Genomic DNA, 144,179 nt, shown 5'->3' on the forward strand with positions numbered 1-144,179 from the left:
CTTTAACTAGGTTTCTGATGTGATATACTGTATATCCACAACCTTTAACTAGGTTTCTGATGTGATATACTGTATATCCACAACCTTTAACTAGGTTTCTGATGTGATATACTGTATATCCACAACCTTTAACTAGGTTTCTGATGTGATATACTGTATATCCACAACCTTTAACTAGGTTTCTGATGTGATATACTGTATATCCACAACCTTTAACTAGGTTTCTAATGTGATATACTGTTTATCCACAACCTTTAACGAGGTTTCTGATGTGATATACTGTTTACCCACAACCTTTAACTAGGTTTCTAATGTGATATACTGTTTATCCACAACCTTTAACTAGGTTTCTAATGTGATATACTGTTTATCCACAACCTTTAACTAGGTTTCTAATGTGATATACTGTTTATCCACAACCTTTAACTAGGTTTCTAATGTGATATACTGTTTATCCACAACCTTTAACGAGGTTTCTGATGTGATATACTGTATATCCACAACCTTTAACTAGGTTTCTAATGTGATATACTGTTTATCCACAACCTTTAACTAGGTTTCTGATGTGATATACTGTATATCCATAACCTTTAACTAGGTTTCTAATGTGATATACTGTTTATCCACAACCTTTAAATAGGTTTCTAATGTGAAATACTGTTTATCCACAACCTTTAACTAGGTTTCTAATGTGATATACTGTTTATCCGCAACCTTTAACTAGGTTTCTAATGTGATATACTGTATATCCACAACCTTTAACTAGGTTTCTAATGTGACATACTGTTCCCAATATCTTATGACACTGTAAGGCCAGCATTCATCAGGTATATAGACCACTGGCATTTCCTGTCAATGACAAGTTTCCTGTTCACAAATCTCCAGATAGCTTTCAAAATCTGTTGTTTAGCTTGAGGGAACTTTGTGTCTATCTGACAGATTTAAAAAAAATACATTGATCATGAAAATACTTTTTAACTCTGCATTGCTGGGAAAAGGCTCGTAAGTAAGCATTTCCCAGTAAAGTATACAGTGCCTTGCGAAAGTATTCGGCCCCCTTAAACTTTGCGACCTTTTGCCACATTTCAGGCTTCAAACATAAAGATATAAAACTGTATTTTTTTGTGGAGAATCAACAACAAGTGGGACACAATCATGAAGTGGAACGACATTTATTGGATATTTCAAACTTTTTTAACAAATCAAAAACTGAAAAATTGGGCGTGCAAAATTATTCAGCCCCTTTACTTTCAGTGCAGCAAACTCTCTCCAGAAGTTCAGTGAGGATCTCTGAATGATCCAATGTTGACCTAAATGACTAATGATGATAAATACAATCCACCTGTGTGTAATCAAGTCTCCGTATAAATGCACCTGCACTGTGATAGTCTCAGAGGTCCAGCGCAGAGAGCATCATGAAGAACAAGGAACACACCAGGCAGGTCCGAGATACTGTTGTGAAGAAGTTTAAAGCCGGATTTGGATACAAAAATATTTCCCAAGCTTTAAACATCCCAAGGAGCACTGTGCAAGCGATAATATTGAAATGGAAGGAGGATCAGACCACTGCAAATCTACCAAGACCTGGCCGTCCCTCTAAACTTTCAGCTCATACAAGGAGAAGACTGATCAGAGATGCAGCCAAGAGGCCCATAATCACTCTGGATGAACTACAGAGATCTACAGCTGAGGTGGGAGACTCTGTCCATAGGACAACAATCAGTCGTATATTGCACAAATCTGGCCTTTATGGAAGAGTGGCAAGAAGAAAGCCATTTCTTAAAGATATCCATAAAAAGTGTCGTTTAAAGTTTGCCACAAGCCACCTGGGAGACACAACAAACATGTGGAAGAAGGTGCTCTGGTCAGACGAAACCAAAATTGAACTTTTTGGCGACAATGATCCAAAACATAAAGCAAAATCTACAATGGAATGGTTCAAAAATAAACATATCCAGGTGTTAGAATGGCCAAGTCAAAGTCCAGACCTGAATCCAATCGAGAATCTGTGGAAAGAACTGAAAACTGCTGTTTACAAATGCTCTCCATCCAACCTCACTGAGCTCGAGCTGTTTTGCAAGGAGGAATGGGAAAAAAAATTCAGGCTCTCGATGTGCAAAAGTGATAGAGACATACCCCAAGCGACTTACAGCTGTAATCGCAGCAAAAGGTGGCGCTACAAAGTATTAACTTAAGGGGGCTGAATAATTTTGCACGCCCAATTTTTCAGTTTTTGATTTGTTTGAAATATCCAATAAATGTCGTTCCACTTCATGATTGTGTCCCACTTGTTGTTGATTCTTCACAAAAAAATACAGTTTTATATCTTTATGTTTGAAGCCTGAAATGTGGCAAAAGGTCGCAAAGTTCAAGGGGGCCGAATACTTTCGCAAGGCACTGTACCTGTACCTGAAGTATTCGGGCATGTGACAAATAAAATGTGATTTGATTTCAGTCATTTCTCACAGATATTAATCAGATCAAATTCATTTATATAGCACTTCGTACATCAGCTGATATCTCAAAGTGCTGTACAGAAACCCAGCCTAAAACCCCAAACAGCAAGCAATGCAGGTGTAGAAGCACGGTTGCTAGGGAAAAACTCCCTAGAAAGGCCGAAACCTAGCGAGGAACCAGGCTATGTGGGGTGGCCAGTCCTCTTCTGGCTGTGCCGGGTGGAGATTATAACAGAACATGGCCAAGATGTTCAAATGTTCATAAATGACCAGCATGGTCCAATAATAAGGCAGTTGAAATTCACACATGACACAGAATAGGACAGGAGAAGTTATTATTGGACATTGCAGATCCATAGCATGAATCCATGTGTCTTCTGGCTAGAGTGCCTATGTGTCTCACTAAGGGGACAATGTAAACAAATAAACCAGACCATACCACTATGTACCACCCAAGCTCCTTGTTGCTGTTAGCGTTCCTCCATTTGAAAATATGTATCCTAGCCAGACAGGAAGGGAAATTAAACTCCTGCTGATAGTATAAAGTAACTGTAGGGGGCGACATCTGTATTTTGCACTGATTCCTCTGGGTTAGTCAAGGGATAACAGTGACAACAATTCCTCTCATATATTCTGTTTTGCGTGGGAAACGCCTCATGGATTAAATTAAATACATTTTGAAACCAATAAGGCAACTTGAACTGGTTACATAATTTCACATAGCAATGACACATACCAATGGCACTCATCATTCATTGAAATTACTATTAAACAGCTGGACATATCCCAGATTGTGTCTTTAATAAGAGTTCAAGAGTAACTCCAAGTGTTTTTCTATTCAGTAAAACATTTGATATTCAGTGAAGTTCTTGCTTCCACAGGTGGCAGTCTAATACTGGGTAGCCACAGTCCAGCTGAATGAAACAGTGCAAATGGTTTAACTGTACAGCATAACACCGGGCCCTAAGCATGACACATCAACACACACTGCTGCGACACCGGGTGACTGTGCGTTTAGAGTGGGTTTACACTCATCTCAAGGGTGGGTGGAGGTGGTCTTTACAACTACAGAGTGAACTAAGCGACATTGGCTCTCTCAAGTGCAACACAAAAGGGGGTCTATAGCCGGACAGTGTATCTGCACAAACCATTCAGCAATGACTCAGCTTGAATACAACTGTCAAGGCTGAGAAAAAGCATTGCTCTTTGGTGGTTGTTTGTCCTCTGTGATATCTATAGTGATAAGGAGGATTGTTACTTCTCGTGTCTGCCGTAGTTTAGAGTAGCTGTTCTTAATAGAGTCTTCTTTTCTTCTAAAATGTCGTATGAATATCGCCATGTCAGAGTAATGTCAGGAACAGTTTTGAGTGACCCACTTCTTTCATCAGAGCACTCAATTCAACGTCTAAAGGACAGGGAAACAACGCTGACTCAACCAGTGTCTGCCCAATGGGAAGTGTTCCATCTGAAGTAATTTAGAGAAAGGACTGGGGAATGCAGTAATATGAAATAATGTACTCTCTTAGAACAGTACCTTAAAGCTACTGTGCTGCAGGGTAAGCCCTAATTATATTTCATGACTCTGAGAATGCCACATTGTCCTACTGATTGATTTAGATTAGGGATAGCATGCTGATGTGGGAGATCAAATCCCTTTGTCTGAAGACTTAGATTAGGGAGAGCATGCTGATGTGGGGAGATCAAATCCCTTTGTCTGAAGACTTAGATTAGGGAGAGCATGCTGATGAGGGGAGATCAAATCCCTTTGTTTGAAGACTTAGATTAGGGAGAGCATGCTGATGAGGGGAGATCAAATCCCTTTGTTTGAAGACTTAGATTAGGGAGAGCATGCTGATGTGGGAGATCAAATCCCTTTGTCTGAAGACTTAGATTAGGGAGAGCATGCTGATGTGGGGAGATCAAATCCCTATGTCTCTGAAGACTTAGATTAGGAAGAGCATGCTGATGAGGGGAGATCAAATCCCTTTGTTTGAAGACTTAGATTAGGGAGAGCATGCTGATGAGGGGAGATCAAATCCCTTTGTTTGAAGATTTAGATTAGGGAGAGCATGCTGATGTGTGGAGATCAAATCCCTTTGTCTCTGAAGACTTAGAGTAGGGAGAGCATGCTGATGTGGGGAGTTCAAATCCCTTTGTTTGAAGACTTAGATTAGGGAGAGCATGCTGATGTGTGGAGATCAAATCCCTTTGTCTATGAAGATTTAGATTAGGAAGAGCATGCTGATGAGGGGAGATCAAATCTCTTTGTTTGAAGACTTAGATTAGGGAGAGCATGCTGATGAGGGGGGATCAAATCCCTTTGTTTGAAGATTTAGATTAGGGAGAGCATGTTGATGTGTGGAGATCAAATCCCTTTGTCTATGAAGACTTAGATTAGGAAGAGCATGCTGAAGAGGGGAGATCAAATCCCTTTGTTTGAAGACTTAGATTAGGGAGAGCATGCTGATGAGGGGGGATCAAATCCCTTTGTTTGAAGATTTAGATTAGGGAGAGCATGCTGATGAGGGGGGATCAAATCCCTTTGTTTGAAGATTTAGATTAGGGAGAGCATGCTGATGTGTGGAGATCAAATCCCTTTGTCTATGAAGATTTAGATTAGGAAGAGCATGCTGATGAGGGGAGATCAAATCCCTTTGTTTGAAGACTTAGATTAGGGAGAGCATGCTGATGAGGGGGGATCAAATCCCTTTGTTTGAAGATTTAGATTAGGGAGAGCATGTTGATGTGTGGAGATCAAATCCCTTTGTCTATGAAGACTTAGATTAGGAAGAGCATGCTGAAGAGGGGAGATCAAATCCCTTTGTTTGAAGACTTAGATTAGGGAGAGCATGCTGATGAGGGGGGATCAAATCCCTTTGTTTGAAGATTTAGATTAGGGAGAGCATGCTGATTTGGGGAGATCAAATCCCTTTGTCTCTGAAGACTTAGATTAGGGAGAGCATGCTGATGAGGGGAGATCAAATCCCTTTGGACTCCATTCTCTTCAGGAGTCAAATGAATTTGGGCTTGGGCATATTTATGCGTACTTGTCTTCTTGTCAACATATGTTTGTTTTGTGTGCCTGTGTGTTTAGCGAAACACACACACAAAACAAACCTTGCTACACACCTGCTGCCTGTGCCTCGCTGCATTGAACATCCCTTACGGAAAAACCACACAAGGTCACGTGATCACATGTGAAATTCACATGGTTTCTCCTTAAGGGTTTTCTTTGATTCCTATATGACTGTGAGATACAAGAGGACTGCTTCAAATACAGAGAGCGGTGGCTATGAAGTTCCAACCCGTGTGGGATACTCACAGAAACAAGAACAAATCATTAAATCTCTATAATCCACTGCAGAAAACCTCAATCTCCTCTCTTCTAAAGCTATAGCCATCTATAGAGAGAGTGAGAGCCTTATATCACCATGGTTACAATTCTAATCACATTCTCATCTAATTTCCGTCACAAAACAAAACCTCTTATCGACATACTGGAGTATCATCAAGTTAATCCTGACAACTATAATCCACATGGTTTCCCTCTAGAAAGCTTATCATTGGATAATATCTGGGAACCACAAATTAAGTAGATTTTTTAAGACAGTTTTGCCATGTTTAACTTCGAAAGTTCGAGCATAGGATTGAAGTTGATCACTACTTGGTGAATGAGTGATAAGTAGAGAACACTATCATGTCCCTTTGCATAGGCCCTTTCCCAACCCTCCAGAGGGTTCACACTAAAAGCATCCAGGAAATACATCTGTATAGATCTCAATAAAGAGAAACCCGTGTGTGTGTGCATGTATATCAAGGAGCATTATGTGTAGACTTTTGTCTATCATCCCCTAAAATCGTATTCTGGGGGCAGGAGGGCGTCAAGGTTCTATAGCAGGAAGGGATCAAGGTTCTATAGAAGGAGGGGATCAAGGTTCTATAGCAGGAGGGGATCAAGGTTCTATAGAAGGAGGGGATCAATGTTCTATAGAAGGAGGGGATCAATGTTCTATAGCAGGAGGGAATCAAGGTTTTATAGCAGGAGGGGTCAAGGTTCTATAACAGGAGGAGATCAAGGTGCTATAGCAGTTGGAAATCAAGGTTCTACAGCAGGAGGGGGTCAAGGTTCTATAACAAGGGGGGTCAAGGTTTGATTACAGGAGTGGGTCAAGTTTCTATAACAGGAGGGGTTCAAGGTTCTATAGCAGGAGGGAATCAAAGTCCTATAGCAGGTGGGAATCAAGGTTATATAGCAGGAGGGATTCAAGGTTCTATAGCAGGAGGGGTTCAAGGTTCTATACCAGGAGGGGATCAAGGTTCTATAGCAGGAGGGGATCAATGTTCTATAACAGGAGGGGTCAAGGTTCTATAACAGGGGGGTAAATGTTCAACAGCAGGAGGGAATAAAGGTTCTATAGCAGGAGGGGTTTAAGGTTCTATAACAGGAGGGGATCAAGGTTCCATAGCAGGAGTGGTTCAAGGTTCTATTGCATGAGGGGCTTAAGGTTCTATAGCAGGAGGGGATGAAGGTTCTATAAAGGGGGGTCAAGGTTCTATATCAGGGGGGGTCAAGGTTCAATAGCAAGAGGGGGTCAAGGTTCTATAACAGGAGGGGGTCAAGGTTCTATAGCAGGAGGGGTTCAATGTTCTATAGCAGGATGGGATCAAGGTTCTATAGCATGATGGGATCAAGGTTTTATAGCAGGAGGGGATGAAGGTTCAATAAAAGGGAGGGTCAAGGTTCTATAGCAGGATGGGTTCAATATTCAATAGCAGGAGGAGATCAATGTTCTATAACAGGAGGGGGTCAATGTTCTAGAGCAGGAGGGGACCAAGGTTCTATAGCAGGAGGGGTTCAATGTTCTATAGCAGGAGGGGATCAAGGTTCTATAAAGGGGGGTCAAGGTTCTATAGCAGGAGAGGATCAAGGTTCTATAACAGGAGTGGGTCAAGGTTCTATAGCAGGAGGGTGTCAAGGTTCTATAGCAGGAGGGGATCAAGATCCTTTAACAGGAGGGGATCAAGGTTCTATAACAGGATGGGTTCAAGGTTCTATAGCCGGAGGGGGTCAAGGTTCAATAGCAGGACGGGCGTCAAGGTTCTATAACAGGAGGGGTTCAATGTTCTATAGCAGGAGGGGATCAAGGTTCTATAGCAGGAGTGGATCAAGGTTCTATAAAGGGGGGTCAAGGTTCTATAGCAGGAGGGGATCAAGGTTATACAGCAGGAGAGGATCAAGGTTCTATAACAGGAGTGGGTCAAGGTTCTATAGCAAGAGGGTGTCAAGGTTCTATAGCAGGAGGGGATCAAGGTTCTATAGCAGGACGGGCTTAAGGTACTATAGCAGGAGGGGATCAAGATCCTTTAACAGGAAGGGATCAAGGTTCTATAACAGGATGGGTTCAAGGTTCTATAGCAGGAGGGGGTCAAGGTTCTATAGCAGGAGGGGATCAATGTTATATAGCAGGTGGGGTTCAAGGTTCTATAAAGGGAGGTCAAGGTTCTATAGCAGGAGGGGGTCAAGATTCTATAGCAGGAGGGGGTCAAGGTTCTACAACAGGAGGGGCTTCAGGTTCTGTAGCAGGAGGGGATCAAGATCCTTTAACACGAGGGGATCAAGGTTCTATAGCAGGAGGGACTCAAGGTTTGATAGCAGGAGGGGTTTAAGGTTCTTTAACAGGAGGCTATCAAGGTTCTTTAACAGCAGGGGGTCAAGGTTCTATACTATAGCAAGAGGGTGTCAAGGTTCTGTAACAGAAGTGGATCAAAATTCTATAGCAGAAGGGGATCAAGGCACCCAGTGACATACTATACATCCTTAAGCCCCTCCCTTTCTACTCTGTTCTGGGGAGCCTCTGTGGCTCGAAACCTCTCTCACTCATGCACACGCACATGCACATGCACAAACACAAACACAAACACACACATGCACACACTCACGCACATACACATGAAAGGTGAAACTACTGTTGAAAAGTGATTGTTACAAATGCAACCATGAGTCAATTTTGATAGCTCTACCTGATCATTGAAAAGCTCACATGCTAACATTCCTTTCCACACAGTGCTAACGACATAAAGTAATAACAATAGTAAGTGATAGCTGAATCCCATCCTTAATGGTGTCATTATAAATCCTCATTTGATTCGTCATATCCTTTGTTTAAAAGGTTATGTTCAAGATTAAGCTTGTGACCATTCTTGATAATCAAGTTCCTTATCCCTCCCCAAGTCCCAAAGCTGTAATTCAGTGACTGAATTGAACTCAACTGAATTAAAATTAACTGATCTGATCTGCACTGAATTGAGTTGAGTTTAACTGAACTAACTTGAAGTGAACTGAGCTGAATATTGGCCTAATTGTCTACTGAGCCACTTTAGCATCATGAACCACTTTCATGCAATAATAGTATGATTTAATTTCCCGTCACAACGTCATCTCAGGTGCTCTGACACTGTGATAGAGAACAGGCTGGTGGTTTGTGGGATGAAGCCTGACGCTAACACGTGCATTAGCAAGCTAGCTTGCTAGCTGAAACCATTGAAACCATTACCGGAGGTGTTCCTGTGGATTGCAAGGCCTACCTTCAAACTCAGTGCCTCTTTGCTTGAAAAAAGTTGTAGACTTCCACAAGTCTAGTTCATCCTTGGGAGCAATTTCCAAACGCCTGAAGGTACCACGTTCATCTGTACAAACAATAGTACGCAAGTATAAACACCATGGCACCACACAGCCGTCATACCGCTCAGGAAGGAGACGCATTCTGTCTCCTACATATTAGCGTACTTGGGTGCGAAAAGTGCAAATTAATACCAGAACAACAGCAAAGGACCTTGTGAAATGCTGGAAGAAACAGGCACAAAAGTATCTATAGCCACAGTAAAAAGGGACCTATATCGACATAACCTGAATGGCCGCTCAGCAAGGAAGAAGCCACTGTTCCAAAACCGCCGTAAAAAAAGCCAGACTACGGCTTGCACATGGGGACATAGCTCGTACTTTTTGGAGAAATGTCCTCTGGTCTGATGAAACGAAAATAGAACTGTTTGGCCATAATGACCAACGTTATGTTTGGAGGAAAAATGGGGAGGCATGCAAGCAGAAGAACACCATCCGAACTGTGAAGCATGGGGTGGCAGCATCATGTTGTGGGGGTGCTGTGCTGCAGGAGGGACTGGTGCACTTCACATAATAGATGGCATCATGAGGCAGGAAAATCATGTGGATATATTGAAGCAACATCTCAAGACATCGGTCAGGAAGTTAAAGCTTGGTCGCAAATGAGTCTTCCAAATGGACAATGACCTTAAGCATACTTCCAAAGCTGTGGTTGGCTACCTGAAACGTTTGACCCAAGTTAAACAATTTAAAGGCAATGCTACCAAATACTAATTGAGTGCATGTAAACTTCTGAACTACTGGGAATGTGATGAAAGAAATAAAAGCTGAAATTAATCATTCTCTCTGCTATTATTTTGACATTTCACATTCTTAAAATAAAGTGGTGATCCTAACTGACCTAAGACAGTGAATTTTTACTGGGATTAAATGTCAAGAATTGTGAAAAACTGAGTGTAAATGTGTTTGGCTAAGATGTATGTAAACTTCCGACTTCAACTTTATATCATGTAGCTACACACGTGATTGTTGTTTTTATTGTTTGGATTCAGGCTGTGTGCTGGGTTCCATGGTGGTGTTCCATTAGTCAATTCAAATTTGATTTGTCACATTCACATGATTAGTAGATGTTATTGCGGGTGTAGCGAAATACTTGTGCTCCTAGCTTCAAATGTGCACATGTTCAAATACTGCAAAGATACTTAGCAGTCTGAAACAATGCGGCCATGTCCATTGGCGCCATCTTGCAAATGCATGTGGAGATGGGCGATGTCCATCAGCGCCTTCTCGCAACTGCATGTGGAGATGGGTACTGTCCATCAGCGCCTTCTTGCAACTGCATGTGGAGATGGGTACTATCCATCAGCGCCTTCTTGCAACTGCATGTGGAGATGGGTAATGTCCATCAGTGCCTTCTTGCAACTGCATGTGGAGATGGGTAATGTCCATCAGCGCCTTCTTGCAACTGCATGTGGAGATGGGTACTGTCCATCAGCGCCTTCTTGCAACTGCATGTGGAGATGGGCGATGTCCATCAGCTCCTTCTCGCAACTGCATGTGGAGATAGGTAATGTCCATCAGCGCCTTCTTGCAACTGCATGTGGAGATAGGTACTGTCCATTGGCGCCTTCTTGCAAATGCATGTGGAGATGGGCGATGTCCATCAGCTCTTTCTCGCAACTGCATGTGGAGATAGGTACTGTCCATCAGCGCCTTCTCGCAACTGCATGTGGAGATAGGTAATGTCCATCAGCGCCTTCTTGCAACTGCATGTGGAGATGGGTACTGTCCATTGCTGCATGTGGAGAATGGTAATTTTACAAGGTCACTGAAGGTTACCAGAGTCGTCTATGGCAACAGTTGTCTGCTAATATAATAAGGGGGCTATATACCAGACTTTAGCAAAACATGATGCTGTCCAGAGTAGATGAGACAAAGCCATGCTGTGCATTCAGAAAATATTCAGAACCCTTGGCTCTTTCCACATTTTATTACTTATTCTAAAATTGATTAAATAAAGATGTTCCTCATCAATCTACGCACAATACCCCATAATGACAAAGTGAAAAGAGGTTATTAGAAATTTTAGCAAATACCTTATTTACATAAGTATTTTTTGCTATGAGATTCTAAATTGAGCTCAGGTACATCCTGTTTCCATTGATCATTCTTGAGATGTTTCTACAACTTGATTGGAGTCCACCTGTGGTAAATTCAATTGATTGGACATGATTTGTAAAAGCACATAAAATCAAATCAAATTAAATTTGATTCGTTACATGCGCTGAATACAACAGGTGTAGACCTTACAGTGAAATGTTGACCTACAAGCCCTGAACCAAGAATACTGTTTTTTTTTAAATAGCTGGGTAAAAAAATGAAAAATAGAATTACAAATAATTCAAGAGCAGCAGAAAAATAACAATAGCAAGGCTATATTACAGGGGTACCAGTACAGAGTCAATGTGCGAGGGCACCGGTTAGTCGAGGTAATTGAGGTACATATGTACATGTAGGTAGAATAAAAGAGAGTAGTAGCAGCATAACATAGGGGGCGGGGGGGGCAATGCAAATAGAGTGGGGAGCCATTTGATTAGCTGTTCAGGAGTCTTACGGCTTGGGGGTAGAAGCTGTTCAGAAGTCTTTTGGACCTAGACTTGACGCTCCAGTACCGCTTGCCGTGCGGTAGCAGAGAGAACAGTCTATGACTAGGGTGGCTTGAGTCTTTGACAATTTTAAGGGCCTTCCTCTGAAACCGTCTGGTATAGAGGTCCTGGATGGCAGGAAGCTTGGCTCCAGTGATGTACTGGGCTGTCGCACTACCCTCTAGTGCCTTGTGTTCGGATGCCAAGCAGTTGCCATACAAAGGCAATCATGCAACCAGTGGTGCAGCTGTAGAACTTTTTGAGGATCTGAGGACCCATGACAAATCTTTCCAGTCTCCTGAAGGGGAATAAGCTTTGTTGTGCCCTCTTCATGACTGTCTTGGTGTGTTTGGACCATGATAGTTTGTTGTTGATGTGGACACCAAGAAACATGAAGCGCTGAACCTACTCCACTACAGCCCCGTCGATGAGAATGGAGACGTACTCGGTCCTCCTTTTCCTGTAGTCCACAATCATCTCCTTTGTCTTGATCATGTTGAGGGAGAGGTTGTTGTCCTGGCACCAAACGGCCATTTCTCTGACCTCCTCCCTATAGGCTGTCTCATCATTGTCGGTGATCAGTCTACCACTGTTGTGTCATCGGAAAAATTAATGATGGTGTTGGAGTCGTGCCTGGCCATGCAGTCATGAGTGAACAGGGAGCACAGGAGGTGACTGAGCATGCACCCCCATGTTGAGGATCAGCGTGGCGGAAATGTTGTTCCCTACCCTTATCACCTGGGGGGCGGCCCGTCAGGAAGTCCAGGATCCAGTTGCAGAGGCAGGTGTTTAGTCCCAGGGTCCTTAGCTTAGTGATGAGCTTTGAGGGTACTATGGTGTTGAACACTGAGCTGTAGTCAATGAATAGCATTCCCACATAGGTGTTCCTTTTGTCCAGGTGGGAAAGGGCAGTGTGGTGTACAATAGAGATTGCATCATCTGTGGATCTGTTGGGGCAGTATGTAAGTTGGAGTGAGTCTAGGGTGTCTGGGAAAATGGTGTTGATGTGAGCCATGACCAGCCTTTTAAAGCACTTCATGGCTACAGACGTGGGTCTACCGATCGGTAGTAATTTAGGCAGGTTACCTTAGTGTTCTTGGGCCGAGGGACTATGGTGGTTTGCTTGAAACATGTTGATATTACAGACTCAGTCAGGGACATGTTGAAAATGTCAGTGAAGACACTAGCCAGTTGGTCAGTGCATGCTCGGAGTACACATCATGGTAATCATCTGGCCCTGCGGCCTTTTGAATGTTGACCTGGTCTTATGTTGACCTGGTCTTATTCACATCGGGTACGGAGCGCGTGATCACACAGTCGTCAGGAACAGCTGATGCTCTCATGCATGTTTCACTGTTACTTGCCTCGAAGCTAGCATGGTTCTAATTTAGTTCGTCTGGTAGGCTCAGGTCACTGGGCAGCTCGCGGCTGTGCTTCACTTTGTAGTCTTTAATAGTTTGCAAGCCATGCCACATCCGACGAGCGTCAGAGCCAGTTTAGTACAATTCAATCTTTGTCCTGTATTGGCCTGTTTTATGGTTCTTCGGAGGGCATAGCTCTACCTTGAAAGCGACAGCTCTACCCTTTAGCTCAGTGCGGATGTTGCCTGTAATCCATTGCTTCTGGTTGGTGTATGTACGTACAGTCACTGTGGGGATGATGTCATCGATGCACTTATTGATGAAGCCAGTGACTCATGAGGTGCCATCAGAAGAATACCAAAACATATTCCAGTCTGTGTTAGCAAAACAGTCCTGTTGCTTAGCATCTGTTTCATCTGACCTCTTTTTTATTGACCAAGTCACTGGTGCTTCCTGCTTTAGTTTTTCCTTCCTGCTTTAGTTTTTGCTTCCTGCTTTAGTTTTTGCTTGTAAGCTGGAATCAGGAGGATAGAATTGTGGTCAGATTTGCCAAATGGAGGGCAAGGGAGAGCTTGGTACGTGTTTGTTTCCCTCTGGTTGCACATTTAACATGCTGGTAAAAATGAGGTAAAACGGATTTAAGTTTCCATGCATTAAAGTCCTCAGCCACTAGGAGCGCTGCCTCTGGATGATCGTTTTCCTTTTTGCTTATGGTTGTATACAGCTCATTGATTGTAGTCTTCGTGCCAGCATCGGTTTGTGGTGGTAAATAGACAGCTATGAAGAATATAGATGAAATCTCTCTCGGTAAATAGTGTCGTCTACAGCTTATCATGAAACACTCAGGTGAGCAAAACCTCGAAACGTCCTTAGATTTAGTGCACCATCTGTTGTTTTCATTTCACCATCTGTTGTACATGTCTTACTGTTGTTCTATCCTGCCGAAAAAGCATAAAACCCACCAGCTGTATGTTATTCATGTCATCTTTCAGCCATGACTCTGTGAAACATAAAATAATACAGTTTTTAATATCCCATTTGGTAGAATATACATTCTCATAGTTCGTCTATTTTATTATCCAATGATTGTATGTTGGCTAATAGGACTGATGGTAAAGACAGATTAACCACTCACCCAGACCTATGTCCCCGATATCTCTGTCTCTTTCTCCTGCGAATGATGGGGATGAGGGCCTTGTCGGGTGTCTAGAGAAAATCCTTTGCGTCCGATTCGTTAAAGAAAGAATATTATTTCAGTACGGGTGAGTAATCGCTGTCCTGATATCTAGAAACTCTTTTCGATCATAAGAGACGGTGGCAGAAACATTATGTACAAAATAAGTTACAAATAACGTGAAAAAACACACACAATAGCACAATTGATTAGGGGGCCATAAAACGACAGCCATCTCCTCCGGTGCCATTATCATTACACCTGTCTATATAAGGTCCCACAGTTGACAGTACATGTCAGAGCAAAAACCAAGCCAAGAAGTCGAAGGAATTGTCCATAGACCTCAAGGAGGTGACCAAGAAGCGGATGTACATTCTGACAGAGCTCCAGACTACCTCTGTGGAGATGGGAGAACCTTCCAGAAGGACAACCATCTCTACAGCACTTCACCAATCAGGCCTTTACACTAGAGTGGCCAGACGGAAGCCACGCCTGCGCTTTGGTCCACTTCTTCATGCAACGATGACCGTTACACCATGAGGTCAAATTAATTGTCCGTAGAGCACAGATCTGGGAAGGGTACCAAAACATTTCTGCAGCATTCAAGGTCACCAAGAACACAGTGGCCTCCATCATTCTTAAATGGAAGATGTTTGGAACCACCAAGACTCTTCCTAGAGCTAGCCGCCCGGCCAAACTGAACAATCGGGGGAGAAGGGCCTTGGTCAGGGAGGTGACCAAGAACCCGATGGTCACTCTGACAGAGTTCCAGAGTACCTCTGTGGAGATGGGAAAACCTTCCAGAAGGACAACCATCTCTACAGCACTTCACCAATCAGGCCTTTACACTAGAGTGGCCAGACGGAAGCCACGCCTGCACTTTGGTCCACTTCTTCATGCAACGATGACCGTTACACCATGAGGTCAAATTAATTGTCCGTAGAGCACAGATCTGGGAAGGGTACCAAAACATTTCTGCAGCATTCAAGGTCACCAAGAACACAGTGGCCTCCATCATTCTTAAATGGAAGATGTTTGGAACCACCAAGACTCTTCCTAGAGCTAGCCGCCCGGCCAAACTGAACAATCGGGGGAGAAGGGCCTTGGTCAGGGAGGTGACCAAGAACCCGATGGTCACTCTGACAGAGTTCCAGAGTACCTCTGTGGAGATGGGAGAACCTTCCAGAAGGACAACCATCTCTACAGCACTTCACCAATCAGGCCTTTACGCTAGAGTGGCCAGACGGAAGCCACGCCTCAGTAAAAGGCACATGATAGCCCACTTGGAATTTGCCAAGAGGCACCTGAAGGACTCAGACCATGAGAAACAAGATTCTCTGGTTTGGTGAAACCAAGATTGAACCCTTTGGCCTGAATTCCAAGCATCACGTCTTGAGGAAACCTGGCACCATTCATACGGTGAAGCATGATGGTCGCAGCATCATGTTTTTCAGCGGCAGGGACTGGGAGACTAGTCAGGACTGAGGGAAATACGACCGGAGCAAAGAACAGAGAGATCCTTGATGAAAGCCTGCTCCAGAGCACTCAGGACCTCAGACTGGGGTGAAGGTTCCCCTTCCAACAGGACAACGACCCTAATCACACATATGTACATGTTAACTGTTTTTGCTTTGTCATTATGGGGTATTGTGTGTAGATTGATGAGGGGAAAAACTATTTAATCCATTTTAGACAAAGGCTGTAATGTAACAATGTGGAAAAAGTCAGATTACATTCCAAATGCACTTAGCAGAGGGAGGAAGAATACTCAGCTCTGAGGGACAGGTACCAAAGAAAGGGAGAAATAGAAAACAGCTTTTGAGAGGCAGACATGACTTATTCTCCTGTGGCTGGTCTACGTTTTGTTAGATAATGAATGACATGATCATGCAAGTGCCCTTCCCTCCTCTTTGCTAACGAGCTAGCATTCCCAAAGCTCCAAGCCAAGTTTGTCTCATGCATGACAGCTCCTAATTATTCTGTTTTACATCAACATCACAAAAATGTATGTGCGCGCATCGTTGAAGCAGAAGGCTGTGTGGTGTTATGATTCTGAACAATCAGATAGCTAGGAACAATGACAAGAAGCTGCCATGTGGGGAATCATAGGTGGCTTGTTTCAGCTAGTTGTGTCTTGTTCTTGATATGTTTTGTTTTGAGGTGTTTTGAATAATGTCACATCTATGCTAATATGGTAAGATTTGCTAAATAGCTAACCATCAACTGTAACGATGTATTTGATAGAAAACAAGTGCTTATTGTGCAAATGTATTTATGTTTTCAATAAACACTTGAAGACTAAATATAGTTTACATGTAGTAAATAATGCTTTGACAGTTGTTTTGCCCCAAAATTGTTGTTTAACAACCCACCCATCTATTTATACCATCTCTAAATGAGAGAATGGAGAATCTTGAGGTTAGTGTGTTTGATGCTTCAGTTCTCGAGTAACTCCACTCTGGCAGACCCATGCACTTGATTTCAGTATAGTCCTTAAAATGTAGTGTTACTAAATGTATGCATGATTTATAAAGAAATTGTCATCTCCGAGGGCTTTATTCAAGTGTTATTTTCTTTACTCCTAATTTGTGATTTAGTCAAATATTCATGTTAGGAACCTACCCATTTATCCCCAGGCAAGTTAAATCAGTAGCTGCCACAAAATGAGACTTCAAAAGTTCAAACATATTTTGTGTAAAACAAACACAGTGCACAGTCTTAGCATTACCATAGTAACGTCACATTAGTTCTCTGAGGATAAATTTAGACTAAAATGAAAGACATATCTGTCCTATGACTTCTCCATCACTGATGCTATTTTATGTACTTTCTGTACAAAGCCTCTTGAGGTTTTGCGTATTTTGGGAGAATAATGATGATGATAGTAACCTTAGGGGCGGCAGGGTAGCCTAGTGGTTAGAGCGTTGGACTAGTAACCAAAAGGTTGCAAGTTCAAATCCACAAGCTGACAAGGTACAAATCTGTCGTTCTGCCCCTGAACAGGCAGTTAACCCACTGTTCCTAGGCCATCATTGAAAATAAGAATTTGTTCTTAACTGACTTGCCTAGTAAAATAAAGGTAAAAAAAAAAATAGCTGTTCCCTATGCATCTCTGTATTGGCTGTTTAAAATCATAACCTACTTCTTATTTAACTATGCAAGTCAGTTAAGAACATTTTTTTTTTACAATGACAGCCTAACCCGGACCAGTTTTCTGCCACCCTATGGGACTCCGAATCACGGCTGTTTGAAATACAGCATGGAATCGAACCTTGGTCTGTTGTGAACCCTCTAGCACTGCCTTAGACCGCTGTGCCACTTGTGAGCCCACTTTGTCCGCGTCAAAGTTAACAACTCTGTAGGCCTACGCTCCATTGGGCCCAAGGTGCAGCAAAGCCCCATTTCCACCTCTACCTCCACCTCCACCCTCCCAACATTGTATGTGGAAGACATTGAGGAATGGATGGTCTTGAGCTCCTCATATCACCAGGGAACTTGTCCATTGCCTTGACAGACCAACAGAGGCCTGTAAAGTGAAGCCTGCTGAAAGACTGATGTTCTAGGTGGTCTGTCATTGCACCGTTGAACCCAAGGTGGACTGTGTAATTACATACACCCTTTATATGCCTCAACGTCAACAGGAAATAACGTCCTTTCACAGTAATCTGTGATACAGAGGGAATATTAATGCTAAATGGGCTGAAAATGGACTGAACTTGCACCCTCAATCAGGGGCTTTAATCGCACTTACGCAAATGTCGGAAAACACACCCAAAAGACATACTATAGAATTCAGTAAAGGATCTATTTTATTCTGAGGATGGATGACAGTATACTGAGAAGAAGGAGAGATATGCCAACATAACACAGTTATATAGCACAGAGAGAATGGCGACCATTATTCTACATTCTAGTGCATCAAAATGGTGTACTGATGCTGGAATACGACAGTATGCGGCCACAGAGGCTCTTTGTCTCATGGTTGCTAGTGCCTCTTTTTAAAGCTGCATGTGTCTGACTGAGACTGTTCCTGGGGGGAGATGATAAGTAACAAGATGACTAACATAACTTAAGGAAGGATCCAAGAGGCCAGAGGAAATATTGCTATAATCAAATACACATTCTATTGTTGGGAGAATAGAGAGGGAAAACAGCAAAGCCAAGGGAGCTATTTTTAAAGGAGACAAGTATCTGCACACAGCACACATCTCTGTGTGTGATCATTTACTGGTGTTCTATAGAACATTCTGGCTAACAATCAATTCAACACAATGCCATGCCACAGGTGCAATGCACACAATCTACCAGTCAATCACCAGTCAACTTTGTTTCTAAGGAACAGGGCTCACAACTCACCAATAAAAGTCCTAAAAGCAATATGTCCTCATTGTACATTTGGAAATATCAGGGTATAAACTGGGAATCCAACTGCTTGCACTAATAGAACTAGAAAACATAGAACACATAACATAGAATGCCCACCCCAACTCACGCCCTGACCAAACCAAAATAGAGAGATAAATAGGATCTCTAAAGTTAGGGCGTGACAGTACCCCCCCCCCCAAAGGTGCAGACTCCGGCCGCAAATCCTAAAGGGGAGGGTCTGTGTGGGCATCTATCCGCGGTGGCGGTTCTAGTGCGGGACGTGGACCTGGAGCGGGGTCCCTCGCCGACGACCCCGCCCTGGGGACCCTCGCAACGGGCCCTGGCAGCTCCGGACAGGAGTGCGACTCTGGCAGCTCCGGACAGGGGGGCGGCTCTGGCAGCTCCGGACAGGGGGGCGACTCTGGCAGCTCCGGACAGGAGGGCGACTCTGGAAGCTCCGGAAAGGAGGGAGACTCTGGCAGCTCCGGACAGGAGGGCGACTCTGGCAGCTCCGGACAGGAGGGCGGCTCTGGCATCTCCGGACAGGGGGGCGACTCTGGCAGCTCCGGACAGGAGGGCGGCTCTGGCAGCTCCGGACAGGAGGGCTACTCTGGCAGCTCCGGACAGGAGGGCGACTCTGGCAGCTCCGGACAGGAGGGAGACTCTGGCAGCTCCGGACAGGAGGGCGACTCTGGCAGCTCCGGACAGGAGGGCGGCTCTGGCATCTCCGGACAGGGGGCGACTCTGGCAGCTCCGGACAGGAGGGCGGCTCTGGCAGCTCCGGACAGGAGGGCTACTCTGGCAGCTCCGGACAGGAGGGCTGCTCTGGCAGCTCCGGACAGGAGGGCTACTCTAGCAGCTCCGGACGGGAGGGCGGCTCTGGCAGCTCCGGACAGGAGGGCGGCTCTGGCAGCTCCGGACAGGAGGGAGACTCTGGCAGCTCCGGACAGGAGAGCTACTCTGGCAGCTCCGGACAGGGGGCGGCTCTGGCAGCTCCGGACAGGAGGGCGGCTCTCGCAGCTCCGGACAGGAGGGAGACTCTGGCAGCTCCGGAAAGGAGGGCTACTCTGGCAGCTCCGGACAGGAGGGCGGCTCTGGCATCTCTGGACAGGGGGGCGACTCTGGCAGCTCCGGACAGGAGGGCGGCTCTGGCAGCTCCGGACAGGAGGGCTACTCTGGCAGCTCCGGACAGGAGGGCGACTCTGGCAGCTCCGGACAGGGGGGCGACTCTGGCAGCCCCGGACAGGAGGGCGACTCTGGCAGCTCCGGACAGGAGGGCGACTCTGGCAGCTCCGGACAGGAGGGCGGCTCTGGCATCTCTGGACAGGGGGGCGACTCTGGCAGCTCCGGACAGGAGGGCGGCTCTGGCAGCTCCGGACAGGAGGGCTACTCTGGCAGCTCCGGACAGGAGGGCGACTCTGGCAGCTCCGGACAGGAGGGAGACTCTGGCAGCTCCGGACAGGAGAGCTACTCTGGCAGCTCCGGACAGGGGGCGGCTCTGGCAGCTCCGGACAGGAGGGCGGCTCTCGCAGCTCCGGACAGGAGGGAGACTCTGGCAGCTCCGGAAAGGAGGGCTACTCTGGCAGCTCCGGACAGGAGGGCGGCTCTGGCATCTCTGGACAGGGGGCGACTCTGGCAGCTCCGGACAGGAGGGCGGCTCTGGCAGCTCCGGACAGGAGGGCTACTCTGGCAGCTCCGGACAGGAGGGCGACTCTGGCAGCTCCGGACAGGGGGGCGACTCTGGCAGCCCCGGACAGGAGGGCGACTCTGGCAGCTCCGGACAGGAGGGCGACTCTGGCAGCTCCGGACAGGAGGGCGGCTCTGGCATCTCTGGACAGGGGGGCGACTCTGGCAGCTCCGGACAGGAGGGCGGCTCTGGCAGTTCCGGACAGGAGGTCTACTCTGGCAGCTCCGGACAGGAGGGCGACTCTGGCAGCTCCGGACAGGGGGGCGACTCTGGCAGCCCCGGACAGGAGGGCGACTCTGGCAGCTCCGGACAGGAGGGCGACTCTGGCAGCTCCGGACAGGGGGGCGACTCTGGCAGCCCCGGACAGGAGGGCGACTCTGGCAGCTCCGGACAGGAGGGCGACTCTGGCAGCTCCGGACAGGAGGGCGACTCTGGCAGCTCCGGACAGGAGGGCGACTCTGGCAGCTCCGGACAGGGCGCAGGCCCAGAACTCACCAGGCTGGGGAGACGTGCCTTTCCAAATCATGTCCAATCAATTTAATTTACCACAGGTGGACTCCAATCAAGTTGTAGAAACATCTCAAGGATGATCAATGGAAGCAGGATGCACCTGAGCTCAACTTTAAGTCTCAGAGTAAAGGGTCTGAGTACTTATGTAAGTAAGGTATTATTTTTATTTATTTCTTGGAAACATTTATAAAAAACAGTTTTTTCGCCTTGTCATTGTGTGGTATTGTCAGTAGATTGATGAGGAAAATGTATTTTTAGAATAAGGCTGCAATGTAACAATATGTGGACAAAATGTGAGTCTGAATACTTACGAACTGTATCTAGGCCTACCCTCCACATTTCTTGGATCGGCCTACCCCCTACAACAGATCTAGGACCAGCCTACCCTCCCACAGATCTAGAATCCGTCTACCCTCTCACAGATCTAGGTTCAGCCTACCCCTCTCACAGATCTATTATCAGCCTACCCTCCCACAGATGTAGGATCTGCCTACCCTCCCACTGATCTATAATCAGTCTAACCTCAGCCTACCCTCCCACAAACTGTATCTGGGATCAGCCTACCCTTCCCACAAACTGTATCTGGGATCAGCCTACCCTTCCCACAAACTGTATCTGGGATCAGCCTACCCTTCCCACTGATCTATTATCAGCCTACCCTCCCACAGATCTATTATCAGCCTACCCTCCCACAGATGTAGGATCTGCCTACCCTCCCACTGATCTATAATCAGTCTAACCTCAGCCTACCCTCCCTCAAACTGTATCTGGGATCAGCCTACCCTCCCACAAACTGTATCTGGGATCAGCCTACCCTCCCACAAACTGTATCTGGGATCAGCCTACCCTCCCACAAACTGTATCTGGGATCAGCCTACCCTCCCACAAACTGTATCTGGGATCAGCCTACCCTTCCCACAGATCTAGGATCAGCCTAACCCTCCCACAATCTTAACCATAACCAGATATGGGGTGGGTCTAAGTGCAACATTAGCTTACTCCTGACAGGACTAGACATATATGGTCAATTGTCCCCCTTCTTCCAATTGTGTTGGCATGTTTGCCACTTGAAGGATCAGAGGGTGACCTAACAGCATGCCCACTCACTCAGGGTGTGTCTCCCATGGCTGCTCCTTAGTGAGTTACAGACCATCAGTGCCTGCCTTGGCCATTAACCCACACGCCATAAACAACCCCACACAAAGCACCGATTGTTCCCCCTAGATCCGAGTCACACAGTGACGCAAACCCTCTTCTTTGTCTTCCTGTAAAGTCAGCAAAACGTATATTTTTGAATGAAAGAAAGTCAGTGTGGGTTTAGTTTTCAAAATGCTTACTTCATCAAATGTGAATGAAAACAATAGGAAGTGCTGGCTCTTGAAATAGATTCACACTTTTCAGTTTGTGTTCTGTCATACAGATGGTTATCCCAAAAACACTGTCACCAATGTACTGTAATACATTTATTTCAAATTTAAATGTTTCAGTTCATTCACAGATATCAACTGCTATTACATGGCATATGTTACATGAAGAGCTGCCCTTGGTGATCATGTAGTGTTTGTGTCCTGTCAGAGCGTTGTGACAGTTGGTGCAGGGTGAAACCACCATTAAGAGATGGCCTCGATGCCATAGCTGTCCTCTCTCTCTATTTCTCTCTCTCACACACACACAAATGCTTATACAGAGTGACACAATGCAGAGTTTGTTATGGCCTCTGGTCAGTGCTGTGTTACCCTTCACCAGCCATTGGTAACTGTCCAGAGGGAGGAAAAGGGTGAGGGAAGGAGAGTAAGGGAGGAGAGGAGGAGAATGGAAGAGGAGAGGAGAAGGGAGGAGAAGGAGAGGAAGGGAGTGAGAACAGAGGAGAGGAGGAGGGAGGAGGAGAAGAGGAAGGGAGGAGAGCAGAGGAGAGTAGAAGTATAGGAAGGGAGTAGAACGGAAGGGATGAGAAGGGAGGATAGGGAGAGGAAGGGAGGAGGAGAGGAGAAGGAAGGAAAGGAGAAGGGAGGAGAAGGAGAGGAAGAGAGGAGAAGGAAGGAAAGGGAGAAATGAGGAGACGGGAGGAGAACAGATGGGAGGATGAGGAGAGGAGAAGGGAGAAGGAGAGGAAGATAGGAGGAGAAGGAAGGAGAAGGGAGGAGAAGGAGCGGAGAAGGGAGAAGAAGAGAAGTAGAGGAGAAGGAGAGGAAGGGAGGAAAGGAGAAGGGAGGAGAATGGAGGAGAACAGATGGGAGGAGAAGGAGAGGAGAAGGAAAGGAGAAGGGAGAAGAAGGAAAGGAAGGGAAGAGAAGGGGGAGAAGGAGAGGAGAAGGGAGAAGAAGAGAAGTGGAGGAGAAGGAGAGGAAGGGAAGGGAAGGGAGGAGATGGGAGGATAATAGATGGGAGGAGAAGGAAAGGAGAAGGGAGAAGAAGGAGAGGAATGGAAGAGAAGGGAGGAGGAGAAGGGAGGAGAAGGAGAGGAGAAGGGAGAAGACGAGAAGTAAAGGAGAAGGAGAGGAGGGAGGAAAAGGGAGGAGTGGAGAATCTGAAGCATGATTTAATTACGTTGTAACTTTTCATCATGAAAACAAGGCCAAAGGCTGCAGAGGCCAAATAAGGTTGGTGTAGTTTATGTTTTTCTTACATTGGCCTGTGCAAGACGTTGTTTTCACCTCTACTAGTGGAACTCATATTACTGTGTTCCGTGGCCCCTTGGACCCCTGGGGACAAAGTTTTGAAAAGAGCCCCATTCATTGTCACACTGCTCCGGTGAACTGACATGTTAAGAAGGTGTCCAACTGCTATGTGTTGCACACTACAGCTTTATTCCCTCCCAACCTTTTTACGTTGGATTCTCCACAGTAAACAGCTAACCGAACCACCCACTCCTGACTCCTGCCTCAGCCGAAGCTAGAAAAACATTCCCAAGGATTAGTTTGTACTAGTGCTGTACCGTTTGGTTTACGTCAGTGCCCGAGTGATGTTGAGCCAGATTGTGTCTCATGTCACCAGAGTTCCGCTCCAAGCACATTCACTCTTTGTGACTCCAACATTAAATGGACGAGTGCATTGCTTTATTTATAAGGCTATGTTGTTTCTTTACAGACGTTCTGTGCTAGGGATCACACCTGGGGTCAGTTGGGCATATGCCTGGTCGTAACTCGACGCCTGATAGAATTCATTTGAATGTTTTGCGTGATAGCCACAGTCAAAGCACTTCAATTGCTGCAGTAAATGGTGTGTAATTGCTGGAAAAAGTACAGCGTGCTATGCAGACTTATGGGCTTACTTGTTGGTTAGATTCACTTCCTCTTCCTCGGTTTGGTACACCAAACAGGTTAACAGAGGAATACCATTGGCCAGCACTGGCGGAATTCACAAAACTTCCCTGGATCTCTTAAGAAGGGGCAACATCTCTTTGCAAATATACTTGAAAGGTTCCTGTTCATGGCTTTTGTTTTACTGAATTCAAGATACGAGCCACCATTCCTTCTTGTTGATTAAAATCATTCTTCTTAAAACTAATATGGAGAAATCATAATATTTGAAGTAATTTTCCAGCAGGGCTATTAGAGGGTATGGGTGAAGCAGATCATTAGTGCTTCGATAATGACTTCTTAGTATCAATACCCAGCTGTCAAAGCCAGGTGTGAGCACTAATAAACCCAGCAAAAAAAGAAATGTCCTCTCACTGTCAACTGCATTTATTTTAAGCAAACTTAACATAAAACTTAACATAAATAATGTAAATATTTGTATGAATATAACAAGATTCAACAACTGAGACATAAACTGTACAAGTTCCACAAACATGTGACTAACAGAAATGGAATAATGTGTCCCTGAACAAAGGGGCGAGGGGGTCCAAAGTCAAAAGTATCAGTCAGTATCTGGTGTGGCCACCAGCTGCATTAAATACTGCAGTGCATCTCCTCCTCATGGACTGCACCAGATTTTCCAGTTCTTGCTGTGAGATGTTACCCCACTCTTCCACCAAAGACATTTCTGGGGGGAATGGCCCAAGCCCTCACCCTCCGATCCAACAGGTCCCAGACGTGCTCAATGGGATTGAGATCCGGGCTTTTTGCTGGCCATGGCAGAACACTGACATTCCTGTCTTGCAGGAAATCATGCACAGAACGAGCAGTATGGCTGGTGGCATTGTCATGCTGGAGGGTCATGTCGGGATGAGCCTGCAGGAAGGGTACCACATGAGGGTGGAGGATGTCTTCCCTGTAACGCACAGCGTTGAGATTGAGATTGCCTGCAATGACAAAAAGCTCAGTCTGAGACCCTCCACCTCCAAATCGATCCTGCTCCAAAGTACAGGCTTCGGTGTAATGATCATTGCTTCGACAATAAACGTGAATCTGAAAAAAACGTGACTCGTCGGTGAAGAGCACTTTTTCTGGTCCAGTGACGGTGGGTTTGTGCCCATAGGCGTTGTTGCCAGTGATGTCTGGTGAGGACCTGACTTACAACAGGGCTACAAAGCCCTCAGTCCAGCCTCTCTCAGCCTATTGCGGACAGTCTGAGCACTGATGGAGGGATTGTGCATTTCTGGTGTAACTCTGGAAGTTGTTGTTGCCATCCTGTACCTGTCCTGCAGGGGTGATGTTCGGATGCAGGTGCACAGGTTGTTGCATCCTGTGCAGGTGTTGGTACACGTGGTCTACCACTGCGAGGATGATCAGATGTCCGTCCTGTCTCCCTGTAGCGCAGTCTTAGGCGTCGCACTGTACAGACATTGCATTTTATTGCCTTGACCACATCTGAAGTCCTCATGCCTCCTTGCAGCATGCCTAATGTTCATTCACGCAGGTGAGCAGGGACGCTGGGCATCTTGCTTTTGGTGTATTTCAGAGTCAGTAGAAAGGCCTCTTTAGTGTCCTAAGTTTTCATAACTGTGACCTTAATTGCCTACCGTCTGTAAGCTGTTAGTGTCTTAATGACCGTTCCACAGGTGCATGTTTGTTAATTGTTTATGGTTCATTGAACAAGCATGGGAATCAGTGTTTAAACCCTTTACAATGAAGATCTGTGAAGTTATTTGAATTTTTACGAATTATCTTTGAAAGACAGGGTCCTGAAAAAGGGACGTTTTTTTGTTGTTGCTGAGTTCATATGCTAAACCCTGCTATGATTACAAATCAGTCAGTAATAACGATGCTGATGAGAGTGAATGGGACATAATGAGAGCCTACAAAATGGTGGAGATCTGAAGAGATCTGAAGGTCCTACTGAACACCAGTTATTGCCATGAATAACCCTTTTGTCGAAAAAAGCTTTTTGTCAAGAGAAAAAAATCATTTGGCAGCTCATAGCTATGTCATTGTAGCCTCTCATCCCAGTAGAGGAGGTGAAGGGGGGACCACTTATTGTACCCCTAATAGCAGGCAGGCAGTCCTTTCAGCGCATTCAGTATGGGAGGGAAGGGGGAATTCTAAGTGCAAAAAACACAAATTTATGCACTCAAGCGTTCAATCACAGGCGGTGACCTAGATATTAGGATACAATGCAACAGAGGGTTGAGACAATAAAGCCCTTATCCTCCCAGGATGGCTGTCCATCCGCTCCATCAGATGGATCCCATATACAACAAGGCTGAGCTGAGCCGACAGCCCTGTCTGCACCCGCACTCACAGGGCACTGCCCATGGGAGGGAGTCACGACATGGCAGCCATACTGTGCGCTGTGGATTCCTCCAAAAGCCATTGGGATGTGCATGCAAATCAACCAGGTCTCTCATTAACTAGGTACTATATGTACAAGTGCATCAAAACATTGTGCCTATTTTTACATATAGTACATATGCCAATGTAGAGCAGAGGAACCGCTTATCCCTTCTGAGACCAAGGAGTTCAGTGCCAGAATCTCTGCGGGGGTGAGTTTCCCAGAAGTTTTGCAGCACTCACGTCTTTACGAGTTTTACACTTGTAAAACTGTGACGCTTTAATATTAAAGATCCATTGATACCGGGAAACTTGCCTGTGTGTTTATGTAGCCATTTGGTGTCTGTTTCATAGAAACCAGGGAAATTATGTTTGGCATGTTTTTGGCTGTCACGTAACATTGTTTGGTCTGTGTTTTAGATGGTGTTAGGCTCACCAGAGTTTATTTGAGGAAATCTGTCTTTTCCGAAGGGCTTTTCTTTCCTACAAAGGGGCTCCCGAGTGGTGCAGTAGTCTAAAGGCACTGCATTTCAGGGCTAGAGGCGTCACTACAGGCCCTCGTTTGATCCCGGGCTGTATCACAACCAGCCGTGATTGGGAGTCCCATAGGGCAGTACACAATTGGTCCAGCATCGTTCGGGTTAGGGTTTGGCTGGGATCGGCCGTCATTGTAAAATAAGAATTTGTTCTTAACTGACTTGCCTAGCTAAATAAATAAATAAATATAAATGAGAGACTGGGTTGTGCAAACACACAAGTAGATTTTTGAGGAACATCCAACTGATCATGCGGACAGAGTGGTAGTGATTTACTAAACCATAGTAAATGTTTTGTGTCCACGTATACCACATAGGGGAATTTGACAGAAACGTAGGGACAGACCTGGTTATTGTGGATTCATATTGTAGCATTAGTCTGGATGAGCGCGTTGACATAGCAACCATAAACTGTGATGGGTAACATTACGGACAGCATTGCCCTGTACCAGATATAGAATGTTCTATGTACATATGAGAGTACCATCATTCATAACACAGATGAATGCAACATACACCTCACGTATGAAACCCAGACTATATCATGTGGACCACCCCATGTTGCCCTGAAGTGCCTAGACATATCAGCAACAAGAGTTTACAAGCATTAAATATTCATAAGGCACACGCCTTACAACAGAATAGATGTTTGCTTGTACAGTATAATTATTAATCCACAGATGTGTGGGTTGGGACACATCTGAAAATCATTTGACTGGGCAGACTTCATGAAAATACATGACAGTTTCGAACAATACCAAAAGGGCTTTTCAACAATGAAATACCACATTGTTTCAGAGTGCAGTGAGTAGCGCACCCAAACATGATGTTATGTGAGAATGTGTTTTGAACCAATGGCAGACACTTTAATCGATGGATGCTGTATTTCTGCATGCTTACTGTATAGTTACCTGATAGATCCAGCCGTGAGACGGGAGACTTGCTTTAGACTCTGCTTTCGATATCCACACTCACTGTTTTCTAATTTCACACCTTAGTTTTTATGTGGCATAACTCCCAGAGGTGGTTTTGGTTACCATGGCACCCTGGCTCCTTGTCAATCATGAAGGATACTGGGCTTGTACAGAATGCCCTGCCCATCCCACGTAACCCTGAAAGGAGTCAGTCTAAGGTCACTGAGCAACTTGTTTAGCGGAAATACATCAATTTATTATCAAGCTATTGTTTCCAAAGGAATAGAGGAACCTTTAATTGCAACTAGGAAGCAGGGATGTCCAACCGACTCACAGGTTTTCATGTAAAGGAATTACTCTGATATACTGGACTTTTGGCATATTGTAAATCTTTCGTGTTTTTGATCATAATTATGAAAAGTGAAGCAGGATTTTTTTTTAGGGACGCTGAGGTAACTGTCACTCTAGCGGCCGACCGACAGATGCCCATCGATCACATCCAGCTGCCTTGTTAAGTTATAATAAATGCCTGTGGATTTAAATGAATAATTCCATTACATGGGCACATAACATAAAGTAGGAACCATGGTTGTTTTCATCTGTAGACTCCACTGAAAAACCCTGTACATACTGTACATAACTGTTGAATATCATACAAACAGTGACTATGGTCAGTATGATTGTTGATGAATGACATGAGGAGCATGTGGGTTCAGGAAAACGGACATCTTTGTTGTTCTGCGGAGGTCCTGAATGGCAGCTTCTGTGGCACAACAGTTTTTTCATACAACAGAGAGCTTGAACCTCACAGTGAATTGCAGATTGACCAAGACACTTTCAGGCATGTTATTTTGGATTGTTAATAGAGATTAGCTCTAATATTCTCAGTTCCCATGACAAAAATTCCATTGTCATTGAACAGGGTATACATACTGTAGATAGAATTGTGCATGTTTAATGTCACTCTTATGACTGGATGAGTATGGGAGGCTGAAATCATTTTTAGGGAACATTTTCTTTTTCTCTTTAATCAGACTGAGCTTTTCTGATAGCTGGACTCTGGAGACATGCCATTCCATTAAGAACAGCAGTTCAATCGACAGATCACCTACCGTAGCCATGGATTTGCATAACGGTCGAGGTTCAAAAATACTTATTTTCCCGGTTTCCAAATAAATACACTATTCCAGTCTTTTTGTCCAAATAGGTTTAGCCAAACGTTGAACAACGATGTCTCATTTCTGGTAATATGTTGGCCTGTAAAATGTGTTGTTGTTCAATGGCCCTCAGCTACAGCATTATCCTAACAGTCAGAGTGAACTCTATGGAGCCTTTTACTTCCTGTGAAGAGAAGAAAAGTGTAGTCACTATGCATAATCCCATCAGGAACAGAGGGAGTGATTGAAAATGAAAGACGGGCTCAGAAGCACTGTGGGAGGACAGTGTTGTGAGGAGAATAAGCCGTTGTGTTCCATAACAAGACCGGATCTGACAGCCAAATGATTTGGGGACATCATGGGTCTATATACGGCAGATGAAAGTCGTACACCATTTTGTTGCACTGTGTATGGACGTGATGGCAGCCATGTTGTTTTGCTACTGTAGTATCGCAGGCAGGCAATATCTTCACAATCTATTACAAATCAGGACCAGGAAGCCATAAAACAGCATCATTCTGTTAAACAGAGACAATGCAATTTTGCCTAAAATATGTGTCCATCTATGCCGTTCCTATCAGCGCAGATGTTACTTGATCGCAAACATGTTGTAAGCTTGACATTCAAGTCAAGCATGTTCCAGAAATGTTTTAAGGACACCGTTTTCAATAGAAATGTTCTTAGACTGTCTAGAAAACTGGACGACTATACAGAACATTGAAGGAAGGCTGAACTGAACCAACCAGAAACATGGTTAGCAGTTAGCAAGGCTCACGTCTGAAATGAACTCCTGAGAGCCAACAACCGACCATCTCCATGGAAATGCATGATTCGCACCATACCCTAGTTAAGTCCAATACTATGAACCCTTCTTCTCTACCCACCCTACCATCTGATCTAACTCCCTGCCACTCGGCCGACCATGACGTCATGGAGACAGCTGAGAAGCAGATTCCTGAGGTTGCCGTGGCGACGGGTAGTGAAACAAGGGTTACTGTGTACTCTGGGGAGTGGGTAGTGATGTCACAATGGCCAGATGAGAAACTCCCCCTCTGAGAGCTAACTGGCCATTCTCAGGAAAGCACACTCCTCTTCTCCATCTGGAGAATATTATCACATATGTTTAGTTCCCAAGACAAAATGATGAGGTAGATTTATTATCCATAGTTAACATTTTTGGAAGAAGGTATGTTAGTCCCTAAATAGTAAGTGGATTGTTTATTCCATATATGAAGATATTGACATTTTGAGGGTCAAAGAAACATTCAATCAAATTCTGTGTTCTTTTTTTATTAAAGTGAGCAACAACAACAAAAAAGACCACTCCAGTAACTTTACTGACTGACTGAAGTGTATCGTACAGTTTTCTGCTATCAAATACAGAGTGCATAATATACTTACATAGCAAGGGAGCTAGGCATAACTTTGACCTGATTCACAAGAATCACCATTATAAGCTAAACACAATACAGTACGATCAGCCATTTTCAATATATTACTTTCCATTTGACACAGACTCTCTGTGGAAGCAGAAAAAGAACATTATGACCCACCCCAAAAAATAATATAATAATTAAAAAGAGAAAACACTGGTGAGTTTATAATGAATTTGCTATAAATTGAATTGAACTATACATATGTATTCCTTTCCGTATGGTTTCTGTAAACAAGTGGCCACCAACCTTTGAGTGAAGATCACTTTGAGTCAAAATGGAAGCTGAGATCTACTGCTCAGATTTTTTTAAACATGACTTAGAAAACGTAACCAATTACAGCTCTGTAACAACAAGGTTTGTGCAGTAAGGCTATAGGCCCAATACATGATCAATGCTTGAATTTCCCTGACAATGTTTTTCTTCTCAGACCATTTGGAAATTCTATTTAAAAAACGTTATTCAAAATGGGAAGACTTTGCCTTCCTGGCGCTAGGGCTGCTGAATCAAGTGCATCTACATCTTACAACCTAAAAGAAATCAAAAGTAAAGTGCAACTACCGCCAACAGCGCACAACAAATAACAAAATAGGAACGCAAGGCTTTATTGTTTTTTTTTTACAGAAATGTTTGGTGACTAGGAATGCCTTGGAGATCAACCACTGTTGGTGACCACTGCTGTAAACAAAGCGTAGACAGACAGTATAGTACGTATACAGAACTCTACCCTCAAGTAGACCAAGACACATGTCCACCAGAGTTTACGTCAATTTAATTCAAAGTCAAGTGGACATGGATTTAAAATGGGATGTGCCCTTTATCCGCATTTTCAATTCAATTCCTCAATTGACAGGATTAAAACATGAACTGATCATAACTATTAAGGGCCGGTCTCCCAGACTCAGATTAAGCCTATTCTCTGATTTACAAGCACTCTCACTGGAGATTGTCCATTGAGCATGCCTTTTATTCCAGCAGTAACCTTAACCTGGGTGTGGGGAAACCGGTCCAATTGGTTTAAAGTCCGACCTCTTGAACTCTTCACATGGCCGTTGTAACTTTCTGAAGGAGGTCATGACCTTTGACCTCTCAGCAGTGGGTCCCCACAGTGGTGTAGGAGGAGGATGCCTCCCTGTGGATGGTGCTGAAGGGCGACAGCTCCAGGTCGGTGGTGGTGCACTCGTGCTCGTTCTCCTCGCTGGTGGTGGCGGTGGTGGAAGACCTGGGAGGGCCGCACTCGTTACAGCAGCAGCAGCAGCAGTCCAGGAAGGCCCGGCTGAAGGGCTGGTACAGGCAAAACAGCAGGACGGGTGTCACCGCTGACTTACAGAACAACAGCAGCTGGCTGACCAGGTGGAGAATGTCCAGGGTCCGTCTGGGCACACCCGCTGCCATGTAGACAGTGACGATGTTGCAGATGTTCTCAGGGATAATGCAGAAGCCGTAGAGGATGGCCAACGCCACAACCGTGCAGTTCATCTGGTTCTCCAGCTGGAGCTGCTTCTTGTTGCCACGCACACAGGCCCGCTCGGCCTGCTGGATTTTACGGGCAGTTACCAGGGAGCTGCCGATGGTGAACAGCGTTGGCAGGCAGAAGTAGCAGCCAAAATACCACCAGAGGCGGGCTCCGTCGTAGGTCAGGCCCAGCACATAGAGCGTGTCGGGGAGGTCGGTGGAGATACGAACCACACAGCGCTGGCAGGGCATCACATCCGGAGGCTCGCCATCTTCAGTGACCAGCTGGTGGATCAGGAGCTCTGGCAGGGCCAATAGGAGAGCCCCGATCCAGATAACGGCCAGCTTGGCGGCCGTGGAGGCGCAGTTTTCAATCATCTCGTAATACATCTGGGCGTTGGTGGCGGCGCGAAGGCGGTCAATGCACAAAGCACACAGGGTGAAGGTGGTGACCCCGAGGGAAGAGACCTGGAAGGACAAAGAAAAGAGAGGAGGAAGTCAGACACTACTGTATGCAGTTGATGTGTTATTACTGCACATTAACATTAAAAATGAAGAACTTTGACAGAACTTTGATGGAAACAAGTATAGACTGTATCCAGGCCCTAGGCTTAACACACAATAGAGGAGACTAATCCTAATTGCAATGCACCTTGGAAAGTCTGGATGATATACCAAGGCCCCAGAGTCATCTTGTTCTCTGAAAAGACAGAATGAATGTGTCCACTGTACACTATGCGTGTTCAAAACACAGTTTAGAACAATTTTCATGTGACAATGGTACATACTGGATGTCAACAGGTTTAGAGCGGGACAGCTATGTTACTTACTGCACACGAGTTCTCAATGTCCATACTGAGATGCTTGAAAGTAGCCATGAGTAATGAGTTATGTGTGATACTTTAAAGAATGGGAAGACTACATTTGGGCGCCAAACAGTGGAACTTTAGACTTTCTAATTATATCAAATTATAATATTGATGACTGTATAACATAATAAGGTGCACAGTATACCATGTGCAAGGGAGCCCATGACACAGAGAGAGCGAGAGAGATTGTGGAAAGAGTTTGATTTATATGCTAGGTCTTGTGACTCCCTCAGGGGGTTCTATTTATTGGGATTCGTTGATATGAACAGGTTTAAAATGAACTTGTCTGTGCCTGGAGGGGGGTATGAGAAAACATGTTTATCACAACAACGTGTGGACACCACCAAATATCCTTGCTATGTGTCATGACACACAAGGAATGCTTTGTCTCTAGTATCTTTCCTTCTATATGCTCGGTCAGCTTAAGTTGGAAATGTACTGCTGAGTAATTGTACATACGTAGCCAGTAATTTCATCACAGCTTTGATCAAATCTGTTAAAACACACCACCACTCCAGAGGCGCCAGCTAAAATTGGCCACAAACAGTTGCATTCATGAGTTTTACTGACAAATGTCAATAAAAAAACAAGGTCAGCCAAAGCAAAAAGCTGATACTTTTTTAAATGTATATGAATGCTGTACAGAAATGGTTTGTTTAGTGGGAAATGAATATCCAACTAGTCGGTGACAACTGTGTGGTTTGTGACAGCAACTATGTGAGCTTATTACAGTATTATAGACACTATGTCCTGGGATTGCCTATGATTTTTGTAGAAGTCCCCTTACCTTGTAGCAGACCCCTTACATTCCTACGACCTATCTAGCTTGTGAGAAATCAAGAAGAGAGAGGGAGTGAGAGAGAGAAAAGAGGGAGGGAGCGATAGAGAGAGAATATATGAAGGGAGAGAGAGAGAAGAGCAAGGAATAGATGGAGAGAGAAGATAGGGAGAGATGGAGAGAGAAGAGTAAGGGAAAGATTAAGAGAGAGGGAGAGATGGAGAGCGAGAGAAAAGAGAGAGGGAGAGAGAGAGAGTATTGTCAAGACAAAGCGCTCTCAGCAAATACCATCATCGTCAACGTGACAGCTATCCTCTAGAGCTGTGTCAACAGTGGCGGGCAGGCCTTGTCTAACTAACCTTTCACCTTGGTGTCCATAATGACAAAATGTCATGTGACAGAGCACTTAGTTGCCACAGGAGCCATTAGAATTAATTGCCCCACTGTTTGTGTAGTCATGCTCCATTAATTGCTTGATTAGCGAGTCGCTTACCATAACGAGGATGCGTCTGCCGCTATCCATTTAATGTTCTTACCACGGAGGCTGGCTACTCAAAGAGACTCAAAGTGCTATGTTTGGGACTGTGGTTTTAAAATGGCCTACAGGTCATGTTGGCATAGAATGGGACTTACAAACACAATGACAATCACTGCCTGCCACTAAGCAGCTTACAGACTAGCGCTGGCAGTTTATACAGCATCACTCATACAGATTGTCTGGGTCGTTTTGAGTTTGTTTATTTGTCTTGGGGTCATTGTGTATGCCTATATACTGACTGTACAAAACATTAAGAACACCTTCCTAATATCCCCCCCCCCCGTTTGCCCTCAGAACAGCCTCAATTCGTTGGGGCATGGACTCTACAAGGTGTCGAAAGCGTTCCGCAGGGATGCTGGCCCATGTTGACTCAATACTTCCTAACTTGTGTCAAGTTGGCTGGATGTCCTTCGGTGGTGGACCATTCTTGATAGACACAGGAAACTGTTTAGCGTGAAAAACCCAGCAACGTTGCAGTTCTTGACACAAATCAGCGCACCTGGCACCTACTACCATACCTTGCCCATTCACCCTCTGATTGGCACACATACACAATCCATGCCTCAATTGTCTCAAGGCTTAGAAATCCTTCTTTAAACTGTCTCCTCCCCTTCATCTACACTGATTGAAGTGGATTTAACAAGTGACATTAATAAGGGTTCATAGCTTTCACCTGGTCAGTCTATGAAAGGGAAAGAGCAGGTGTTCATAATGTTTTGTACACTCAGTCTATGTGCCCGGACAGATGAACTGTGCCACCTGGAGAAGGCTTTTTATCTAGATCATTTCCTCTTCCAAAAGGAGTGTGCTTCCTTCTTAATGAACAGAATTGAGTTTCTTCCGGGTGAATACTTCACACATTTCCCATGAAAGGCACTCAGGACCGACAGTATGATAGTGAACCACAGCAAAACTATGTCATCTATCTTACATTAAGTACTTTTCCACAACAGAGGGAACAGACAGACTGCTAAAAGCTGGAGCTGAACTAAAGAGGTCTGCAAAAGAGTGGAGGATTGGACTCCATAAAGCACAGAGACAGGTACACCCAGCCCTAGGATGTTGGACTTGTGGAGATCTGAAAAGATGGGATAGGTGTAAGCAATAGTAAAAACTGCACATAGACTATCAGAGGGCAAGGTGGGTCTGTCAACGTGTTGATTATACTTAATCCAATCAATTCAGATCTTTGTTCATTTCCATTGACACTACTTTCACCAAGAAGGCTCAGTTGTTGAGCAGCATAGGTTTTACACTGTGACCTCAGACTGTATAAGGTGTTCCAAGTTCTTGGGCTGCATAACATCTATGTTAGTGCTATCCGGATTCCTTGGGACGCCCCTACCCTTACCCCGTCCCTACCTTGACATTGGGACATCACAAGGATCTCGTTTAGACTTTTCCATATCATCTAGATTCTTGGGTGTTGTCCCTAGCTGCACCTGGGTCTGGTGGGTTTCCTTTTAGACAGTATGTGATATAACCAGCTAATCTGTAGTTTTTTCTTATGAGGCTCAGTTCTATGATGTGTGGTGTGTCAGATTACACCAACACACCAATCACCATTTACTGCATTTACACAGCAAGCGGAACAGAGCTCAGCCTTCTCCAACTCCGTTCAGGAGAGATAGTGGGTTTGCAGGCTTTTGTTCCAGTCCAGCGCTAATACACCTGATTCAGCTCATTTTGGTCTAGGTTAACGACCATGATTGGTTGATTATTTGAAACAGGTGCGTTAGTGGTTGGCTGAAAAAAAACCTCAGTTTCTCTCAAGGACCTGTGTTGACGATGCCTGTAAACTGGGTACAAACTGATCACTGTCTGAATAGACCCCAGGGGCAATAATAGATTTTCTTTTCAGAATTTGGTCCTGCAACATTCAAATCACATACAGTATATGACATTCAGTATGTAGTACAAGTGTGTTAATACAAACTCTTCAGTTGGCAATACTATGGCTACAAAATATAGACTTTACTGTATGGTTAGCGTTCTGTAACTCTGGAAAGCATGTTATTTTAAAGGACTATCTTTTACAATAGATGGCTGACAGAAGAGCTGCCTTACAGCTGAAACAGACAGGTAAGTTGATGCAATAACGGGTGTGGGTCTGATGTAATTATTGAGGCCTAGTGAGTTTCAGACTAATGCCTTATTAGGGAAAGTAGGACTGTAACCGTATCCCTAACATAGCATAGGTCGCCTAGGGGCTTTTACCTCTGTAGCTAGAATAGTGACACCTCACCTAAAGGTTTGGAACAACAGGTTGAGGTGACATTCGGGAGAAATAAAAATCTTGACCTAGTATAGGATCCTCCAAATACTGCAAACACTTGAAGCACAGAACATTGTACGGTGTAAGAATTGACATAAAGTGAGCATCAAAAGTATTGGGACGGGACACATTTTTGTTGTTGTTGATGAGTGAGAAAGTTAGACACACAAATATCACACCCCCACAAAAATGCTAACCTCCCCTGTTATTGTAATAGTGAGAGGTTAGCATCGCTTGAGGGTATGATATTTGTGCGTCTAACTTTCTCATTCATCATTATTCATTCAGGACTATCCATAATCATGGTAGCATCCACATTCATGTAGAAGTGTTTAGAAACATTATATTCTTATTTATAATAAATGTGACTCCATTCACATCTATTGGAAACAAACTAATCTGAAAGACAACCAAAACAAACAGCCAATGCGTCCAATAAATGTGTAGTCACAAGCTTGATGTATTCATTGTGTGGTAGGAATATGGGACCAAATGCATTTTACTACTTTAATATACATGATTTCATTTGTCACAATACTTTTGGTCCCCTAAAATTGGAGGATTAAGTACAAAAAGTTATGTAATTTTTAAATGGTTCACCCGATATGGATGAAAATACCCTCAAATTAAAGATGACAGTCTGAACTTCATAGTCATTGTATCATTTCAAATCCAAAGTGCTGGAGTACAGAGCAAAAACAACAACAACAAATTGTCACTGCCCCAACACTTTTTTAGCTCACAATATGTGACAGATTTCACAAGGAAGAGATGGTTATGACAGCAGACTTTGAACACCAACTTCATCACCCAATCATAACATTCAATCAAGTAACACAATAGCTAGTGGACATTATTACCTCAATATAGGGGATGATTTTACAGGAGAACTCCCCCAACAGCCAATTCTTGGTCAGTTCATGGAAGATCACCAGGGGCAGGCAAAAAAAGATGACAACAAAATCCCATAGGGCGAGATTGGCTAGAAGAGAATTTGAAATACTTCTCATGTAGTAGTTGTGGCACACAATGCACATGATTGCTATATTCCCAATTAATCCAACAGTGAAAATGATGACCGAAATGATCATGATGGCATATGCCCCATATGATTCTGCTGTTACGGGGTAAAATGGGTTTTTTACATCTTTTCTCCTAGTTTGAGGATTGAGAGGAATCAGTGGGGTATAGTCCTGGAGGTCTGGCAAAGTGAACTGTTCATAATCAGTGGCATGAAATGGCATGTCTGTTGACTGGTTCTGGGCCATAGGTTTCGGCAGCGGTTCCCACGTGGCCAGCGGTGTGTCCAAAGACGCATCTGACAGCAAGGTTGTCTCGCTTATTAACTTCCCTTTTTTACTGCCATCCTTCGCATTTCTTCTCCGACGGTCGACACTTGCTCTTTTGTGTATGCAGATCCGATTGTGCTCGCCACGGTGGTGTCCTCCTCGCTTATGTCTCGTGGAGGGCTTTAAATTAATGTATACACCATCTCGTGTTTCCATGGCTGCATGTTTCTCCGTGTCCAACTTTTCTTCCATCAGCCTTTTTGACTCGCCTTCCTCGGGTAACCAAATGGGTTCTGTTCCATTTGACGAATTGCTTTTGCGCATTGTTATTTCATTCATACCCCTTTTCGTATTGAATGAAGTCACATTTATGTTATCCATCCATGTCCTAACCACATCCCTGGAGGATGAACTTGGAGTACGCACCCTTTTATTGTCAATTTCGTTGATAACTCTGCCATACGCCGAGTGCCATCTCTGACTATCACTATTGGTTTTGTGTAGATTCCCGATAGTGACGGCGGTTTCATAATGTCTAGGAATCATATTTGTCTTCTCCCCGTGTATTTGCGAGAACACATTCTCGCTCCAAAGTGAGAAACACAGTAATCTTAAGAGTAGTACCAGCATTGTTTATTCTAAAACAGGCAACAATAGTATATTCTATTCCAAATGTATTTATCCATGGATGATTACCACATCGGAGAGACGACAGAAATAAAGCCAAACCTTCATTCCATAGTTGTCAACACCACTTCGAATTAAATAAAGTGCACTTGGCAATTGACAGGTGCGTCTCCGAAATGCGACAAAGTAAAGTTCAACAACGGTTGTTTTCTCACCATGTGAAGTACGGTATGTTTGAATTTCGTCTGTGCCTCTGAATATATAACAGATTGTAAAAAGGTTAAATGGACACAAGATTGCATTTCCTATTCAAAAGCATTTGCTTCTATGTCCGAAAAGCGCCCTGGGCGGTTATTACTGGTACCCACAATCCGGGCGCCCAGAGTCGGAGGGGAGTGCGTATTGTTGGGAATGTGCCAAGCTCCGTCTGGAGCTGCACACGTGAGCCTCACGGAGAGAAGAGACGGGCTCCCCTGGCGGCTAAACCGGATCTGTTCAACTAAATCAGCCAGCATCACTCAACCATGTCAGACAATGTTTCTCCTTGAAATACTGAAGTAGCCTACAAAATGTTTCTTGTTTTACTGGAGGTTTATCTCTGTTGAGAACCGAGAGGGCATTTTTTGTGCAACTTTCCAACAACATGATTCACTGCAACTAGACGTTTTGGTTCAGCGTGGTGGCATGTTGTACAAGGACTACTGTACACATCAATGGATATGGCCTGGACTGCAGGACCACAACGTGTGAGGCGCTCGGTTCATGGACGCAAGCACTCATTGTCTTTTTGTGAAACACTTTTGGGGTCCATGCTTTCAGCAATTCCAAACACACCAGCATACTAGTCTATAGGCTATTGATTAATTTACCATTTTACCGCCACATTCAGTGGACAGGAGTTAAAGTAACTGTCCGGGTTTCCAGATTTCTAGGAAATATATCCTAGAATTAATTACAATATGAGTGAAATAGTTTCCTTAAAAAAAAAACAGTAATTAATTATGTTCATCTTTTTTGTGTTGGAATAGTTTGGGGGTACCCCAATAACAGAATGGTGTGGCCATATGCAGTTGATAAAAATATTTATGCTAGTAATCCGCTGATTGGCCAGATCATCCTCCTCGGGAGTATGACATCATACTCTGTGAGAAAATAGCAAGCATTAGTTGTGGCTGCTTTGGATGATGTATTGATGTTTCTATCTTCTTGCCCTTCGTGTAGTCTATGCCCAATAATGTTTATACCATGTATCGTGTGTTGATACCATGGTGTGTTCCATTTGCACAACAGCATGTGAAATGTACTGTCAATCAGTGTTGCTTCCAAAGTGGACAGTTTGATTTCACAGAAGTGTGATTGACTTGGAGTTACATTGTGTTGTTTAAGTGTTCCCTTTATTTTTTTGAGCAGTGTATATATATATATATATATATATATATATATATACTTTAAAAAAAATCCCCCTGTCCCCGCAGGAGGCATTTTGCATTTTGGGAGGCCCTCATTGTAAATAAGAATTTGTTCTTAACGTAAGTGGCCTAATTCAATAAAAGTTAAATAAAATAAAACAAAAAAAGTCTGTTTGAGATACAAATGAGGTGAGGTTTTTGATGTGTTTTTTTCCTCTAATTTATGCTTTGGCCACAAACATGAGTATAGGATAAGTCAACAAAATTATGTGGGAATGAGTTAATTTGCAATTAGGGGGCACTATTTTTATTTTTGGAAAAATAACGTTCCCAAAGTAAACCGCCTATTTCTCAGGACCAGATGCTAGAATATGCATATAATTGACAGCTTAGGATAGAAAACACTCCAAAGTTTCCAAAACTGTCAAAATATTGCCTGTGAGTATAACAGAATTGATATTGCAGGCGAAACCCTGAGGAAAATCCAATCAGGAAGTGCCTCTTATTTTGAAACCGTTGTGTTCCTATGCACCCCTATTGGCCATTGAAAGGGATATCAACGATATTTTTCTACGTATTCCTGAAGGTGTCTACAGCATTTTGACATAGTTCCACACCTTTATGTTGAAGAATGAACGTAAACGACTACATTGCGTAAGTGGCCAGCTGAGGGCTCTCAGTGATTCTTGTGTAAAAGACAGAGGTAGTCATTTTTCCTCTCGCTCCTACTGAAAAGCCAATTGTCCCGGTTGATATATTATCTAATAGATATTTGAAAAACACCTTGAGGATTTAAAAAACGTTTGCCATGTTTCTGTCGATATTATGGACATAATTTGGATTTTTTTTTGCTGTTGTCGTGACCGCTATTTCCGGTGGATTTCTCGACATAATGTGACCAACAAAAGGAGGTATTTGGGGTATAAAAATAATCTTTATGGAACAAAAGGAACATTTGCTGTCTAACTGGGAGTCTCGTCAGTGAAAACATCCGAAGATCATCAAAGGTAAACGGTTAATTTGATTGCTTTTCTGATTTTCGTGACGCTAGGCTATCGATAAACTTACGCTTGTCTTGCTTTGGCTGTAAAGCATCATTTCAAAATCTGAGATGACAGAGTGATTAACAAAAGGCTAAGCTGTGTTTCACTATATTTCACTTGTGATTTTATGAATATGAATATTTTCTAGTAATTGTTTTGGATTGTTGCGCTATGCTAATTAGTGTAGTTGATGACAATTCTCCCGGATCCGGGATGTGTAGTTTAGGATATTAACTTTTGAAAGTGAGATTTCACCTCCCGAGTGGCGCAGTGGTCTAAGGCACTGCATCGCAGTGCCACTAGAGGTCCTGCTTTGAGTCCAGGCTCTGTCGCAGTCGGCCGCGACCGAGAAACCCATGGTGCAGCACGCAATTGGCCCAGCGTTGTCCGGCTTAGGGGAGGGTTTGGCCGGCAGGGATGTTCTTGTTCCATCACGCACTAGCGACTCCTGTGGTGGGCCGGGCGCAGTGCACGCTGACACGGTCGCCAGGTGCACAGTGTTTCCTCTAACACATTGGTGTGGCTGGCTTCCGGGTTAAGTGGGCATTGTGTCAAGAAGCTGTGCGGCTTGGCTAGGTTGTGACCGTCACCTCTCCCGAGTCCGTACGGGAGTTTCAGCGATGGGACAAGACAAGACTGTAACGACCAAATTGGATACCATGAAATTGGGGAGAAAAAAAAGGTTACAAAAAAATATATAAAACAAATAGTGAGATTTCACTGGACAGTTACTTTTGTTATCTAAGTACCTGGGTCTATCATGTTATACCCAGACAAGTATAATACATGTAATCACCGTAGCTTTTACACACAGCTCATTGGCACCCCCTGGGGAAAATGGTAGCAACAACGAAAACTATTTAGGCTATAGCAAAATATGATGTGTCATTCAATATAAAAATAAACAGAAGAACATAACAGAAAATAAACAATTGACTCCAATTTAGGTTTGAGCAGTCCTGGATAAATACAATTAGAGTGTGTGATAATAGCTACATAAAGTAAAGTAGCATTAAGTTTAATTTTACAGGGACAGTGCACATTCATCAACATTACTGTAAAAGTGCCAGTCTAAGCCAACTGCAGACCGATTGCCTTGGAATAAGGGTTGTTAATAACCAATTGAAGCATGTTTGGTGAATTTTTATATCTCACTCGGAAGTTAACCAGGACTAATGGGCGTTAGGCAACACTCATTGGTGTTATTTGCTCTAATGACATCATTGATAATTGACTAATTAGTTATTCCTCTACGGGATCAGTGCCCCCCCCCGCGAGACGGTAGAGCTAACGTGCGCTAATGTGATTAGCATGACATTGTGGTGAAACACCGAAGGGGTCTCCCCTGTGTCCCTTAGACAGATGGATCAGGAAATTGAGTCCCAACAGACCCAACCTGAATCTCTGGAAAAGTGACTCATGGCCCAGAAAGGCATGGAGAAAGCCGGGATACCGAACCTTGACCCTTAACCACCAGAGGGTGGCTGGGGACATAGGAAATGGTACGCTGACCGGGCAGTGGGACGAGGCTCTGGTAGTCAAAGACCTGGAAGCCCATTGGTCTCAGGAAGACCTCACCATGCTAAACCCTAGCCTTTGGTTCATGTACGGGAGTGCTAGATCACTACTGAGTTGCCAAATCTTCCCACCAAAATGGGAAAGACTCAGCTGTGACCAGTGGAACCTAAGCAATTATGTGGCCGTAAAGGACCACTGGTTCCCTAGCGCAGACGATAAAATAGCCATTAGAAAGGCTAGGAGAGAGCCAATGTCCAAAGTGATTGGGTGTACTGAGACAGGGGAAAGTGAAACTCTGGCTGACTTCAGTAGGAAGCACAGAAGAGGAACCCAAAGAGGCCTTGGGAGGCAAAATGGGTTCAGGCTTAGGGAGCCAGGGAATCATAGACATTCTTACGGGCACACTTGTATTACCTCAGTGCCCCCCAGACCCCAGCAAAGAGGGCCTGTAAGGAATGGTCCAGACACAAAGCTATAGCTAAGATATAGGGAGAACCTCGCAGTCTTAGGACATAGACTGGCCGACTTGACCCTTGCCCCGAAAGAGCTGTAGGAGCTCTGACCCAGAATGACCCCCAGGGGAACGATGGACCTCAAAGTCGCAGGGACAAAAATAATCAAAAACATGCAAATGCCTTAATGCTCTATAAAATGCCTGGTACAATGATAACACTTATCTCTACATTAAATGCTTCTGTTGCGCTCTGCTCACACAAAGGGATGAAGTTAGAGAGCAGGTGTTGATGTGGGTGGATTTTCCCCAAGCAAACACTGGTTCCTCACGGCATGGATGATGCATACGGTACAAAACCAAGATTACGGAAATCAGACTAAAGCTGACATCAAAAAGTCCCTGCCAACCGCATTACAGCACACATCAACATCACTCCAGGCACGAGTCTTATTCATCTTGTTAATCATTTTGATCAGTGTGCCCTTGACTTAGGAGCCATTGGGCTATACACTGAGTACACAAAACATTAAGAACGCCTGCACTTTCCAATACATAGACGGGCCAGGTGAAAGCTATGATTCCTCTATTGACGTCCCTTGTTAAATCCACTTCAGTCAGCGTAGAAGAAACGGAGGAGACGGGTTAAAGGAGTTTTAAGCCTTAAGACAATTGAGACATGGATTGTGTATGTATGCCATTCAGACAGTGAATGGGCAGGACAAAAAATGAAAGTGCCTTTGAATGGAGTATGGTAGTAGGTGCCAGGCACACCGGTTTGAGCTGCTGGGTTTTTCACGCTCAACAGTTTCCTGTGTGTATCAAGAATGGTCCACCAACAAAAGAACTTCCAGCCAACTTGACACAACTGTGGGAAGCATTTGAGTCAACATTGGCCAGAATCCCTGCGGAACGCTTTCGGCACCTTGTAGAGTCCATGCCCCAACGAAGTGAGACTGTTCTGAGGGCAAAGGTGGGGTGGGAAACTCAATATCTCAATATTAGCAAGGTGTTTCTAATGTTTGATATATTCTGTGCATATTACCTGCCGTCGGCAGTGCCCGCCTGATTAAGTCCTGTATAGCAAATCAAACTCTCACAATTACATAAATCAAAAGAATGCATCCGGTAATTAGGTTCTTGGCTGTTTCAACCAATGTTTTATCTGTTTATTACAGATGCAGTGTTTCCCCTCTATTCATTTAGCAGCGGGCATTTTATTTTGATGCCATTTTATTTTTAAATGGTAAAACGTTTTCAGTGTAAACTTAAAATCAGATATAAAGTACAGTATGTACACAAGATAATGGAGCTTTTTAACAAGATCTTTGAGAACTAACAACGGCCAAATAAAAACTACAGTCGGGGAGAATCTAAAATTCCCATTGATTTTATTATGTTTGAGTCACTCAGAAAGCATTAGAACACAAAATAGCGATGGCATAATGTGTAGAACTGCAGGACACAAGGTTGAAAACAGTCAAATGTTCTCCCCACCCTGATAAAATGTGTAGAATTGCAGTGAACAAGCTTTGAAAGGAACTGCCCAGTGAAAATCCAACTTGCAATAGTTCATGTTCTGTTAACTCATACGTAAATAATGTTGTTGACCCTGTGCTATATTTGTATTCGTGGCCAAAGCAGAAGTTGGAGAATTTTGTTACCAAAATTCCAAGAACAACAAGCCTGGCCACTAACATCATTAGCCTAATAGTCAAACATGATCAAGTAATAGATTAGAAACCAAAACCTGCATGCACCCCACAGGGGCTCCATAGCGTTCATAACACATTTCACTGATACACCACCCGATGGAGCCCTAGAGCTACATGGACAATAGAACGTCACTACTAGTTCCCAGTGAACTATATCCATTTCAGCCACATTACCTCGGGCCATGAAGCCCATCATAAAACAATCGGTCACCCACAGATGAACTCCATTGAGAGTGATACGAATGTGCTTTTAGAACCCATCAGGTGCCAGTGAAATTCAAAGATAATTAAGAACTATCAGTAGGCATTGAACACAGAAATAGTAATTCTATGGTTTTGACATGACATCATTCCACCCTGAGGCGGCCCTGGGTTGAAAGTGCCTACTGTAATGATATCCAATTAAAAACGTAATATATATTCTTCTTGCTGCAATTAAGCAGATGCAAACCTTCAAATCTGTCCCTATAAAGGCTACAGAAGAAATAGTGTGATATGTAGAGCAGTGGTTCCCAAACTTTTTACAGTCCTGTACCCCTTCAAACATTCAACTTCCAGCTGTACCCCCTCTAGCACCAGGGTCAGCACACTATCAAATGTTTTTTTTTGGCGTCATTGTAATCATCCTGCCACACACACACTTTACGATACATTTATTAAACAGAAGAATGAGTGTGAGTTTGTGTCACAACCCGGCTCGTTGGAATTGACAAAGAGCTCTTATAGGACCAAGGCACAAATAATAATCATTCATTGTGCTCTTTATTTAGCCATCTTACATATAAAACCTTATATGTTCATATAAAATTCGGAATAACTCACCACAGCTTAATGAGAATGGTGTGCTAGAAACGATGCACATAACTCTGCAATGTTGTATTGGAGTCTCAGTCTAAAATAATTTTCCACACAGTCTATGCCTGTATTTCTTTTTTTTGTGCTAGTGAGGGCCGAGAATCCACTCTCACATAGGTATGTGGTTGCAAAGGGAATCTGTGTCTTAACAGCTTCCCAAGGCAGGATACTCTGAACGCAGCCCTATCCTGTCTCCTAGAGATTAACGTACTATGGTGCGAAAAGTGCAAGTCAATCCCAGAACAACAGCAAAGGACCTTGTGAAGATGCTGGAAGAAACAGGTACAAAAGTATCTATATCCACAGTAAAACAAGTCCTGTATTTATTTATTTTTTCTTTCACCTTTATTTAACCAGGTAGACTAGTTGAGAACAAGTTCTCATTTGCAACTGTGACCTGGCCAAGATAAAGCATAGCAATTTGACACATACAACAAAGCAGAGTTACACATGGAATAAACAAAAGTCAATAATACAGTAGAACAAAAGAAAAGAAAAAGTCTATATACAGTGAGTGCAAATGAGGTAAGATAAGGGAGTTAAGGCAATAAATAGGCCATGGTGGCGAAGTAATTACAATATAGCAATTAAACACTGGAATGGTAGATTCCATGATTCATGGAGTTTCCATGATTCAAATTAATCCATGCTTTTGTTACGTCTAGGTTCGACTACTGCAATGCTTTACTTTCTGGCTACCTGTATAAAGCACTAAATAAACTTCAGTTAGAGCTAAATATGGCTGCTAGAATCCTGACTAGAACCAAAGAATGTGATCATATTATTCCAGTGCTAGCCTCTCTACACTGGCTTCCTGTTAAGGCTAGGGCTAATTTCAAGGTTTTACTGCTAACCTACAAAGCATTACATGGGCTTGCTCCTACCTATCTCTCTGATTTGGTCCTGCCGTACATACCTACACGTACACTACGGTCACAAGACGCAGGCCTCCTAATTGTCCCTAGAATTTCTAAGCAAACAGTTGGCGGCAGGGCTTTCTCCTATAGAGCTCAATTTTTATGGAATGGTCTGCCTACCCACGTGAGAGATGCAAACTTGGGTTGGGCCGTGGCGGAGATCTTTGTGGGCTATACTCGGCCTTGTCTCAGGATGGTAAATTGGTGGTTGAAGATATCCCTCTAGTGGTGTGGGGGCTGTGCTTTGGCAAAGTGGGTGGGGTTATATCCTTCCTGTTTGGCCCTGTCCGGGGGTATCATCGGATGGGGCCACAGTGTCTCCTGACCCTGTCCTGTCTCAGCCTCCAGTATTTATGCTGCAGTAGTTTGTGTCGGGGGGCTAGGGTCAGTCTGTTATATCTGGAGTACGTATCCTGTCTTATCCGGTGTCCTGTGTGAATTTAAGTATGCTCTCTCTAATTCTCTCTTTCTTTCTTTCTCTCTGAGGACCTGAGCCCTAGGACCATGATGACTCCTTGCTGTCCCCAGTCCACCTGGCCGTGCTGCTGCTCCAGTTTCAACTGTTCTGCCTGTGGCTATGGAGCCCTGACCTGTTCACCAGACGTGCTAACTGTCCCAGACCTGCTGTTTTCAACTCTTTATAGACAGCAGGAGTGGTAGAGATACTTTTAATGATCGGCTATGAAAAGCCAACTGACATTTACTCCTGAGGTGCTGACTTGCTGCACCCTCGACAACTACTGTGATTATTATTATTTGACCATGCTGGTCATTTATGAACATTTGAACATCTTGGCCATGTTATGTTCTTATCTATACCCAGCACAGCCAGAAGAGGACTGGCCACCCCTCATCATTTGAGAAACCAAGGCTGTTGAGTCTGCCGATAAGAATGTGGGGATTGACAGAGTCGAAAGCCTTGGCCAGGTCGATGAATACGGCTGCACGGTAATGTCTCTTATCGATGGCGGTTATGATGTCATTTAGGACCTTGAGTGTGGCTGAGGTGCACCCATGACCAGCTCTGAAACCAGATTGCATAGCGGAGAAGGTACAGTGGGATTTGAAATGGTCGGTAATCTGTTAACTTGGCTTTCGAAGACCTTAGAAAGACAGGGTAGGATAGATATGTCTGTAGCAGTTTGGGTCTAGAGTGTCACCCCCTTTGAAGAGGGGTGTGACCGCAGCAGCTTTCCAATCTTTGGGAATCTCAGACGATATGAGAGGTTGAACAGGCTAGTAATAGGAGTTGCAACAATTTCGGCAGATAGATAATTTTAGAAATAGAGGGTCCAGATTGTCTAGCCCAGCTGAATTGTAGGGGTCCAGATTTTGCAGCTCTTTCAGAACATCAGCTATCTGGATTTGAGAAAAGGAGAAATTGTGGGGGCTTTGGCGGGTTGCTGTGGAGGGTGCCTGGCAGTTGACCGGGGTAGGGGTAGCCAGGTGGAAAGCATGGCCAGCCGTAGAGAAATGCTTATTGAAATTCTCAATTATAGTGAATTTATCGGTGGTGACAAAGCCTCAGAGCAGTGGGCAGCTGGGAGGAGGTGCTTTTATTCTCCATGGACTTTACAGTGTCCCAGAACCTTTTTGAGTTAGTACTACAGGATGCAAATTTCCATTTGAAAAAGCTAGCCTTAACTTTCCAAACTGCCTGTGTATATTTGTTCCTAACTTCCCTGAAAAGTTGCATATCATGGGGGCTATTCGATGCTAATGCAGAACGCCACAGGATGTTTTTGTGCTGGTCAAGGGCAGACAGGTCTGGAGTGAACCAAGGACTATATCCATTCCTCGTTATTTTTTTTTGAATAGGGCATGCATATTTCAGATGGTGAGGAAGGCACTTTTAAAGAATAGGCATCATCTAATGACGGGATGAGGTCAATGTCATTCCAGGATACCACGGCCAGGTCAATTAGAAAGGCCTGCTCGCATAAGTGTTTTAAGGAGCGTTTGACAGTGATGAGTGGAGGACGTTTGACCGCTGACCCATTACGGATGCAGGCAATGAGGTAGTGATCGCTGAAATCTTGATTGAAAACAGCAGAGCTATAATTGGAGGGTGAGTTAGTTAGGATGACATCTATGAGGGTGCCCGTGTTTACGGATTTGGAGTTGTACCTGGTAGTTTCATTGATAATTTGTGTGAGATTGAGGGCATCAAGCTGGGATTGTAGGTGTAGGATAGCCGGGGTGTTAAGCATGTTCCAGTTTAGGTCACCTAGTAGCACGGGCTCAGAAGATAGATGGGGGGCAATCAATTCACATATGGTATCGAGGGCACAGCTGGGGGCAGAGGGAGGTCTATAGCAAGTGGCAACAGTGAGAGACTTGTTTCTGGAAAGGTGCATTTTTAGAAGTAGAAGCTCAAATTGTTTGTGTACAGACTTTGATAGTAATACAGAACACTGCAGGCTATCTTTGCAGTAGATAGCAACACAGCCCCCTTTGGCAGTTCTATCTTGACGGAAAATGCTATAGTTAGCGATGGAGATGTCAAGGTTTTTGGTGGTTTTCCTAAGGCAGGATTCAGACACGACTAAGACATCCAGGTTGGCAGAGTGTGCTAAAGCAGTGAGTAAAACAAACTTAGGGAGGAGGCTTCTAATGTTAACATGCATGAAACCAAGGCTTTTACGGATACAGAAGTCAATAAATGAGAGCACCTGGGGAGTGGGAGTGGAGCCAGGCACTGCAGGACCTGGATTAACCTCCACATCACCAGAAGAACAGAGGAGAAGTAGGATAAGAGTACGGCTAAATGCTATACGAACTTGCAGTCTAGCACGTTCGGAACAGAGAGTAAAAAGAGCAGGTTTCTGGGCACGATAGCATAGATTCAAGGCATAGTGTAGAGACAAGGTTAAGGTAGGATGTGAGTACATTGGAGGTAAACCTAGGTATTGAGTAATGATGAAAGAGATATAGTCTCTAGAGACGTTTAAACCAGGTGATGTCATCGCATATATAGAAGGTGGAACAACATGGTTGGTTAAGGCATATTGAGCAGGGCTAGAGGCTCTACAGTGAAAGCAGGCATGCAAGCAGTTAGCAGGGGCTAGCAAGTTAGCCTTTGGGGGACATCACGATGGGGTTAAGTCTGTTTTTGCCTCTTCGTGCTTTGACGCCGATAGACCAGTCATGGAATTAGTAGGGTTCCAAGTAGCTCTAGGTTGCCGGCCTAGCAGGTTAGCAGAATGGGCCTTAAGCGGGCGTCGCGCCTTAGGGGCCTGTTGGAATCCTCGGGCTGATTATGTCGGTATTCCAGTCGTATTGGATCAGCGGGGTTCCATGCCCTGTACCGGCAGTAGAAGGGGTCTGGATATTGTAGCCCAGGAGTGAGCCGGGAGATGGTTCTAGCATGGGCTAGCCCCAGGCTAGTTGGTGCTAGCTCCGGGACGGAAACGTTAGCCAGGAGTAGTCAACCCTGGTTGAGGTATTCCAGTTCTGAGGTAAATAGTAATACGTTAGGGGAAAAAACATAAATCCACACCACATTGGGTGAGGTGTGTTGCAGGAGAGTATTTTGAAGTTGAGGTTTAGGAAAAATATTAAAAAGAACGCGAAGAAAAATATATATACACATGGGACGAGACAAGACGTCTGACTGCTACGCCATCTTGGATTCTGAAAGGACACTCAGCGAGGAAGAAGCCACTGCTCCAAAACTGCCATAAAAAAGCCAGACTACGGTTTGCAACTGCACATGGGGACAAAGGTTGTACTTTTTGGAGAAATGTTCTCTGGTCTGATCAAACAAAAATAGAACTGTTTGGCCATAATGACCATTGTTATGTTTGGAGGAAAAAGGGGGATGCTTGCAAGCCGAAAAACACCATCCCAACCGTGAATCACGGGGGTGGCAGCATCATGTTGTGGGGGTGCTTTGCTGCAGGAGGGACTGGTAAACTTCACAAAATAGATGGCCTCATGAGGAAGGAAAATTATGTGGATGTATTGAGAAGCAACAGCTCAAGACATTAGTCAGGAAGTTAAAGCTTGGTCGCAAATGGGTCTTCCAAAAATGGACAATGGCCCCAAGCATACTTCAAAAGTTGTGGCAAAATGGCTTAAGAAAAACAAAGTCAAGATATTGGAGTGGCCATCACAAAGCCCTGTCCTCAATCCAAAATAAAATTTGTGGGCAGAACTGAAAAATTGTGTGCGTGCAAGGAGGCCTTACAAACCTGACTCAGTTACACCAGCTCTGTCAGGAGGAATGGACCAAAATTCACCCAGCTTATTGTGGGAAGCTTGTGGAAGGCTACCCAAAACGTTTGACCCAAGTTAAACAATTTAAAGGCAATGCTAACAAATACTAATTGAGTGCATCTAAACTTCTGACCCATTGGGAATGTGATGAAAGAAATAAAAGCTGAAGTAAATCATTCGCTCTACTATTATTCTTAAAATAAAGTGGTGATCTTAACTAACCTAAAATGGAATTTTTACTAGGATTAAATGTCAGGAATTGTGAAACTGAGATTAAATGTACTTGGCTAAGGTGTATGTAAACTTCTGACTTCAACTGCAAGTGAACCCCAAATCAAATGTAATTCTCATCATATTTGTGCCTCTTTGATGGTCCAACGTCCCTGTCGGTTTTTCGGTGCTTTCCCAGGTAAGGGGGCAGTAGCTCTTCAGCTGCATCAGATTCACAACTGTCAGTATCCATGCTAGCTGGGCTAGCAACAAATGTAGAATTACTGATGCTAGCATTGGATCTGCTCGTGGAAGCAGAACAACTTGTGTCATCGACAGGTGTAGGTGTAGTACTGCTGGTAGTAGCAGTACTACCAGTAGAGGTGGTACGTATCTCTATGGACGCAGGCCTTACTTTTTTTTAACCATTTATCAATTTTCAAGCAAACGGAATGAGAAGCAGCTACGTTAGTCACGAAAATGTATAGCCCCGTTGGAAAATCTAAATGGACTGTTTGAAAATGTGAATCACATTTTTATTTGGCGCAGCCCCGACTGTATTGCGTGTACCCCCAGTTGGGGAATAGCTGATGTAGAGTATTCAACTCTTACCCTATGAGGCCCAGAGCCTGCTGGTTTTCTGTTCTACCAGATAATGAAGTGCACACACACCTGGTCTCAGGTCTAAACCAGTCCCTGATTAGAGGGGAACTCTAATGCAGTGGAATTGAGTTTGAGGGATGTAGACAATGAAAATGCCATGGTTAAATTCAAATTGACAATACAAATAATTTTCACAATTTATTTCTAAGAAGGGGAAAACAGAGTTTACACATACTCTCAATAAAGTATAAAACATATAAAATGTTGGTACAAAGGAGGAAATATGACAAAGGAAATGGTCAGAGACACTCACAACCAGATACATTTCAGCCAATATAATTTGTTTTATTAATTTGGAGGTACACAACTGTATACAATATTCACAAATTACTATTTGGCATATAGATGATATTTTGGTTGGTTGAATGCTATGTGTCTCTAGGCGAGGCGTGAGGGTGTATATGTGGGTTAGTGCCTCTGGTACCAGTGTGGCAGATCTGGTAGCAGGCCCGTCTCTGGCCGTTCTCCTCCACTGTGTAGGCACTGAGACACAGGTCCATCCAAGGCCTCTCCGCTGGGCACAGGAAGGGAAAGGGCACAGACAGACGTGAATACACCACACAAAACATAAATACACCACACAAACATGCACGCACACACACCAAATTGACATCCTTAAATACATATTTTAGCCTAGTCTGCTCAGGAGGACATGTGAAAACTAATTGCTGTCCAGTTACTTGCTCAATTGCTGCAGTGCATTCACGCTCTGAGGGGCCATCTGCCTGGAAGCTCATCCAGCCTCATTGCTCACTAATGGGAAACCTCTATGCGCTGTTTGTCAATGCTTCATTAGAGCCCACTGTTGATGTGGGGTTAAAATCTCTGCCCTTGAAATATTGACAAAAACATTCTCACTTCACAGGTCTATTTATGTGATAGTGATACATCCGTGGACAGTGCTGGAAGCACTGTCCAATAAGTCACTGTAGCTCAATTGGTCGAGCATGGCGCTTTCAATGCCAGGGTAGTGGGTTCAATTCCCAGACTACCCATATGTAAAAAGTATGCATGCATGACTAAGTCGGTTGGATAAAAGCATCTGCTAAATGGCATATTATTATTATTATTATTATTATTATAATAAATGATTACCCGTACTACTCCCTGGTGGGCAGAGTCTGTCCATGGTTTCCTGGACCCGGTCTTGTGCCTCCTGGTCAGCTGCTGCGTCCTCAGCTGACACGTGGAAGAAGGATTCCTGCCATAGGGTTAATGGCGTTACCAGTTAGACAACAAGAATACAACACACATAGAGCCCAAATACCCATGCAGACCTATGGGCACCAAGTTGAAAAATATTTCAATGTGTTGTGTCTGTCTTGTCTCTTCATATGGATGCCCTCACGTACTGCATCTCTCCAGAGCAGGGCCTCCAGGAAGCCGGTGCCATCCTGCAGCTCAAGCTTCATCAGTAGGCCATACTGCAGCAGCTGCACCCCGAGAGCTGGGCGAGGGAAGAGAGCCGAGAGGAGAGCCATAACATTAAAACCTCATGATTTAAGAGAGAGACCTGAGCAGAGGCAGGAGCGGACGCTAGGCGTAACTTTACAACCTAAGGAGGGAAGCCATAACATAAAACTGAGGATTGGTGGAGTAAAGAAACACAGCAGACGTAACATTAAAAGTGCCGGTGGAGAGGAGACATAAGATCAAAACAACTGAGGGTTCAGGAAAGGGGGAGGGGCCGAGTAACAAGAGGGAGATGTTTCCGGTTCCGGGTTGGAGCGAGCGGTCGCCTCTACACTTCGGTCCGCAGGTAGTATAACTTTTCATTACATTTTCATTACATTTCATTATAGTACAATGGTTTGATTTGTCTAATCTTAGCAATTTCTTCTTAGCTAGCTACATAGCCGTCTTTGTATCAAAGACAATTGCGTAATTATCGTATTTCGTCGTCCTAACGTAGTCTACACTGCTATCTGCCCAGCAGCTAGCTAAGCAGCTAGCTAACGTCCACCAGCACTGTAGAAACTATTACACTCAACTGAACGACTCGATTAGTGTAGTGTTAGCTAGCTACATAGTTGTCTTTGCTGTCTTCGTATCCAAGATAATTGTGTAGTTTAGAGTGTGTAGACTTAGAGTGATTATCTTAATTTACCGAGGTTAGCTAGCCAGCTATTTGTCGTCCTTACGTAGGAGATACTGCTAGCTAGCTAGCCAACAGCTAGCCAACCTCTACCGAATAGAACTTCAACTACCCGGTCAACATTCCGCTTCGCTCCACAGGTAGTATCACATTTTCATTTCACTTCATTACAGTACAACGGTTTGATTTGTTTGATCGTACTCCAGCAGTACTGTATCATTTCAATCATTTTAGTCAATAAGATTCTTGCTACGTAAGCTTAACTTTCTGAACATTCGAGACGTGTAGTCCACTTGTCATTCCAATCTCCTTTGCATTAGCGTAGCCTCTTCTGTAGCCTGTCAACTATGTGTCTATCTATCCCTGTTCTCTCCTCTCTGCACAGACCATACAAACGCTCCACACCGCGTGGCCGCGGCCACCCTAATCTGGTGGTCCCAGCGCGCACGACCCACGTGGAGTTCCAGGTCTCCGGTAGCCTCTGGAACTGCCGGTCTGCGGCCAACAAGGCAGAGTTCATCTCAGCCTATGCCTCCCTCCTGTCCCTCGACTTCTTGGCACTGACGGAAACATGGATCACCACAGATAACACTGCTACTCCTACTGCTCTCTCTTCGTCCGCCCACGTGTTCTCGCACACCCCGAGAGCTTCTGGTCAGCGGGGTGGTGGCACCGGGATCCTCATCTCTCCCAAGTGGTCATTCTCTCTTTCTCCCCTTACCCATCTGTCTATCGCCTCCTTTGAATTCCATGCTGTCACAATTACCAGCCCTTTCAAGCTTAACATCCTTATCATTTATCGCCCTCCAGGTTCCCTCGGAGAGTTCATCAATGAGCTTGATGCCTTGATAAGCTCCTTTCCTGAGGACGGCTCACCTCTCACAGTCCTGGGCGACTTTAACCTCCCCACGTCTACCTTTGACTCATTCCTCTCTGCCTCCTCCTTTCCACTCCTCTCCTCTTTTGACCTCACCCTCTCACCTTCCCCCTACTCACAAGGCAGGCAATACGCCGACCTCATCTTTACTAGATGCTGTTCTTCCACTAACCTCATTGCAACTCCCCTCCAAGTCTCCGACCACTACCTTGTATCCTTTTCCCTCTCGCTCTCATCCAACACTTCCCACACTGCCCCTACTTGGATGGTATCGCGCCGTCCCAACCTTCGCTCTCTCTCCCCCGCTACTCTCTCCTCTTCCATCCTATCATCTCTTCCCTCTGCTCATACCTTCTCCAACCTATCTCCTGATTCTGCCTCCTCAACCCTCCTCTCTTCCCTTTCTGCATCCTTTGACTCTCTATGTCCCCTATCCTCCAGGCCGGCTCGGTCCTCCCCTCCCGCTCCGTGGCTCGACGACTCATTGCGAGCTCACAGAACAGGGCTCCGGGCAGCCGAGAGGAAATGAAGGAAAACTCGCCTCCCTGCGGACCTGGCATCCTTTCACTCCCTCCTCTCTACATTTTCCTCCTCTGTCTCTGCTGCTAAAGCCACTTTCTACCACTCTAAATTCCAAGCATCTGCCTCTAACCCTAGGAAGCTCTTTGCCACCTTCTCCTCCCTCCTGAATCCTCCTCCCCCTCCCCCCACTCCTCCCTCTCTGCAGATGACTTCGTCAACCATTTTGAAAAGAAGGTCGACGACATCCGATCCTCGTTTGCTAAGTCAAACGACACCGCTGGTTCTGCTCACACTGCCATACCCTGTGCTCTGACCTCTTTCTCCCCTCTCTCTCCAGATGAAATCTCGCTTCTTGTGACGGCCGGCCGCCCAACAACCTGCCCGCTTGACCCTATCCCCTCCTCTCTTCTCCAGACCATTTCCGGAGACCTTCTCCCTTACCTCACCTCGCTCATCAACTCATCCCTGACCGCTGGCTACGTCCCTTCCGTCTTCAAGAGAGCGAGAGTTGCACCCCTTCTGAAAAAACCTACACTCGATCCCTCCGATGTCAACAACTACAGACCAGTATCCCTTCTTTCTTTTCTCTCCAAAACTCTTGAACGTGCCGTCCTTGGCCAGCTCTCCCGCTATCTCTCTCAGAATGACCTTCTTGATCCAAATCAGTCAGGTTTCAAGACTAGTCATTCAACTGAGACTGCTCTTCTCTGTATCACGGAGGCGCTCCGCACTGCTAAAGCTAACTCTCTCTCCTCTGCTCTCATCCTTCTAGACCTATCGGCTGCCTTCGATACTGTGAACCATCAGATCCTCCTCTCCACCCTCTCCGAGTTGGGCATCTCCGGCGTGGCCCACGCTTGGATTGCGTCCTACCTGACAGGTCGCTCCTACCAGGTGGCGTGGCGAGAATCTGTCTCCTCGCCACGCGCTCTCACCACTGGTGTCCCCCAGGGCTCTGTTCTAGGCCCTCTCCTATTCTCGCTATACACCAAGTCACTTGGCTCTGTCATAACCTCACATGGTCTCTCCTATCATTGCTATGCAGACGACACACAATTAATCTTCTCCTTTCCCCTTCTGATGACCAGGTGGCGAATCGCATCTCTGCATGTCTGGCAGACATATCAGTGTGGATGACAGATCACAACCTCAAGCTGAACCTCGGCAAGACGGAGCTGCTCTTCCTCCCGGGGAAGGACTGCCCGTTCCATGATCTCGCCATCACGGTTGACAACTCCATTGTGTCCTCCTCCCAGAGCGCTAAGAACCTTGGCGTGATCCTGGACAACACCCTGTCGTTCTCAACTAACATCATGGCGGTGGCCCGTTCCTGTAGGTTCATGCTCTACAACATCCGCAGAGTACGACCCTGCCTCACACAGGAAGCGGCGCAGGTCCTAATCCAGGCACTTGTCATCTCCCGTCTGGATTACTGCAACTCGCTGTTGGCTGGGCTCCCTGCCTGTGCCATTAAACCCCTACAACTCATCCAGAACGCCGCAGCCCGTCTGGTGTTCAACCTTCCCAAGTTCTCTCACGTCACCCCGCTCCTCCGCTCTCTCCACTGGCTTCCAGTTGAAGCTCGCATCCGCTACAAGACCATGGTGCTTGCCTACGGAGCTGTGAGGGGAACGGCACCGCAGTACCTCCAGGCTCTGATCAGGCCCTACACCCAAACAAGGGCACTGCGTTCATCCACCTCTGGCCTGCTCGCCTCCCTACCACTGAGGAAGTACAGTTCCCGCTCAGCCCAGTCAAAACTGTTCGCTGCTCTGGCCCCCCAATGGTGGAACAAACTCCCTCACGACGCCAGGACAGCGGAGTCAATCACCACCTTCCGGAGACACCTGAAACCCCACCTCTTCAAGGAATACCTAGGATAGGATAAGTAATCCTTCTCACCCCCCCCCCCCTAAATGATTTAGATGCACTATTGTAAAGTGGCTGTTCCACTGGATGTCAGAAGGTGAATTCACCAATTTGTAAGTCGCTCTGGATAAGAGCGTCTGCTAAATGACTTAAATGTAAATGAGAGAGAAGACAATACAGTCCAACTAGAAGAGGCTGGTGGGAGGAGCTATAGGAGAACTCACTGTAAAGACTAATGGAATAAATGGAATGGTATCAAACAGAACAAACATAAGGAAACCATGTTTGACTCCGTTCTATTCATTCCATTCCAGCAATTACAATGAGCCCTTCCTCCTAGAGCTCCTCCCACCAGCCTCCCCTAGCTGAGGGCATGCTGCAGAGAGAAGATCAAGAATAGCCAGTACATTTAAAAGAAAAGAGAGGGATGAAGGTAGTCCTAACATGATCAAAACGAATGCTGTGACCATAGCATTAACAAACCGAGACGTCACAGACACAACAGAGCAGTGAAATGGAAAACCCAGCCGAGCCAGAATATCCACGAAAGCTGAAGAGGCAGTTACATAAAAAAACGTCAAGAACATAAACCCAGGTCACAAAGGTCACCGTGAGAGACCTGTCTCTGTGTATTGTAGCTCATGTTCCGCAAAGACCAGGTCACAGGTGTTCAAGTGACAAGTCCTTAAACTTGTACTTTTATTGCATGGAAAATAATGGTCTAACTGGTCTAATAAGATCTTTCTACCACTGCAAAATGTTTTGCTGAGGTTTTTGCCTGTGAACACGACCCAGGTAAGAGGTTAATGTGATCAAGGGGTGAATAGGGAGAAATGACGATGGGGTCAGGTCCACACTAAATCGCCACCACCTAAAAGGTGTACACAGTGAGAAAGAGATCACCATACCGTCTGCCACACTTTTCTCATCCCAAACCTCTACTCCTTCTCCCAATGATTCTCCCACTTTTAGTTGGGAGCACTGTTTGCATCTGAAAAACAAAGGCATAAAAACCCACATCACATTTTAGTGTATTTAAGTACACTGATGGACAAAATATGGCCTGTGTCAGATGTGGCTAAGACGGTCACTTTTAAGATAGATACAGACCCATAGTATCTTTTCGTGCCCCGGAAGAGGAAGGGAGCCGAGAGATCCAGCGGGGTCATGATTCCTTGTGGTGATGTCACTGGGACAATGTTACTGTACGCGGATGCTATCCGACACGTCTCCTCCAAGGTAGCCCCTACGGGAAAGCAGACAAAATAATGGATAACAGTTTAGCCTTTGGCGTAAAACATAGAATCAAACTGTCATAGCATAGCTTTTAGAAGGTAAACATGAAATGCATCACTAATAGAGACAAGCATCACTGTTTTTCAGTAGAAATAGATTGCATTTATATAGTGTTACTTTACTAGGTTTCAAGTCTGTACGGTTGTGGCCATGAGAGGAAGGGAGATGCAGATAACTGTCTCCATAGTAACAAGGCAGTTATGTGGTTCGCACCCATAAGGAAGATCAGCTCCTTTGCCTTGCCCTTTCCCATTAGCTGACTGGACATCAGAAGGGTCAGGGTCCGGCTGGGGGATTCAGAAGGAGGCTCTCTGGGGAGAGGCAGAACCAGAGTCCAGTAACCATTATTACATGGTCCAACGTCCTTCTGGGCTTCTGAGAACAAGCCCCCCACTGTGACATCATCAGGGACGTCCCGTCTGAAAGGTACAGGGCAGTTCCTCAATCGTTTCTCAATCCATTCCTGACTGATTAGTGCTGTCTGGAATCCTTGGACATCCCTACCCTAAACCCTAACCTTGTCCTTAACATTTAAAAATGTTTAAACGTTAACTTCAAATGGAGTAAGGATGTCACAAGGATCCCAGATAGCAAGGACAAAACCTGATTGACACCCAGAGAATGCACACATCTGTTTCAACTAATCAAAGACTTGGTGATTAGTTGAATCAGGTGTGTAAGTGCTGGACTAGATAATTGTGCACACCCTGGGGTGTCATGGATAACCTATGACCTCACAATTGGAGCTATGTAGCTAATACAATCAAGTAAATGTTGTGTCTGGCGTGTTTGTGTTTGGTTGTCAGTGTATAGCAGTAACTCACATGGTTTTACACTTGTGACAGAAGAGTTTCAGGGACTGGTAGAGTCTCTGAGGCTGGTAAGACTTGAGCTGAACCTGAACGTGGAACACCTGAGGGGGGCTTCTGCTCTTCACTTCAGCCAGACTCACCTGTTCCACAGTGTGGTCACACGTCCTCTCTACACCAATACACATACAAAAAGTGTCAGAGTAGCTAGCAGATTGTAACGGGCTAATGTGATTCTCCATTAGCCGTTACGGGATAGGTACTGTTTAGCGTAGCAGAGAATTTCCCACCAACCTTAAACGATACTATCTTAGTTCTCGATTCACTCCAACATGCATCTTCTAAAATGGCCATGTCCAGTCGCAGCTGGTTTGTTTGAATGTAGAAAATAAAACACATTAATGTTTTGCTCTATGAAGTAATCCAACAATGTGTACGCCACCATCTTTATTTCAAATCTTCTCTCACTGTGTTGGATCACGTCATGGAGCAAAACTAATTATTTATTTTAATAACAGAGCATTTTCTAAATTCAAACGAACCACTTACAACTGGACACAGACATTTTCAGAGATATATATTTGGGCGAATCGAGAACGAAGATAATATCGTCAAAGTTAAGGTTGGCCAAAAATTCTCGGTGCTACGCTGTATCTATCCTGTAATGGCAAATGGAGCAGCACATTAACATGTCAATCTGCTAGCTAGTGTCAGACAGGACTGCAACAAATCAAAGACATAGACTTCTATCACAGATGTGGATGTACATTAGTAGTGGAGAAACCCAGTTTCCATTGTACTGGCTGAGGGTGTGGATTACACCAAGATTGGGAAGTGATTTTGTTTCTTGAGATGTGATTCAAACCTTTATTTTTCTGCTCACATCCTAATATTTTACAATTATATAAAGCTTCTAATTTGCCCACAAGTGTAACAAAATACTTCTCATTTCATACCTGTAGCAATTTCATCTGGAGCAGTACCTAAAATGATAGCAAAAACTTATGTGGTGCCATAAGTTTCCTCCAAACCACAGCCTTCCAAGCCATTATGACTGTAAGGAATATTAACAGGAAAACGAGATATTGTTCATATAAGCATCAAAGTGAAAAATGTCAACATACCAAAAGACTCTGGTGGTGTACTCCAGACTTCAAACATGGATGAGTCATTTATGTCAGACTCTGAGAATGTCTCCAAGATCCTGAAACAATGAGAAAATAAACTTAAAAGATTGGCACTTCAAGCGAAAGTGTCCTATCATTTAGGCCTTATGAGGTGACAACACAAATTGGCAAGACAGCCCCCTCTTACTTTTTGAGGTCCAGTATATCTGGGCTGTCTTCAGGCAGCACACGTAACCCCCTGCCGTATGAGGTGCCCCCATGCAGGTGGAAACCCAGGTGTCCCGTCTGATCAGACTGGACAGAGTCGTTGCTTGGCAACCGACTAGCCCCAGGAACTGCGTGTAGGTTGTATATCCGAAGGTATGACCCGGGCTAGGAGAAGGAGGGGTCAAAGACATGTTAGAAACATATGTATCACTCCAACCCCTCTCAACTAAAATAGCCCCTGCATATTGGAAATTGATGAGGTGAGTTACTGTTTCACGATCCTTGGATTTGAGTCATCCAATGTATCATTTTTGCAATGCCGATTGTATTTTAATTTTTTATGTAGTTGCAGTCTTCGCATCAGATGGAAATCAGCACCAGACATCATACTGCTCCCCATAGTGGTCATTGAATCATTTCACTGTTGCTGAATAACAAGTAGCAGGATGCATCAGTTTAATTTGACACTTGCAGCCAGAAGAGGGCGGTATGGTACCAAATCTAAACCTTTCCCGTGATATGAGACAAATCAGGTTGAAGTATTTTTAACAAGTATATCTCATCAAGGGTACACAAATCAGCTAAACTGAATGTTTTTTAACAGATGAGCTTTATGGTCACAACCAGCTTCAGGGTGACAGGAACCTGACTTCACCTCTCATGCTCTATCAGTGGGAGCACATGAGTACAGGGTATTTGAGTAGTATTGGAGCACCGTTTATCTCTACTGCTCATCAGGGGCTTTGTTCAGCTTCCGGCCACAACATGGGCTAGTACCGTGCACCTATCTAGTAACACTGGCCATGTTTAAAAGATGGCATACATTTACTTAACATGTTCTTGTTTAGTTGTTTTGTAAAGCGACTGCACAAAGCAGGCATTCCAAAGAACATTTATGGAATTTTGAGATACTATTCTTAGAAGTATCCTCCACAGGGTGAAAAAAGCTAACAGCAGAAGAAAATGGTCCAATTCATTCTTTATACTCAACTGCAACATCTACAGCCCAAAGACATTCCCTTATGTGCAGACAGAGGCAAGCAAGGTTTGCCTGATGGTCTCCCAAAACCTTCCTTTCTGGAGCAACACTCAGTTCTGAAGATTCTATCAGTCAGGGCTGACTGGAGCACAGGGGGTTGATAATGGTGCTGGGGGGGGGGGGGGGCAGGCACCAAAATTGCAGACATTTCACAGAAACATTGTCACAATATCCTAAGTATTAAAAAAAATGAAAAGATCAACAACATTGGGGTGTCCAATGTTTAGTATTTGAGAGTTCTGTGAGTTGGCCACAATTTTGTTTGTGTTTAAATGCCAAAGATAGAAACAGGTGTTAGAGCCGCAGAGTAAATGATTAATGCTCAGAGACTGGTGAGAGAACACAGGAGGACAGTGAGTCTTCAGCGAAACGGGGGTGATGCTGCATGCTTCTGGTTCAAAGCCAGTCAAGCCCAGTCCTGCTGCTAACCCCAAAGCTGTTCCTGCCTTGCTACAGCTATTACATCTACCATCCTCTGCCCAAAGTAGCCAGGTGTGGTTATAATGAGAACACATACTGAGCCAAGCGATGGGGGCTCTCTTTCTGCCAGTGACAGCTCTGGTTCCTGATATATTTTGTTGACGCATTAAGGTGACGTTTTCTATCCGCTTTAACAGTCATCGCCCAAAAATACATGTTCAAGTGAGTCTGTGTGACCAAACGTCATGATCCCACCGACTAACAGTGTCTCATTCTCCGAGTGACGCAATGATTGCTCAGTAAAGGATTCTCCAAATTCAGAAGATTGCTTTCGGCTTAACAGTTTAACGAGTCAGGATCAATAAACCAGACCAAACTTTAGTCGCCTGGCAGAGAAAAAATACAACAACCCAATTTCACACCAGTCTTTTTATAATAGAGGGAAACTAGAACCAGAAGCTAGAAAGAAAGCCGACATTACTCAGTTACTGGATTCAGGGGTTGTGGGTGGGGAGTGGGGAAACTCACAGGAGGGGGGAAGGGGAGTAGCACAATAAGTGTGGCTCATTGAGATTAAGCACCTCGATTAAAAGTACAATGTTTGGGGCTCTTGGCAGCCATTTTGTTAACACTTTTCTCGAAGGTAAACAAAGTCAGACAAAGTGTTCCCTAAGATACAAGATTAAAACAAATGAGGAAACAGTGCATTGAAACAACTTTTTTTTTAACAAGAGCTGCCATATTAATGAAGTTGGTTTCAGACCACGCTCATCTGACAAGTAACCTTGTGTGAGACCTGAAGATTTGTGTAGACTCCCTGAACTAATGCCTAGGCTTTAGCTCAGCAGCCTAACACCATCTTGTGGTGTTGGCTAGCCACGCAAGTGTGTTCAGACAGCACAGGTGCCCCGTCTCGCTCTTGTATTTATCTCGCACTTCATGAATAACAGATGACAAGATGTGTAGCTAGCCAAGAGGCCACAGTGGTACAGTATGGGGGATGGGCCTAACTATCCGCAGACAGAAAGTCATCTCTCTGGTCAACATGCAGTCTATGAAGGCTAAAGTGGTGGGACATTTTACAGAGGCGGCAGTTTATTCCCACTGTAGAGCAGGCCACATGTTAAGTTGTCCACGCACCCAGTCACGTAACTGACACGCTTTAATGCAATCTCAGAAACCCAGGGTGAGGTAAAACACTGGTGTGACAATGGGACTGAAATCCTCGACTTGAGACAATCTGAGTCAAGAAAGGATACAACTACTAGGAGAGTTGCATTCTGGGAGCAGACCAATGGAACTAGGTCCAGTTTTGAGTTCTACTCTTCACATTGCAATTCTAATGACGTCAATAAGCCTCAAACCCCCTCATCCCCACAATGATTAATAAGGCCCCTTTTTCAAAATAGCAATGCTAGGAATCTGGAATCAAGGTGCTTCAATGACACCGCGACCTCTCTTGGTCCAGAAACCAGGGTTCACTTACAAATGGGGCTATTTATACAAACACAGACCTATGCAAAGCTGCGCTCCCAATTTGTCATTTTTCCCCCCTTAAAATAACTCTAAAAATGGCATTGGGTTAAAAATGCCTTCTCACAGAAGGCGAGCATGAAAGATCATGCTTTCGCAGGCAAAGGGAGCGAGCGGAGTAATGAAGCAGAAGTGTGAACGTTATTCTTTCTCAGAATGCTCTCGCCATGCGCAATTGCTTTTTAAAGCGTGAGGAGAAATGGCGTCTGACACTTCTGTACTTTACGAGGAGACTTTCAACCACAGCGTTAATCTCATTTTCACCATCATACACTGTGTTCAACAAACAGGAAGCAAGGGCAAGGGGGAACTGCATCCAGTAAGTGCAGGGTCAGCTGTAAATAATCACCATAGATTGTCCTCTATGTGTGTAAGTGTCTATACGTACACATGGAAGGTCACTAGCTATTAAGGGACTCTTACTCTGCCTATTTTCTTACTAAAAGCAAATGGACATAACCAACACCTTTCCAGTTTATTTAGAATGAGTTGAATCCAAAAGTATCTATACATTTTGGGGTGGCAGCCTAGTGGTTAGTGTTGGACTAGTAAACGAAAGGTTGCAAGTTCAAATCCCCGAGCTGACAAAGTACAAATCTGCCGTTCTGCCCCTGAACAAGGCAGTGAACCCTCTGTTCCTAGGCAGTCATTGAAAATAAGAATTTGTTCTTAACTGACTTGCCTTGTTAAATAAAGGTATAATAATAACAAACACACACAAACAGTTGAAGTCGGGAGTTTACATGCACTTTTTCCCCCCTTAATACATTTAATCGTAGTAAATATTCCGTCTTTGGTCAGTTAGGATCACCACTTTATTTTAAGAATGTGAAATGTCAAAATAATAGTAGAGAATGATTTATTTCACTTTAATGTCATTCATCACATTCCCAGTGGGTCAGAAGTTTACATACAATCAATTAGTATTTGGTAGCATTAACTTTCAATTGTTTAACTTGGGTCAAACGTTTCAGGTGGCCTTCCACAAGCTTCCCACAATAAGTTGGGTGAATTTGGGCCCATTCCTCCAGACAGAGCTGGTGTAACGGAGTCAGGTTTGTAGGCCTCCTTGTTCGCACACACTTTTTCAATTCTGCCCACAAATTTTCTATAGGATTGAGGTCGGGCTTTGTGATGGCCACTCCGATATCTTGACTTTGTTGTCCTTAAGCCATTTTGCCACAACTTTGGAAGTATGCTTGGGGTCATTGTCCATTTGGAAGATCCATTTGCGACCAACCTTTAACTTCCTGACTGATGTCTTGAGATGTTGCTTCAATATATCCACATAATTTTCCTTCCTCATGAGGCCATCTATTTTGCGAAGTGCACCAGTCCCTCCTGCAGCAAAGCACCCCCACAACATTTTTTAAAATTTGATACATTTTTATTTAACCTTTATTTAACCAGTTAGGCTAGTTGAGAACAAGTTGTCATTTACAACTGCGACCTGGACAAGATAAAGCAAAGCAGTGCCACACAAACAACGACATAGAATAAACAAACATACAGTCAATAATAGAGTAGAAAAAGTCTATATACAGTGTGTGCTAATGAGGTAAGATAAGGGAGGTAAGGCAATAAATAGGCCATGGCGGCGAAGTAATTACAATATAGCAATTATACACTGTAGTGATAGATGTGCAAAAGATGAATGTGCAAGTAGAGATACTGGGGTGCAAAGGAGCAAGATGAATAAATAAATACAGTATGGGGATGAGGTAGTTGGATGGGCTATTTACAGATGGGCTATGTACAGGTGCAGTGATCTGTGAACTGCTCTTACAGCTGGTGCTTAAAGTTAGTGAGGGAGATATGAGACTCCAGCTTCAATGATTTTTGAAGTTCGTTCCAGTCATTGGCAGCAGAGAAGTGGAAGGAAAGGAGGCCAAAGGAGAAATTGGGTTTGGGGATGACCAGTGAAATAAACCTGCTGGAGTGCGTGCTCTGGGTGGGTGCTGCAATGGTGACCAGTGAGCTGAGATAAGGTGGGGCTTTACCTAGCAAAGACTTGTAGATGATTTGGAGCCAGTGGGTTTGGCGACGAGTATGAAGCGAGGGCGAGCCAACGAGAGCGTACAGGTCGCAGTGGTGGGAAATATGAGGCTTTGGTAACGAAACGGACGGCACTGTGATAGACTGCATCCAGTTTGTTGAGTAGAGTGTTGGAGGCTATTTTGTAAATAACATCGCCAAAAATTGAGGATCGGTAGGATGGTCAGTTTTACGAGGGTGTTTGGCAGCATGAGTGAAGGATGCTTTTTTGCGAAATAGGTAGCCGATTCCAGATTTAATTTTGGTTCGTAGATGCTTAATGTGAGTCTGGAGTTTGTGAGTTTAAAATCTAACCAGATACCTAGGTATTTGTAGTTGTCCACATATTCTAAGTCAGAACGATCCAGAGTAGTGATGCTGGACGGGCGAGCAGCGATCGGTTGAAGAGCATGCATTTAGTTTTACTTGCATTTAAGAGCAGGTAGAACCCCGTGGCACCCCTATTGAGACTGCCAGAGGTCCAGACAACAGGCCCTCCGATTTGACACACTGAACTCGGTCTGAGAAGTAGTTGGTGAACCAGGCGAGGCAGTCATTTGAGAAACCAAGGCTGTCGAGTCTGCCAATAAGAATGTGGTGATTGACAGAGTCGATGAATACGGCTGCACAGTATTGTCTCTTATCGATGGCGGTTATGATATTGTTTCGGACCTTAAGCGTGGCTGAGGTGCACCCATGACCAGCCTGAAACCAGATTGCATAGTGGAGAAGGTACGGTGGGATTCGAAATGGTCGGTAATCTTTTTGTTAACTTGGCTTTCGAAGACCTTAGAAAGGCAGGGTAGGATAGATATAGGTCTGTAGCTGTTTGGGTCTAGAGTGTCACCCCCTTTGACGAGAGGGATGACTGCGGCAGCTTTCCAATCTTTGGGAATCTCAGACGATATGAAAGAGGTTGAACAGGCTAGTAATAGGGGTTGCAAAATTTTTGGCAGATCATTTTAGAAAGAGAGGGTCCAGATTGTCTAGCCCGGCTGATTTCTAGGGGTCCAGATTTTGCAGCTCTTTCAGAACATCAGCTATCTGGATTTGGGTGAAGGAGAAATGGGGGAGGCTTGGGCGAGTTGCTGTGGGGGGTACAGGGCTGTTGACCGGGGTAGGGGTAGCCAGGTGGAAAGCATGGCCTGCCGTAGAAAAATGCTTATTGAAATTCTCAATTATAGTGGATTTATTAGTGGTGACAGTGTTTCCTAGCCCCAGTGCAGTGTGCAACTGGAAGGAGGTGCTCTTATTCTCCATGGACTTTAGTGTCCCAGAACTGTTTTGAGTTTATGCTACAGGATGCAAATTTCTGTTTGAAAAAGCTAGCCTTAGCTTTCTAAACTGCCTGTGTATATTGGTTCCTAACTAACCTGAAACGTTGCATATCACAGGGGCTATTCGATGCTAATGTAGTACGCCACAGGATGTTTTTGTGCTGGTCAAGGGCATTTTTTGAATGGGTCATGCTTATTTAAGATGGTGAGGAAGGCACTTTTAAAGAATAACCAGGCATCCTCTACTGATGGGATGAGGTCAATATACTTCCAGGATACCTGAGTCAGGTTGATTAGAAAGGCCTGCTCGCTGAACTCTTTTAGGGAGCGTTTGACACTGATAGGGGATGGTTGTTTGACCGCAGACCCATTACGGATGCAGGCAATGAGGCAGTGATCACTGAGATTTTGGTTGAAGACAGCAGAGGTGTATTTGGAGGGCAAGTTGGTCAGGATGATATCTATGAGGGTGCCTGTGTTTACGGATTTGGGGTTGTACCTGGAAGGTTCATTGTGATGCCGTCACCCGTGCTTCACGGTTGGGATGGTGTTCTTCGGCTTAGAAGCCTCCTCCTTTTTCCTTCAAACATAACGATGGTCATTATGGCCAAACAGTTTTATTTTGGTTTCATCAGACCAGAGGACTTTTCTCCAAAAAGTACGATCTTTGTCCCCATGCGCAGTTGCAAACTGTAGTCTGGCATTTTTATGGCGGTTTTGGAGCAGTGGCTTCTTCCTTGCTGACCGTCCTTTCAGGTTATGTCGATATAGGACTTGTTTTACTGTGGATATAGATACTTTTGTACCTGTTTCCTCCAGCATCTTCACAAGGTTCCTTTCTGTTGTTCTGGGATTGATTTGCACTTTTCGCACCAAAGTAAGTTGATCTCTAGGAGACAGAACGCGTTTCCATGCTGAGCGGTGTGACGGCTGCGTGGTCACATGGTTTTTATACGTGCGTACTATTGTTTGTACAGATGAATGTGGTACCTTCAGGCATTTAGAAATTACTCCAAATGATGAACCAGACTCGTGGAGGTCTACAATGTTTTTTCTGATGTCTTGGCTGATTTCCCCATGATGTCAAGCAAAAAGGCACTGAGTTTGAAGGTAGGCCTTGAAATACATCCACAGGTACACCTCCAATTGACTCAAATGATGTCAATTAGCCTATCAAAAGCTTCTAAAGCCATGACATAATTTTCTGGAATATTCCAAGCTGTTTAAAGGCACAGTCAACTCAGTGCATGTAAACTTCTGACCCACTGGAATTGTGATACAGTGAATTATAAGTGAAATTATCTGTCTGTAAACAATTGTTGGAAAAATGACTTGTGTCATGCACAAAGTAGATGTCCTAACCGACTTGCCAAAACTATAGCTTGTTAACAAGAAATGTGTGGAGTGGTTGAAAAACGAGTTTTAATGACTTCAACCTAAGTGTATGTAAACCTCCGACTTCAACTGTATATCTAGGTTTTGCATGTGGAGGAATTGTACCAAGACATTTGCGGTTTCAGCAGAAAGGGAAATTGGGAGATCCAGAGCTGAGCATTAGCATCTGTGTGAGAGTTTGTGCTGAGAAAGAGAGAAAGGGACATGAGATGACAAACATAGATTTTTTTTCTTTTTACATTTTTTTTTTTTTTTTTTACTTGGCAAGTCAGTTAGGAACAAATTCTTATTTATAATGACGGCCTACATCGGCCAAACCCAGACGACGCTGGGCGAATTGTGCGCCGCCCTATGGGATTCCCAATCATGGCCAGTTGTGATACAGCCTTGATAAAGATAAATGAAGGGAGATTCGGGAGAAAACATAAGAAATGACAGAGGGATAGATGGAAAGGGACAAAGGGAATGTTAGAAAAGAGGAAACCGATGCAAAGGGATGGGACAAGTGCAGTAAGAGGGAGAGAAAAAGAGAGATGAGAGAGAGTGGAACAGACCATGCCGGATAATACCATGTCATTTTTGGGTCTGACACGGCATGTTCCCCTTCTGGTCTAAAGACGTAGAAAGATACAGCTGGATTTGCATGATCCCACAGTATCATGACTTTGTGGTCAATGTCATTGGACCCTTACCAGCGAATTAATGAAGCTGGGCATCCAATCTGTCCTGCACTTCAGACAAAGCACAAAAGATCTGCCAGTCCCCTGCATGCATAACTCAATGTACTGTATATGTTGAAAAGTGGGTGACACGTATATGAAACCAGATACCCCCGTGTATATGGTCTACAATGCATAAGAAGTAGAGTGATGACGTATCAGTTGTGTGCTCTATGATGAATGCGTAGGGGTCAATAAGAGTGTGTGTTAACAGCACCATTGAAAGCTACAGGCCCCATGATGTCTCACTGTGTAGTCATATATCTGTTTGAGTGTGTGGAGAACAGAATGTGGTATCCAGACCGCAACTGAAAGCACCCTGCTGTTTTAGCAGTGGCGAGTGTGTGTGTGTGTGTCTCAGAGACACCATGCTGTGAGGGTGACCACAGGGAAACCATGACGGAGGCGGATCGATTGGGCACTTCTCATTCTCCTCCCCTCCCAATTCCCCCACTCTCTCATTTTCCGTTATCCTAATAACCTCCTTTCTTCTCTAACTAGCCGTCTTCTCAAAAGCCGGCTCTGCCAATTTCACACACTATTACTGACGATTCGCCAGAGGAGATTGATAAATGGGGAAACATTTCTATTTTCACACTCATCTGCCCTGAAAAACCTTTATTTAGGAGGGTGAATTGATTGATAAGTATTAAATGACTCCCGTCAAATAAATCCTCTTTCGTTTAAGAGGCTATGATATTAAGTACTGTATTCCACCTAATCAGAGGAAGTCTGAAATAACCAGAGAATGTAGAATCAATAGTCTTACAGTATATAAAAAAAAGGAGGATAACATTTTGTTTTGACCTTTTTTCTCCCAGTTACAAACAAAACACTGAAATTCTCAAAATGGTGGAACTTTTTAGTCATGTATCCACATAGGATTTGTTTGTGCATGTGTGTATCAAATGAACGTTTATTGGTTGCATACAGAGTTTAGCAGATGTTTTAGCAGGTGCAGCTAAATTCTTGTGTGTGTAGCATAGGTCATCTCTCTGCTGTCACACAGTAATGTTTATCCATGATGAAGGACAGTTAGGCCAGTGGACAGAAGTCATGAGTGGGCCAAAATCAAATGTATGTCAAACTCCATGATGCAAATTCATGTTAGATGGGAGTTATCATTGACTTTTAAGCTTGTGATACTGTACATACATAATGTAGTTCGACCTGTATTCTACGGAGTTTGGCAAGCAGAGCATTGTTTTCCTTTGTGACAGAAAGGTTTTGTCTTATCATCCTTAATAAAATAGCACAATGTGAAACTGCTTCTTCTTAATCAAAAGAGGATTGACTACACATAACACAACATATTACTCAATGCATTGGTCTAGGCTAGGGGTTGTTGATGGAGATGACCCCGATGAGTCCTACAGATGACCCCAATGAGTCCTACAGATGACCCCAATGAGCCCTACAGACGAGAGGTTGAGTGGGTGTGGACAGGCCACCCTGATGACAAGAGGAATCTTGTCAGAGTGGGTTAACAAATTATGCAATCACGCAACCATATGCTAATAGCGCCTATCTCCACTGATAAGGATGATCGCTAAGGCAGAGGATCAAAGCTTTGCTGCTTCTGTCAAGCAGAAAGACGGAATTATACATTCAGGAAGGGTGGAGAAGGAGAGAGTAAGAAATGGAACGTGTGAGAAAGCAATGCATATTGTAGCATTTTAAATATTCATCGTTATTATTGTCAGCAGGGGAAATGAGGGGGAAGAAAGTAAAACAGATTTGCCTGAGGCGCTGCAAAAAGCAAAGAACTCAAGAGTTTGTGTTTTGAAGGAGAACACAGTGAACTATTAGAAGATGAGAGAGAGAGAGAAACTGCGTCGTTGAATTAGGGCACGACGCAGCAGAAACCTTCAGGTGTTGATGTAGTGACAGGGCACTAATGCTTTATTATTTTTTAACCTTCCCTCCCGATCTCTGTGTAATCACACAGCCATGTAGCCTACCGTCACGGACTGGTAGGCCTGTATTTCAAAGACCAACCATTGGATTGACGATGAGCACAAAGTACCTGATGTGGTTTTCCGTCCCACATTGCTGAGCAACAGTCTGTGACCTCTCACCTTAAACTGCCGGGCGACCTCTACATGGTTGTCGTAGACCAAGACGTTGGCTGTGAGGTTTGCCATGTCCTTGGACAACGTGGGACATCCTTCAAGAGTATTGGGCTCAACAAATACATCTAGCAGGGGGTGAGGGCACTTTGATCCATCCCAAACCTGGAGAAAGAAAAAGGTTGATCATTTTTAACTTACACAGAGGGAGAGAGAAAGAGTGAACAAGACAGAGAGCCAAAAACCGAAGAGGAAGACAACAGAACAAAACAAGTACAAAACAAGTCAACGACTCAAGTTGTCAACTGCCATACAAAATGTCTAAGTTTAAAAAGTAAAGAATGGAAAGAATGCGCTACAAAGTGAAAACAAATAAAAAGGAAGGAATCACGAGATGGCCCCCCAGGCACTAGTAATCTAATGTCTTGTTGCCATCCCAACACAGGAGGGTCATGAGCCTCCAGTTCTGTGGTTTATCACTGCGTCATTACCCACAATAAGGATCTTATGTAAACATACATGACTATTATTAAACTGAGTGGAGTGGCATCCCAATGAGGACAAATTCCCTGAGGGTTGACACGGTTCCTACCTCATAATGAGTATGTTCTTTGGCATAAAGTGTCAACACTCACAACTGCATCATTGCACTAAGCCCATGTCTTTTTACGTCCTCATATATATTTCAAACTGTATAAGCAGGGAGATGAAGTGTTCGCAGATATAAGTAGAAAAGAAAAAACGTCTTCCCCGCCTTTGCCACAAACTGTTAAGAGGGATGCTCAAAGACATACACTAGCCTAAATCAGAAAACGTTTTTCTCATCATTATGCTTTTGCTAAATGTCAAACCTTTTATTCACTGTACACCAAGGTAGCAATCCGACGACCAAAATATCACATTTTCCACTGGATTTCCAGAGTTTCCTAGCTACCGGATTTAATACAGTCGCTGAAGAAGTGGAAAAAGGTTCTTCATGGTTCTTACCTTCAACAGGGTGCAGCTGCTGTCCACAGGGGCTTTAGCCAGCAGTTGGCAGGTCAGGTCAAAGTAAGTCTTGGGCTGTACTGCCGACAGGGGTACACAGGGCTGGGCAGGAACCAGAGACTGGTTGGCCGCCCATGTGCGCAGGGCCTCCACGACCTGGCAGTCTTCCTCCCCAAATTTGAAGGACTCGCTGGAGGTACGAGGGACCACTGGACTGCCTACCATTCCATCAAAGGTGACCACAGAGAAACCATGGCTGGTCAAAAGGCTAATGGCTCCATTAAAAAGCTGGGTCTGAGAGAGAAAGAGATTTGAACTTTGTGACTGGATAATCTCAAACATTTCAGCAAGGCTCACATTCTAAATATCAGTTCATTTCAAATTACAATAAGGTCAGAATCAATCTTGGGCAAGTCCACAGTAAGAGTGATGCTGAGACTAAGATTTCTCACTTTAAAATAATGTCAAACAAAAACCAATGATTGCAAAGTTAAACAAACCATCCAACTCTACGCACAAGGATGACCTTTCATAATTTCCACAGAAAATTTTACAGATGCAAAGTTTGGTAACAGAATGACGGCACAAACTGCACAAACCGTTATTCTGTTACAAAACGTTGCATCTGCACTGCTCTTCAAGTAAATGTGTTTTTGTAAACTGTTCAGTTAAAGTTGTCCTTGTGGCCTCCCGAGTGGTGCAGGGGTCTAACATTCAGACCACACAATTTACACATACCCACACTGCTCGCTCGCTCGGGCGCACCAACAAGCGTCGGCATTGCCATGCTCTAAAATAGAATATAAGTCAGTTCTATTTGTGACACTGAACACCTTGCAAGTCCTACCTCTCCCACCTCCTCATTGGTTTATCGAAGCATATACCCATGTGCCATCTCCTCATTAGTTATACCCACGTGGGTGATTGAAAGAAACTGAGGTCGGTCGGGCAGTTGTGGTGATACACCTTATTAGAAAAAGTTAGATGCCAATCACCATATAAAGTCCAAAAAAGAAAAAGCCTGGAAGGAGGAGAAATGAGTAGAAATGATTCGGGTTGACCGTGTTATGTGTGGATTAATTGTTGGAGTATAGCACCTTGTGCATTTCAGGTAAAATAACAACTCAACGTTTTTATCCCAGGGCAAATTTGCTAGCAACAGCAATCTAGCTAAATAGGACAAATTAGCAATCAACTGCTAGCTAAATTGCCATGAATGTTTAATGCTTTTCGACCTGTCCCCAAAATAATATAATCGGTTCAGAGTTTGTTTTGATATTTCAACCTGCATGTATTGATCTCGTTTGGTGTGAGGGGACAAAATCTATCTGCACGCGTGTCCGGTTTGGGCATGGTGTAAGGCACTGAGGCGTCACTACAGACCTGGGTTCGATCCCAGGCTGTGTAACAGCTGGCCGTGACCGAGAGACCCATGAGGCGGCGCACAATTGGCCCAGCATCTTCCGGGTTAGGGGAGGGTTTGCTCGGCCGGGATTTCCTGGTCCCATCATGCTCTAGCAACTCCTTGTGGCAGGCCGGGTGCCTGCAAGCTGGCTCTGGTCGCCAGACGGGCTGGTGTTTTCTCCCGACACATTGGTGTGGCTATCTTCCGGGTTAAGCAAGCAGTGCGGCTTGGCAGGGTCATGTTTCAGATGACGCATGGCTCTTAACCTTCGCCTCTCCCGAGTCTGTAGGGGAGTTGCAGCGATAGGACAAGACTAACTGCCAATTGGATATCACAAAAAGGGGTAAAAGTACAACAACAAAAAATTTGTCCTTATGGTTTGTTTAACTTTGCAATCATTGGTTCTTGTTTGCCATACATTTTAAAAAGTGAAAAATCTGATTCTCAGCATCACTCATTTACATTTTGGTGATTTAGCAACTTACAGGAGCAATTAGGGTTAAGTTCCTTGTTCAAGGGTACATTGACAAATTGTTCACCAAGTCAGCTCAGGGATTTGATCCAGCGACCTTCCGGTTGCTGGCCCAAAGCTCTTAACTGATAGGCGACCTGCTGATCACACATTTACCTTGACTCTGTGTAGGCGTATGATGTCTCCCATTTTGAAGATTTTAGGGTGTTCCTCGAGCTTGTCACAAAAGATGGTACAGCCCACTTTTTTATTTGATTGGTCTGTAATCTTCAGTGTGGAGCAGTAATCTATGGGGGATAGAAATCGGGACCACTGTCAGATCAGATTCCAGATATGGCCTATGGTCTACTGAATACTGAGATGGGCCCTCGTATGCACATCTCATTGTAATGTGATTTGAGACAGCCCAAAATGATTGCTTGCTTTAAACATACTTTGACCGCAGCTTTCAAAAGGCAAGGTTCTCAACCTTCTTATGCGCCTAACAAAATCCCTTCTAATGCAGTGTTTCTCAACTCTGGTCCTTGAATACCCTCAATGGTACACATGTATTTTAGAGCCCAGACAAGCACACCTGATTAAACTAGTCATCAAACCCTTGACTACTTGACTCAAGTGTGTTTATTTGGGTCTACAACAATGTGTACTTTTGGGGGTACTCGAGGATTAGAACGCTGAGACACACTGCTCTATTGGAAGTGATTTGGCTCATTTAAATTAGTCTGTGGGTACAAGGGCCATTGAATGCTGCAATAGAGGTCCACCCACAAAGACAATTTGATTGTAGAACTGGAATGCGGTTCACTGCAAAGCAGCACATAACAGTACACAGTGTAAGAAATACACTCACCGGATGGTTTTATTAGGTACACACCCAGTTCACGAAAATGGATCGCTCCTACAGACAGTGATCCACGTGGCAGTGACTTGCTATATAAAGCAGGCAGACAGGAATCGAGGCATTCAGTTAGTTAGATTGAACGTTAGAATGGGTAAAACGAGTGACCTAAGCGACTTTGAGCGTGGTATGATCGTTGGTGCCAAGCACGCCAGTTCCAGTATCTAAGAAACGGTCACCCTTCTGGGCTTTTCACACACAACAGTGTCTAGGGTTTAACGAGAATGGTACGACAAAAAAAAAAAATCCAGTCAGCGGCAGTCCTGTGGCCGGAAACAGCTCGTTGATGATAGGTCGAAGGAGAATGTTAAGAATCGTGCAAGCTAACAGACGGGCCACAAACTGACAAATAACAGCAGTACAACAGTAGTGTTCAGAGCGGCATCTCGGAAAGCACATCTCGTTGGTCCTTGTCATGGGGCGGCAGGGTAGCATAGTGGTTAGAGTGTTGGACTAGTAAACGAAAGGTTGCAAGTTCAAATCCCCAAGCTGACAAGGTACAAATCTGTCGTTCTGCCCCTGAACAGGCAGTTAACCCGCTGTTCCTCGGCCGTCATTGAAAATAAGAATTTGTTCTTAACTGACTTGCCTAGTTAAATAAAGGTAAAAAAATAAAATAAAATAAATGGATGGGCTACTGTAGCAGACTACCAGATGGCTCCAATCCTATCAGCAAAAAACAAGAAGAAGTGGCTCCAGTGGGCACCCGATCAACACTGGACAATTGAGGAGTGGAAAAACATCACCTTGTCTGACGAATCACGGATCCTCTTGTGTTATACTGATGGCAGTCAGGATTAGTCCATTATGCCTGGTGTCAACGGTACAGGCTGGTGGCGGTGGTACATCGCCGTCCAATCTGCAGCTACTGCGTGATGCCATCGCGTCAGCATGAACCAATATCCATCTGGAACATGTAGACTTGTAGAATCCATGCCCCAAAGAATTCAGGCTTTTCTGGCGGCAAAGGGGGGTCCGAACAGGTACGAGGATGGGTGTACCTAATAAACTGTATATAATAACATTAGATTCCTAGGCTGAGGGGTGGTAAGGGGTCATCTGGCGCTGTGTAGTCAAGTGCGTGGCGTCAACCAGGCTAGGTAAGGGGCTCATCCATCTGCCACTCCACCAGTGTCTCAACTGATGGATTCTCTTAATATCTCCATTCTGGATTCAGTAGCATGACAATACATGGTCAGTGTACTACTAACACTGCTGTTTAATTTATTTATTTATTCAATCATTACTCAATCCAGTTTGGCTTAAGGGGGAAGTCTTTGTATGAGGCTCCCACAAACAAAAAGGACCCCAAGGTACACCGTTTGCAGGCTTTCCTTTGGAAAGGCATGGACATATTACTGTCATTTAATATTGAGCTCTTTCTTTCATTACAGTACTTCCAGAGACAAGAGGGGTTCAGAGATTACTACTAACCGACTGCCTTGTGAAAATAAGCAGAGCCAAGCCCTGACCACACAAGAATCATAACTTTGTAAGGTACTTCCACATTAAAATGGTAAATGTTACAAGTTGGATCACACACAGATTATAGCTTTTCAAAGCATTAACACATGCTTTGCTCAGGCCCCATTTTACCACCTTAAGATCAGTTAACTATACTTTATCTATAAGGCCCGAGGGGGTGTGGTATATGGCCAATAAGGGCTGTTCTTATGATAAGGGCTGTTCTTATGCACGAAAGGCCCTGTTCTGAGAGTCTGCAACACCACTAAGCAAGGGGCACCACCAAGCAAGCTGCACTATGAAGACCAAGTAGCTCTCCAAACAGGTCAGGGACAAAGTTGTGGAGAAGTTCAGATCAGGGTTGGGTTATAAAAAAATATCCGAAACTTTGAACATCACATGGAGCACCATTAAATCCATTATTTAAAAATGGTAAGAATATGGCACCACAACAAACCTGCCATGAGAGGGCCGCCCACCAAAACTGACAGACCAGGCAAGGAGGGCATTAAATCAGAGGCAACAAAGATAACCCTGAAGGAGCTGAAAAGCTCCACAGCAGAGATTGGAGTCTGTCCATAGGACCACTTTACGCCGTACACTCCACAGAGCTGGGCTTTACGGAAGAGTGGCCAGAAAAAAGCCATTGCTTAAAGGAAAAAATAAGCAAACCCATTTGGTGTTCGCAAAAAGGCATGTGGGAGACTCCCCAAACATATGGAAGAAGGTACTCTGGTCAGATTAGACTAAAATGTTGCTTTTTGGCCATCAAGGAAAATACTATGTCTGGCGCAAACCCAACACCTCTTATCACCTGGAGAACAGTGAAGCATGGTGGTGGCAGCATCATGCTGTGGGGGTGTTTGTCCATTGGCAGGGACTGGGAAACTGGTCAGCATTGAAGGAATGATGGATGGCGCTAAATACAGGGAAATTCTTGAGGGAAACCTGTTTCAGTCTTCAAGAGATTTGAGACTGGGACGGAGGTTCACCTTCCAGCAGGACAATGACCCTAAGAATACTGCTAAAGCAACACTCAAGTGGTTTAAGGAGAAACTATTAAATGTCTTGCAATGGCCTAGTCAAAGCCCAGACCTCAATCCAACGGAGAATCTGTGGTATGACTTAAAGATTGCTGTACACCAGCGGAACTCATCCAACTTGAAGGAGTTGTAGCAGTTTTGCCTTGAAGAATGGGCAAAAATTCCAGTGGATAGATGTGCCAAGCTTATAGAGACATACCCCAAGAGACTTGCAGCTGTAATTGCTTCAAACAGTGGCTCTACAAAGTATTGTATTTTGGGCGGGGGGGTGAATAGTTACGCATGCTCAAGTTCTGTCTTTTTGTCTTATTTCTTGTTTGTTTCACAATAAAACATATTTTGCATCTTTAAAGTGGTAAGTCTGTTGTTTAAATCAAATGATACAAACCCCCCAAAAATCTATTTTAATTCCATGTTCTAAGGACTCAAAATAGGAAAAACGCCATGGGGGGGGGTGAATACTTTCGCAAGCCACTGTATACCACGGCTGTCAGCCAGTCAGCATTCAGGGCTCGAACCACCCTGTTTATAATTGCTTTTTTTGCCATTTGCATCACAGGCACTTGCATTCAAAATGGATCTTACATGCAGAGTTTTCCCTCCAGACACAATAAAGAACCAACTTCTCCATTCTGGGCCACTGATTCAATTGGACGAGATGGCCCAGCACATTGTACAGTACATCAAAATCAAGTCAGATATCTACAGGGTCGGTTGAGTGGGATGAGGATTGATTTTTCACCACTTTATGTCAGCTTGCATGACAAGATCTAATGCTCGATCAATGCTTAGGGTGTGTTAAGGCAGAGATTAACCGCACGAGGACTCAGTGACTGTGGTTTAATACAGGGTGCTGTAATTTACCTTGTAATTTTTACTATGTGGAGATTATTGGACAACCATAATACAACCATTGGTGATAAAAGAGTTGGAGAAGCTAGAGATGAAGAATTTTAGGTGGATATGAGAGGGGGAGAGAAGGAGAAGAAAAGAGGAGAAGAGGAAGAGAGGAGAACAAGATAGGAGTCAGAGAAGAGGTGCAATGAGGACAGGATAGGACAGAGTATGTTCGTATAACAGCAAAAGAGCGAGGTTCCCTTACCTCAGACAACCACTCTGCCCTTCTGCGCTTTCTACAGCAAGGTTTTTTCTTCCTCTGTGTGAACAAACCTTGCCACACTGCCTGACTCCCGGCAAGGGCAGACCAGTTAAAAAGGCAGTTGCATCACTTCCAAGTCAAAGGTCACGAGTCGAAGGGCTAAGCAACACCGCAAGGACTCATATGTACCCTGTGATGTTAGGTGCTTAGAGAGAGGGTGCAGAGAGAGGTCCTCTTTTTCCCATTGACAGCCTCCACCTCCTCCCTCCCCCGCCCGCCCGCCCGCCAAACCCTACACCTCTACAAATGCATGTTTACTGAGATCACAGTACAGTAACCACCACCCAACCTACCCTGGATGACACCACCTAGACACACCAACAAACCCCTTATTATCTCACAGCAGCAAGTCAGGGGGTCCAGTAGTCATAGCAACCAGCCTGTTGGTTGAATATGGACTTCAAAGTGCTTTGCTGAGTAGGAAGTGTGTCCATTTCTGCCTGTAGAGTATCTTAGCACAGAGCCAACACCTTGAACTGAGCTCAACATGGGGCTGGTGGAATATCACCATATTTGTCTATACCATGTTAGTGCATTTGCAGGGCAGGTTGACCTACCTGTCCCCTTGGTCCGAAATGGCTGCTTGAAGAAGGTGACCACAGCGTAGACATTCACCACTACCCCAGGCTTCAGGTCGCTCAGTGGGACGTAGGTGTACTTAACCACCTTCACTGCCTTAGTGACCTGAAGACAAACACTACTGCATTACCATTCAGGATCGGACAACAATTTATTAAGTAAAGAGAGAATGTCTATTTGTAAATGACTTCAGAGAGAACAACAGTCAGTTGTAGAGACTGGATGAAATCAGTCTCTAAATTGATCGATTGGACAGAGTAAAGTTGTTTTGGGATCAGTAAGAGTGATTTAAGTGGAAGGGCCAAAGGCTAGCTATTTTATATGTATTCAGTACCATAAAGATCCTGCAAAACATTACACACGCAGGTTCACATTGGGATGAACATCTGATGACATGAGATTTTTCAGACAGGCACAATACGGCATCTGACAGCCTCCATAAAACCAAGGTCTTTGAGCTAATGAGTTCACAGACTGACCTCAGTGCTGGCTGGAGAGGTTCTTTTGCGGGGTACAGATGCTCTCGGGCTTACAGTAGATGGCCACACCTAGGACACAGAGAAAAAGATTTCAGAAAACTAAAGGGTCACATTTTATTAAACCCTCCCTATAATTAACAACCAACGTAGGAACCCCTCCCTAAACATGTACTCACATACATCCAGGCATCATCTCCAGCTAGCTGCAGGTTACAGGCATGGAGCTTGTCCTTTTGAGCTGTGGGAGAATTGCCCACAGAGAAGCCAGTCACCAGCAGCATGTCCTGGGTGAACAAACGCATGCAACAGAGACAGAGAGAGTTATGTGGTGTGGTGAGAGGCGAGATAACACTGCCCCCCCCACCCCCCACCCACCCCCCAATATTAAAAAATAATAAACGATGTAAAATAGCATTGACCTATATTAAACCTATCTGGGATACTTGGTATGTCCTTAACCTAACTCTTACCCTAACCAAACATTTAAAATTGAATGAGGTAGGGAAGTCCCAAGGATAGCGCAGACCGTTTAATATAGCAGATGTTGTGGTAAGAAATACAGGCTTGTGAGTAATACGCTACACTCAAAATAGAGATAAGCCAGTTGTATTTTGCTTGGGGAGCAGTGTGTGACTGTCCTCCAAATGGTTTAACAATGTTCTCTGACATAACTCATACAGCAGACAAAGGGAAGGGAGATATACAAAGTAATCATGTTACAGTGGATTAAACAAACCATTGACAGACTACTCTACAGACTACTCTACAGCCACGATAGCCAATCCCTTTTCCCGCTACGTCTGCTCAGAATGTGATGATTCTTCTCCTCTCAGGGATGTTCTGAGACAATAGGTCAGCCATGTCGAACACTGGTGCATCGCTCAGCTCATTCAACTTTGTCTGTGCATTGGTCTTAAATGACATGGATGCCTGAATCCTATCATTGGGTTTGAGAGTCATTTTATCAAGGTTAATAAAAAGATTTGCTGATCAGTCACCACCGTTACAGAGCATGTCAACACTGCTACAGAGAGAGCATGTAGGATGTCAACACTATTACAAACTAGAGGATATAAACAACCAAAATGACTAACATCCCTATGTCTTCGCACTTAAGAGTCTGTCTGATCCTCAGACTCTGAATAGCATCCCTAAGATCAAACTGTTGACTTAATCTACTTCAATGTAGATGATAATTGCGTAAGAACTCGCTCCACAAGGAAGATGCTCTCTCTCATCGGGAGTGTTGCAATTTTGCTCACAATGACTAGAGCTAACGCTCCAATCATCTCTTTTGAAGATTATACCACTCCTCAAAGCAATATGGAACTGAGGATAAGCATGCAGCTACAATATGGAACTGAGGATAAGCATGCAGCTACAATATGGAACTGAGGATAAGCATGCAGCTACAACATGGAACTGAGGATAAGCATGCAGCTACAATATGGAACTGAGGATAAGCATGCAGCTACAATATGGAACTGAGGATAAGCATGCAGCTACAATATGGAACTGAGGATAAGCATGCAGCTACAATATGGAACTGAGGATAAGCATGCAGCTACAATATGGAACTGAGGATAAGCATGCAGCTACAACATGGAACTGAGGATAAGCATGCAGCTACAACATGGAACTGAGGATAAGCATGCAGCTACAACATGGAACTGAGGATAAGCATGCAGCTACAACATGGAACTGAGGATAAGCATGCAGCTACAATATGGAACTGAGGATAAGCATGCAGCTACAATATGGAACTGAGGATAAGCATGCAGCTACAATATGGAACTGAGGATAAGCATGCAGCTACAATATGGAACTGAGGATAAGCATGCAGCTACAATATGGAACTGAGGATAAGCATGCAGCTACAACATGGAACTGAGGATAAGCATGCAGCTACAACATGGAACTGAGGATAAGCATGCAGCTACAATATGGAACTGAGGATAAGCATGCAGCTACAACATGGAACTGAGGATAAGCATGCAGCTACAACATGGAACTGAGGATAAGCATGCAGCTACAACATGGAACTGAGGATAAGCATGCAGCTACAATATGGAACTGAGGATAAGCATGCAGCTACAACATGGAACTGAGGATAAGCATGCAGCTACAACATGGAACTGAGGATAAGCATGCAGCTACAACATGGAACTGAGGATAAGCATGCAGCTACAACATGGAACTGAGGATAAGCATGCAGCTACAACATGGAACTGAGGATAAGCATGCAGCTACAACATGGAACTGAGGATAAGCATGCAGCTACAACATGGAACTGAGGATAAGCATGCAGCTACAACATGGAACTGAGGATAAGCATGCAGCTACAACATGGAACTGAGGATAAGCATGCAGCTACAACATGGAACTGAGGATAAGCATGCAGCTACAATATGGAACTGAGGATAAGCATGCAGCCACAACATGGAACTGAGGATAAGCATGCAGCTACAACATGGAACTGAGGATAAGCATGCAGCTACAATATGGAACTGAGGATAAGCATGCAGCTACAACATGGAACTGAGGATAAGCATGCAGCTACAATATGGAACTGAGGATAAGCATGCAGTTACAACATGGAACTGAGGATAAGCATGCAGCTACAACATGGAACTGAGGATAAGCATGCAGCTACAACATGGAGCTGAGGATAAGCATGCAGTTACAATATGGAACTGAGGATAAGCATGCAACTACAATATGGAACTGAGGATAAGCATGCAGTTACAATATGGAACTGAGGATAAGCATGCAGTTACAATATTACAAAATTCAGCATTATATTCTGCCAGATAACACAGCCACCTACACCATTAACATCCATTACATTCCAATTAAGATTTTTGTGCCCACTTCCCCAGTAAGTACAAACCAGGGCCATTATTACACTGTGTTTGAGATCCTATAGGTAATGGACAGAGACCTACCCCTTGACTGACGGATTCGGAGCAGTCCTTCGCCAGCGCACCAAACAGGATGATATTGATGGATGAGTTTTCCGGGGACATGTTCTGTTGGGAGTCTACTTCTGACGGAGGCAGAGACAACTCTTAAGCAGAAGATAGTTTACACACGCAGCAAATTTGACAGATGCAAGACATATTCAGAAATACCTGAGCCTGTACGGCTTTAAGGGTATTCTATTATTAGGGCTACAGTTCAATTAAATGTCACCCAACTCCGCTCTGCACAAGGTGCAAGTTCAAAATTGGATAGAGGGTAATCCGTCTTCCTGTCAGTCATTGCATATCTTAAGAGAGCTATAACTCAACTAGCCCATATCAGCTAATGTTTTTCAGCCCATAGATTTTGTAGTAATGTTTGGGTCACTCAAACATCACATGAACACACATTGGACATGGCAAAATGTATAGAATTGCAGGAAATAAGCTTTAAACCTGCAACATATTCTCTCCACCAACAAGAAGGGGTGTGAACAGTTTGTGTCATGAACAGTACCCATAGAAATAGACGTGGCATGCGAGGGGGAGGGATGTTCCCCAGTGCTGGAAGGGGGGCCTGAGTGAAAAAGTTGGTCTAAAAGGGACAATGCAATCAGCATCTCTGAAATGCTCTGTACACTACTAAGACAATTAGCACTTCCCTATAATTCCAACCGCTCTGGGTTGTGTAAATGTCAGCAAAAGAACACAAAGTGAAAAACATTATCAAAAAATAGCACTGATCATTCTGTCACGACTGACAATTGCTGTGGTAATACAATTATTACACAAGACAAGGAAACAAGGCATATTTCAAATGGGTTTGAAGTACTGTATTAACAAGCGAGATAACCCTCTCTGAATAAGCAGTGCTGCTGTATGAATGCTAATCATAATGCAGAGGGATAAATGTAGCATGGACGACACAACAAAGAAGAAATGGCCTTTTTCAACAATCCTATTGAGATCCATTCCAGCTGAACGGCTTATAGTGGGAGTGAGACAATCGAGCCAGCTGAGATCTAACACAGCCAGCTACATGCCCTCCAAGGAAATTCCACCAATGCATGATTGGGCAGTCACTCCTTCATTGTATAGGCCTACATCCTTCTGGGCCTAAATGTTCTCTCATATAGAATACCTTGAATCACAGTCTTCAGAACATAGTTGTCTTCTCCCATGGATACCAATGGCCCTTTGTGAACTACTCTCCCCTGGCAGAATAGCAGAAAAATACAACTTTAGATGAATGGTAAAACATGTCAAATCAATGCGTGTCAAATCGGTCAAGTCCTCAAGCCAATTAGCACATAACTCCCTTAGAAGGAAAATGGAGGATGGGGGGGGGGGGATTTGTTGTTAATTGCTTTGTCTGCTTTACAATCATCTGCCAATAATGAACTTGAAAGAAGGTAAATAAATACAGTGTGGAGAGAGGAACATGGATAAATAGACAGAGCAAGGAGAGTGTTTTCACTCAGAAAAGCAGGCAGTGGAGGACAGGATCGAGAATGCAAGAAAGGGAGAAGAGGGGGATTTATGGAGATATAAGAAACGAAGCGTAGCGGAAGGGTTTGACCTGACCGAGACACACCTTCACAGTCTTGCCAGTGCAGTCTGAGGTAGGGCTGAGGAGTGGAATGGGGATCCTCTGGAGTTGAGAGGGAACCTGGGTGCCGGGACCGGGCCCGTCCTTGACCACAAGGACAGGCATTACTTCAAGAATACCTGATGAAAAACATACATTTACATTTTAGTCAATTAGCAGATGCTCTTATCCAGAGCTACTTACAGGAGCAATTAGGGTTAAGCGCCTTGCTCAAGGGCACATAGACAGATGGTTCGAATCCCTGAGCCGACTAGGTGAACAAACAACCTCTTGGTTACTGGCCCAACACTCTTAACCACTGGGCTAGCTATACACTATGTAGCCTATTGTCACAGAAATAACAGACATCTGTTCAAAAAAAAAAATAGGCCAACAATGAAATGACTAAACTTCAAAATACAACTGACTCATCAACAAGCAAAAAGGTGTATGTTTATTTCCCCCAGGTAGTTGACTGAGAACACATTCTCATTTACAGCAATGACATGGGGAACAGTTACAGGATAGACAAATGAGCCAATTGGAAGCTGGGGATAATTAGGCGGCCATGATGGTATGAGGGCCAGATTAGGAATTTGCCAGGGTTAACAAGTGCAATGGGATATTTAGTGACTAAAGAGAGTCAGGACATCACTGCCCTGGAGCATTTGGATATTTTTTATTTTAGACCAGAGGAAAGAGTGCCTCCTACTGGCCCTCAACACCCCTTCAGGCAACATCTGGTCTCCCCTATCAAGGGACCAACCAGGACGAATCCTGCTTAGCTTCAGAGGCAAGCCAGCAGTAGGAAGCAGGGTGGTATGCTGCTGGCATATCACAAAAACCTTAGCGAGGGACACAGGAGAGGTGTTTTAGATGCATTCCCAGCAGGTGCTAGGTTGTTACCTGTCAGTGTGAGTACTTGTTTGCTTTGGGGGGATTTGACTGGTGCATCCGACTCCCACAGTGCTACATTGTGTGGCCAGCCTTGGAGGCAGCCAGTCAGTTAACCATTTAGTCAGTCAGAATGAAAGATTTTCCTTCCAATTTCAACTAGGGGGGAGGAGCCACAGGCACAACGTGTGAGCCTGCTGGGAGGCTCATTGTACTTAGAACTGTCAATTGTTTACTTTTGAAAAAACGTTCCGACTTAACCAAGAACATCTCCATTTCATCTATAATCCCTCAGTCACAACTCTCTCAAGAACAGTCTGTCATTCTCTCCCAGCTCCATGTAAAACTAAAAGAGGATAGTCTGGCTCCTGGCTCTCTCCGTGTGCATCTTACCCTCAGAACAGCGGCAGCGACACAGTGGGCTTGAGGAGGGGTAGAGGCGCACCAGCTGTAAATACCACCCACAGCCCTGGAGCTTGGTGCCAGCCTGTACCCAGTGAGATGGCAGACGCTCTGGCCTAGGTCCTGCGGTGGAGAGACAGCTGCCTCACCCGTTCCTCAGTCGCCAACCCCCAGCCCTGCCTGGCTCCTTCAAACCACAAGGCGCTCGTTAATTCAAGTTCAGCCAAACAAATGATTTATGGAGAGGTTTAAATGGCTGAATAACGCTGGAGAATGAGGGAGAAATACTGGCTACTATGGGTTTGTAGGTTAGTACATTCCTGTGTTCTGTAGTGGATAACCAACTGAGTGATATTGAGGACCAAATTAGACATAAACTACATGACATAATGCTCTCCTGAACTGAACACTCCCAAGTAAGACTTGAATAGTGAGAGTGGATAAGCTCCCAGGTGTCAATTATCATTGGCCAATAGTTAGGCTACATTAGTAACGCGTAAACATGCTAACAGCCTCTGCCATTTATCAAGGGCCTCTTGATTACACACAGGTGGATTGTATTTATCATCATTAGTCATTTAGGTCAACATTGGATCATTCAGAGATCCTCACTGAACTTCTGGAGAGAGTTTGCTGCACTGAAAGTAAAGGGGGTGAATAATTTTGCACGCCCAATTTTTCAGTTTTTGATTTGTTAAAGTTTGAAATATCCAATAAATGTCGTTCCACTTCATGATTGTGTCCCACTTGTTGTTGATTCTTCACAAAAAAATAGTTTTATATCTTTATGTTTGAAGCCTGAAATATGGCAAAAGGTCGCAAAGTTCAAGGGGGCCGAATACTTTCGCAAGTTGGTGGTTCCTTTTATCATGAGACTTCAATATTCCAAGGTAAGAGGTTTTAGGTTGTAGTTAATATAGTTTTAAAGGACTATTTCTCTCTATACCATTTGAATTTCATATACCTTTGACTATTGGATGTTCTTATAGGCACTATAGTATTGCCAGTGTAACAGTATAGCTTCCGTCCCCATCCTCGCCCCTACCTGGGCTCGAACCAGAAACGCATCGACAACAGCCACACTCGAAGTATCGTTACCCATCCCTCCACAAAAGCCGCGGCACTTGCAGCGCAAGGGGAATAACTACTCCAAATCTAAAAGCGAGTGAAGTTTGAAACAGTATTAGCGCACACCCAGCTAACTAGCTAGCCATTTCACATTGGTTACACCAGCCATTGGGCTAATAGGCTTGAAGTCATAAACAGCACTGTTATTGCGAAGAGCTGCTGGCAAAACGCACAAAAGTGCTGTTTGAATTAATGATTACGGGCCTGCTGCTGCTCAGTCAGACTGCTCTATCAAATCAGACTTAATTATAACATAATAACACACAAATACAAGCCTTTGGTCAGTAATATGATCGAATCCGGGAACTATCATTTAGAAAACAAAACGTTTATTATTTCAGTGAAATACGGAACCGTTCGGTATTTTATCTAACGGGTGGCATCCCTAAGTCTAAATATTCTTGTTACACAACCTTCAATGTATGTCATAATTACGTAAAATTCAGGCAAATTAGTTCGCAATGAGCCAGGCAGCCCAAACTATATACCCTGACTCTGCGTGCAATGAACGCAAGAGAAATTACACAATTTCACCTGGTTAATATTGCCTGCTAAACTGGATTAGTAGTGATTATGATTGTTTTTTTTATAAGATAAGTTTAATGCTAGCTAGCAATTTACCTTGGCTTCTACTGCATTCGCGTAACAGGCAGGCTACTCGTGTAGTGGAATGGTTAGAGCGTTGGACTAGTTAACTGTGCGGTTGCAAGATTGGAACCCCTGAGCTGACAAGGTGAAAATCTGTCTTTCAGACCCTGAACAAAGCAGTTAACCCACAGTTCCTAGGCCGTCATTGAAAATAAGAATGTGTTCTTAACTGACAACTCTCCTCCCAGACTAACATTAAGCATCTGGAATCGGCTTCCTATTTCGCAACAAAGCCTCCTTCACTCATGCTGCCAAACATATCCTCATAAAACGGACTATCCTACTGATCCTTGACTTCAGCATTTACAAAATAGCCTCCAACACTCTACTCAGCAAATTGGATGCAGTCTATCACAGTGCCATCCGTTGTGTCACCAAAGCCCCATATACAACCCACCACTGCGACCTGTATGCTCTCGTTGGCTGGTCCTCACTACATACTCATCGCCAAACGCACCCGACAAGCCCTACCCTATCTCAGCTCACGGATCACCATAGCAACACCCACCCGTAGCAGGCGCTCCAGCAGGTATATTTCACCGGTCATCCCCAAAGCCAACACATATTTGGCCGCCTTTCCTTACAGTTCTCTGCTGCCAATGACTGGAACGAATTGCCAAAAAAAAAAAAATCACTGAAGTTGGAGATATATCTTCCTCACTAACTTTACGCGTCAGCTGTCAGAGCAGCTTACCGATCGCTGCAGCTGTCCAAATAGCCCATCTGTAAATAGCCCATCCAACAAACTACCTACCTCATCCCCATATTTGTTTTTCTGCTCTTTGCACACCAGTATCTTTACTTGCACATCCACATCTGCACATCTATCACTCCAGTGTAAATTATTAAATTGTAATTACTTCGCCACTATTGGCCTATTTATTGCCTTACCTCCTTACTTAATTTGCACACACTGTATACAGATTTTTTTATTGTGTTATTGACTATACGTTTGTTTATCCCATGTGTAACTGTTGTTTTTGTCGCACTGCTTTGCTTTATCTTGGCCAGGTCGCAGTTGTAAATGAGAACTTGTTCTCAACTGGCCTACCTGGTTCAATAAAGGTGAAAAAAAAACATTAAAAAAACAATCTGAAGCATTTATTTGGGCTGCAATTTCTGAGGCTGGTAACTCTAATGAACTCTGGGTCTTCCTTTCCTGTGGCAGTCCTCATGAGAGTCAGTATCATCACAGCTTGATGGTAGCGCTTGATAGCCCTATCCAAGCACATATCTTCTGTATACCACCCCTCCCTTTTAGTATAAGAAATAAAACACTAAGTTTTGAATCCTGCGTCATTTGGTGTCACTTCATAAACCATGTTCCATGGAATCGGTACATTGAAAATCTCTTCCCATCTCTATGGCACAGCTGTCAATTTGTTGGTCCTTAAATGAAACTGGAATACTTTTTTTAATCACAATTTTATTTAAAAAAATAATGATTATCATTTGACTTTATGATACTCAAGTCTCCTCTTAATGATAGATCATAGCAATCTCCAAGCCTTACTGTTCAAACCCCAATTGCAATAACATTAGCCTGTAACAAAAAGGTTCATTTCCTGAATATTAAAACGCCAGATTAATCCGTTTTATGCTCTTGCAGGTGTATGAAAATGTATCCTTTGGCTGAGTAAAAACCCCGTAGAAGATAAAATGGTACAGCAGGTGTTTCCATTGCTCTTTTATCGGCTGGGGAACAGTTTGCCAGTGGGAGTGTGAGTGCATGCGAGAGCCTAGTTATGCGCCGGCGGAGCCAAGGCCACTCTCTCACAGACCCAATTTAAAACTCGGCATCACTCTGTTCCTGAGTCAGACTCTCTGCAGGTGAGTGGAGAGGGGGATGGCTAGCAGTCTGTCCAGCCAGATAGACACTGCCTCAGACCCTTGTCCTTTGGTTCTCTGTAGAGAGTTAGAATACACATGGTGCAAGTTTGAAATGTGGTTGTGAATCAGCAGTTTCTTTCATTATGTCAGTCACAGTCACTTTTTTTTAGATTGGCAAATTAGCCAGCTATCCAATTTGAAAACAAGTGTTGACGGTCCATATTCTCCTTTCTACTTTCACTCCACAGGTGCCATTCTACTGGGTCCGCAAACACAGAAGGAGCTGAAATTCCAAGTGGCATGCGTCTCTATGCTGCCTGACTTAAATCCCCAGCTTGGTGAGTGTGGCATTTGAAGGTGACAGGCCTCACTGAGAAACTCCCATCAGGCTGTGTTTGAGAGAGGCATAACTCCCAGAAATGCCAAACAAAAAAGAAAAGAAAAACTTGACAAATTTCACAATAAATCGGTGTAAACTGTAAAATGTCAACAACAACAAAAATCTAGATCAAGATACCCATTTCTATATCAAATGCTAAAAAAAGATAAACCACTAAATTGTTGTCTTTGTTTAAATGATTGGATTTGAGGTGTCGTTCTGACGTCTTTGAACTGGGATTTTACAGATTAGTCCAAGGCTACACACGTTTCAGTGTGACTTGTAATGTGATACCAGTATGAAAGCACAGATGGTTCGGTTGAATTAACAAAACTATCCAAATATTTCAACATTTGTGCTGAATAGTCAGTTGATTTTGTTTGTTTCAATTCTTTCATCTACCAAGGCCTGTGCAAATCGGCTTGATTCCACAAATCTTGCCAGCGCGGGATTCACGACGAACATGTAAATAATATGCCGTACCAAATGTCTTGCTGCTGCAGAGAGTGTAAATGTGGGATTGAGGAAAAGCATAGAGAAAAAAAACATGTTGAACAAAGAGCGACGTCTGTATTCAGTGATGCCTCCAGGGCAATGCTGACAAAGCGTCGCTACATGTCAAACAAACTGTTGCGGATGAAGGGAGGACCCTTCGCTTGCTCCACATTTCCATAATCTGGTTTTGATAAAGGCTTACAGAATGGGGCTACCGAAATAGGTCTTCAAAAGGGCTTGTCCAAATCTAACGATACCCACTGCCAAGGGAAGCTTTGTGTTCCTGTATCTCTACAGTGCATGGGGAATTATGGCTCCGACAGAGATGCTGCAGCTGTTATGCTGTTTATGTAAGAAGTGTGATGGAACAGGGTTCTTCCAGAATGTCGTCTTTGCCATCTTTCTCTCCTTATCTGCAGTCTTCTTTTGAGGTTTCACAGCAGACTGCAAAGGCATTTGTATCTCTGCTCTTCTTCCTTCAAATGGAGCTTATTCCTCTTCTGTGCACCTGTTGTGACTTAGGCGACCATCTTAGCACAAACACTTGCCGTTAAGGCCCGGGTATTTGCTTCTAGGTCAATCCCTTTCAATGGACACAAAGGAAGAATTGGTAGCAGACAGAAAACACAAGACCATCTTTAAAAAAACATCTGTTTATTTTCTTTCATGAATTACAGAGAGCAGTTTTGCATCCTCTCGTTATTATTATCGTCATCATCTTTATTCCATATTTAATAGTCTATGTAAAGTACGTATTTTCCTCCTATATATTTCTCTAGTTTTAACAGTGCATTCGGAAAGAATTCAGACCCCTTGACTTTTTCACGTTACAGCCTTATTCTAAAATGGATTAAATATTTATTGTTTTCCGGGAATCGACACACAATACCCATAAAGATATAGTAAAAACAGGTTTTTAAAAAAATCTGCTAATTTATTATAAGTAAAAAACAGATACCTTATTCATATACAGTGGGGCAAAAAAAGTATTTAGTCAGCCACCAATTGTGCAAGTTCTCCCACTTAAAAAGATGAGGCCTGTAATTTTCATCATAGGTACACTTCAACTATGACAGACAAAATGAGAAGAAAAAAAATCCAGAAAATCCCATTGTAGGATTTTTAATGAATTTATTTGCAAATTATGGTGGAAAATAAGTATTTGGTCACCTACAAACAAGCAAGATTTCTGGCTCTCACAGACCTGTAACTTCTTCTTTAAGAGGCTCCTCTGTCCTCCACTTGTTACCTGTATTAATGGCACCTGTTTGAACTTGTTATCCGTATAAAAAGACACCTGTCCACAACCTCAAAACAGTCACACTCCAAACTCCACTATGGCCAAGACCAAAGAGCTGTCAAAGGACACCAGAAACAAAATTGTAGACCTGCACCAGGCTGGGAAGACTGAATCTGCAATAGGTAAGCAGCTTGGTTTGAAGAAATCAACTGTGGGAGCAATTATTGGGAAATGGAAGACATACAAGACCACTGATAATCTCCTTCGATCTGGGGCTCTACGCAGGATCCCACCCCGTGGGGTCAAAATGATCACAACAACAGTGAGCAAAAATCCCAGAACCACACGGGGGGACCTAGTGAATGACCTGCAGAGAGCTGGGACCAAAGTAACAAAGCCTACCATCAGTAACACACTACGCTGCCAGGGACTCAAATCCTGCAGTGCCAGACGTGTCCCCCTGCTTAAGCCAGTACATGTCCAGGCCCGTCTGAAGTTTGCTAGAGAGCATTTGGATGATCCAGAATAAGATTGGGAGAATGTCACATGGTCAGATGAAACCAAAATATAACTTTTTTGGTAAAAACTCAACTTGTCGTGTTTGGAGGACAAAGAATGCTGAGTTGCATCCAAAGAACACCATACCTACTGTGAAGCATGGGGGTGGAAACATCATGCTTTGGGGATGTTTTTCTGCAAAGGGACCAGGACGACTGATCTGTGTAAAGGCAAGAATGAATGGGGCCATGTATCGTGAGATTGAGTGAAAACCTCCTTCCATCAGCAAGGGCATTGAAGATGAAACGTGGCTGGGTCTTTCAGCATGACAATGATCCCAAACACACTGCCCGGGCAACGAAGGAGTGGCTTCGTAAGAAGCATTTTAAGGTGCTGGAGTGGCCTAGCCAGTCTCCAGATCTCAACCCCATAGAAAAATCTTTGGAGGGAGTTGAAAGTCCGTGTTGCCAAGCAACATCCCCAAAACATCACTGCTCTAGAGGAGATCTGCATGGAGGAATGGGCCAAAATAGCAGCAACAGTGTGTGAAAACCTTGTGAAGACTTACAGAAAACGTTTGACCTCTGTCATTGCCAACAAAAGGGTATAAAACAAAGTATTGAGATAAACTTTTGTTATTGACCAAATACTTATTTTCCACCATAATTTGCAAATAAATTCATTAAAAATCCTACAATGTGATTTTCTGGATTTCTTTCCTCATTTTGTCTGTCATAGTTGAAGTGTACCTATGATGAAAATTACAGGCCTCATCTTTTTTAAGTGGGAGAACTTGCACAATTGGTGGCTGACTAAATACTTTTTTGCCCCACAGTAAGTATTCAGCCCCTTTGCAATGAGACTAAATTGAGGTCAGGTGCATTGTGTTTCCATTGATCATCCTTAAGATGTTTCTACAACTTGGACTCCACCTGTGGTGAATTCAATTGATTGGACATGATATGGAAAGGCACACACCTGTCTATATAAAAGGTCCCACAGTTGACAGTGCATGTCAAAGCAAAAACCAAGCCAAGGGGTTGAAGGAATTGTCCGTAGAGCTCTGAGACAGGATTGTGTCGAGGCACAGACCTGGTGAAGGGTACCATAACATTTCTGCAGCATTGGAGGTCCCCAAGAACACAGTGGCCCACATCATTCTTAAATGGAAGAAGTTTGGAACCACCAAGACTCTTCCGAGAGCTGGCCGCCCAGCCAAACTGAGCAATTGGGGAGAAGGGCCTTGGTCGGGGAGGTGACCAAGAACCAAATGGTCACTCTGACAGAGCTCCAGAGTTCCTCTGTAGAGATGGGAGAACCTTTCAGAAGGACAAACATCTCTGCAGCACTCCACCAATCAGGCCTTTATGGTAAAGTGGCCAGACTTAAGCCACTCCTCAGTAAAAGGCACGACAGCCCGATTGGAGTTTGCCAAAAGGCATCTAAAGACTCTCAGACCATGAGAAAGAAGATTCTCTGGTCTGATGAAACCAAAATTGAACTATTTGGCCTGAGCGTCCCGTCTGGAGGAAACCTGGCACCATCCCTACGGTGAAGCATGGTGGTAGAAGCATCATGCTGTGGGGATGTTTTTCAGCGGCAGGGACTGGGAGACTAGTCGGGATCGAGGCAAAGATGTCCGGAGCACAGTTTTTATTTTACCTTTATTTAACTAGGCAAGTCAGTTAAGAACAAATTCTTATTTTCAATGGCGGCCTAGGAACAGTGGGTTAACTACCTGTTTAGGGGCAGAACGACAGATTTGTACCTTGTCAGTACAGAGAGAACCTTGACAAAAGCCTGCTCCTGAGCGCTCAGGACCTCAGACTGGGGTGAAGGTTCATCTTCCAACAGGACAATGACCCTAAGCACACATCCAAGACAACACAGCTTTGGGACAGGTCTCTGAATGTCTTTGAGCGGCCCAGCTGAGCCCGGACTTGAACCTGGTCAAACATCTTGACAGAGATTGAGAGGATCTGCAGAGAAGAATGGGAGAAACTCCCCAAATACAGAATTGCCAAGCTTGTAGCAGCATACCCAAGAAGGCTCACTGCTGTATTCGCTGCCAAAGGTACTAAAATAAAGTACTAAGTAAAGGGTCTGAATACTTATGTAAATGTGATATCAGTTTTTATTTTTAATAAAATAGCAAACATTTCTTCAAACCTGCTTTTGCTTTGTCTTTATGTTGTATTATGTGTAAATTGATGAGGATTTGTCTTTTGTTATCAGTTTTAGAATAAGGCTGTATCATAACAAAATGTGAAAAATGTCAAGGGATCTAAATACTTCCCGAAGACACTGTATAAAAGGAAATCATCAATACAGTACATTTACATTTCATAATACAAAAGAGAATATGAGAATGATTGCAAGAAATAAAACAATATCCCTTCATTCACACCCTCCTCGTTCTTAACCAGTTACCATCTTACCTATAAAAAAAATTAAAAAACCTACTGTACCTTATTTTTACCATTTTTTTTGTCACTCCTTTTTGGTTGTTGGCTGACTGGTTTGCCTCTCGGGTTGCTCGCCTTTAGGCTTCTGCTGCTAGCATTCCTCTTCTGCTAGCTCTTCGCTAGAAGCTGCCCGTCTTCTCTTGGCTGGTCGAAGGAGGAGTGGCCATCTTCATCACAGAGTGCATTACTGGAGTTCTTGCATTCTCTGGCCTTGTGTCCAAGGGATTCATAGCACTAGCACTGTATGTATGCGCATTCTTGATGGTCAGCAAGGCCGCAGATAAAGCAGCGCAGGACCTGTCCGGGGTAGAAAATCCTAGCACTGTAGGGGCCCAAAGTGATTGCGTTCAGCACCTCTAACAGCTCTCCTGTCCTTCCCCTCTTCAACTTCACCCTGTACTTCCTCACTCTGTACCAGAAACCATCCTTATCTACATGCTTTAAAGCTGGCTGTAGAATGGTACAGTATCTTTCAATGAAGCAGTCAACATCTTCATCAGTTAGATTTCCCGTACAGAACTTAACCACAAGGTTCTTCTCGTCGATGTTCATTGCAGATTCCACCTGCCAGGAATTCCACTTTTCTTCATGTGACTTACATAGACTTCGAGGAAGTGGAGAAAAGACCTCTCTGCTTTGAAAACAAGTTAATGTTCCCTCCTATTAGGTAAGGCTCTGAAACTATAGATGTCACTGGCATTAATCCAATTAGATTCAAATAAATATTGTTTCCTACATTGTCTCTGTTAGGGGCTAAAGGTCGACCGATTAATTAGGGCCGATTTCACGTGTTCATAACAATCGGAAATCGGTGTTTTTGGACGCTGATTTTGCCGATATTTTTTTCCCACAACTTTATTTAACGATGCAAGTCAGTTAAGAACACATTCTTATTTTTAATGACGGCATAGGAACGGTGGGTTAACTGCCTTGTTCAGGGGCAGAATAACAAATTTTTACCTTGTCAGCTCAGGGATTCAATCTTGCAACCTTACGGTTAACTAGTGCAACGCTCCAACCACCTGCCTCACGAGGAGCCTTCCTGTTATGCGAATGCAGTAAAAAGCCAAGGTAAGTTGCTAGCTAGCATTAAACTTATCTTATAAAAAACAATCAATCAATCATAATCACTAGTTATAACTACACATGGTTGATGATATTACTAGTTTATCTAGCGTGTCCTGCGTTGCATATAATTGATGCGGTGCGCATTCGCGAAAAAGGACTGTCGTTGCTCCAATGTGTACCTAATCATAAACATGAATGCCTTTCTTAAAATCAATACACAGAAGTATATATTTTTAAACCTGCATATTTAGCTAAAAGAAAGGTTAGCAGGCAATATTAACCAGGTGAAATTGTGTAACTTCTCTTGCGTTCATTGCACGCAGAGTCAGTATATATGCAACAGTTTGGGCCGCCTGGCTCATTGCGAACTAATTTGCCAAATTTTTATGTAATTATGACATAACATTGACGGTTGTGCAATGGAACAGCAATATTTAGACTTAGGGATGCCATCCATTAGATAAAATACGGAACGGTTCCGTATTTCACTGAAAGAATAAACGTTTTGTTTTTGAAATGATAGTTTCCGGATTCGACCATATTAATGACCTAAGGCTTGTATTTCTGTGTGTTATTATGTATAATTAAGTCTATGATTTGATAGAGCAGTCTGAGCGAATGTAGGCACCAGCAGGCTGGTAAGCATTCACTCAAACAGCATTTTCATGTGTTTTGCCAGCAGCTCATCGCAATGCTTCAAGCCGTTTATGACTTCAAGCCTATTAACTCCCGAGATTAGGCTGGTGTAACCGATGTGAAATGGCTAGCTAGTTAGCGGGGTGTGCGTTAAATAGCTTTTCAAACGTCACTCGCTCTGAGACTTGGAGTAGTTGTTCCCCTTGCTCTGCATGGGTAACGCTGCTTCGAGGGTGGCTGTTGTCGATGTGTTCCTGGTTCGAACCCAGGTAGAGGCGAGGAGAGGGATGGAAGCTATACTGTTACACTGGCAATAGTAAAGTGCCTATAATAACTACAACCTAAAACTTCTTACCTGGGAATATTGAAGACTCATGTTAAAAGGAACCACCAGCTTTCATATGTTCTCATGTTCTGAGCAAGGAACTGAAACATTAGCTTTCTTACATGGCACATATTTTACATGGCACATATTTTTACATGGCACATATTACTTTCTTCTCCAACACTTTGTTTTTGGATTATTTAAACCAAATAGAAAATGTTCCATTATTTATTTGAGGCTAAATTGATTTTATTGATGTATTATATTAAGTTAAAATAAGTGTTCATTCAGTATTGTTGTAACTGTCATTATTACAAATAAATAAAAATCATTCGAATAATCGGTATCTGCTTTTTTTGGTCCTCCAATAATTGGTATCGTCATTGAAAAATCATAATCAGCCGACATCTATTAGGGGCCCTCGCTTTCACCCACATACAGTATCTCAGCTGGGCCCAATACTGGCCAAAGACCAGAACTGGGAGCCATGATGGAAAGGCTTGGATCAGCTGATCCCTGTGGGAGATAGGGGAGGGTCAACCACGGCTTACTGCCCGTGTCCTGACACCGTGTGTTCACTATTTGAGTTCAAGTGAATGAATGCACACCTATGCTCTGGCAGATAATACCAGTGTCTTGCACAGCACTTTGTGAGCCATAGCATTCAGTTTTTACCTCAAAAAGGGAGGAGCACTGGACAAACTTTCACAGGCTAACATCACTGGCATTGAGGCTTATAAATATTCTCACACTATTACACTGGGCACTCCAGCACGAAATTACAGCCTCTGGTGCGCATCGTAGGGTAGAATACACGTGGTGAATGAATTGCCCAGTGTCGAAGGGAGATTTAAACAAAAGGAAGCATTTGTTTTTGTTTTTACAAAGAAAGAGACAGGAAAATACAAGAGGCTTATTAATTCCATACTCTTCACACAGTGATAATTCATTACATTATCCTGTACCTGAACCATTATTCTCAAAGATGTATGCTTTGATTCTAGCTGCCGCTGAAAGGCGAGATCCTAAAATAATGGCAGCGGGCAATTTAGCAAAACAAATCTATTAGCCTAAATGATAGAGCAGATAAAAGTAAACAGGGATTTTTAAAGAAATTGGTTAAAATTACAGAGCCAATTTAAACATGTAATTCCCTACCTTTAACAAATATGGCACTACCTTAAAAGCCCTTGGTGATAGAAGTTATTCATGTGCTAATAAGTCTATGATCTAAAATGTAGCCTTGCAACACTTCAGCTAAAATTAACTTGTGCTACTTTGGCTATACCTAATTTAAACACTGTTTATTACTGAATGAACATGATAAGCCCCACAGACACCTTCACCTCATAGTATAGGGAAGTGGTTTTCAAACCTCTCCTTGGGGACCCCCAGACTAGCTCACCAGATTCACCTAGAGAGCTTGATAATTAGTTGACCATTTAAATAAGGTGTGCTAAGCAGTTAGGGCTGGCACAATTACCAGGGGTCCCCTGATTAAAAGCACAAGAAATGTCTTTCTGCATTTTGTAAACGCAGACCTAAAATGCTTCTTCTTGTAATTTCTGCTCGGCATCAGACTAATTTTGTGCTTCATTTGCACTTCTCTACTTGGATGAAAATTCACGAACTAGGCATTCTATCAGCAAACAGCGCTCTGACTGATGTGTAGCTACTTTTCTCAGTGTAGCCTACTTTAATCAGGTAAAATGCAAGATTAACTTCAAGAAAAACATTAGAAATATGACCTTGCTTTGTAATTTACTTGTGTGGCTACTAGCCAAATATCATTGCACCTCTGTTCTCATCTGATGAAAACAAAGATATTTTCTGACAAATTTGAAGCAGTAATGTATTTTCTGTGAAGGAAAACTATAGTTGCAAGCCCCTGATCACTAGTGAAGAAAAAAATAAACACTTGACTTTCAAAAGAAACACAGGTAAAATGGTTTGGGAAAAAAAACGCAGATTTATTTATGGTCTGAGTTTTGAAAATGCAGTTTTCTGAACATTAATGTGATTGATGAATTACTGTATAACCCTGCAGCCAACAGTTATTGATGAAGACATCATGAAAATAAAATAACCGTTTAAACAATTTGTTATTCTTTTTTTTGGTGGAAAGAACAGTTGACTGAAGACGGGATGGCCGGGCATTCATGGGGTTTTGTCCGTTTCTACTTTACCATGGACTCTACAACATGATGAAACTTTGTTGCACATTACTGAAACAAGCAAAATGTTGTCGCAAACGAGTCTTCGGTTGCCTATGCAAAACACCCTTCCCTGCAGTAGCAGCTCATGCGTTGTTCAGGAGCGGAGGAGAAAATTTGAGTCTTAAAAAATATATAGATATTATTTGTTGTGCTATTCGAATAGTTATTACGTTGACAGCAATCATTTGGCTGACCAATAACCGTCATCCAAAATTCAATGACCGTCACAGCCCTACTAGCAGTAAAATCGTTCAAATTAGAGGTCAACCGATTATGATCTTTCAACGCCGATACCGACTATTGGAGGACCAAAAAAGGCCGATACCGATTAATCGGACAATTTAAAAAAAAAAATGTTTTTGTAATAATGACAATTACAACAATACTGAATGAACACTTATTTTAACTTAATATAATACATCAATAAAAATCAATTTAGCCTCAAATAAATAATGAAACATATTCAATGTGGTTTAAATAATGCAAAAACAAAGTGTTGGAGAAGGAAAAGTGAAAAGTAAGTTCCTTGCAAAGAAAATGGGAACATATGAAAGCTGGTGGCTCCTTTTAACAGGAGTCTTCAATATTCCAAGTTAAGAGGTTTTAGGTTGAAGTTAATATGGTATTTATAGGACTATTTCTCTATACCAGTTGTATTTCATATACCTTTGACTATTGGATGTTCTTATAGGCACTATAGTATTGCCAATGTAACAGTATAGCTTCCGTCCCTCTCCTCGCCGCTACCTGGGCTCGAACCAGGAAAACATCGACCACAGCCACACGAAGCAGCGTTACCCATCACTCCACAAAAGCCGCGGGCCCTTTGCTGAGCAAGGGGAATAACTACTCCAAGTATCAGAGCGAGCGCGCACCACGCTAACTAGCTAGCCATTTCACATTGGTTACACCAGCCATTAGGCTGATAGGCTTGAAGTCATAAACAGCGCTGTGCTTGCGAAGAGCTGCTGGCAAAATGCATGAAAGTGCTGTTTGAATGAATGCTTACGAGCCTGCTGCTACCTTCCATCGCTCATGTCAAGACTGCTCTAACAAATCATAGACTTATTTATAACATAATAACACACAGAAATACGAGCCTTTAGTCATTAATATGGTCGAATCCGGAAACTATACATATCGAAAACAAAACGTTTATTATTTCAGTGAAATATGGAACCATTCCCTATTTTATCTAACGGGTGGCATCCCTAAGTCTAAATATTCTTGTTACATTGCACAACCGTCAATATTATGTCATAATTATGTAAAATTCTGGCAAATTAGTTCGCAATGAGCCAGGCTGCCCAAACTGTTGCATATACCCTGACTCTGTGTGCAATGAACGCAAAAGAAATTACACAATTTCACCTGGTTAATATTGCCTGCTAACCTGTGGTTAGGTACAGTCGTCCAACGATTGTGCTTTTTCCGCAAATGCGCTTTTGTTAAATCATGTACCCAGCGTTGCAGCAATTATATGCAACGCAGGATATGCTAGATAAACTAGTAATATCAACCATGTGTAGTTATAACCGGTGATTATGATTGATTGATTGTTTTTTTTATAAGATAAGTTTAATGCTAGCTAGCAACCTTGGCTTCTACTGTATTCGCCTAACAGACAGTTGTGGACTCCTTGTGGAGTGCCACGAGAGGCAGGTGGTTATAGCGTTGGACTAGTTAACTGTAAGGTTGCAAGATTGAATCCCCCGAGCTGACAAGGTAAACATCTGTTGTTCTGCCCCTGAACAAGGCAGTTAACCCACCGTTCCTAGGCAGTCATTGAAAATAAGAATGTGTTCTTAACTGACTTGCCTTGTTAAATAAAAAGGTATAAAAAAATAAATAAAAATCAGCCAAATCGGCACCCCAAAAATACCGATTTCCGATTGTTACGAAAACTTGAAATCGGTCCTAATTAATCGGCCATTCCAATTAATCGGTTGACCTCTAGTTCAAATACATGGAATGTCTGGGGGAGCCCGAGGAGAGGATTGAAAACCCCTGCTGCTGTAGGGTAGGCCTACCTTTAGGAGAAAGGCCTATCAAATAGGCTTTCTTTTTAGTATTATTTGCGTAATCAGTGTCCTGCACCAATTTCAGTGACGTACCATAACGCCAGAGGTTGCTGATGTCAACATAGTTAGCAAGACCTGCACCATTCAAGTGGGACATTTGTAATAATTTCCAGCACAACCATCTACCCTGTGCTTCAAAACACTTCAAGAAATTAGCAAGCTTTGAGTGTATGGGTTAAGTAAAAGTTAGTCTATGTTCTGATGGTGGATGCAGTCAATTACAATGTGAAAGCATGTTAAGACCTATAAAATGCATTCTATCATTATCATGCTCTATTTCTGTTGCACTCAGTCGTACCTGGAAAAACATATTCCATACCCATCCCTAATAGAGGGGGCAAAACAAAGGCCTCGTCGGTTGCCTCCCTATAGGTCCTTGGTATTTGTTGTCCCTTTCTGTGTCATCTCTACTCTGGGCCCAGTATCTCTAAATCAAACCTAATTGAAGTGATTACACAAGGCTAAAAACAAACGCAGGACCAGAATTAAGAAAACACTTGAGATTGTGAACACAGCACTGGAAACAGAGTAATGATGCAAATCTCACTACATCTAAGCACAGAGCTGATGATGGAGAATAGCTCCAATATTTTGCATGAGTGTTACTGTAGATTGTGGAGTAGTTTTTTTCTTCTCCAAAATCACATTTGCTCAATTTCAAACATTAAGCTATTCAACCTTCTTGCTGTAAACTTGTCCTACACAGTCCCTCTAGCCTTGATACTAACAGGAAGCATTTGTCCCAGCCTAGCACTACAACAGCTGATTCTAGTAGCCTAACTAAGGTGTTAATTAATTAAGAGTGTTTTGAAACAAAAACCTGCACACCCTGTAGGTGTCCAGGAACAGGGCAGATCCCCTTTAAGCAATATATTTACAAAGAAAAACTAAAGGTGAATAAAGTAACTTATAATTCAGGATGGAAAACCACAGCTGTTAGGACCGTATAATTACAGTGATTTATGATTAATAGCTCAACATTTTTTTACTTGATTCAATTTTGTATACGTGCTTATTCACTCGAACTAGTCTGCTATTTAATATTCTTAATCATTATTCGTTTGTCTCTGTACCACCATACAGCCACCCAATGGGGACCAATTACACAGTGGAATTACAGTTCCTTTAAATGGTAATTATGCCTGCATTGGGGCCCACAGTGTAGCGCTACATAGTAATTTAGCTGCTTTAGTGACTTTGTAAGTTCACTGGGAACTTATTCCATTACATTTAAACAGAAAGTCATCTTGGCCCATTAGATTATTTTATTGTTTTACCTTTATTCAACTAGGCAAGTCAGTTAAACAAATTCTTATTTACAATGACGACCTACCCCGGCCAAACCCGAACGACGCCGAGCCAATTGTGCGCCGCCCTATGTGACTCCCAATCATGGCCAGTTGTGATACACCGTGGAATCGAACCAGGGTCTGTAGAGACGCCTCTAGCACTGAGATGCAGTTACTTAGACCGCTACGCCACTCGAGAGCAAATCCCTGGCACACACCACTTATGCATTTTACAATTATTATTCATCCTGCTACCAGTCACTTTCTCCTAATCCCTCGCCTATATGTACATCTACCTCAAACCAGTATCCCTGCTCATTGTAAATTTGGAATTGGCACTGACCCTGTTTGTAGCTTCCTCTATTTTCTTTATTAAATATTAGATATACTATTCTGATATTGATTACTGCACTGATGGGTTGAGCGTTTCACTGTACTTGTGCATGTGACAATAAAACCCATGAAGTTGACATGTTTTGGACTAGTTAGCGAACTTAAATTCGGTCTAGCTAACACGTTCATAAATGAACTGTCAAACAAGTTCGCTAGCTAAAGACAGTAGCAGGCTTGCAGGTTTCAGTTCGCCGCTCACTTGCTAGCTCTAACGCTCTTGTCCACCCGCATGCGTCGGATGCACACGTGTGGAGAACACTTTTTTCAGGACTTAACAACATTTTTACTTTGTTGAGGTTATGAAAGCATACTGAAGATAGTCACTAAACAAAATCGGGGGGAAACAAAGACAACTTGCTGTTGCTGTGCGATGGACCAGAGCTACTTGGCTAAAATGGCTAGGTATAGTAACTTTCTAAAACAATTGCTAGTAGATATGACGCTACGTTATGCCTCAATCATTTCCTAATTTACATATTAAGTAACTAGAAAGGTATCTATATTCTGACCATACGAAAAGTTTCTGACTGTTGACTAGCTAACGTTGGTCGGTGAGATAGCCAGCTTCTTCACAGCTAACGTTAGCATGCACGATAGCTAGCAGTAGACAACAAGATAAGTCTTCTAAGGTTCCAAAGCAAGTCTATTTTTCCTCATACGTGACAGACGAGGACACCAATATAAATTACGTTGAGGCAATGACTAAATGAAAGTCAAAGTTTGTCAACTTACTTTGAGTTTACATGCAGACGGGACTGATTCCTTGAATTTCCCTCTTGTTTTTAACTATTGAGGAACCAACTACGGGTATGACAGATATCGAAGTCATCTTTTGCGCATGCGTTCGGCATATGGAGGTCCGCGTTCACCTGAGTCAGAGAGGGAAAGGCGAAGTCAGTATAATATATATTTTGAACGTTTCGTGTAATGTTTACTGTTAATTTCTAATTGTTTATTTCACATTTGTTTATTATATATTTTAATTACCCTGACAATGTTAACATATGTTTCCCATGCCAATAAAGCCCATTGAATTGGGGGGGGGGGGGGGGCTTCCGAGTGCATCTCAGTGCTAGAGGCATCACAACAGACCCCGGTTCGATTCCAGGCTGTATCACAACCGGACGTGGGCGGCACACAATTGGTCCAGCATCGTTAGGGTTTGGCCGGGGTAGGCTGTCATTGTAAATAAGACTTTGTTCTTGACTGATTTGCCTAGTTAAATAAAGGTTCAATACAAAAATAACTGAATACAGATGCTCTTTGCTTGCGTGCAAACAGTCAGACATGCTTCCAGAGAATCTTATGCAGGGTTTCAAGTAATTTCTATCGCAAATACAATTGTATTTCTCACTTACGCCGAATACTACAGGTAGACCTTACCATGAAATGCTTACTTACAAGCCCTTAACCAACTATGCAGTTCAAGAAATAGAGTTTAAAAAAATATACAAAATAAACTAAAGTAAAAAAAAATAGAAAAATAAAATAAAATTACATGACAATAACGAGGCTATATAACACTAGATTAACACACATTAACACTAGAAGCTTCTTACCTAAAATGGATCAATTGAAAGTGTGGGTACACAGCTCCAATCCAGATGTGTTGGTCATTACTGATACGTGGTTAAGGAAGAGTGTTTTGAATACTGATGTTTTGAATACTGACCTTTTTTGGCAAGACAGATCTTCTAAAGGTGGGGGAGTGACAATCTTTACCAAGGATCACCTTCAGTGCTCGGTTGTCTCCACCAAGTCTGTCCGCAAACAATTTGATTTGCTGGTTTTAAGCATTAAACTTTCAAATAACTCTTTGTTCACTGTTGCTGGGTGCTATAGTCCTCCATCAGCACCAACCTGTACCCTACCTGCCCTAAGCTCTCTCCAGGCCCCTTACACTAAGCCTGAATGTGTCCAGCTAGGTGACATGCTTAAACAACATGACCAAGTCCTAAAGCAATGGGACTCCCTAAATCTTTCTCAGATTATTACCAATCCCACAAGGTATGACTCCAAACACCCAGAAAAGACTACTCTCCTCAATGTTATCCTCACAAATAATCCTGATAGGTATCAGTCTGGTGTTTTCTGTAATGACTTTAGTGATCACTGTTTTACAGCCTGTGTTCGTAATGGCTGCTCAGTGAAACGACCTGTCCTGATTTGTCATAGACGCTTGCTAAAAAACTTCAATGAGCAAGCCTTCCTTCATGAACTGTCCTCTGTAAACATGGTATAGAATCAGCTTGATCCCCTCTGTCGAACAAACAAACACGCCCCCATAAAGAAAAGTATAATTAAAAACAGGTTCAGCCCCTGGTTCGACCGTGATCTTACGGAGTTACTACACCTCAATAATTGCATTTGGCAAAAGGCTCAGCACATGCATACTCAGGCTGACTGGCTCTCATTCAGACAAATTATAAATACATGCACTCAGGCTATCTGGAAGGCCAGTTCTCTCTCTGTGGGTCTAACCCCAAGAAGTTCTGGAAAACGGTTAAAGCCCTGGAGAATAAACCCTCCTCCTCACAGCTTCCCATGTCCCTTAATGTTGATGATGTGGTTGTTACTGACAAGAAGCACATGGCTGAGCTCTTTAATCACCACTTCATTAAGTCATGATTCCTATTTGACTCAGCCATGCCTCCTTGCCTGTCCCTTTCTTCTTTAAGGTTGTTGCCCCTATCATCGCCAAGCTCCAAACTTTTTAACCTGTCTCTCTTTTCTGGGGAGATTCCCATTGCTTGGAAGGCATCCACGTTTCGTCCTTGATTTAAAGGGGGGGATCAAGCTGATCCTATCTGTTATAGGCCTACTTCTATTTTGTTGGAAAACTTGTCAATAATCAACAGACTGGCTTACTTGATGGGGCAGCAGGGTAGCCTAGTGACTAGAGCATTGGACTAGTAACCGAACGGTTGCAAGTTCAAATCCCCGAGCTGACAAGGTACAAATCTGTCGTTCTGCCCCTGAACAGGCAGTTAACCCACTGTTCATAGGCTGCCATTGAAAATAAGAATTTGTTCTTAACTGACTTTCCTAGTTAAATAAAGGTTAAAATAATAAAACATGTCTATAGTATTCCCTCAGGTAGGCAATCTGGTTTCTGCTCAGGTTATGGATGTGTCACTGCAACCTTAAAGGTCCTCAATGATGTCACCATTGCCCTTGATTCTATGCAAAATTGTGATGCTCTTTCTATTGACTTGGCCAAAGCTTTTGATATGGGAGACCATTCCATTCTTGTGAGCTGGCTAAGGAGTATTGGTGTCTCTGAGGGGTCTTTGGCCTGGTTTGCTAACTACCTCTCTCAAAGAGTGCAGTGTATAAAGTCAGAAAATCTGCTGTCTCAGCCACTGCCTGTCACCAATGAATACCCTAAGGCTCAAACCTAGGCCCCACGCTCTTCTCAATGTACATCAACAGTATAGCTCAGGCAGTAGGATCCTCTCTCATCCATTTATATGCAGATGATACAGTCTTATACTCAACTGGCCCCTCGCCGGATTTTGTGTAAAATGCTCTACAACAAAGCTTTCTTAGTGTCCAACAAGCTTACTCAGCCCGTAACCTTGTTCTGAACACCTCCAAAACAAAAGTCATGTGGTTTAGTAAGAAGAATGCCCCTCTCCCCACAGGTGTGATTACTACCACTGAAGGTTTAGAGCTTGAGGTAGTCACCTCATACAAGTGCTTGGGAGTATGGCTAGACAGTACACCGTCCTTCTCTCAGCACATATCAAGCCGCAGGCTAAAGTTAAATCTAGACTTGGTTTCCTCTATCGTAATCGCTCCTCTTTCACCCCAGCTGCCAAACTAACCCTGATTCAGATGACCATCCTACCCATGCTAGATTATGGAGACATAATTTATAGATCGGCAGGTAATGGTGCTCTCGAGCGGCTAGATGTTCTTTACCATTCGGCCATCAGATTTTCCACCAATGCTCCTTATAGGACTCATCCCTGCACTGTATACTCCTCTGTAAAACTGGTCAACTCGGTATACCCGGCTTATTTATAAAACCCTCTTACGCCTCACTCCCCCTACCTGAGATATCTACTGCAGCCCTCATCCTCCACATACAACACATACATATCCCTGGGTCACTCCTCTTTTCAGTTTGCTGCAGCTAGCGACTGGAACGAGCTGCAACAAACACTCAAACTGGATAGTTTTATCTCAGTCTCTTCATTCAAAGATTCAATCATGGACACTCTTACTGACAGTTGTGGCTGCTTTGTGTGGTGTATTGTTGTCTCTACCTTCTTGCCCTTTGTGCTGTTGGTTGTGCCCAATGATGTTTGTACCATGTTTAGTGCTGCTACCATGTTGTGTTGCTACCATGTTGTTATGTTGTGTTGCTACCATGCTGTTATGTTGTGTTGCTACCATGCTGTGTTGTCATGTGTTGCTGCCTCACTATGTTGTTGTCTTAAGTCTCTTTTTATGTAGTGTTGCGTTGTCTCTCTTGTTGTGATTTTTTTATTTTTAATCCCAGCGCCCGTCCCACCGTTTTGCCTTTTGGTAGGCTGACATTGTAGATAAGAATTTGTTCTTAAACTCACATGCCTAGTTAAATAAAGGTTAAAATAATATGTATATATATTAGTGTCACTATATATAAATATTTTTTTACAGGGGGTACCGGACCATGACAGTTTGTTGGTGATGTGGACACCAATGAACTTGAAACTCTCGACCCGCTCCACTTCAGCCCCATCCATGTTAATGGGGGCCTGTTCAGCCCTCCTTTTCCTAATAGTCCACGATCAGCTCATTTGTCTTGCTCACATTGTGGAAGAGGTTGTTGGCTCTGAGCTTCTCCCTATAGGCTGTTTCATCATTGCCAGTGATCAGGCCTACCACGGTTGTGTCGTCAGCAAACTTAATGAGGGTGTTGTAGTCATGCTTGGCCACGCAATCGTGGGTGAACAGGGATTTCAGGAGGGGACTAGGGACCTCAGTGTTGAGGATCAGCATGGCAGATGTGTTGTTGCCTACCCTTACCACCTAGGGGCGGTGACTGATGTGGTATACTCCTCAATGCCATTGGATGAATCCCGGAACATAGTCCAGTTTGTGCTAGCAAGCAGCCCTGTAGCATAACATCTGCGTCATCTGACCACTTCCGTATTGAGTGAGTCACTGGTACTTCCTGCTTTAGTTTTTGCTTGTAAACAGGAATCAGGAAGATAGAATTATGGTCAGGTGTGCCACATGGAGGGTGAGGGAGAGCTTTGTATGTGTCTCTGTGTGTGGAGTAAAAGTGGTCTAGAGTTTTTTTTCCCTCTGTTTGCACGTGACATGCTGGTAGAAATGAGGTCAAATGGATTTAAGTTTGCCTGCATTAAAGTCCCCGGCCACTAGGTGATGCCTTATACAGCTTGTTGAGTGCGGTCTTAGTGCCAGCACCGGTTTGTGGTGGTAAATCGATGGCTACGAAAAATATAGATGAAAACTCTTTTGGTAGATGGTGTGGTCTACATCTTATCATAAGGTATTCTACCTCAGGCGAGCAATACCTGAGACTTTTTTAATATTAGACATTGTGCACCAGCAGTTATTGAGGGCAGCTATGTCTTACCAGACCTATCTGCCCTGTCCTGCCGATGCACAGAGAAGCCAGCCAACTCTATATTATCCGTGTCGTCGTTGAGCCACATCTCGGTGAAGCATAAGACATTACAGCTTTTAATGTCCCGTTGGTAGGATAGTCTTAATCATAGATCATCCAGTTTTTTTCCAATGATTGCACGTTGGCCAATAATACGGAGGGCTGTGGTGGTTTACCTACTCGTCGGTAATTCTTACAAGGCACCCTGCCCTCCTCCTCCTTTTCCTCTGTCTTTTCTTCACGTGGAGGGCGGGGATTTGGGCCTTGTCTCGACAAAGCAGTATATCCTTCTCGTCGGACTCAGTAAAGAAAAAATCTTGGTCCAGTTCGAGGTGAGTGATCACTGTTCTGATGTCCAGAAGCTCTTTTCGGTCATACGAGACGGTAGCAGTAATATTATGTACAAAATGAGTTACAAATAATGCAAAAAAAATAGCACAGTTGGTTTGAAGCCCGTAAAACGTTATCCCCTCCAGGGCCATTATACCTGCTACGCTTTCAGAACGTTGCACTCTTCTGAAAGTGCCCATGTTCCCCCTTGGTGGAGGTACTGATGGATTTTATTTTTATTTATTTTATTCAACCTTTATTTAACTAGGCAAGTCAGTTAAGAACAAATTCTTATTTATAATGACTGCCTACCAAAAGGCGAAAGGCCTCCTGCAGGTACGGGGGCTGGCATTTAAAACATTATTATTTTTTTAAATATAGGACAAAACACACATCACGACAAGAGAGACACCACAACACTACATAAAGCGAGACCTAAGACAACAACATAGCATGGCATCAAGACATGACAACACAGCATGGTAGCAACACAACATGGCAGTGCACAACATTGTAGCAGCACAAAACATGGTACAAACATTGTTGGGGACAGACAAAGGGCAATAAGGTAGAGATAACAATACATCACGTGAAGCAGCCACAAATGTCAGTAGGAGTAAGTAAGACTTCAGTAGCCTGTAGACTACATGTTTGATGGTGGGGAAGTAAAAAAAAGGGGGGCAAATTTATGCAAAAAAATGTCCCAATAGATAATGGGTTGGATAATACCAAAGATAATGAATTGAGCCTACTGGGCTTTACCGAATAAAAAAAAAACACTACAAGCGTGACATTTGGTACAAACTTTCCGCAGGTGATATGAAAACATCCCAGAAGGGGTGCACATTTCAAACTTAACCAGGAAGCAAGTTATCGTGAAAATTCAAAATGGCTGCCATAACAGCTGGTATTTGACCATCAAATCAAAGTTTATTGGTCGCGTACACAGTTTAGCAGATGTTATAGCGGTGCAGCACAATACTTATGTGACTCGCTCCTAACAATGCAGTAAAAGGTCAAACAAGTACATAAATAATTAAAATATAAAACAAATTAGTAAAAATAATAACAAATGATCAAGAAAGTTCATGAAGCATTCAATTAACAACCCAAATAGCACTGAAACAGTAATCAAAATACAATCATGCAACAAGTAAAAGCATGCAATGTGGTGTAAACATTCCTCAGGTGGTATGAAAACATCCTAGAAGGGATGCTCACTTCAAAATCATCCAGAAAGTGGAATTCAAAATGGCCACCAATGGAGATGGTAGTCATATTTAAAACAGCTATTAAGTGAAATAAAAACATGAAAATAAGTCATAATTAACGGTTGTAAACGGTTCAGGGAACAGAACAGAAAACTAGAAAATTATGAAATTATTTGAGGAACAGGATCCAAACCGGAAACTCAAGTGATCTATACTATTCCAGAAACATAACCGTTATTTTAAAAGCATGGGAACTAGTTAATAACATTATGTTATGTTCCAGGCAAAACAAAGCACCTATGCAAAGCATTTACTCTGTCACTCAAACTTATTCCAGTGTCTGTCTGCCTGCCAGCACATGTGTAGGCTGTAGGCCACCTGCTCCTCCCCTCTAAAGCATAGGTTACTGGAGCCTACTGACAACGTTACAAGCATGATTCAGAAATCAGGGAGACATGTTTAAAAGAATGGTCCAACTTTTTCCAAACTAGTTAAGGATACTATAGTTATCACATTTCACGTTGGATTTATTAAATAGAAAAAGGTAAGACCTGTTTTTAATTGTAGTGCTGCTTTGCACACACAAGCTTGTTAGCAAGCAAGCTAGCTAGCTGGCTAACTTTTGCTCTGGTCCAATGTTAAACCAACTCAGAAGTTCAAAGACATTCAAAGTTCCTCCATAGAAGCTGCTCCTCTGTAGATATAATTGTGGGCATAATTCATATAATGCAAGGCATAACTGTGCTTCAAGGCAAGCTTCCTCCATCCTCTCTTGCTCTCTCCTCACCTACAAAGTTTCAGTTGCGTCTCATGCCCTAAACTGTTACTGGCAGCACAGTCTGTGTTTGTCTTTCATTTTGATTAAACCATTATGTCCTGGCAAAATACAATTAGCTCTTAATGACTTTCCTATACAGATTCAATCGTTTACCCGCTCCATAGCAAGCCGCTCTGTCCGCACTGATTGGTGAAGTTATTTAATGTTGAACTAAATGTAAAAACAAAAGTAGATTTCAGAGGTTTAAAAAGGAACCGAAAGGAATGATATAAACCAAAACTTTTATTTGGTTCTAACTGATTCAGAACTTTCTTTTTCTGGTCAGTAGAACATAATAATGGTTGTGTTCAGAATCAGAAAATAATTATTATTGGAAAATATTTGGTTCCGACCCCTGGTAATAATACATCAAAATGTATTCCATAAATTGTGATTAGCGAAGAAAATAAAAATGTAGGGCCCTGGTACACATATGCCAGCATAATGCAGTGCATGATAATCTAGCATTCTGTCATCAACTCTTCCAAGAACAGATGTGTCACGGCTTCTAGGAGTAGTGGGTGGAGGAGTCAGGCACAGAGAGCAGGGTTAGTAATAACGTGGGTCTTTATTCCAGGAACAGAGTAATGGTCAAACTAAACACAAGGGCGCATAAAATACCACATCCAAACAAACAGGACGAAACGGTCCGGAAAAAGGAACCCACAATAACCCACACACATGAACAGAAAAACAAGCCAGCACAAAAGCAGGCGGGCCTACCGGGTTTAAATAGCCCCAAAACAAAACCCAAACAAGAAACAGGTGAAACTAATCAGACAAAACTAACTGAAACAGAAAAGGGGATCGGTGGAAGCTAGTAGGTCGGCGACGACGACCGCTGAGCTCCGCCCGAACAGGAAGAAGAAACATCTTCGGCGGGATTCGTGACAAGATGGGCTCACTTTTGCAGCCACACCTCAAGAGTTCTCTACAAACTTTGTCAGCCCTTAGTAAGAGTGTCCACAAAGTTGTCCAGGAATCAACTGTTTTTTATAGCCCATCCAAATCTTTCTGGTGAAGGTGCCAATTGGATGGTTTTCAGACTTGTTGACCAAATGCTTGTTCGGTACACTGCTCGGTTTGAATATTGCAGCAGCATAGCCTCTGTTGGGGAGATGTTCTCCATCGAGAATGACCTCTTGGAGAAGATATCTTTTCTCAGATCATTGACAAAATCTAGGCTGGTTAACTTGTTATGGACAAAACAGGTGTATCGCTCAACCAATGTGAAAGTGAATTAATCCAGATCAAGTGTTTGAAATAGTTCAGCTGTCATGGAATGAAGGCATCAGTCACCTCTGGAAATGACTTCCATGCAACCCAAGCTGTCTTTTTGCTCTTTCCATGTAACTGTGAGGTTGTACCACAACCTGTGAATGCGTGGAAGCGGTTGTGCATTCCAAGCTTTTCATAGATGGTGTTGATACAAATCTCCTGGTAGTGTTTACCCATACCAAAAGTAACCCAGAGCTTTAGGGTTGGATAATCCTTGTTAAAATGGAAGAACAGCACAGAAAGGAGTACAATGATGTCTGTATCCACTGGTCCAATGAGAATGGTTAGTGCACCCTTTCAAATCAAATCAAAATGAATATAACAGGTGTAGATCTTACTGTGAGATGCTTACTTATGAGCCCTTAACCATCAATGAGTTATTTTTTTTAAAGTTAGTTAGAGAATTAGCAAAATACACTACAGGAAAAATAGTAACACAATAAAATAGCTATAACGAGACTGCATTCAGGGGTTACCAGTACCGAGTCAATGTGCAGGGGTATGGGGTAGTCGAGGTAATATATGTAATATGTACATGTTGGTAGGGGTAAAGTAACTAACATAGATAATAAACAGAGAGTAGCAGCAGCGTATATGAAGAGTGTAAAGAAATGTGAATGTTTGTGTATGTATGTTTGTGTGTTGTGTCAATATTCATGTGTGTGTGTGTTTTGTGTGTGTGTCCGGGTGTGTGTTGAAGTGCCAGTGTAGTATGTGTGAGTGTGTGGTTAGAATCCAGTGAGTGTATATTGAGCCTGTGCAAAAGTGTCGCACCCTGATCTGTTTCACCTGTCTTTGTGATTGTCTCCACCCCCCTCTAGGTTTCGCCCATCTTCCCATTATCCCCTGTGTATTTATACCTGTGTTCTTTGTTTGTCTGTTAACAGTTTGTTTTGTCATGTCAAGCCTACCAGCGTTTTCCCTCTGTTCCTGTTTCTTTATTGTTCCTGTCTTTCCCGGTTTTGACCTTTTCTGCCCGCCCTGATCCTGAGCCTGCCTGCCGTCCTGTACCTTTGCCTAACTACTCTGGATTATCGACCTCTGCCTGCCTTGACCTGTCGCTTGCCTGCCCGTGTTGCTGTAATAAACATTGTTACTTCGACACAGTCTACATTTGGGTCTTACCTGAAATGTGATAGTACAAACTGGCCCACAACTGACCCAGCAGACTTGGACCAGCTACGCAATGACATCTCCTCCCAAGGAACCACCATTGGTAGGCACGAGGAGTTGCTTCGCGGTCTGACGGAAGGGTTCCAGGCCGTGGCCGAACAGCACGACCTAACATTGGACACGTTGCGGGAGCAATTCTGTGGGTTGTCTACCATGCAGCTTACCACGATGGTAAGCTTCCAGCCCCTCAGTAACCCGGCTGGTAACAGCGCTTACCTCCTCTGCTTTCATGGAGACTCTGGCACCTGTCGGGCATTTCTCGCTCAGTGTTCTCTTGTCATGGAGCTGCAGCCTCCCTCCTTCCCCTCGGACCTAAGATAGTGCATCACATCACGCTGATGTCTGGGAGGGCCCTCGCCTGGGCTACGGCCGTTTGGGAACAACAGTCGGCCGTATGCTTCAGTCTGGAGGGATTCGTGGTGGAGGTGAAAAGGTTTTCGAGGCTCCAGTGTCCGGGAGAGGGGCTGCTCAGAAGTTACTCCAGCTTTGGGAGGAGTCCCTCAGTGTGGCAGACTATGCGCTGGAGTTCCGCACGCTGGCAGCGGAGGGTGCCTGGAACCCAGAAGCGCTGTTTGACGGATTATAGGAGAAAGTAAAGGATGAGCTTGCAGCCCAGGAACTACCGTCAGATCTCGACTCACTCATCGCCTTAACCATCCGGATCAATGGACGGCCACGGGAACGTAGGAGGGAGAAGAGGTCAGATTGTGGTCCCAAATCACTCACTCAAGGATCCCACCTTGCATCTGATGAGCTCCGGAAGTCCCCGGCGTCTACTTCCCTGAGAGGTACGAGCTTACCCAAGTTCATCAAAGTGCCTCCGAAGACTGCTGTTTTACCTCTTCCCAAGCCGATGCAGTTCGGCAGGGCTGAGCTGTCTCCAGCCGAACACGTACGCAGACTTAACACCCAGAGTTGTCTGTATTGTGGTACTGCCAGTCATTATGTCTACCTGTCCCTTCAAGAGACCTAGCTCATTTGTAGGAATGAGTACTCTGGTGGGTCTTAAGGATAATTTTGCTTCTCCCCTTCCTCGCACCCTTCTCCATGCCACCCTGCTGTGGGGTGACGAGTCCAAGTCTTTCCAGATACTCATCGACTCTGGGGCCGATATAAGTCTTTTTTACGTTACCCTGGCATCCGAGATGGGCATCCCCACTCAACCGATGGGCATCCCCACAGCCCCGCGGCTACACCTCCGGAAGCCGAGACCATTCTCCCCTGCTCCAAGATCATTATCCCCTTTGCTGTTCATCTTCTGTTGCCCTGTACCCTTCATATACTTTTTATTTTATTTATTTTTTATTTCACCTTTAGTTAACCAGGTTGGCCAGTTGATAACAAGTTCTCATTTACAACTGCGACCTGACCAAGATAAAGCAAAGCAGTGCGACAAAAACAACAACATGGGATAAACAAACATACAGTCAATAACACAATAGAAAATATGTATACAGAGTGTGCAAATTTAGTAAGGAGGTAAGGCAATAAATAGGCCATACTGGTGAAGTAATTACAATTTAGCAATTAACAGTGGAGTGATAGATGTGCAGATGAGGATGTGCAAGTAGAAATACTGGTGTGCAAAAGAGCAGAACAAAAAACAAATATGGGGATGAGGTAGGTAGTAGGTTGGATGGGCTATTTTCAGACAGGCTGTGTACTGCTCAGCTGTGTACAAGCTGCTCTGGAAGCCGATGCTTGAAGTTAATGAGGGATATATACAGTTGAAGTCGGAAGTTTACATACACCTTAGCCAAATACATTTCAACTCAGTTTTTCACAATTCCTGACATTTAATCCTAGTAAAAATTCCCTGTCTTAGGTCAGTTAGGATCACCACTTTATTTTAAGAATGTGAAATGTCAGAATAATAGTAGAGAGAGTTATTTATTTCAGCTTTTATTTATTTAATCACATTCCCAGTGGGTCAGAAGTTTACATACACTCAATTGGTATTTGTTAGCATTGCCTTTAAATTGTTTAACTTGGGTCAAACGTTTCAGGTAGCCTTCCACAAGCTTCCCACAATAAGTTGGGTGAATTTTGGCCCATTCCTCCTGACAGAGCTGGTGTAACTGAATCATGTTTGTAGGCCTCCTTGCATTCACAAACCTTTTCAGTTCTGCCAACACATTTCCTCTAGGATTGAGGTCGGGGCTTTGTGATGGCCACTCCAATACCTTGACTTTGTTGTCCTTAAGCCATTTTGCCACAACTTTGGAAGTATGCTTGGCGTCATTGTTCATTTGGAAGACCCATTTGCGTCCAACCTTTAACTTCCTGACTGATGTCTTGAGATGTTGCTTCAACATAGCCACATAATTTTCCTTCCTCGTGAGGCCATTATTTTGTGAAGTTTACCAGTCCCTCCTGCAGCAAAGCACCCCCACAACATGATGCTGCCACCCACGTGCTTCACGGTTGGGATGGTGTTCTTCGGCTTACAAGCCTCCCCTTTACTCCAAACATAACGATGGCCAATTATGGTCTTTTTTCTGAGAGGTGTGACGGCTGCGTGATCCCACGGCGTTTACACTTGCGTACTATTGTTTGTACAGATGAACATTGTACCGTCAGGCATTTGGCTCCCAAGGATGAACCAGACTTGTGGAGGTCTACAATGTTTTTTAAGAGGTCTTGGTTGATTTCTTCTGATTTTCCCATGATGTCAAGCAAAGAGGCACTGAGTTTGAAGGTAGGCCTTGAAATACATCCACAGGTACACCTCCAATTGACTCAAATGATGTCAATTAGCCTATCAGAAGCTTCTAAAACTATGACATCATTTTCTGGAATCTTCCAAGCTGTTTAAGGGCACAGTAAACTTACTGTATGTAAACTTCTGACCCACTGGAATTGTGATACAGTGAATTCTAAGTGAAATAGTCTGTTTGTAAACAGTTGTTGTAAAAATGACTTGTGTCATGCACAAAGTAGATGTCGTAACCAACCAAAACTATAGTTTTTAACATGACATTTGTGGAGTGGTTGAAAAACGAGTTTTAATGACTCCAAACTAAGTGTATGTAAACTTCCAACTTGAACTATAAGTCTACAACTTCAGTGATGTTTGCAATTCGTTCCGTGGTATTGGGTATACATACTACCTTTCATGTGTCCAGAGTTAAACCCATGTCTCACAGCCCTTTGTCTCCTGTTTCCAGGTCCACCCCTCTTCCGCGTCTCATCAATATCCAACCGGCTTACGTGGTGAGGCGTCTCCTGAAGGTTCGACCTCGGGGCAGGGGGTCCAGTTTCTGTTCCTGTTTTAACCTTTTGTGCCCGCTCTGACCCTGAGCCTGCCTGCCGTCCTGTACCTTTGCCCCACTACTCTGGATTACTGACTTCTATCTGACCTGACCTTGAGCCTGCCTGCCATCCTGTACCTTTGCCCCACTACTCTGGATTACTGACCTCTACCTGACCTGAACCTGAGCCTGCCTGCCGTCCTGTACCTTTGCCCCACTACTCTGGATTACTGACTTCTATCTGACCTGACCTTGAGCCTGCCTGCCATCCTGTACCTTTGCCCCACTACTCTGGATTACTGACCTCTACCTGACCTGACCCTGAGCCTGCCTGCCATCCTATACCTTTGCCCCACTACTCTGGATTACTGACCTCTACCTGACCTGACCTTGAGCCTGCCTGCCATCCAGTACATTTGCCCCACTACTCTGGATTGTCGACCCCTGCCTACCTTTACGTTGATGTAATAAACATTGTTACTTCGACACAGTGCGTTTGGGTCTTACCTGAAATGTGATAAAAAGTGTCCGTGCAAAACAAATGGAATAAAATATGGGGTCAATGTAAATAGTCCTGGTGGCCATTTGATTAATTGTTCAGCAGTCTTATGTTAAGGAGCCTTTTGGCCCCAGACTTGGTGCTCCGATACCGCTTGCCGTGCGTTAGAAGAGAACATCATATGACTTGGGTGTCTGAAGTCTTTGCCAATTGTTAGGGCCTTCCTCTGACATTGCCTGGTATAGAAGTCCTGGATGGGAGGAATCTCAGCCCCAGTGGTGTACTGGGACGTACGCACTATTCAAGAACAATGTTCCAGAACTGGAAGGTTGGACACCTATGAATAATGTCTGCTTTCCATGGAATAACAGAAGTGCATGTGGACTCCAACAGCCAATCGTCTTTCAGGAGTTTTGACAATGAAAGTAAATGAACTTGTGTGCCTGGTTTTAGTCAAGTATGCTGCCTTTAAGAATGAGCCTGATGTCCCTGAAGTTGCCACGCCAGCATCACACAAGGCAGCTGTCCAACCTGCGCCATCCAAAAGTTATCCTATTGTGTGCCAGAGGGCCATCTCTATGTGCAGTCCACCAAACTGAACCACAGACATTTGCTTTCCATAAGCCTTAGAAAAGCTCTACTAAACAAACTTTGCAAGAGCATACAGTGGTTGGTCAAAAGCCATCACAGGTATTTGGTCAGCATTGAGATGTTCTGTAATCTATGCAAATTATCTATTAGCTTGCCAGCTTGCCTAACTGATTGATCTACTTTGTGTATTAAACGCTTATTTCCCTCATATTACAACCACAGTTTGGAACTAGCAACATTTTCCATTGGATTAAGTTTTGGTTAGGTGCTAACTGTAATGTAGGCTAGTATTGGTATTTACAAAAAGGTTGAATTGCCCAGCTAGCTACCCAGCTAATAGGGAACATCCTATGGTATGTTCACACCGATCCCTGTTGGTCCTTTTTTAACAGGACATCCTTTAGTTAGCTGGGTAGCTGACTAAACTCAGCAAAAAAAGAAACGTCCCTTTTTCAGGATCCTGTCTTTAAAAGATAATTCATAAAAATACAAATAACTCCACAGATCTTCATTAGAAAGGGTTTAAACACTGTTTCCAGTGCTTGTTCAATGACCCCAAAAAATTACTGAACATGCACCTGTGGAACGGTCATTAAGACACTAACATCTTACAGACTGTAGGCAATTAAGGTCACAGTTATGAAAACATGGGACAATAAAGAGGCCTTTCTACTAACTCTAGAAAACACCAAAAGAAAGATGCCCAGGGTACCTGCTCATCTGCGTGAATGAACATTAGGCATGCTGCAAGGCCCTCGCTACATATTCGTCGCCAGACCCACTGGCTCCAGGTCATCTACAAGTCCATACTAGGTAAAGCTCTGCCTTATCTCAGTTCACTGATCACGATGGCAACACCCACCCGTAGTACGCGCTCCAGCAGGTGTATCTCACTGATCATCCCTAAAGCCAACACCTCATTTGGCCGCCTTTCGTTCCAGTTCTCTGCTGCCTGTGACTGGAACGAATTGCAAAAATCGCTGAAGTTGGAGACTTTTATCTCCCTCACCAACTTCAAACATCTGGTATCTGAGCAGCTAACCGATCGCTGCAGCTGTACATAGTCTATCAGTAAATAGCCCACCCATTTTTACCTACCTCATCCCCATACTGTTTTTATTTATTTACTTTTCTGCTCTTTTGCACACCAATATCTCTACCTGTACATGACCATCTGATCATTTATCACTCCAGTGTCAATCTGCAAAATTGTAATTATTCGCCTACCTCTTCATGCCTTTTGCACACAATGTATATAGACTCTCTTTTTTTATACTGTGTTATTGACTTGTTAATTGTTTACTCCATGTGTAACTCTGTGTTGTCTGTTCACACTGCTATGCTTTATCTTGGCCAGGTCGCAGTTGCAAATGAGAACTTGTTCTCAACTAGCCTACCTGGTTAAATAAAGGTGAAATAAATAAAAAAAATAAAAAATAATGTTTGAATGTCCATCTCCTGTTTAAGGCCATATTCAGAGTAAATTACCCATGTTCTCAATAAATTAGCTACATAATGTAACTCCTAGGACGTGTTGGGAATTTTTAACCTGATAACATGGCATTTTTAAAAACATTTTAAAGACATTTGTTGAGGTGATTCATGTAGTAGTTCAACACAATTTGAGGTGTTTACAGGTAGACTTCTGGTTTCCAGGCCATTTCTACCACTTTAGGCAAGTTGCTTATGAAATATAATGGCATATTGTTGAAGACTGGTCCCTGACTCACAAATACACTAGATTTCTTATTATATATGGCAACAAAAAGTCAACAGTAATATCACCTTTCCAAAATCGGATTCAGTATTGGTGGTTTAATAATAAAAATAATAATAATTGGAGTGCCATGCCCCAATTTTTGGGCACCCCTTCTAATATCAATTACTACGTCCCAAAGAGCATTTCTACCACATTCCAAGCTTGTATCCAACGTGTATCGGTTTTCATCCATTTTTGATGCTAAGGCCCTGGACAAGAGTAGGCCAGTCTGTGTGGGACTAACAGGCACTGAGAGAGCTGAGCAGCTGAAGTGGACCTGCCATCCTGAGGAGTCTCTGGCCATTGGATGTGACATACTGTAAGAGAAGTACTAACTTTGCAGTCGATACCTCCACTAAGCCTGGATAGTGTGTAGGCATTTCTCCACCACTCCATGTGAAAATTCAAAATAATGTCACTCTTTGAACTCTATCTGCCCTGCAGCACCAATAAAAGAGGGGAAAACATCTGATTGCAAATGAATTCATCACCCCTGACCAAGACAGACTTTCTGAATACTGCCTGTCATTGCATCTTCTAAATCCTCCCAAAACAGGAGGATTTAGCCACCCTAGGGCGGCAGGGTAGCCTAGTGGTTAGAGCGTTGGACTAGTAACCGGAAGGTTGCAAGCTCAAACCCCCGAGCTGACAAGGTACAAATCTGTCATTCTGCCCCTGAACAGGCAGTTAACCCACTGTTCCCAGGCCGTCATTGAAAATAAGAATTTGTTCTTAACTGACTTGCCTGGTTAAATAAAGGTAAAATAAAAAAACAATGTAATGCACTTCTATCTTATTAAAAAAATCCAACATTTATGCTTACCAACAGTATGCCAGCCCTCGGCATCCATTTCCCCCAGATATCATCCATATGTGACTGACTGCCTTGATTCTGTCTTTTGTAATATTTAAAATGGTGCCTTTTACATTGGATTTAAACAGAGACACAGTGCTACACAATGATATATTATACACTGCATTTGAGGAACAATTATTATTATATTATGGATGTAATGCTTCTGAGCGTTACAACCAGATTTGTGACTGTTTAATTAAATTGAAAAATGCCTAACAATCACAAAGTGTGTGATAGAAAGCATAATTCTTTATTCAGTGCTTTATCTCCCTCCCACTCAGTATTAGTAGGATGCTCATTACTCAGCTCTAATGAGTTTTCCAGTTGTCATGGGGCCATGGCAATTTGCAGTAAATAGTGTCAAGAGAGACATCACAAGGAAGTGTATTGTGTTTCTGCCTTTGTTTATGTCTGTCATTGACCATGATGGTCAGTGAGGGGCATAATAGATACAAAACATACAAGTACCTCTCAAATCAAATGGCAAGTGAAAGGTTTCAATTTCACCCAATTGAAAAAGGAGGACTTGAGTGCGTTAAAGGTCCCGAACAGTCATTCTGGGTCCCATGTAAAATAGCCATTTGAGTGGCAAAAATATATACCCTCACAATATTTTTGGGGAGATAGAAATGCAAAATATTTGAGAAAAATTACTTTTCCTCTTATGGCTAACGACCAGGAAGTTTGAAAAGAGGCTGACAGCTCTTTGAAACGCATATGTCAAGAAACTTGGATGCAGTGATTAGTGTTGCATTAACATAATCTCAAACAAATTTGGTAACTAAAAAAAACATTGAAATCGCATCGATGATTGTCATGTCTCTTGTGATGGGGTTCACAGCAGCACTAACGTATGTGTTGACATGACAACTGCATCAGAGATTGAACGACCCTTCACCCCCTTTTATTCCATGCTGGCTGGAGACCTCGCCACTAACTAGCTAACTAGACACAGATGAAGGGGGAAACATATAAGTATCTTTGCCATAGATTAATAGTTTAACTTTTAATTATATTTACTGACACTATTTAAACAACACCCCTCCGCAAACTCACTTTCTCAGATGTTGTTTACAAGGCGGTACTTATTTAAATTAGGTAAGAGAATATCAGGTTACCATTGGTGTATTAAAATGAGAGTTAAGGTGATATGACCTTGTCCTCTTAACAATGAATCCAAGTGTTTATGGTGGAGGGGACCAGTAACTTTATGGTCAAACTTTATCAATGTAGAAGCAACAGTCATTTGTCATACTTTGGTCATCATACGTTCATCTGGTTTCATCCAAATAATATCCAATTTCATGAAAAACATGATTTTGACTGTTCATGATCTTTAAGTTTTACATTCAGACAATGGTGCAGTCTTGAGAAAGAATTGGCTACTGGTACACTTAGATTATCACACCAAACAATGTGTAGCATGTAAAGTGGCTGTTCCACTGGATGTCATAAGGTGAATTCACCAATTTGTAAGTCGCTCTGGATAAGAGCGTCTGCCAAATGACTTAAATGTAAATGTAAATGTAAACGCACTATTATGAAACATTATTGTCTGAAATCATTTACAAAGACTTACCAAGGAGCAGTACAATGACATTGCTTTTATTATTGAACATGGCAGTGAACCTCATTTTCACACCATCCTCTGTGGACAATGTTCAATTATTCAGTATGGTTGAGGAGATGTGGCTGGATATTTTATTGCCCAGTTCAGGTCAGCAGTTTGATTTCCTTTTGCAGCAGATATGGCATTCCCTTTGCACTTTTCAAGACCGTGTGAAAAATGGTTAAGTCACTGCATCCTTTATTATATATGACAGGGTGTTTATGTAGACATAAAACCACACTAGACAATGGTCAAATCCGAGGCGGCAGAGAGATATCAGGCCGATGGCACACAGGAGTACAGTACAATACCTGGGAACCTCCCTCCATTAATAATAACCACAATAACAAGAGGAGGGTGACAGAGTGCGAGTCGCCTCCCTACAAAAATGAAACAAAGATGGTCATAAATCCTGCGGCCGATGCCAGCACCTGCAGGGGTACGGAAGGGGAGGCACAGTGATTTACTCCTCCTGCCCAGCCTCCGGACGTCTTCCATCATCGCCTTGAGAAACGACTTCCCGCCAGGAGGAGAGTGGAGCCTAGGACAGGGCTGTCCCCTGCAGTACCTGACTGATGTTGTGTTATCCCACAGAGCACTGGGGCCGCCTATGAATAAGACCGGGGCACACCCAACATTACCGCCCTGTGCCATGTGTTATTCTGACAGGGCCTGTTTTGCCTACCATGTACAAACTATAGCAGGGTTCTCCAACTGAAATCTGTGTCTGTATTTATTGGACAACATTTCAGTTACTGAACACGACCCAGGGTGACCGACCCTCCTCTTGGAGACCAACCCTCTTCCTGGTCCCCTCTTCCTGGTGACCAACCCGCCTCCTGGTGCCCTCTTCCTGGAGAACAACCCTCCTCCTGGTGCCCTCTTCTTGGAGACCAACCCTCCTCCTGGTGCCCTCTCCCTGGTGACCAACCCTCCTCCCGGTGCCCTCTTCCTGGAGACCAACCTTCCTCCTGGTGCCCTCTTCCTGGAGACCAACCCTCCTCCTGGTGCCCTCTTCCTGGAGACAAACACTCCTTCTGGTGTCCTCTTCCTGGTGACCAACATTCCTCCTGGTGCCCTCCTCCTGGAGAGTACTCCTCCTTAGGATTTAGTTCAAGCCTTAATCTCACACATCTGATTGCTAATCAAATCAGCATTAGGTGAATCAGGTGTTATAATAATTTTGGGTGGGTGCTTATATTTGTCCTGTTACCCAATGGAAATGTGTTTATTGCATATCCCAACTCCTTCTGAGACACCCACAGGGAGTGGGGTCACTGCCAGGGTCACCATTGCCCAGCGCCCCTGGAGCAATTGGGGTTAAGTGCATTGCTCAAGAGCACATTGACAGATGTTTCACCTTATCAGCTTTGGGATTCGAAACAGCAACCTTTCGGTTACTGGCCCAAAGCTCTAACCTTGAGGCTACCTGCCACAGGCTGAAGCAAAGGTCTGCATACTGTACTCAAGTGCCCTCCAGGAGGAGGATTGGTCACACATGGTGTACACTTCTACAGTCATTCAAATTCAGACACATTTTCAATTCAGTACATAGGTGCCACTTTACTGATGTCTAAATGAGCTGGAAACCATTTTCCCCTGAACAATGTTTAATGTCTTAACTGTTGATGCTACCAGTTAATTGGAATTGATAGTGTGAGAAATATCAATGACAGAATCATTTTCATGATCAATGACAATATGAACAATCATATAACGAAAATAATAATGTGATTTACAAGTCTGATGAAAAAATTATGATGCGGTTAATTAAAAGCAATTTCAATGCTGTCACTAAAGAACAAAAACCCATTCAAAATGACAGAGAATACAAACACTCATATTGATTCTGAAAGATTTGCTCAAAATAAAATTAATTGGTGCCAACAACTTCAAAAACGACACAATCAATAACCTCTGGGTACTATGAGAAGATTCTAATGATTTATTAATGCAGGATGTTGCTATTAATTCCATATAGTGTGTATGACTTGTAGAATGAACTCAACTAAATGTAGATTCAAGTTTGTGATTGCTTTTTTGTAAAGATATCTTTTGATCTTTAAGCCGTGCCAGTGTGGCTGTCTGAAGGGTGGAATTGATGAGTGTTGGAATAATTATATACACAAATGTACAGCATAAATGTCAGAGGTCCTCCAATCAGAGGTGAGGGTGGGATTACTGTATGTTTTGTGGTTTGGTTTCATGCTGTGAGCGGTATGGTCCTGGTAGTTATGGGTACGCTTGCTTCCATGCGGGGCTTGGTTTTTCCCACCCTTGGAAAATTTGGCTGGGCCTTGCCTTGCCAGCGTCTCGGGCGGGTGGGGGCAAGCGTACCCACTATCTGTGTATTGTATTGTTGTTGTTTTCATGAAATCTAAAAATGATATATACGTATAAAAATAATAGAAAAATAAATAATTGTAATTAGCTAGCTGCTCTTTTACATTAACAGAAAACTGGAGATATAAAACTCATCTCTTTCCAGCTCATTCAGTTGCCTTGCTCTGGGTTTGAGTCTAGGTAGTTAGCAATGTCATCATAGTCACTCTCTGAGGAGGACTGTTTGGGGTTGGGAGAGTACAGGTGGCCCTTCTCCTCCTCCTCATCATCATCACTGTTCTCATCAGCCACTCCTGGTGACAAACCATGATAAATAGAATACAGTGTGTCAGAAAAATGAGTAACGCTCCCAAATACATTATTTCCATAGAGGAGAGATTAGAAGATTACAAATATACGTATAAAAAGTGACCAGTGTGGTCAATACGCATTTTTTCAAGTTACTGAAAACTTAAAATATAACCCATTTGTGGCAAACTTTAATCCAGAAACATGGCTTCCCATTTCATAAACATATGTTTTTGATTGCAATACATTCAGAACCATGTATCTTAACACAGTATAGACAGAGATGTGATCAGCATTATAACAATCAGGAAGAAGAGGATATTGGTGGTTGGTCAAGTTGCATTTTTTATGAATAGAGGACAATGCAAATCTTCCTGATTGATAAGGAAAAATCACTTCTCTGATGGGTAAAGGAACGGTGATTCACATTAACTGACCAGGTCCAGGACCAGACGGCTGGAGAAATATGAGGAAGAGGATGCTGGCCGTAAACTACTAAGAAGAGGCAACAGTGCTGTATGTCTTCCCTGGGTCCCAAACCCATTCATCACTTCGCCCTTTACCCCAACCCTCACCCCCTCCACTACCTTCCCCTGCCTCCCCCTCAGAATTCCACCCGTTCACTCCACGTGTGATGGTGCAACTGTTAAACAGTTAAGTGCAACTGTTAGACAGCCATCTGTGCAGTGTGACAGTAAGTAGTTTGTGACAGTGAAAAGAAGTGTCATGAAACAAGTCTCCTGACCGCATCCTTTTGGGGAGACACAGGGGGCATGCAAGGGGTGAAGGCCAGGGGATTGCACTCCACCCCCCTGTTCAAGTCAGTAATCCATGTATTAGCTACTAAGAAGTAGTATTAGCTACTACTCTTCCATGTATTAGGCAAAATAAATTTTTATTTTCCCCTTGGGAAAAAGGGTTTTGTAATGTAAATGTTCTGTAGCTGTGTGTGTGTGTGTGTGTGTGTGTGTGTGTGTGTGTGTGTGTGTGTGTGTGTGTGTGTGTGTGTGTGTGTGTGTGTGTGTGTGTGTGTGTGTGTGTGTGTGTGTGTGTGTGTGTGATATTATTGGCCAACCTGTGCACTGTGTGCAGATACCAGAGGACTTTACCTCTCATAAAAATGTGACATCTCTCAAATCATTATGATTCTGTTTGACACTAGATAATACTTGTATATCTATAGCACTGTCTGTGGAGGCTGCCGCTGTGTATCTCCAGCTGCTCTACTGTCCTCTCAGGGTTGATGCTACATTCAGTTTCCTCTCCACCAGCTTTATGTTTAAAATATACAACAAACTGTGGGGAAAAAATACAATCAGCAGTGGAATGTGTGTGTATGTTGTCAGTCCCTGTCCACCAGCTTATCCAGAGTTTATAATCATGTGTGCCCGGGTGTTAGGGAGAAGCCTCTAGAATACTGAGCGCACACATACTCTGATATGCAATTTGAACCATAATCTATCCCTTGGTGCTGACATTTGACTGCTGATTCTTGAGAAATACCAGGAAAGGGATCTAAAGAATGGGGATTTTCCCTTTATTTTGGCAGTTTGCGATAATAAGGTTGAAAAACTCAGAGAAACTACAAACAGAATGTATTGTTTACTTATTCATATGATTCTCCTAGACAGGCGTGAAACAGATTTTTTCTCAAAACAAAAATGTGTATTTTCAACGACAGTAACCAAGCTTGCATGTCTAGGGGACTGGTCAGAAAAGGCTGATATGAATTGTGGAATAATGTCCTCTCAAACTCTGCTTCTGCTGGACGTTACTATTATTATTATCAACGTTTTCTTTCCGTATTGTTACGTCTTTCGTTGTGGGAAGGAGAGTCGGACCAAAATGCTGCGTGTAGATTACGATTCATGTTTAATGACCAAACACACTAAACACAAACACTACAAAACAATAAACGTACTGAACGAAACGAAAACCGAAACAGCCTATACTTGTGTAAACTACCACAGAACAAGGACAAAAGGACACTAAGGACAATCACCCACAAAACACTCAAAGAATATGGCTGCCTAAATATGGTTCCCAATCAGAGACAACGATAAACACCTGCCTCTGATTAAGAACCTCTTCAGACAGCCATAGACTTATCTAGAACACCCCACAAAGCTACAATCCCAATACAAACACACCACATACAAAAACCCATGCCACAACCCTGGCCTGACCAAATAAACGAAGACAAACACAACATGCTTCGACCAGGGCGTGACACGTATGTACATTAGAACATTTTGTTCAAAGGGAAGTTCTTACATACGTTGTCTTTTTAACCTTCTTGACCACTTTTCGCACATCTTATTAAACTAAAAACGTTTAGACACTCAGCAGTGATGTTAGTCTTGAAAGCAGCTTACTCTAAAGGTCCCTGCTGTCAGCGGCCATGACCGTAAGCACACTGCCTGGTCACTGGGCCCCTCATCGTGTCAACATGAGGGCTGTGGAGGGTCATTAGCTCTGAGCCCTGGGCAGACTCAACCAAAACCTCCAGGCAGCTGCCTCCAGATGAAATGCTCTCCACATTACCAGATGTAATTCAACCGAGGATACAGATAGAACGGGATCAATAATAAGAAGGCAACAGTCGTTTTAAGGGACTGTTTGACTATCCAGACTGGTTACATCTGTCTGCATCCCACGAGTGTCCCAGCTTGAGGCTGGAGCAAAGGTTCTAGCCTCTGACTGAGGTTTATAGGTCCTAATTGTGCCCCTGTGGACAGTACTTCTGTGTGCAGTAGCCTGAATGCTCACCACAGTTTTGTATTGGACATCTGCTGAAATTATATTGCGATCTAGAACTATGTGAAGTACCTTATTGAATTTTGCACACGGTGCAGGGCGTTATTGTGGCTAACTTCCAGTTATGCAATATCTTAAAAAAAGATCGCTGGACATTGAACTTTAAAACAAACATTTTATTCACAAAATAGGGATTCCCAAATTGCTGTTAATTTGCAAACAACATCATACTTGCCTTGCTTGTCTGCCCCAAGTAATTGCATATTCTAGGCAACAGACGGGACTTGTTTTAGCATCTCCATCACTGCCATCATTGGCCCATTTACAGCAGCAGCAGCAGTGATATTTGTTTAGCCTTTAATTAAAATCCACTGTCTGACAGGACTGCTCTTCTCCGTCTCATAGACCTTTGATGAGATGCATTTGTTACGTTTGAGGAAACGGCTCATGGAAAGATTAAACATATTCACCTGAAACAACTCTCTTTATTAAAATGTATGAACATATTTGTCAGACTGGTATTCTTTCAACTGAGTATAATTAAGAAAGTCAGTTCTGAATTAAAAACCATGATCTTGTAATAATCCATTGTCCCAGGACACTGTACCTGTGTAAAAGCATCAATGATAGGATGTTTTATTGTGATAATAGCATGAAGACAACTGAATATTTCATCACATACACTATACAGATTCAGTATGTTGTGCAATATATCAAACTCTCCCATTTTGCTTAGTTTACAATTGTCTAGCATTTAAAATGAGACAGCGCTAAAATATGAATCTACATTTTATGACATTCATTCAAAATGGGAGCAGCATTTTGCTGAAGCCATGGGGATTTCCCAGAAACATAATATGTTAAACATTCAAAGATAGCATAGTTAATATTTTACTGTGAATACAATAGTTGAATGGAAGTGATATATGTACATTTTCTACTCAGAGATTGAATAATTCATGCTGTTCAATTCTGAAGCTCTGTAACTCAACACGCATGGTTGCCACCATGTTTATATGGTGAAAATTATCCAGAGCTTGCCCAATTACCAAAATTCCCCACCTGAATGAAATTCTCTCAACCAGCATTCAATTCGGAAGAATATTAGGCTAGATTAAGGATATCATTTTTTGGGTCATTCATTAACAGCAGTTCATTTGGCATGCTTTGTTCCTGTGCACCTCACCGTCAATAATTGATTTGAGGTTTTTCTGTCTCTCAGGTCACAGTACTGTACCAATATACAGTCTATACAATCTAATCACTCTTTTGCTCCCTGCTTTCTTTCCTATTTTTTCACTCCCAACTGTTCCAGGCTTCTTGTGTGACTCGAGGGGCAGCCAGACAGGAAGTAGTTACAGTAGGCTACTCACACAGGTTCAGAAAACATGTTTCCACAGCAACAGTAGGCTATTAAGCACCAATTTATGTTTGTGAATCATAGCAAGTTTAGCTATTTCTGACTACCTTGTACTTACCTATCAGTAAACCAGCTGTCCCAGCATTATTGTAAGAAATTATTTCGCCAGGAACATTTAATTTTATAAAATTGTACTGAAATACTGTATGTATGATGGTCTTTTCTCATTATTATTTGTTCTCTATAGTGTTTGGTTAACAACAAGGGTAACATTTGAAGAAGAGCTTGACTGTAGGACAATATGAAGTCTGAAGTACACAGCCAGTCAACGTTGATTCAATCTTTAATTTGAAAATAAATACAATTTTGTAATGACCAACATTTTTATTGGTCATAATCTAGTTTTGATTCTATATACATCTGATGTCTGGGTATATTCAACAACTATTTTTTGAACAGACATTTCTGTTGAATACAATTGCCTCAGCAGCATGCCTTCATTGGGAATTCAAAATAAGACTTCGTCTAATTGTCCTACAATCAGCAGAATTCCCAAAGGGAATGTTCACCACTTGATGCTCAATGTATGCATGCATTCACATTCCTTAGCTTTGCGTGTATGGAGATTCTCTCACTCATCTTGCTTCCCAGCATCCCCGTATCATGTAAAATAACAGACTCAATGCCTTTACAGTAAATCATGCATAACCGTGACTACAGATTAAATGTAGCCGATGCTGGGATAGTGTATTACTCATTTGATATCATTACTGATGCTATTCATGCATCATTGTTTCTAGGGAGGTGCAGGGATTGTCCTTTGCGATCCTGGGGAATTGCCAGTGGTCTCATGGGAATCCTGTGTTTGTTTACTTCATAACTGCCATTATAGCCTATGGTTATGTGGTAGAGGACTAACGTAATGTAAATACAACATTTTCAGTATTTGGTCCTGTGGCCAGAAACTTTAAAAAGAGCCCCAACAAAATGACCTCATAATCAGTTGTCCACTGTAGCAGCGGCATAGTAAAGTCATTGCCATGGTACATTTGACTCAGCACTTTTGACTTTTCACTCCAGGTTACCACGACAATGTCAGAATTAAGTGCGTTATACAGAAAAAGTAATGTTCTATTGATATAATAATGTTCTGTTAGTTTAATTCTGTGTTGGAGAAGAAGCCCATGACTATTGCATTCATCCTGTATCTGTGAATTCCCTTTCATGACTGTACAATTTATTGCTATTGACATTCAAGTGCCACTTTCATAACTAATATGAGCCTGAGTGATTGGGCTGCCTTGGGCTATTATTCTAGTGAGTCAATCAGCAGCTGGCAATTATTCCAGTAGGGTTGCAACAATATGCAAGCATTTAACCCCCGAGACACAATTCCGGGGCTCTCAATAGCTGCCATTAGCAGCCCATTGGGGTGTGATCATAGAGCAGTCCCGTCATCCGTGACTCTGCGTAAGGTAAAGTACCAGTCAAAAGTTTGGACACACCTACTCATTCAAGGGTTTTTCTTTATTTGTACTATTTTCTACATTGTAGAATAATATTGACGACATTAAAACTATGAAATAACACACATGGAATCATGTAATAACCCCCCCAAAAAAGTGTTAAACAAATTAAAATATATCATTGAGTACCTTTCCCTCTCTCTTGGACACACACACACACACACACACACACACACACACACACACACACACACACACACACACACACACACACACACACACACACACACACACACACACACACACACACACACACACACACACACACACACTTTACCATCCTTGTGGGGACCAAACAATAGATTCCCATTCAAAATCCTAGCAGTTTTCCTTGTGGGGACGTTCCAATTCATGCCAAAGATGTTCGATGGGATTGAGGTCAGGGCTCTGTGCAGGCCAGTCAAGTTCTTCCACACCGATCTTGACAATCTCTTTCTGTATCGACGCCACTTTGTGCATGGGGGCATTGTCATGCTGAAACAGGAAAGGGCCTTCCCCAAACTGTTGCCACAAAGTTGAAAGCACAGAATCATCTAGAATGTCAGTGTATGCTGTAGCGTAAAGATTTCCCGTCAATGGAACTAAGGGGTCTAGGCCGAACCATGAAAAACAACCTTGACCAAACTTTACAGCTGGCACTACGCATTCGATTAGGTAGCGTTCTCCTGGCATCCGCCAAACCCAGATTAGTCCGTCGGACTTCCAGATGGTGAAGTGGGATTCATCACTCCATTGAACGTGTTTCTACTTCTCCAGAGTCCAATGTCGGCGAACTTAGGCTTGTGTGCGGCTGCTCGGCCCCGAAAACCAATTTCATGAAGCTCTGAACAGTTATTGTGCTGATGTTGATTCCAGAGGCAGTTTGGAACTTGGTAGTGAGTGTTGCAACCGAGGACAGATGATTTTTGCACACTGCACTCTTCATAATTCAGCAGTCCCGTTCTGTGAGCTTATGTGGCCCACCACTTCGGGGCTGAGTAGTTGTTGCACTTAGATGTTTCCACTTCACAATAACAGAACTTACAGTTGACCGGGGCAGATCTAGCAGGGCGAACTGACCTGTTGAAAAGGTGGCATCCTATGGAAATGCTATGTTGAAAGTCACTGAGCTCTTCAGTACGGGCCATTCTACTGCCAATGTTTGTCTATAGAGATTGCATTGCTGTGTGCTCAATTTTTTGCTCGATTTTAGTTCGGACAGCCTTATGTCATTCCTGGCACTCATCATGTACACAACTCCTGCTGGTCAGTCAGCACATGGCCACCACCATGGGGTCTTCTGTCAGTTCCAGTTGTGGAAAAAGTACCCAATTGTCATACTTGAGTAAAAGTAAAAGTCACCCAGTAAAATACCACTTGAGTAAAAGTCTAAAAGTATTTGGTCTTAAATATACTTAAGTCCAGGGGTGTAAAGTAACGAATTACAACTACTCACGTTCCTGTAATTGAGTAGCTTTTATGTGTACTTGTACTTTTTTTGTTGTATTTTTCAAGGCTGTACTTTTACTTAAGTACTTTTTGAACGAAGTAAAGTACTTAAGTACATTTTCAAAACCATACGTTACAGAGTACAATCAGATTCTAGAAAAATGATAAACATTATTATGGCAAGCACATAAAAATTGTGCACTTGTTTGTCAGTGACAAGTTACATGACCAAATGGACCAATACAATTCAATTTCACACATCGCGCCAAAACGCCCAATCACAGCTGTGTATGTAAACAAATGATGATCGGTAGCAGGATTTTAAAAAATGTAAAAAATGCATCTACTTGCCATGAAAAAAACGTTTCCTAATCAACTTGAAAAATAAATGGAGCCTAACGAGATTGAGCAGGTTCAGGAGACAATACAGACACACACAGACAGTGGCCGGATCTTCTGAAGACCATGAGGAAGGAAGTCCCTGGCCACATCTAAAAGAATACTTCAGCTTCAAGCAGAGAAGAGGAGACAGTGTAATTATGAAATGTAAACTCTGCTTACCAAAGATGGTGGAGGTGGCTGCCTACAAAAACTCTGTCAGACTTGAGGAAACATGTAAATTAATGGTACGAAAAGTAAAGTTAGAAATATATTTTGTCGCCATGAATGGCGTTTGTTGCGTAGGCTATGTAATGTAGCTAACAAATTGTTGCTACTAGCCAGGTGCATTCAATCTGTTGCATAATGCTAACGTTAGCTTGCTCATTCTGTTGCTTGCTAGTTAGAAGCTAATCCTGATCAACATCTTTACACAGCTGAAGGAACTACACGCTGTAGTGCGGGATACTACCGCATTGACATTATGGTGGCTAGTAGCTAGCCACCCCCATAATGTTTTTATTTTATTTCTCCTTTATTTAACCTGGTAGGCCAGTTGAGAACAAGTTCTCATTTACAACTGTGACCTGGCCAAGATAAAGCAAAGCAGTGTGACACAAACAACAACATAGAGTTACATATGGAATAAACAGTCAGTCTATGTTTCTGTTTCGGCCTAGTATGGTTCTCAATCAGAGGCGGGTGTCATTAGTTGTCTCTGATTGAGAATCATACTTAGGTAGCCTGGCTTTTACTTTTGAGTTGTGGGTGTTTGTTTCCATGTGAGTGTTTGTCGCCACACGGTACTGTTTCAGTTTTCGTTTTCCTCACATCGTTTATTGTTTTGTATTTCAGTGTTCAGTTCGTTTTTAATAAATCGTCATGAACACTTACCACGCTGCATCTTGGTCCAATCCTTACTCCTCTTCAGAAGAAGAGGAGATCTGCCGTTACAGCTATGTACAGGTGCAATGATCTGTGAGCTGCTCTGACAGCTGATGCTTAAAGTTAGTGAGGGAGATATGAGTCTCTCCAGCTTCAGTGATTTTTTTTATTTATTTATTTTTTATTTTTTACATTTGTTCCAGTCATTGGCAGCAGAGCACTGGAAGGAAAGGTGGCCAAAGGAGGAATTGGCTTTGGTGGTGACCAGTGAGATATACCTGCTGGGGGCGTGCTATGGGTGGGTGATGCTATGGTGACCAGTGAGCTGAGATAAGGTGGGGCTTTACCTAGCAAAGACTTATAGATGAGCTGGAGCCAGTGGGTTTGCGACGAATATGAAGCGAGGGCCAGCCAACAAGAGCATACAGGTCGCAGTGGTGGGTAGTATATGGGGCTTTGGTGACAAAATGGATGGCAATGTGATAGACTGCATCCAATTTGCTGAGTAGACTGTGGTAAGATATTTTATAAATTACATCACCGAAGTCAAGGATCGGTAGGATGGTCAGTTTTACGAGGGTATGTTTGGCAGCATGAGTGAAGGATGCTTTGTTTGCGAAATAGGAAGCCAATTCTAGATTTAATTGTGGATTGGAGATGCTTAATGTGAGTCTGGAAGGATAGTTTACAGTCTAACCAGACACCTAGGTATTTGTAGTTGTCCACATATTCTAAGTCAGAACCGTCAAAAGTATTGATGCTGGACGGGTGGGCAGGTGCAGGCAGCAATCGGTTGAAGAGCATGCATTTAGTTTTACTAGCATTTAAGAGCAGTTGGAGGCCACGGAAGGAGAGTTGTATGGCATTGAAGCTCGTCTGGAGGTTAGTTAACACAGTGTCCAAAGAAGGGCCAGAAGCATACAGAATGGTGTCGTCTGCGTAGAGGCGGATCAGAGACTCACCAGCAGCAAGAGCGACATCATTGATGTATACAGAGAAAAGAGTCGGCTCGAGAATTGAACCCTGCGGCACCCCCATAGATTGCCAGGGGTCTGGGCAACAGACCCTCCGATTTGACACACTGAACTCTGTCTGAGAAGTAGTTGGTGAACCAAGCAAGGCAGTCATTTGAGAAACCAAGGCTGTTGAGTCTGCCAATAAGAATGTGGTGATTGACAGAGTTGGAAGCCTTGGCTATGTTGATGAAGACGGTATTGTCTTTTATCGATTGCGGTTATGATATCATTTACGACCTTGAGCGTGGCTAAGGTGCATAGCGGAGAAGGTACGGTGGGATTTGAAATGGTCGGTGATCTCTTTGTTAACTTGGCTTTCGAAGACCTAAGAAAGGCAGGGTAGGATAGATATTGATCTGTAACAGTTTGGATCTAGAATGTCTCCCCCTTTGAAGAGGGGGATGACCGCGACAGCTTTCCAATCTTTGGGGATCTCAGACGATACGAAAGAGAGGTTGAACAGGCTAGTAATAAGGTTTGCAACAATTGCAGCGGAAAATTTTAGAGAGGGTCCAGATTGTCTAGCCCGGCTGATTTGTAGGGGTCCAGATTTTGCAACTCTTTCAGAACATCAGCTATCTGTATTTGGGTAACGGAGAAATGGGGAAGGTTTGGGCTGGTTGCTGTGGGGGGTGCAGGGCTGTTGACCGGGGTAGGGATAGCTAGGTGGACAGCATGGCCTGCTGTAGAAAAATGCTTATTGAAATTCTCAATTTTCGTGCCTTTCCTGGTATGACAGTGTTTCCTAGCCTCAGTGCAGTGGTCAGCTGGGAGAAGGTGCTCTTATTCTCCATGGACTTTACAGAGTCCCAGAACATTTTTGAGTTTGTGCTACAGGATGCAAATTTCTGTTTGAAAAAGCTAGCCTTTGCTTTCCTAACTGCCTGTGTATATTTGTTCCTAACTTCCCTGAGTTGCATATCGCGGGGGCTATTCGATGCTAATGCAGTACGCCACAGGATGTTTTTGTGCGGGTCAAGGGCAGCCAGGTGTGGAGTGAACCACGGGCTATATCTGTTCCTGGTTCTAAATGTTTGGAATGGGGCATGCTTATTTAAGATGGTGAGGAAGACACTTTTAAAGAATAACCAGCCATCCTCTACTGACGGAATGAGGTCGATATCCTTCCAGGATACCCGGGCCAGGTCGATTAGAATGGCTTGCTTGCAGAAGTGTTTTATGGAGCGTTTGACAGTGATGAGGTGTGGTCGTTTGACCACAGACCCATTACTGACGCAGGCAATGAGGAAGTGATCACTGAGATCCTGGTTGAAGACAGCAGAGGTGTATTTAGAGGGCAGGTTGGTGCCCGTGTTTATAGATTTGGGGGTTGTACCTGGTGGGTACATTAATAATTTGTGTGAGATTGAGGGCATCTAGCTTAGATTGTTGGACGGCCGGTGTGTTAAGCATGTCCCAGTTTAGGTCACCTAACTGTACGAGCTCTAAAGACAGATGGGGGGAAATCAATTCATGTATGATGTTGAGGGCACAGCTTGGGGCAGAAGGTGGTCTATAACAAGCGGCAACGGTGAGAGACTTGTTTCTGGAAAGGTGGATTTTTAGAAGTAAAAGCTTGAATTGTTTGGGCACAGACCTGGATAGTATGACAGAACTCTGCAGGCTATCACTGCAGTAGTTTGCAACTCCACCCCCTTTGGCAGTTTTATCTTGTCGGAAAATGTTATAGTTAGGGATGGACATCTCAGGATTTTTGGTGGACTTCCTAAGCCAGGATTCAGACACGGCTAGGACATCCAGGTTGGCAGAGTGTGCTAAAGCAGTGAGTAAAACAAACTTAGGGAGGAGGCTTCTAATGTTAACATGCATGAAACCACGGCTTTTACGGTTACTGAAGTCAACAAATGTGAGCGCCTGGGGAATGGGAAGGGAGCTAGGCACTGCAGGGCCTGGATTAACCTCTACATCACCAGCGGAGGAGTAGGATAAGGGTGCGGCTGAAGGCAATGAGAACTGGTCGACTAGTGCGTTTGGAACAGAGTAAAAGGAAGAGGTTTCTGGGCGTGGAAGAATAGATTCAAGGCATAATGTACAGACAAGGGTATGGTAGGATGTGAATACAGTGGAGGTAAACCTAGGCATTGAGTGACGATGAGAGAGGTTTTGTCTCTAGAGATATCATTTAGACCAGGTGAGGTCACCACATGTGTGGGAGGTGAAACAAAAGGGTTAGCTAAGGCATATTAAGCAGGGCTGGAGTCTCTACAGTGAAATAAGACAATAATCACTAACCAATGGCAATGGACAAGACATATTGACATTGGGGAGAGGCATGCATAGTCGAGTGATCATAGGGACCAGTGGGAGGCTAGGCAAACTGGAGACACGGCGATTCAGACAGTTAGCGGGCCGGGGCTAGCAGAAGGGCCTTAGGGGGGACATCGCGGCGGAATGTCTGTTGTAGCCCTCTTGGAGGGTTACGTAAGGCACACCAGTCGTGTTGGATTAGAAGGGCTCTGTGTAGGCAGTAAAAGGATCCAGGCCAATTGGAAAAATAGATATTGCAGCCCAAGAAATTGGCTGATTGTCCTCTTTTGCTAACAGTCCGATATTCTCTAGAAAGCTAGCAGGCCGCGGATAGCAGGCTAGCGAATGGGCCTTCAGGGCACGTCGTGACGGAGGAGCTTGTTGAAACCACTCGGGCGGATTACGTCGGTAGACCAGTCATGGTGGAATTGTCGGGGCTCCATGCCGGCAGTAAAAGGGGTACAGGCCAATTGTCAAAATATGTATTGTAGCTCAAGGAGTGGCTGATGGACCTCTTCAGCTAGCCGGGAGATGGGCCTAGCACGAGGCAGGTTCCAGGCTCACTGGTGCTTGCTTCGGGACAGAGACATTAGCCAGGGGGTAGCCACTTGGATAGTAGCTAGCTAGCTGCCATAATCCAGGTGAAAATGTTCAGAGCTTGCGGTAGGAAACCAGAGATGTGGAGAAAAGGCAGTCTGGTATGCTCTGGGTTGAATCACCCTGTGCAGACTGGCAGGAGTTGACCAGGCTAAGGTTAGCTGATGACCGCTAGCAGTGGCTAACTGGCTAATAGCTAGTTAGATGACTAGCTTATTTTGGGGGTTCTGGTTCTAATGTATAGAAAATAGAAGATCCATAGCATGGTGCTTGCCTACGGAGCTGTGAGGGGAACGGCACCGCAGTACCTCCAGGCTCTGATCAGGCCCTACACCCAAACAAGGGCACTGCGTTCATCCACCTCTGGCCTTCTCGCCTCCCTACCACTGAGGAAGTACAGTTCCCGCTCAGCCCAGTCAAAACTGTTCGCTGCTCTGGCCCCCCAATGGTGGAACAAACTCCCTCACGACGCCAGGACAGCGGAGTCAATCACCACCTTCCGGAGACACCTGAAACCCCACCTCTTTAAGGAATACCTAGGATAGGATAAAGTAATCCTTCTCACCCCCCCCTTAAATGATTTAGATGCACTATTGTAAAGTGGCTGTTCCACTGGATGTCATAAGGTGAATTCACCAATTTGTAAGTCGCTCTGGATAAGAGCGTCTGCCAAATTACTTAAATGTAAATGTATAGCACATTGGGTGAGGTGGGATACAGGAGAGTATGTTGAAACTGAGGTTAAAAATCGAAATAAATATATATGAGTGTGAAAAAAATATATATACACGGGACACGATAAGACAAAGACATCTGAACTGCTACGCCGTCTTGGAAACAATGTAAGTTGTTGTGGATAGCTAAAAGTGAAATGAATGAACTTGTGAGGATAAAATAAATAAATAATTTTGAGACCTGGGATTTTTAGGTATGTGCATTATCTGTTTTTGCATGCCTATCACTTAGCTATATCTGGTTGGATCACTGAGTTTCGAATAATAGCCAAAAATCATGTTTGGTTAAACTGTAGTTTTTATAACTGGGGAAAAGAAAGAACAATATTCCAACATCCGTATGTATCTGGACAGTGGCATTATTCAAAACATGCTGTAATCTCTAAATGGTTCATTTGATATTATTAAAAACACCTTATAGCTGACAGTCTGCACTTTAACCCCGTTGGTATTGTATATTTTAAAATCCAATGTGCTGGACCACAGAGCCAAAACAAAAATGTTGTCATTGCCCAAATACTTACAGATTGCACTTTATGTGCTGGTTTAAGTTATTTTGTATAAAAGCAAACTGGTCAGGCTATATACATTTTGCCCAGACTGATGCAATAATTTTGTCCACAGAGGAAACATCCATTAAAGACGACAAAACTACAATATCCTCACCTCTGCAAACACAAACAAACGAACCAAGGAACTATCATACACCTCTTCAACTTGCAAGCGAGCAAAGATGTCTGAAATGATGGCAATGGGAGGAGCCAGGTGCGTCTCACAGGTAACCGTTGACAAGCTTGTCATTAATTTGATCTGTGAGGGCCAACAGCCATTCTCTGTGGTCATACAACCAGCTTTTGAAGAGTTGGTAACCACCCTGCATCCTCAATGCAAAGTCATCTCCAGACCTACTGTTAGTTCAAGAATACATGAAGCTGCCAATCACATGAAGAAGACAGTTATGGCACACCTTGGCAGGGTAAATTATGTTGCCACCACCACTGATTGTTGGACAGCTCATCACAGGAGTTACATAGGGGTCACATGTCACTGGATAGATGAAGACACTCTGGTGAGACGTTCTGCTGCACTCGCTTGCAAGAGATTGAGAGGTTCCCACAAATTTGATGTGCTTGCAGGTGCCCTCGATGACATCCACTGTGCATACAGGATCAGGGGGAAAGTGATAAGAACCACAACAGACAGTGGATCAAACTTCATCAAAACATTCAATGTTTTTGGAGAGCCAGCAGTCCAGTCAGTAGACTGAGACTTAGATGCTGAAGAGCCAGCAGAGCAGGTTGAATACCAAGACACCTATTCCATCTTGGAAGATGATAGTGGCCTAGAATATCAACTCCCTCAGCATCAACGGTGTGCATGGGTTGGCGCCACCCCCTTGGGTTGTGCCGTGGCGGAGATCTTAGTGGGCTATACTCGGCCTTCAGGATGTGAAGTTGGTGGTTGAAGATATCCCTCTAGTGGTGTGGGGGCTGTGCTTTGGCAAAGTGGGTGGGGTTATATCCTGCCTGTTTGGCCCTGTCCGGGGGGTATCATCGGATGGGGCCACAGTGTCTCCTGACCCCTCCTGTCTCAGCCTCCAGTATTTATGCTGCAGTAGTTTATGTGTCGGGGGCTAGGGCCAGTTTGTTATATCTGGAGTATTTCTCCTGTCTTATCCAGTGTCCTGTGTGAATTTAAGTATACACTCTCTAATTCTCTCTTTCTCTCTTTCTCTCTCTCTCTCTGAGGGCCTGAGCCCTAGGACCATGCCTCAGGACTACCTAGCATGATGACTCCTTGCTGTCCCCAGTCCACCTGGCCGTGCTGCTGCTCCAGTTTCAACTGTTCTGCCTGCGGCTATGGAATCCTGACCTGTTCACCGGACGTGCTACCTGTCCCAGATGCTGTTTTCAACCCTCTAGAGACAGCAGGAGTGGTAGAGATACTTTTAATGATCGGCTATGAAAAGCCAACTGACATTTACTCCTGATGTGCTGACTTGCTGCACCCTCGACAACTACTGTGATTATTATTATTTGACCATGCTGGTCATTTATGAACATTTTGAACATCTTGGCCATGTTCTGTTATAATCTCCACCCGGCACAGCCAGAGGAGGACTGGCCACCCCTCATAGCCTGATTCCTCTCTAGGTTTCTTCCTAGGTTTTGGCCTTTTTTAGGGAGTTTTTCCTAGCCAACGTGCTTCAACATCTTCATTGCTTGCTGTTTGGGGTTTTAGGCTGGGTTTCTGTACAGCACTTTGAGATATCAGCTTATGTACGAAGGGCTATATAAATACATTTGATTTGATTTGATTTGCATGTCACCTGCTGAACCTCATTGCAACAGATTCTTTGTTGGCAGAAACAAATAGTGATGGCTACAAGAGGTTGTCCAGGTGGTCTTTTGCCAAATGCCATGTGGAATAAAACGGTCCGGACAACCTTAGCTGCTGAAGTTGCAGAGAATGAGTGCAAACTGCAGTTGATCCGTCCAAATCAAACACGTTGGAACTCAACTTACCTGACTGTGGAGAGGATCACACATATCATACAAGAGAAGGGGGAGGATGACATAAGAAATGTGTGTGAAGAATTAAAAGTGAAAATGTGAGTAGCAATTCTTTGAATCAATGTAATGTTTTCCTATTACAGTAATATTTATTGTCCATGAAATGTTAGAATTCTAAGAGATATTACATTTACCTTCTCTTTCAGGCTGAGCCTGGCAGAAATGTTCTTCTTGAATGAGTACTGCGAAGTGATGAAGCCTTTGGTCTCCGCTTTGAACATTCTACAGTCGGAGACCAACACTCATATGGGGTGGCTGCTGCCAGTGATCTTCTTACTAAAAACAAAACTTCAAAGGCTGGAAGCATCTTTCCAAATGTGCCTACAACTTATCAGTGCCATTCAGAACGGTCTCCAAAAGTGCTTTGGAGAAATGATGGAGGAGCCACAGCTTATTGCTGCTGTACGTCTTGGACTGGCACAGCTGATGTCATCACATCCGGTATGATTTCTTTACTCCAAAAGGTTTGAACCTCATTGTCCATATGATGATATATTTTGGTCTTTGAGTCTTTTCTTTCATTGTTTTTTGTTATGTTTTTCATTTTTTCATTATTTAAGTTGCATTACAGGTGCTGGACCTTTGCATATAACTATGTCTGGGTACAGCCAGACATGGACTCACCTCATTAGAGAATCTGTTAGGTCTGAATGTATTTGAGCAATTCGAATCAATCACAGTATATGAGAATAGCAAGTGTTGAAGTCTTTGTTAGAGCCACTGCAATGTCAATAATATGATTGTGTTGCCAGCCACATACAGAGTTTGCTGAAACACTGAATATTGAATGTGTTGTTTCCAATGTACAGGTAAGGCGTCCCTGAAGAATTATCGTGAAACAATCACACAGGACGAGACTGAGCATCTAAGGCAGCATTCATCTGATGAAGAGGATTAGAAGGTACAGGGGAAATGGTCAGAAGATACATGGGAGCTGGTCTTGCTAGTCCATCGGACAAAATGGATTTACTTCATTTTTTCCCGTACCTTTTATATAATTAAGTCAGTTAAGAACAAATTATTATTTTCAATGACAGCTTTGGAACAGTGGGTTAACTGCCTTATTCAGTGGCAGAACGACAGGTTTTTTCCTTGTCAGCTTGGGGATTTGATCTTGCAACCTTTTGGTTACAAGTCCAATGCTCTAACTACTAGGCTGCCTGCCGCCACATATAGAAGTTGTCACTCAAACTCAACACAGGCCTGCCTGCTTCTGCCGCCTGTAAGCGTCTTTTTAGCTGTGCTGGACTACTCTTCACTGCAAGTGAGGAGGGATAGACTAAATTAACTGTCACGCTGGTATAAAGGATTTTGGAGACAGGCGCAGGAATACACAATAGGGGTTTTTAATACACCCAAAACAAACACGTACACAAAAACACTGTGCTGTACCCAAACAAAAGAGCGAGGGTAAACCTCGTTGACCGACACGGGACGATACCCGTAACACACAATATATATAGCACACAGCATAACAGCTGCACCAACGCATAGGTACTCGCTGCACCAACACATAGGTACTCACACCACCAACGGACATGAGAACAATAATCAACAAGACCATGGAAATCAAAGGGCACATATATACAAATACTAATCAGTGGGAATAGGTGTGCACGATGAATGTTCAGGAGGGATCCGTGACATTAAAATCATCTCATACTGAAACCGAATGGCAAATTCAGAGAGAAGTGAAGTGAGTTAAGTGTTCGATAGGTAGCTCCACAAAAAAATGTGCCTTTTGAACATTCCTTTGAACATTTGTGTATGGGAAGTTGGAGATTTTATATTAAATCAGCTGTGCTGGATCTTATCTTGCTGGTTATTTTCTGGTGTTTATGGAACATTTGCCACACACCCTTTTCACATTCTTGTAAAAGGAGAATAAAAATTACCATCAAAATTGAAATAGCAAATTATTTTAGAAGTAACTTAGTAACCTTTACTCTGAGTACTTTTTAAATGTGGTACTTTTAACTTTTACTTGAGTAGTTTTTTACACCAGTACATTTACTTCTACTTGATTACAATTTCATTAAAGTAACAGTACTTCTACTTGAATGGATTTTACAGTACTCTTTCCACCCCTGCTAAAGTATCAAAGTAAATGTATGATTCATTTCAAATTCCTTATATTAAGCAAACGAGACAGCACAATTGTCTTGTTTTTTCCCCCATTTACGGATAGCCAGCAGCACACTCCCAACACTTAGATAATAATTTACAAACAAAGCATTTGTGTTTATTGAGTCCGCCAGATCAGAGGCAGTAGGGATGATCAGGGATGTTCTCTTGATAAGTGTGGTAATTGGACCATTTTCCTGTCCTGCTAACCATTGAAAATGTAAAGAGTACTTTTGGGTGTAAGTGAAAATGTATGGAGTAAAAAGTACATCATTTTCTTTAAGAATGTAGTAAAAGTAAATGTTGTCAAAAATATAAATAGTAAAGTAAAGTACAGACTTAAGTAGTACCTCAAAGATTTTTTACTAAAGTCCTTTACAGGACTGCAAACATCAGATGGGAGCGTTTGTTGTGGCGAATGCACCTTGCTTGTTTTAATAACAGACATGTGCAGCCTACTGCTCCCAGGTTTTTCCTTGTCCCTGTCTTTAGCCGTCCAACCAGTAGCAACACACTGCTTTGTCTGTCTGATGCAGAGGCCCCCTAAGCAAATAATCTTCTGATGACTATGCAGGAAATACAAAAATTTGATAGATATGGATGAAACATAGGGGTAAATGTTATTCATAATGCTTCTGCAATGGGATATTTTAAGTGAGTGTATTATTTCAAATGTTGAAGAGCAGGTTTGGCTGAGTAGTTGAGGGAATTAAAGTCCCTTTAGTAAACTGACTATGCATTGGTGGACAGCGCCATTGTTCTGAAATGGTTTTAACCCTGTAGAGACGAGGCAGCATTTGAGGACAGCACCACAGTGCTGAAATTGGACAAAGCACTGGACACTAAGAAAATGTTAGGAACCATTGAATAAAGAATTTCAAATATTATATCACACACTCTTTGATATTGATATTGCCCACCTCTTTGTAGTCTAACTTTTTTGGTACCTCTCACGTACATCTTTGAGGGATATGCAGGTGTCCACAATATTGTTTGTAAGCAAACCAATCTGGAAGCTGTACCAGTTCCAGTTTGGACTCTTCTGCCACAATCATGAGATATATACCCTCATCGCAATCCAGCTGGAAAGTAGACAGAGTGGAACTAATGGAGGATGTTATTGCAGGGTAGAGTATTTCTCTCATGGTTGGGGGCCTGTCTCGTTTGTGAAGTAATTATACCAAATATGAACACTTTGGTCGCTCATGAAACAGCCCCAGACTGCAGAGCATCTAATGAAGGTGACAATGTATGGAGGTCCTGGGGTTTGCTCCCCTGTGGAAGCCAGTATGGTGGTGAGGATGGCGAGGGCAAGATACCAGATGGTATTTTTTTTAATCTCTCAGATACCATATACCCCCTTATTTCCTGTCAGACCTGGGATTTGAACCAGCAACTGTCTGGTTACTGGTCCACCTCTCTAACCTCCAGGCTAATTTAAAACTAGAATGTGCTTTAGGATCGTGTATTATTGTAAGGGGGGTGCGTGCTAGTGGCAGGGAAGTCAAGCGCTGGAGATCGAACTTGGTATAAATGGAGCAGTTTAATAAGTGCTCAAAAACTCAGAAAACCAAAATATGCAAAAGAATACAAGTGGGTACAAAACCCGTCGCACACCAGAACATAACTTGCACATAGCTTACAAACAAACAATCACTGACAAGGACATGAGGGGGAACAGAGGGTTAAATATACAACATCTAATTGATGGGATTGGAACCAGGTGTGATACAAGACAAAACAAAACCAAGGGAAAATGAAAAAATTATCAGCGATGGCTAGAAACGCCGCCCGAACCAGGAGAGGGACCAACTTCGTCAGAAGTTGTGACAATTATGTCAAACTAAAGATAGCGGTATAGACTAAATAAATGCTCATCAGATAAAGTGCTCAATGCTGTCGGCCTGTATCTTTCCTACGCCCATATGAGGATAAGACCTTTGATTTGATTTCTGAAGACAGAAAATCCACCTCACCACTTTCTCAGCATTCAGAAAGTCCAAAGAGAACATCTTAAATGACAAGAGAATACATTTATGTTTGAGTCATTAAGCAGACCCTCTTATCCAGAGCGACTTACAGTAAGTAGTGAGTGCATACATTTTCGTACTAGTCCCCTGTGGGAATCAAATCCGCAACCCTGGCATTGCAAGCACTGTGCTCTGCCAGGTAAGCCACACTGGAACCCTGATGACTAATCACTGAAAACTATACATTTCTCTATAAGTATGCACATCATTTAACATGACATATTGAGGACAAAGAATCTGATCTGAAAATTCGATCTGAAGTACCTAATGGGATACGGAAGACAAATATTCCAGTCTCTTTTGTCTATGCTAGATTTCCACAAGTGCATAGAGGGCTAGGAATTGATTTGGGATTGGCAAATGCCTCTAATGGGTTACAACATTGACACAACTATGCTGTCAAAGCCATTGAAGAATTTGGCCTAGTAATCCTCTCTCCATGATGGCTTGGTGTATTTTCCTGTTGCTCTTATTTTATCAGAAGAACATTTTCATTTCAAAATGCATTGTTTGACATAAATATTTCCCCGATTTCGAAGGATTTACACAAATACAGTAGCTGTATATCCAGACATACTTGATTCAGTTCAAAGTTCAGGGTTAGTTTATTTTTCGCCCTTGCTTATTAAGAAGTTGGTCAACTGGCAGCCTAGATAATTGCTGGCAGCCTAGAAAGATACTCGAGACACAAAAACATTTGTGTCTTGAGTATGTATCTGGCTGAAACCACCTGAAACATTAGGCATTAGAATGCACGTTAGAGTGCATGTTAGAGTGCACATTCTGGTTTATCCTTCTGGTCAGTCAAACGAAGGGATTTCTCACTGTTGGACGATGGAAGGCAACATTTATTTGGGGATTTATTTCACTCCTTAATGCCACATGTCAACATTATGTTGAGCCAGTTTAAGAGGTGTGATATTGACACCACTGTGCTCTGGGGATCATCTAAAGCTTGGTGTACAACATGCAAAAGGTCAACAACTCACTCATCTTTTCTCCGCCATCGATGGCCTGACCAGCAGCCACACCAATGGATAGTTGTTGTGGGATTGTGGGACTATCCTTGCTCATGCCAAAGAAAGTTTCTCCGTCTGAATAATTACAACAAAGACAATACTTTCATGATTAACCAACCGGCATTGAGCAAAGCACTTAACCCCAAACCTGCTCCAGGGGTGTCGCTCTGTGACTGACCCTACGCTGCTCCCAGCCTACCTTCTTC

The 144,179-nt window shown here is 43.4% G+C and overlaps 2 protein-coding genes across 6 annotated transcripts; both read right to left on the bottom strand.

Moving 5' to 3' along the window:
- Positions 1 to 30,352: 30,352 nt before the first annotated feature.
- Positions 30,353 to 38,712, bottom strand: LOC135555155 (prosaposin receptor GPR37-like). Its single transcript, XM_064987502.1, has 2 exons — positions 37,287 to 38,712; positions 30,353 to 32,434 (listed from the first exon to the last, which is right to left on the bottom strand). Exons 1-2 carry the CDS (start codon positions 38,343 to 38,345, stop codon positions 31,601 to 31,603), a joined length of 1,893 nt encoding a protein of 630 aa, XP_064843574.1. The 5' UTR covers positions 38,346 to 38,712; the 3' UTR covers positions 30,353 to 31,600.
- A 12,754-nt stretch (positions 38,713 to 51,466) lies between these two features.
- Positions 51,467 to 102,478, bottom strand: pot1 (protection of telomeres 1 homolog). Of its 5 annotated transcripts, none has more exons than XM_064989960.1 (21): positions 102,383 to 102,478; positions 84,951 to 85,146; positions 83,670 to 83,803; positions 83,217 to 83,289; positions 82,061 to 82,161; positions 79,292 to 79,399; positions 79,116 to 79,184; positions 78,615 to 78,741; positions 73,650 to 73,780; positions 71,617 to 71,910; positions 70,639 to 70,794; positions 60,124 to 60,308; positions 59,934 to 60,013; positions 59,766 to 59,792; positions 58,825 to 58,981; positions 58,214 to 58,419; positions 57,815 to 57,950; positions 57,613 to 57,695; positions 52,694 to 52,788; positions 52,443 to 52,542; positions 51,467 to 51,855 (listed from the first exon to the last, which is right to left on the bottom strand). In XM_064989960.1, the coding sequence occupies exons 3-21, from the start codon at positions 83,787 to 83,789 to the stop codon at positions 51,710 to 51,712; spliced, it is 2,394 nt and encodes a 797-aa protein (XP_064846032.1). In that variant the 5' UTR covers positions 83,790 to 83,803; positions 84,951 to 85,146; positions 102,383 to 102,478; the 3' UTR covers positions 51,467 to 51,709. The 5 variants fall into 5 exon arrangements, with proteins under 5 accessions (XP_064846032.1, XP_064846029.1, XP_064846031.1 ...); XM_064989957.1 differs by having other exon boundaries at positions 52,437 to 52,542; XM_064989959.1 differs by lacking the exon at positions 84,951 to 85,146 and having other exon boundaries at positions 52,437 to 52,542.
- Positions 102,479 to 144,179: the final 41,701 nt, after the last annotated feature.

The sequence above is a fragment of the Oncorhynchus masou genome, chromosome 15 (assembly GCF_036934945.1).
Source record: "Oncorhynchus masou masou isolate Uvic2021 chromosome 15, UVic_Omas_1.1, whole genome shotgun sequence".
NCBI classification, from domain to species: domain Eukaryota; kingdom Metazoa; phylum Chordata; class Actinopteri; order Salmoniformes; family Salmonidae; genus Oncorhynchus; species Oncorhynchus masou.

What these genes read in the sequence shown, in the direction of transcription:
- pot1 (XM_064989959.1), bottom strand. Translation starts at nt 83,789, where the DNA reads ATGCCTGTCCTTGTGGTCAAGGACGGGCCCGGTCCCGGCACCCAGGTT. An exon ending in GCACTGGCAAGACTGTGAAG is followed by an intron (nt 83,290 to 83,669) that starts GTGTGTCTCGGT and finishes CTATTCTGCCAG; the next exon opens with GGGAGAGTAGTTCACAAAGG. An exon ending in GGCACGAAAAGATACTATGG is followed by an intron (nt 57,696 to 57,814) that starts GTCTGTATCTAT and finishes TTTGTTTTTCAG; the next exon opens with ATGCAAACAGTGCTCCCAAC.
- LOC135555155 (XM_064987502.1), bottom strand. Translation starts at nt 38,345, where the DNA reads ATGCTGGTACTACTCTTAAGATTACTGTGTTTCTCACTTTGGAGCGAG. An exon ending in AAATCATCCCCTATATTGAG is followed by an intron (nt 32,435 to 37,286) that starts GTAATAATGTCC and finishes TTGTCCTTCCAG; the next exon opens with GTCTCTTCCCTCGGGGTCAC.